This window comes from Aquila chrysaetos, chromosome 23 (assembly GCF_900496995.4).
Source record: "Aquila chrysaetos chrysaetos chromosome 23, bAquChr1.4, whole genome shotgun sequence".
NCBI classification, from domain to species: Eukaryota; Metazoa; Chordata; class Aves; order Accipitriformes; family Accipitridae; genus Aquila; species Aquila chrysaetos.
Window position 1 is genome coordinate 2,591,978 of NC_044026.1, and position 103,553 is coordinate 2,695,530.

General features: G+C 41.9%; 5 protein-coding genes across 8 annotated transcripts; 4 read left to right on the plus strand and 1 right to left on the minus strand.

Annotated features, from left to right (window-relative positions):
- The first annotated feature begins 1,373 nt into the window (after positions 1 to 1,373).
- LOC115334482 (coagulation factor X-like) lies at positions 1,374 to 8,006 on the plus strand. Its single transcript, XM_029998641.2, is given in 3 exon segments — positions 1,374 to 2,654; positions 6,075 to 6,202; positions 7,501 to 8,006. Coding segments are annotated over 3 exon segments (237 nt in total). The 5' UTR covers positions 1,374 to 2,578; the 3' UTR covers positions 7,534 to 8,006.
- Positions 8,007 to 8,033: 27 nt separating this feature from the next.
- Positions 8,034 to 27,274, plus strand: PROZ (protein Z, vitamin K dependent plasma glycoprotein). Its single transcript, XM_029999290.2, has 8 exons — positions 8,034 to 12,371; positions 18,228 to 18,391; positions 19,032 to 19,056; positions 22,004 to 22,117; positions 23,495 to 23,626; positions 25,441 to 25,526; positions 25,606 to 25,729; positions 26,264 to 27,274. Exons 1-8 carry the CDS (start codon positions 12,305 to 12,307, stop codon positions 26,773 to 26,775), a joined length of 1,224 nt encoding a protein of 407 aa, XP_029855150.1. The 5' UTR covers positions 8,034 to 12,304; the 3' UTR covers positions 26,776 to 27,274.
- A 75-nt stretch (positions 27,275 to 27,349) lies between these two features.
- Positions 27,350 to 40,923, minus strand: PCID2 (PCI domain containing 2). Of its 3 annotated transcripts, none has more exons than XM_029999293.2 (15): positions 40,793 to 40,923; positions 40,320 to 40,404; positions 38,747 to 38,836; positions 38,109 to 38,182; positions 37,295 to 37,360; positions 36,696 to 36,737; positions 36,154 to 36,208; positions 34,346 to 34,449; positions 33,524 to 33,599; positions 33,261 to 33,402; positions 32,052 to 32,152; positions 29,946 to 30,019; positions 29,650 to 29,775; positions 29,316 to 29,439; positions 27,350 to 28,278 (listed from the first exon to the last, which is right to left on the minus strand). In XM_029999293.2, exons 2-15 carry the CDS (start codon positions 40,353 to 40,355, stop codon positions 28,189 to 28,191), a joined length of 1,200 nt encoding a protein of 399 aa, XP_029855153.1. In that variant the 5' UTR covers positions 40,356 to 40,404; positions 40,793 to 40,923; the 3' UTR covers positions 27,350 to 28,188. The 3 variants fall into 3 exon arrangements, with proteins under 3 accessions (XP_029855153.1, XP_029855155.1, XP_029855154.1); XM_029999295.2 differs by having other exon boundaries at positions 40,756 to 40,870; XM_029999294.1 differs by lacking the exon at positions 40,793 to 40,923 and adding an exon at positions 40,511 to 40,760.
- Positions 40,924 to 41,458: 535 nt separating this feature from the next.
- CUL4A (cullin 4A) lies at positions 41,459 to 79,029 on the plus strand. 2 transcript variants are annotated; one of them, XM_029999284.2, is made up of 20 exons: positions 41,465 to 41,735; positions 42,317 to 42,432; positions 47,001 to 47,104; positions 49,303 to 49,372; positions 51,136 to 51,209; positions 52,696 to 52,858; positions 55,370 to 55,459; positions 56,843 to 56,925; positions 60,105 to 60,172; positions 60,708 to 60,826; positions 63,413 to 63,605; positions 65,079 to 65,183; positions 66,975 to 67,085; positions 67,425 to 67,510; positions 68,528 to 68,635; positions 69,837 to 69,950; positions 71,048 to 71,153; positions 75,511 to 75,683; positions 76,505 to 76,657; positions 76,953 to 79,029. In XM_029999284.2, the coding sequence occupies exons 1-20, from the start codon at positions 41,546 to 41,548 to the stop codon at positions 77,046 to 77,048; spliced, it is 2,322 nt and encodes a 773-aa protein (XP_029855144.1). In that variant the 5' UTR covers positions 41,465 to 41,545; the 3' UTR covers positions 77,049 to 79,029. The 2 variants fall into 2 exon arrangements, 1 of the variants encoding a protein (XP_029855144.1); XR_005931183.1 differs by lacking the exons at positions 63,413 to 63,605; positions 68,528 to 68,635; positions 69,837 to 69,950; ... (2 more) ...; positions 76,505 to 76,657; positions 76,953 to 79,029 and having other exon boundaries at positions 41,459 to 41,735.
- A 3,513-nt stretch (positions 79,030 to 82,542) lies between these two features.
- On the plus strand, positions 82,543 to 102,658 carry LAMP1 (lysosomal associated membrane protein 1). The gene is made up of 9 exons (XM_029998667.2): positions 82,543 to 82,732; positions 91,825 to 91,940; positions 93,316 to 93,529; positions 93,635 to 93,796; positions 97,501 to 97,718; positions 99,463 to 99,585; positions 100,581 to 100,650; positions 100,821 to 100,991; positions 101,648 to 102,658. Exons 1-9 carry the CDS (start codon positions 82,690 to 82,692, stop codon positions 101,785 to 101,787), a joined length of 1,257 nt encoding a protein of 418 aa, XP_029854527.1. The 5' UTR covers positions 82,543 to 82,689; the 3' UTR covers positions 101,788 to 102,658.
- Positions 102,659 to 103,553: the final 895 nt, after the last annotated feature.

The window sequence follows — 103,553 nt, forward strand, 5'->3', positions numbered from 1 at the left end:
ATGAGCACGCAAGAGGGTGATGAAAGTCCGTGTTTGTGTGCAACATGACTGTGCTTAGAAGTGTCATTACGCTGCAGAGTATGAGAGACACTGTCCTTGGGCTTCACTACCAGAGTTTGTCTTTTACAAAGGAAACAGGTTCCTAGAGAGCCTTTCTTCTGTGCCATGGTGCCTATAGTGGCCAAGGCTCAAGGGCTTCATATTCATTCCTCGTTCTGTAACAGTGTCTCTGCCATGCTGAGAGGACACGAGTGAAACATCTGCTTGCACCTTGGCCTCCTACCAAAGCCCATAACCAATTCAAGGGTCTGCAAGAAAAGAAAGAATTAAAGCACACTTTTTAATGTAGACTAATTATTTGGGGGTAATTTCACGTAGCAAAATTTGAACAGATTGTAAAATCCAGGAAAGAGGTAAAGCACACAGCTGCAGAGTAAACTGGTGGATTTTAAAATATCAGAACTCCTCATGGCCAGCAAACAGTGCTTGTTTAGGCAAGAACTGACATTTACCAAGCATGGCAGAAGGAAATACTCTAAGCTATCCTCTAGTGCTCAGGTTTCCTCAGCCTTCAAGGAAAAGCCAGTCCCAAGAAGAAAGGGAAGAAAGGAAGGATGGTGAGTAAAGAGTGCAATCACTTTGAAGCTTTGAAAAGGACTGATACGATGAATAAAAAGGTAGGACATTGCTCAGGCCTAGTCCAAGATGATGTATCTGCGCAAGACGCTCTTGTGCATGAGGCACTGGGCTTTGAAAAGATGAGGTTTCTTTAGACTAAAATAGAGAAAGCCTGAGGAGAAACATAGCAGTAGCCTTCATGTGTGCAGAGACGTAGGGACTGATCAAATCTTCACGTCTGTGTTGAAGATAAAAAGGCACAGCACATGTCAGTTGCAGTGAGAAAGTTTCAGGGAGATCCCAGGGAAAACCCTTCTAACGCAGTGACTAGAAAAGCCCTCTAATAGATTTTGTCCGGAGGGCTGTGAAGTCTCCGATGTTGGTAGTCTTTCAGAGCAGGAGAGGTAGGTAGCCGTCAGGCAGGCAGTACAAGGGGGGCTGCCCGAGGGAACAAATATGGATGAGCTGGCCTTCGTTATGGCGTCCTACAGCACGGCAGGAAAACACATTTTTGCAGGCGCAGTGTCCATCTGGAAGCAATTTCCCAGAAGGCTTCTTCGCTGGAGCCTCGGCCAACATACCAAGAATAATAGAGGTAAACTTGATCCCTTGTTGGTTCAGTAAACTGGGCTGGGTGATCCGGGAGGTCTTGCCAGCCCCTGTTTTCTGTTTTTCTGTGTTTAAGCAACACAAGCAAAGGGTCACTGTTGCGGTCATGTATTTGTGACCTGCGCTAGCACAGTAATAACAAGCAAGGTTTTCCTTCTTTACTGCTCCCTGACACAGGTGGCTCACTGACAGGATTGTCTTCCATAAGCACAGCCCCAGACCACAAGGCCTTGTCAACACCTGTCCCCATGGAGCGGTGGGAGCCAAAAAAAAAAATCCATCCAGAATAAGGCAGCAATTGATGAATTTGTGAAAGTATGGTCCGGCCTGGTGCTTGTGACAGAGACTGGATTCTGTGTTTGCCAGAGGTCCCATCCAGCCTGCTTCATCTGTACAGGATACCTGCTTACCAGCTCCACTGGGTTCAAAGGCTTCACCTACAAGCATGACAATCAATTTCACCCTATCTCAAGCCCTTCAAACTGCAGGCATTTGGAATAGAAGAGACCAAAACCTTGTGCAATACCTTATTGGCCTAACCCAGAAAAAAGCCTGAATTTTCCCTCAGGATTTTTCTTGTTCTGATTACCTCTGTGCTTTACTTGCTTCCTTAAGGCACTACCAGAGCTGGGAGGCAACATCTTTGCAATATGCTTTACTGAGCTCTGCATATTTGGTGCCCTGAGCTACTCCTCGCTTCTGAGACGCTTTCCTGCTTCTGCCCAGCTTGCGGGAGGCACAAAGCTCTGGCTGTGGTTGTTCTGCCTTCCTTGGGGCATGGGTGACAGCCAGATCACTTACTCTAGCTGCTTGCTGCCTGGCTAGTAAAGCTCTTTTAGGGGGGGCTTTGTCCATATTTCCTGAAGACGTAGAGGCACCCACAGCAGACAGGGAGAAAGGGAATAGCCATAGACCATGGTCCTGCAGAGGAAATCACCAAGCGGCAGCCTGGTACCTGGAGTTTCAGTAGCATAACCAAGTTTAACCATGCGACTGCGTGTATTGTACTGAGGCATAACCAGCCCTGGTTTATGGTCTCCCCTCTTCCTGAGGAGTCTGAAATACACGGGTGTCACAGCCTCGGTGGCAAACCCAGTTCCACGCTGCCCATGTGGGAGAGAGGGGCTTTGCCGACACGAGGCGCCTGCAAGCTCTCACGGTGGCATTGCTGCAGCACAGTGGCTTTTTTATGTTTTAACATTGTCCTGTGCTGACATTGAGCCCAGGCTTTGCTCTTAGAGGTTTTGTTTTCTTACGAGTTAACGACCTTTGCACTGTAGTGTTTCTCATTTAGCAGCTGCCCCAGAGCCCTGCAGGGAAACCGGTGGGAGACGCACAGTGAGCTCGGAGGATGGCAATGGCAGGTCATCGCGGGACAATGTGGCTTCTTCCCGTTGTCCTCCTTTTCCTTCAGATGGTGCAGGCAGGTACAGCCTTTGCTTTCACTTGGCTTTGTGCTGCTTTGCCTAAGCCACGCAGATAATTATTTGCCATTAGTTGTGCTTTGTGGACCGGGGTGACATGAGCAAAAACCTGGTAGCTTTGCTTTCTCACCCACCTTGCTCCCATTTGTCTGCTGCAGTGCAATAATATATCCAGGGCTGAATCACCAGGGAAATACCATTTTGGACTGAAACAATTGTGTCAGTGTAAAATATGGGGTTAATATATCAATATGCAGGGCTTTCAAACTGACAGCACAAATGATGTGCTATTCTTCATGTCCTCAAGAGATGTGATAATGAAATAATCCTTACTATCCATTCATAAGCTATTGCGTGACAAAATGAACCCCACAAGGTTTAACAGTGCAGAGGGGGACGAGAACCCTACACCGTCACCCACTGTGCTTGCATAAGTCTCAACACAAACATCACATTTCCATTTGAGGAAGCGTCCCACCTGTCTTTGAGGTTGGACCCTGAGATGCTTCTCTACAGAGTAAGTGTGTGAATCATACTGCAGACATGATGCATGCCTTGTTGTTTAATTTTGCTGTAAAAGTCATTTGGTGATTACAGAGGGGTGGTTGGAGACAACTGAACAAACACCTGAGTCATCCACTTTACAAGAGCTCAGAGTTAGACAAGATTTTGACATCCCAGAAATGAGGTGGGAAAGGTACTTAGTGGGACGCATGGTGCCCTGAGAGTCTTCAGGGTGTTTCAAGGAAAATTTTCTCGTATGAACATGTGGAAAGCAATTTTGAGTGCACTCATCTATATTTGATTTTAATCAACAGACTAGAAGTGGCTGGCAATACAAAGACAGAAGATGACTTCAATAAAGGTAACTGTAAAATGACAGAGCTCATGAAGGAAGTAAAGAAAAAGAACGAGAGAATAAAATTAATGTATCTTTTAAAAAAGAGAAAAATCACGCTACTTCTAAAAAAAAAACCACAAAACCCCAAATTGTTTAAGGCACATGTCCAAACTATCCCAAGGTCAAGAAAGGACAGGAGGATTAATTAAAATCATGAGCTCCTTCATGACCTGACCTCCAGAAGGTCTGTGTAAAAGAATCTCAAACATCCTAGCATAAAACCAGAAAAGCTAAGGAGTAAATACAAAAAGACAAACTTGATGTGAAAATCAAGAGCTGATCTAAGTATATGGATATTGGAAGAGAAACCAAGAATATTAGTTTGTTCCCAATGGAGAAGAAAATCTTTATTCCTTAAGGTACCAGATTACTTGTGTCCAACAAGGAGGAAAGAAACTTCTGAGTTGTACTAGTCAGGAACAAATCACATCAATCTCCTCCAAGGACAGGATAACAGGCTGTCATGTCCCAGTTTCTCAGGACGACGACTCAGGTTCGCCAATTCCCAAGTCAGGATTAAGGTGAAGTGACACCAGGGATCCATTAACTCAGAAAACTCAACTTTTATTCGCTCCCAACAAAAATTGGCATGAAACTATGTCAGTAAACCGTATAACACGTGCTAACCATACGTCACCAAACATACACTACAAGCCTGGCTTATTTGTGGATCAATTCAGGGAGAAAATAAGGAGAGCCCTCCCGTTGAGTCAGGAGGTTCAGAGCAGACCCCCTTGCTTTCTAGACTCCTTCTCAGAGAGGAGCCCGGGGATGGGTCCACTCCTAGTCCCAGACTTGGTCAACGGTTTTGTGGCTAAAGTGATGAAGTGCAGGGATTGTGGGGAAAAAAAAGAGAAAGAGAGAGAGAGAGAAGAGAAGAAAAAGATTTCACCAGCCCTGGGTCCAGCCAGTCTAGCGGTCCAGTTCGTGAGGGTGCGCCCACGTGAGGTTTCGATTTGAGTCCTTTTATAATCTCCTTGCCCCTCCTTCAGGTGGGCACTCAAACTCATTAGGCTAATTAGGTGTCATGCACGGTTTGTGCTTCCAGAACCTTCAGGAAATGGGTCGGTGGGTTGGGGGTCGTTTGGGGAGTAACTTCTCCCTCCCTGCAAGCATGACCGTTGTTTGATCTTTGGCCATGCCTGGTGAGCTGCCCCGCTCAGCATATGAGAACATGGAATTGCGCATCCTCCAGCATGTCCTCCGTGTCCTGTTGCTGACGGGCTTCGGCTTCTCACCTTTGGTTGGTTGTTGTTCTGCAGAACTTGCCCCGACGCAATGTTTGAGACGTTAACTCTTTCAGTCTCTCGCACAGGCTGGGTGGCTGCAAAAGGTGCAGTACCTATCAGGTGTCTCCATTAAAGGAGGCTTCTAACATCATTTTATATAATGCTTTTATTGTAACAGAAAGAGAAACAACTGGTCTGGATCAAAGCACTGTAAGTTTGGTGCACGTCCAGTTGAGAAACTGTGCTCAGTGGTTGAGAGATGACATGGAGTGCAGGGCTCCACACAGGTGAGCCTGAGGACCTCTGATACTTGGTATTTTCCACAGTGACATGCAAGACGGAAGAGAGTGTTTACTCACTGCATTTGTAGTTCATTCCAGACTGGAAGGACTACCATAAGTTGAGATGAGAGTTCAAGACAATCCTGTGAAACTGGAAGAGTGGTCCAACATAAATTGGAGGCAATTCAGTAAACACAAAAACAAAATTTCACCCTTGGTCCCACAACACACAATCAAGGAAATTTGTAAAATATGTAATAAAAGCAAGAAGTCTTCTCCGTTTTCACAAGGATGCACAGCTAGGACAGGAAGTGATGGGATCCCATCACTCTGAGGGACACTCAGGTTAGATATTAGGAAGCACTTTTTAGACATTATAAGGCTAGTTAAGGAGCGGATTAAGCCGCGTGGGTGAGCTGTGGAATCTCATTGTGAATCTGTAGGAACAGGTTAGACAGCATCTGTTAGGACTGGTTTACCTCTCCTTGCTCTCACACTGTCAGTGCCAGGAAGAGCTCTCCCATTCTGCCTGTGATCTTGCTATGCCACGGACAGAGCTAAGGTGAGTAGTACGAGCCATATACAGGTGGAAAAGGAATATTGCAAGGGTCTACCAAGAGTCCAATACTTCATTTATTACTGATACTTTAGCTGTTGCTAATTATCGCCTCTTACCCACACCCATGTCCATCTTTGCCTTAGTACGATGGCTGTTCTGGCGAGTATGGATTATCCCTTGCTTTGCCTTCAAAGAGCTGCCAGTTATAGCTGAGAAACACAGCATAAGATGTAAAGTAATAGTGGTCTACCTGAAGCTGACAGCTTACCAATTTTTAAATAATGATAGTTACAGCTGTTGTTATTACTAAGGCCTTTGGCAGGGATTGCACAGAATTTCCCCAAATGGTGAGGTGTTTGACTAATATTTGTAAGCAAGGTTTTATGAGCTGCTTGTGCTTTTATGAAATCACCATGAATTTGTAATCTGCCTATACATTTGTATCCTTTGCAGTCATACCAAATGCATGCAAGGTCAGCGGTGGGAACTGTGAGTAGTTCTGCAAAACTGAAGATGAAAGAGCCATATGTTCCTGTGCTGCTGGCTATGCCCTGAGCGATGACAACAAAACCTGTGTTCCTGTAGGTACAAAGCCACACTTAAAGTTCATTCTATGGGACACACATCCCATCTTCACCACCTTTGGGAAGTGCTGGTGTGTTGCACTGCCACATAGTAGCCTAAAGAATAATGTTAACTGTTCACGCCTTTCACATGGCTTGCCTGAGGTGTTGCCAACAAATCTAGAAAGATCTTAGCTAAAGGTCATGATTTAAGTAACACCAAATTGTGCAACTGTGAGCAATGTGCTGTAGCAAAAATAGCTCATGGAAGTGTTCTGTGCAAGTGGGTGCACTCTCAGAGGGGACTGCAAAACCCATGTCCCAGCAGGTATGAAGCCATGAGAAACTGGTGATTACATCAGGGCTCAGATTCCTCTTCTCTCACAGACTGAAACAGGTCGTTCATGCTTCAGGAGATTTTGTTAAAAAGGAACAGGTTTGATTTATCATTGGGGAAAATTGGTGTCTATTTTCAAGGCCTCTAGGATGTGCTGAAAACACAGAGCCAAACAAGTAGGAACCCCAGAAACTTCTCCCTTTACAATATACACTTCACAAGGACTCATTATAATTTCAGTGGTAGTGACATAATGTGATTGTCGTATCTCACTTGTTTCCCCTCAAATATCACCTGTTCCATCCTGCCTTTCTGTTTTCTTCTAAAAGCAGGTTTTCTGCAGTTAACATATAGTAGCCTAAATACATGAATAAATACTGACATTGAATTTAAATCCATCGGTTTTGCCTGCATTCAAAGTGAATATTAGCAACTATTAATCTTAATCTATTCTTCTGTCTGTCTGATATTTGTTATAATGCCCTTTGTAATTTAATACCAAATTGCTGTCATGAGCTTATAATTCCTAACATAGAATACTTTGCTCTGTTTCCCAATTACGAAAGATTTAATAACAGCAGGTACACAAAAATACTGGAAGATGTTTAACGTTTAAATACTTTGAAAGTGCTGAACCCATTAGCCCACTTGCTCAAAATGGGTATGTTTTAGACATGGAAAATTATTTTCTTTTTTCAACCATTCTGGTCCTTTTGCATTTGCAAAGTTTTTGTTAATGTCTTGAAAAATCTAGCAGAGCCAACCCTGCATATCTAATTTGATTGCAAAAGGCTGCTGTCAAGGAAGTTAAGGAAGGCGAGGATGAAGAGCAGAATATACCCCCCTTAATCCAGGAGGAAATAGTTAGTGACCTACTATGCCATCTGGACACTCACAATGTGTTAAGGAAGTTTTCTCTTGTTTTCATGAAGAATTGATTCTCTGAAAGTGACCTGCAAACCATTTTCCTCCCTTGTAGGTACCTATGTGTAACTCTAAAGGCTGCTTTTGACTGCAGAACTCATGTTCCAGCAGGTTTGAGTAATTTATTGCGATGAAGAACAACACGAGGTGCACTGGAAGCTAGATGTATTTTTCTGACCATGAAACTGTCTCTTAGAGCAAGGGCTCTGTCACACAAGCTCTGCTGAATGGCACTTCAGTGACAGAAATTGTTTTCAACAGCAACTGTATGTCCTTCTGCTCTGCTGGAGGGTACTGTCCCTTGCACGTCACTTGGCTTGGTGCCTCAGGGACAGCACAGGCACCATCCCCCCAAAGATGGAAGACCATTGTCTTCTACATCCTATATATTGACTTAAATCAGCAAGAAAGGTAGCTCTGAGCTAAAATGAAGGCTGGTAATGGCAGCTGAGACTTCACAGCTCCCCCTTCTTGCTGGCTGGACAGGAGAAGCTGAAAAATATTAGTATAGACACTACTTAACAACAACTGAAAACATCAGTGCATTATCAACATTCTTCTCCTACTGAACCCAAAACATAACACTATACCAGCTACTAGAAAGAAAATTAACTCTATCCCAGCCGAAACCAGGACACTGTCAACTTCCAAAAGCAATCCAGCAGTTGCACAAGTCCACAGAGTCCATGTCTCCCACGGCTTGGGAGTCAGGTTTATGGCCACTTCCACCACCCAGTGGCATCTGTCTGGGCTGTGGGTGGAAGCTCGCGGGTGCTGGCTTTGCACTGGCGCTGCTGAGGTCAGGTCGGGGCTTCCCTCCTTCTGAATCCGTTGCAGAGGATGTGTCTGGCTGGTCACAGGAACACCTTAAATCACAACATCTGGACACAGCTGCAGGGATGCTGCCCTATGACCTCAGGGGAGAGAATCAGGCAGAAAGAGAGAGGAACAGGAAACAGCATTAAAAAGTCTGAATTCCAGCTAAACTCCAAACACTGTCTTATCCCATAGGCAGGGACACCTTCCACTAGACCAGGTTGCTCCAAGCCCCATCCAACCTGGCCTTGAACACTGCCAGGGATGGGGCAGATGTCAGAGTAGTTCCAAGGTGGCTTTTGTTTCCGCTGCCAGGCTGTCAGGAGACTTGCACAACCTTGTGGCTAGGCTCAAGTCCTTGTTGTGGGTGCAGCGTGGGAGAGAATCAGAACTCCCTGGGGTTACATTCCTCCCCCCTGCTCGCTACCCCAGGATTTCCTGCAATCTGTAACCAAACCAGAAGGACAGTGCTGATGCTGCTCCAAAATGGCTACAAGTTCCTCCAGCTTTTAGAAACGGTGATGCACTTTGGCTTTGGCAAGAAAAGCTCTTTCTTTTCCTGCAGGTAGGAAACAGAAGTGGCGGATGACAGTCCAGCTGTGTAGCTGAATTATAACCCATTTTAACTGCACTAAGCATTAAGCCTTTGCAGAGGACGTGCTTCCTCTCTGCTGGCCGGGCAAAGTTCAGCTGACACTTTTGTAGCTTCTGTACACACGAAGACCTGTGCTGCTTATAAGCATCCATGCTGATAACCGTGCTTTGTACAAGGAGACTGTACGTCGGCATGGAAGCGGGATCAGCTTGTGTCACTCATTAGGTCTTGACCAAGACTACACATGACCACAGTCACCTGTTCTGGACCAGCTGGTGCCTAGTCGGGGCTGAGGGATGCACTCCCATTTTATTGTTCCTAAACAGTTGTCTACAAGGGAGCGTTTCTTCTTTAAGTTGAAAATGCTCTCCCTTGTTCCTGAAGCTGCTCCTTCCCCTTTCATATTCTCTATGCAAAGAATAGCCTAAAGCTCCACAGCATGTTTGTCCCCAAAATCAGCCCTCTGACAAAGGAATTACTGAGTTAAGCCACAGTAAAGCCTGGCCTCTGCCCTCTCCATCTCTTTGGAGCTGACAGCAATTGCTGTGATTTACCTGCAGCTTTTCCAGGGCTCTTCCCTATGGGGAGGGACAGACCAGCCGGGCAGGGGGTGGCTGGTCCCGATCCCCTCCTCTGCCTCAGGAGAAGGGATGAAGCTTTGGAGAGCCATCGATACTCAAGGCACGGGTTAGTTTTTGTCTTCAGTTTATCTGGCGGGAGACGAGTGACCTGCGTGGAAATTGATGGCGTGGAGGGCAAGGAGGTGGCTTGCTGTAGCCATGGGAGGTTTATCACAGGTGGCTCAGAGCGGAAGGGCTCCGAGGGGCCCCTGCTATGGCCTCTCCTCCAGCGAGTTCAGCTTTGCCAGGTCACTAACCACCAACTTACTCATCTCTACGCACATCAGAGAAAACACATCCTTCTGCTTTCTTCTGCCCCCACGCTCCCAGGGCTGTGGTCTGGCAATGGGCACACAGGACCAGGGCAGGGGGCACGGTGCAAAGCAACACTGGAGGGGTCTGCTCCTCATGGGCCCCATCCCCGTCCCTCCTCCTCCTCCCAGCGCTGCAGCAGCAAGCAGCTGTGGGCTTCCCCTTATCCCAGGGCTCCCAGCAACCCGTTGAGGGCTGATGCAAAAAGAAGAGGCTGCAGAGAGAGCAGAGGAGAGGCTGGAGCTGCTCCGGTGAGCCTGAACCTCCTGCCACGGGGCGGGCGAACCACAGCCCACTTCACCTTGAACCATCTCCAGCGTCCACAACACACAACTAGCCGCTGTGCCCATGTGCCGCTCGGTGGAAGGACACCCGCGGGCAGAAACATGGCTGCAAGCCCAGCCATCGGCTTTCGATATTTGCTTAGTGCGGGGGTGATGTTTTCTGGAAAATAATTGCTATCCCCTTTTGCTAGCTGAGGGGTGCAGCAGAAAGTGGGTGGCATTGGCACGTCCCCATCATGTCCCCATCACTGCCTGGGCAGCTGGTCTGCAAACCCGCTCCCCGCCGGCTTGCCACGCTGCTGGGAGGGCTTCCACGGGAACCAGTTGCTGAAGCAGGACCAACTAACCCAGTTACTCCATCCTGAGGAACTGCAGATTTCGAATCTGACACCACGTGCAGGCTTCACGCTGGGAAGAGTCACCCGTCAAGCAGGAGGCAGTCCTTAAGCAGGGCTGCAGGAAATAGGGGTGCGGGACTCCTTAATAAAACACGTCTCCATGCGCTTACTGAGGTAATTAAAGGAATGGAAAAAGAAATCCCAGTAACTCTTCATAAAGAAAGATGGGAGGAAAGGACTGCCCTTTTAAAACCCTCTCTTTAGGCAACTTTCCGTAGTAATATGAAAATTAAAATGTAAAGCCTGTTGCATTGATATCAATACAGAAAAAGCAAAGTCAGCGCCATAACATATTGAATACACTGTGGCCCGTTCCCAAGGATGCAGCTGCTCAGTCAAGACGTACTTTTTTTAAACAAGACAGTAAGAAAAAAATGACTAGGTAAACTAAGATCTGGTGAGAATACAGCTTCTGAAGCTCTGTGTTGTTAATATTAACCTAATTTGAATACCTACAAGAGTTCTTTAATTGACATAGGTTTGCAAAATATAAACAGCTTGTTTTAAAAAGAAATAAATCTGCAGATCGCATTTTTGTGCTGGGTTCTCCAAAGTCCTGTGCTGACATCAAGTGGTGACATATTTTTCATGCTGAAGGGAGCCGGACTTGCTGTACTGCATATGCTCATTTATTAAAGCAAGCTTGACACACAGTTAACCAAGGAGGATGGGAAGCTATATTAATTAGTTCTGCAGAAATATCAAGGAGGGAAAAATAAATACGTAAGGTTATGAACTGGCTGTGAATAAAATCAAGCTTGATATTAGAAGGGTTTTAGCTCTGAGTGAACTTCTGGAACAACATCCCTGCGGAGACTGTGCAGGAAAACCCTCCCACAATGCAGTTTTAATGCGGAGGTTAATTATTTGCTGAAGGCATTAGGGTCCGTGATGTGAGCTGTAACATCAGCCCTGGGTTGGCAGGGACTGACCTTGGTGAGGCATGTGGTTTGCTTCACTCGCCTGCCTCGCTACTCACTGAAGCTGGTTTTAAAAGCTGCAATTGACGGGAAGTGAAATTTTATTTGGGGATTTACCCATGAATACTCAGATCAATTATACTTTGTTAACAGAACTACATGCTCAAATAATAGCTGGGAATTAATGACATGAAAACACAAAATGGTCTCTATGTTTCTAACTCAGATTAAAAAAAAAAATAACAAACACTTGCCCTCTTACCAGTTGTTGCTCTGACTGTAGAAATGGTTTCCTGCTCTTCCCAGGAGCCGGCCTATGCTGGGAGCCAAAAAAAACCTCCCTGCAGCACCACTGCCATTGCGTGCCGACGGGTTTATCCTTCCTCTCGTCCTGGGCCGGGCAGGAGGGCTGCAGCGGCTGCTGGCTGTATGGCACAGCAACCCGGGTTGCTCCAAAAGCTGATGGGATTTGACCAGCACAGCTAAGCCTTGGCAGATGTTTTGGGACAGTGTATGAAAGAGCCACGCTGTAAAATTGATCTCTGTAGTCATCATCCGGCTTGTGCTTTGGTACAGTACAAAGAACTGTCCATCTCTCCCCGTTTTGTGTTACGGTAAGTGAAGGCTGGGGGGTGGGAGGAACACCCCAGTCTCGGAGCATCTCTCAGCAAACCTGCTCCACCTTCAGCCAGTGCACCAAGAGATGGAGCACTGCTGCACCACTAAGCAGGTGTTTTTTTGAGGGTTTTTGTTTTTTTTTTCCCCCATGTGTTGACACTGAGGCCAGGCTTTGCCCTTGGCGGTTTTGTTTTCTCATGAGCAGCTGGACTTTAAACTCCAACATCTCTCGTGTAGCCATTTCCCCAAGAGCTGCAGGGAGGCAGGCAGGCGGCCATTAGGCTCAGAGGGTAACAATGGCAAGGTGCTCTTGGAAAATATTGTTTCTTCTCTCTGCCCTTTTCCTCCAGACAGAGCAGACAGGTATGGCCTTTGTTTTGTTGCGGCTTTGATTCTGATTTGTGCTACTGCTCCTCTAAAAACACCAGTAATTTTGTACCTTGTATTGTGTTTACTTTGTAGCACGGGGTGCCATCACTGAGAACTGTCTGTCCCTTATTTTCCTTACATTTCTCCTGTTTATTTCATATAGCTAAGTAAAAACTGTGGTAAGTTACTGAGGCAATGTAATTTTGAAGTACCATCATACACACCAGGGGAATATTTTGTCTTTTCTTATCATTCTTAAAGAGTGCCCCAGATATTAAAGAGAATTTTGATTTATATTTCTAGTTGCTGCTGAAATAAAAATAAGAGAGTCCTATGAAAGAGACTGAGATGCAGGCTTGTTATAGCTTGAAGAAATTTATGTTTCTGTATTAATCCTCCATGGTTTGTCAAAAATAATGAGGAGGAGCTAGGCAAGGAAGAAAAAGATGGTGATCGCTTAGGAAGGTCCAAACGCCCCTGGCAGCAGCAGAAGTGCACTGCCAGTTATGCTGGACGCATCGGAACCGCTGCACAGCAGAAATGTGCACTGGGGTGCCAGATAACACTTTAAAATGCAAAACAGAGTCATGAAGCTTTTTTTTCTTTTATTATCACATGCAGGCCTGTTGCTTAGCGGATATCCTTCAAAAGCTTAACTACGCATTTGTATGCAGTTTCAGAATAATGTTGTTAATAGCTGTCACTTTTTCCAATTCTAATATTATCGATTATTTCAACCCTTGTGCCTAGCAGTGCTGGGCCCCCAAACACTGTACAAAATACAAAAAAAAAAAAAAAACCAACAAAACAGTCCGTGCCCCAAGGGGTTTATTTTCCAAGCACAGAACTGACAAACACGCCCTGACACCCACAGCCATGTACTGCTTAACGTCAAAGGCAACAGACGGCACCAGCCGAACGGCTGGCTGGCAATTTTTGCTGTGGGCATCGTCGCAAAGCGGAGTTTTAAGACCTGATAACTCTGGCGTCTTTGATCTCTCCTCCTCTTCACCCAAATCAACGAGATCATGGCGTCTCCCACACAGTCAGTCAGCGCCGAGGCCTCGCGAGAGAGGCTGAGGCGGCGCGGCCGTTGCCAGGCGCAACGGCGGGAGATTTGAACGGCGCTGAGGGGAGCGGCGGCCACCAGGGCGCGGCGCGGCGGTTCGTTTGCGCGGGCAGGGCTGCAGCTCTCCCCTCTTCCCAGCTGGAGAAGGCTGCTCAAGCGGTGGGCATCGGCCCCGAGGGGAGACCCAGGTATGGTTGCCCCTCGGGGGAAAGCCGTTGTTAGGAAAAATGTGGCGACGCAGACAGGGCTCCCGTCTAAACGTGCGGCTGTCCGGGTCTCTGGCTGCGGGGAGTGCCTGAGTCTGTCACTGGTGATGGAGGGCAGCGGGGACACCTCTTGTGTGAGGTGTGACCGGGTAGATGATCTGCTCAGCCTGGTGGCAGAGCTGAAGGAGGAAGTGGAAAGGCTGAGGAGTATCAGGGAACGTGAGAGGGAGATAGATTGGTGGGCCCGCACCCTGCCGTCCCTGAGGCAGAGGCAGCGGATGGAGGCTCCGCAAGAATAGGAGGTTCCCCTGCCCCCTTGCCACCGGGCAGGAGGGGACCTAAGAGATGGAGGGGAATGGATCCAGGTCCCTGCTCGGGGAGGCAGGCGAGTCCCCTCCCGGTCTCCCTCACCTTCCCAGTTGCCCCTACGCAACAGGTATGGGGCTCTGGAACTTGAGGACCAGGTCAATGAAGATCAGGGTGTAGGTGAAGCCCTATCTAGGGAGGTGCCTAGGCTCAGTCGGGCAGCCCCACGTATTCTCACAGCCTCTGAACAAAGAAAAAGGAGGGTAATTGTCATAGGCGACTCCCTTCTGAGGGGGACAGAGGGCCCAATATGCAGACCTGACCCATCCCACAGGGAAGTCTGCTGCCTCCCTGGGGCCCGGGGGGGAAAGACATTACCAGGGAACTCCCTGGTCTGGTTCAGACCTCTGATTATTACCCATTGCTGATTGTGCAGGTTGGCAGTGATGACACTGCAGAGAGAAATCCAAAGGCAATCAAAAGGGACTTCAAGGCACTGGGATGATTAGTGGAAGGATCAGAAGCACAGGTAGTGTTTTCCTCAATCCCTTCAGTGGCAGGGAGATATACTGAAAAAAACAGGAAAACACACCTGGTTAATACGTGGCTCAGAGGCTGGTGCCATCGGTAGAATTTTGGGTTTTTTGATCATGGGGAGGTTTACACGGCACCAGGCTTGCTAGTGACAGATGGTATCCAGCTATCTCAAAGGAGTAAAAGAATCCTTGCTCGTGAGATGGTGGGGCTCATAGAGAGGGCTTTAAACTAGGTTCGAAGGGGGTAAGGGATAAAACTAGGTGCACCAGAGATGAGCCTGGGGACAGCATGCCAATGTTAGGGGTGGATTCGATAGGTCAGCTCAAATGCATCTATGCCGATGCACACAGCATGGGCAGCAAACAGGAGGAGCTGGAAGCCATTGTACAGTAGGATAGATATGACTTAGTCGCCATCGTGGAAACATGGTGGGACGACTCCCGTGACTGGAGCGCTGCAATGGATGGCTATAAGCTCTTCAGAAGGGATAGGGAAGGTAGAAGAGGTGGTGGGGTGGCTCTCTATGTTAGGGAATGTTTTGACTGTACAGAGCTACACGATTGTGATGACAAGGTGGAGTGCTTATGGGAGAGGATGAGAGGGAAGGCCAATAAGGCAGATATTGTGCTGGGAGTCTGTTATAGACTACCCGACCAGGTTGAAGAGACGGATGAATTGTTCTACAAGCGGCTGGCAGTAGTCTCAGAATCGTGTGCCCTTGTTCTCGTGGGGGTCTTCAACTTTCCGGACGTCTGCTGCAAATACAACACAGCAGAGAGTAAACAATCTAGGAGGTTCCTGGAGTGTGTGGAAGATAACTTCCTGACACAGCTGTTGGGTGAGCCAACCAGGGGAGGAGCCTTGCTAGATCTACTGTTTACGAACAGGGAAGGACTGGTGGGAGGTGTGATGGTCGGAGGCCATCTTGGGCTTAGTGACTGTGAAATGATAGAATTCTCAATTCTTGGTGAGGCAAGGAAGGGGGGTAGCAAAACCACCGCTATGGACTTCTGGAGGGCAAACTTTGGCCTCTTCAAGGCACTGGTTGAGAGAGTTCCTTGGGAGATGGTCCTGAAGGGCAGAGGGGTCCAGGAGGGATGGACATTCTTTAAGAAGGAGATCTTAATGGCTCAGGACCAGGCTATTCCCATGTGCCGCAAGTCAAACCACCGAGGAAAACGACCGGCCTGGCTGAACGGGGAGCTTTTGCTACGAGTCAAGAAAAAAAGGAGAGTTTATCATCTCTGGAAGACAGGGTGGGCAACTTGGGAGGACTACAAGGATCTTGTTAGATCATACAGAGAGGAAATTAGAAAGGCAAAAGCTCAGCTAGAACTAAATCTGGCCACTAGTGTAAGGGACAACAAAAAATGTTTTTTACAAATATGTTAACAGTAAAAAGAATCCCAAGGAGAATACCTATCCTTTAATGGATACAGAAGGGAATGTAGCCACCAGAGATGAGGAAAAGGCTGAGGTACTTAATGCCTTCTTTGCCTCAGTCTTTAATAGGGAGACCAGTTACCCTCAGGGTACTCCACCCCCTGAGCTGGAAGGCGAGGATGAAGAGCAGAATATACCCCCCTTAATCCAGGAGGAAATAGTTAGTGACCTACTACGCCATCTGGACACTCACAAATCCATGGGACCAGATGGGATCCATCCAAGAGTACTGAGGGAACTGGTGGAGGTCCTTGCCAAGCCACTCTTCATCATCTGTCAGCAATCCTGGTCAATAGGGGAGGTCCCAGAGGACTGGAGGCTTGCCAGCGTGACTCCCATTTACAAGAAGGGTTGGAGGGAGGATCTGGGGAACTACAGGCCTGACCGCAGTACTGGGGAAGATTACGGAACAGTTTGTCTTGAGAGCACTCACATGGCAAGTCTAGGTCAAGCAGGGGATCAGGCCCAGTCAGCATGGGTTTATGAAAGGCAGGTCCTGCTTGACCAACCTGATCTCCTTCTATGACCAGGTGACCCGCCTAGTGGATGAGGGAAAGGCTGTGGATGTTACCTACCTTGACTTCAGCAAGGCCTTTGACACTGTCTCTCATGGCATACTCCTTGAGAAACTGGCATCTCGTGGCTTGGACAAGTGTACTCTTTGCTGGGTGAAAAACTGGCTGGATGGCCGAGCCCAGAGGGTTGTGGTGAATGGGGTGAAATCGAGTTGGTGGCGGGTCACAAGTGGTGTTCCCCAGGGCTCGGTGTTGGGCCCTGTTCTGTTTAATATCTTTATCAATGATTTGGATGAGGGGATCGAGTGCACCCTCAGCAAGTCTGCAGACGACACCAAGTTGGGAGGCAGAGTTGATCTGCTTGAGGGTAGGGAGGGTCTACAGAGGGATCTGGGCAGGCTGGATCGATGGGCCGAGGCCAATCGTATGAAGTTCAACAAGACCAAGTGCCGGGTCCTGCAGTTGAGTCACAACAACCCCACGCAGCGCTACAGGCTTGGGGAAGAGCAGCTGGAAAGCTGCCCGGCAGAAAAGGACCTGGGGGCGCTGGTCGACAGCCGGCTGAGTATGAGCCGGCAGTGTGCCCAGGTGGCCAAGAAGGCCAACGGCATCCTGGCCTGTATCAGAAACAGTGTGGCCAGCAGGAGCAGGGAGGTGGTTGTTCCCCTGTACTCGGCACTGGTGAGGCCGCACCTCGAGTCCTGTGTTCAGTTTTGGGCCCCTCACTGCAGGAAAGACATGGAGGGGCTGGAGCGTGTCCAGAGAAGGGCAACAGAGCTGATGAGGGGCCTGGAGCACAAGTCTTGTGAGGAGCGGCTGAGGGAACTGGGGTTGTTTGGTCTGGAGAAGAGGAGGCTGAGGGGAGACCTCATCGCTCTCTACAACTACCTGAAATGGGGTTGTAGTGAGATGGGTGCTGGTCTCTTCTGTCAGGTGGCTGGAGATAGGATGAGACGAAATGGCCTCAAGTTGCGGCAAGGGAGATTTAGGTTGGATATTACAAAAAATTTCTTTACTGAGAGGGTTGTCAGACATTGGAATAGGCTGCCCAGGGAAGTGGTTGAGTCACCATCCCTGGAGGTATTTAAAAAGCGCGTAGACGAGGTACTCCAGAACATGGTGTAGTGGGCATGGATGATGGTTGGACTCAATGAACTTGGAGGTCTTTTCCAACCTAAATGATTCTTTGATTCTATGATTCTATAAGTGGTGGTGTATGATATAGCCCTCGTAAATTTTCTGAGCATTGCTGAGGGGTAGCTTTTATTTATTCTCCATAAGGGAGATTTGATTGAGACCTTAGCCATGTCATGGTTTTTGCTTCTCAGCAAAAAATCCCTGTGAAGTCAGACTGAAGGGTGTCAGTTTGGATCCATCATCATAAATTAATACAAATCATTTTCACTTCTACTGATGAGTCTGAAAGCCCCATGCAGTCTTACAAAACAGCCTCTGCCTTTATGATGATACTTTTCCCCTTTCCCCGGCTGTGCCACAGCAACGCTGCTCTGTGTGTCTGGTGCAGGAAAAAAATGTGTCAGGAAGGGCTTCAAATTCTCCCTGCTTGGGAGCAAGTCAGGCACTCCCCAAAAGTAAAAGGTCACGACTCCAGCTGAGTTTGGGCTAAGAAAGTAGGGCTCTTCCAGTATGTAAGTTTAATGTGGCTGAAACCCTGAATCAGCCAAAAGGATTTCTCATTACAAAAAGGAGGTAAAAGTATATAAGGAAAGGAATCTAAGCACTTACGTTAGCATTTTGTCATACAATGTTCCAGTGTTTATATCAGCTGATGATGCAAACAATGTTATCAAGAGACAGAGGCGTGCCAGTTCCCTACTTTTGGAGGAGGTCCTCCAAGGCAGCTTGGAAAGGGAATGCCTTGAAGAGAGATGTACAGAAGAAGAAGCAAGAGAAGTATTTGAAAACGATGAAATGCTCGTAAGTATTTTGTTTTCCTGCATGCATAACAAAAATTACTGCCTTGGTCCTCTACTGTCAAATACAGATCCACAGCCTGCTTCATTTGTTTCGGATTCTCTCCATGTGAAATCTTTGCACTTTCCACTGCAGCAGGTAGAAAGCAGGTGTCCTCAGTGGTCAAAATGGAAATGCAGAGGTCAGCTCTGACACTTTTGCAGTCCCCTCCTGAAAATTATGTGTCCTGCACCTTACATTGCGAAAGTATATGGCTGTTGTCCCATCCTGACCACGTGCAGGAATACAGCTTCGGCATCCCTTAGGGATGAGGAGGGGCAAGGGGATGTTGGAATGGAGGGAAGCAAGGCACCGGCAAGTAGCGGGACCTATAGATAGAGTCTTAGTTGGTCAGTGGCTGCAAGTCCCCTCGTACAAGAGGCCCTCCTATTACAGCTTCTTAAGAAACAATAAAATAAGCAGATTGCAAACTGCCTCCCGTCTCATTCAAATTTTGCTGGCAGGGCAGAAGTTGTAGCTGTGCAACTGTGTAAACGTTAAACCATAGCATATATTCTCTCATGCAATGTTTTTGTTTTACTAAAATATTTATGGAAGATTATATTATTTGAGAATTAAATTTTTTTTTTTTTTTTTTTTCCAGAAAATGTTTTGGGATGGCTACTACGGTAAGCTGGCCTCTTGATTTCTCACCTTCCTAGCAGTGTCGCACTATGAACATTATGATTCAGTCCAATGCTGGTTTTCTGAGAGTTTTTAGCAGTTTATCCTACAAGAAACACCCAGTTGCTATTTGTTGTGTTTCTGGTAAAGCAGGAGGAAAAGTATTGATGTGAAAGGTTTAAAAACAGTAATAAATAGGAAAAAACATTTAAGACTGCAAAGCGAATAAAAGTTGAAGGTGAGTATAGGTTAGCATGGTAAATAGGCTTTTTCTTTTCCTGAACTTAAGGCTGTTCTGAAACAACCTGGGACCTGAGAATGTCTGCTTTGCTGATACAATAGAGCAGCACAGCTTTACCAGCAAAACCTCCCAGATACAAACCTAGCACTTAAACCTGGGTGAGATAAATAGGTGTTAAAAGCTACTGGGTTGTCCGCAAACTCTGGACACTGGCACCGCATCATCCTTTGGCAGCCTTGAAGGCAAGAAACAAATCTGTAAAAGCTGAGGGGCTGATGTAACTAGATGCCTACTGAACAAGGAGCCTGGGGCACCAGCTTATGGTGACTATGCTCTATTCCGTTCCTCTTTTCTGCATGGCTCGTCCTAAGTTTTTCTCTAGTTTTTGACTTAGCTTTTATTATTTTCTAATTTTAGGTTTAGACAGTGGATAAGGACGTGACAAAACCAGCAGTTAGTATTAATTTTCTGCAGAAGCCATTAAAACACTGACTCAGGGAACCGTTACATAGAAGAAATCCATCAATGATAAAAATGTTATGAAGAATGATGCTAAATACCTGGCCTTTCATTACTTCTGTGAGGGTGGGATCAACTTCTCCTAATTTCAGTCATTGGATGTTTGTACTAAGCATGTCATGCAGGCTTCCTCTCTAGTCTATGAAGAGAGAAGGGCAACCCGTTGAGAATGGTCCCTCCAAACAAGCTTAGCCACAATCAGGACGCATTACTGGCTTCAGCCTCAGGGGTGGCTTCCTTGCTGTAATTAAAAGCCATCATGTCCTGTCTTCTTCCTACAGAACAGCAGTGTGTGTTTCCTTCTTTGTGATGTCTTTCCTAACATTTTGAAGAGTGTTGCCGTGCGTGTCCATGGCTTCTTTCCTCCTCACGAAACCAACCCATTTTTTCATCCTGTCTTCCAAAAAATCTAATTTTCTAGACCTCTGGTATCCGTGTTGCTTTCCCCCCATAGTCCAGGTTACAGTGGGTAAGTCTGCACTGTGAATAAAAGAGGGCTGGGGAGAAAGGCTGAGCACCCACCTAACTGCTGGCTCACCCTTTGGCTCCGTTTCGTACTGCTCCACCTCGGTCTCGTCAAGTCAAAGCTGATGTAGCGGCATCTTGCTCTAGCATGGATGTACGCAGACAGGGCACTTGGCCTGAGGCCACACTTGTCCCTGACCCCCTTTTATTAACAGTATAAACGTAGCCATTGATAACCTCTCTTTAAATATCACTTTCCAAAGATTTTTTTATGCATGCCTTACAGTAGTCTGTTCTCCTAGCTCACTTAATGACAATGTCATCTGAGACATTTCTACTCTGTGATGTTCACTGATTCCCCACTAGGTCCCTTATATAATGCAATTAGATTTAATTGGTTTGGATTATTTGATCTTGAAAAATGCATGCTGGTTGTTACTTACCACTTTTTTATTTTGCTGAGTGCTTACAAACAGTTTAATCATTCCAGCAGCTTTCCAGTAACAGAAATCGTGCCGATTTCTCTATAATTCCTTGAATCTTCTCTTTCCTTCTTTAATAAAGCTAGATGCTTACTTTTTTCCTAGTCTTACAGACCCTCACCTGACCCCAGACGTTTTCTGCGGCTTCCTTACCTATATTTGAGCGTGCATTTCAGAGGCTTGACACCATCTAACTTGCTGCAGGCTGTAGGTGTAGCCCTTCCCTACCTCCAGCTCCCTACTGCTGCTGCTGGAGGTCCTCACTCCTCACCTCTACCTGCTCAACTCTGCTGATGAGCCCTGCCCAGCCCTCCCAAAAACCCTCCCAGGAGACCTAAATTGTGCTGGGGTATGCTGGTGGCACCTGACGGCAGGTGGACTGAAGGTGGTAACTGCTTTAAGCCAGTATTTTAGTACTGTTAAAGCTAAAAGATACACGTGCCCATAGCCTGAGCAGGTGGTGGTTTGGTTTTTTTCCCCAGTACCAGGCAGAATTTTCACCTTTCCTTTTCATCAATTACAGCAGCCTGCTGACTGAAGTTAAGCTCTCTGATGAAGTTTTAAATTTTAGAAAGGTTGGAGAGAATATCTCGGGTTAGGCTTTTCTGGCTTGCTCCCTGATCTCTCATGCCTACCATAAGCAGTTGTTATTTGGAGAACATTTCCCAATTCTTTTGGAGTCTTTCCAGTGGGCAGCTTAAAGGGAAACTGGCAGTTCTGCCTGGTGCTTCACCTGTAGCGAGGCATCCTCTGGTTTCAATGTTCGGTTCATCAGAAAGACTAAGCTTGCTTGTGTCCAAGCTGCTCTAAAATAATTGTACAGATGTGTAACAGCCAGATTTCCTCCTATCTTTTTGCTTGCTGTATAATTTTGATGCCAGCTTTTTTTATCCAATGCCTATCAACCTAACATGGGAGACCTAAAACACCAGTTGTGCATTATATTCATGACGAGCACAAGAACTTTCAGTCAGTGCTTTTCCCTGAAGCAGAGCATCCCTCCTCCAGAAGCGGGCTCTGCCCCCGGGCACCTCCCGGCCTCTCTGCCAGGGGCTGGGGGAGCCCCTCTGGAAGCAGAGACTTGGGCTAAAATTACTCCTGAGGAGCAGTTTGGTGAGACATAGCCCATTTCCTTCCAAACTGCTTTTTCGCAACACTTCTCCGAGCGACTCACAGGGAGGGAAGGGGGCTGTGCAATTTGGGTCATTGTCGGTGACCCGTCCCTCTCCCGCGGCGTTTTTTCAGGTGGCAGGAGATGCTCATCAAGCCCCTGTCAGCACAACGGCGTGTGTGAGGACAGCATTCGTGGCTACACCTGCACCTGCGCCGAGGGCTACGAGGGCGAGAACTGTGCTTTCGGTAAGGCATTGCTCTCCTTCTGAGAAGCCCTATCTTCTCCTGTCGTGGGGGGTCCCCAGGAAACCAAACACAGCTCTTCCGCTACGGCCAGTTATTGTCTTTTTGGTTAAAAGACACAGTTCTTGGCAGAGCAGGGGTGATGCGTGCTGCCTGTCTACCGAACCGTTATGGAATCCTGAGGTTACACATGTTGCCTCTTCCCCCTGAGCCTCCCTTCTCCAGGGACGCGGGACGAGGGCTGAAGCAAGGGACTGCTTGTCCCGCTGCGGTCCCAGCCAGCTTGTGGCCTGGAGAACCAGGGCTGCCATGCTGGGATGGCTTCCCAGCCACCCCAGTGTCTCTGAGGCTGCACCCCCCCTCCCCAGGACAGTCCCTGGGGACAGAGGGACTCCAGAAAACAACCCGCTTTCAGTGAAAAAGGCATAAAGGAAAACGGATGCTTCCTGGCATGTAAAACACCCTGGGCCAGATCCTGTGTTTTCACATCTGCCAGGTTCTACTTTCCGGCCCTTACGTCAGTATTTCTGCTGGCTCGGATGTCCCCTGGGGTGGGAGATGCCCTGGCTGCCACAAGGCAGGATCATTTTCTGGATAAGGGGACGACCGTGACCAGCTTCTGGGGGAGACCAGAAGGTGACACAGCTTGGACCCATGCTGGGAACTGGATCCGCTCAGTGTGAGCCTTAGAGAGCCATGTTACGTGAGGTTTTTTTTGCTACTTCTCCACCTGTGAGCTAGATCCACCATCAAATGGCTGTTCCTCCTGTTGCTTTGTGCTGAAGCTTAAGTGTTTGCTCAGCTATGGAAAGTTGACAGAGCACGTTTCAAAGGTGATTAATACTTATTTTCTTATCTTTGGCAGCTGTTAATTTTAAGTTTCTTAGCACAAGCATGAGAAATAAGAGCTATGCATTTGTTTTTGCTGAAAACCAGAAAGCTTTAGCTGCCTTCTTCCTCAAGCAATACCTGCATTCTTAAGATGTGCAACAGTTCTCCCGGCTGCCGATACTTACATGTTTTGTTTAAGAGAGCAGAAAAGAAACCCATGGCACCCTTCCATGGATTCACATGGAAGGCCTAGTTTGACCCTTGGCTAATGCTCTGCAAAACTCAGAGGTGCAGACAGTCTGGTGCAGGGAGGTGCAGCGTGAACACAGTTTGCAACAAGTCTGCGGATGCTGCAGAGACTCGGCTGTCTCCAATTTCTGCTTAACAAGGGGAAAAACAATGTGGTGGGAAATACTACCAAGCCAGGGTCCCTATCCGCCTCCACACAAAGCAAGTAAAAATAAAACACTTAGTAAAGAGGACTCAAGCTATGCAAGAATACTCCAGCTGAAGTGTTCCAAATGCTTTTCCTCTACTTCTTCTGTTTAGCTAAAAACGAATGTCGCCACCAAGCAAAGGAAGGATGTGACCACTTCTGCTACCCGGGAAGTAATTCCTACCGCTGTTCCTGTGCTGATGGCTACGAGCTCGGGAAGGACAAAAAACAGTGCATCGCATTAGGTAAGTGTGAGCACGGATGTACAGGGGGCACAGGCTCAGTGCTGGGGTGGGCAGGCCACCACATGATATCCAGATGCCATCAGCCTGCTTGGAGATTCAAGCGATGAGAATATTACTGACCATCCAAACTGGGCAGAAAAAGGAGGAACCTAGGGACCAACACCCAAGATGCCAAAGCAGTGGTAAAAGAAGCGATATTTGACCTTTTAAACATGTGTCTGCAGAGACGACTTGCATCATCCCACATATCACTCACAGGGCCAGGTTTTCCACTCCTGTGCCTGGTAAAGAGTAACTCCAGTGAAGACCTGTCTGTTTAGGAATGAGGTTCAATTGATTCTGATCAGGCACCTGATGGTCTGATAAATGAAGGGCAATGTTTGCTGCCATATTGATTAGTTTGAAGCAGTAGCTCTCTTCATTTTTTCAATCTCTATCTCATACTAGGTATCTCATTGAATCTCATCCCCTTAAAAACTAGGTCTACTAGAACCACAGTATTATACATAGGCCCTTGTCTATATTAGCACGTAGGGTAGCAGAATAGGAATTGAGCTGTAGAGCCATGCTTTTGGTGATGAAGGCTCGATGTCCACACTCAGTGCACATTTCAGGTGGCCTTTGCTTCAGTCTAGCTCTAGTTTGGTCCTGTGGACTAAGCACCCATTAGCTGTGAGAGTACGTTATGTGTGCTCCTGGAGGGTGCCTTCTGGTTTAGCTTCACCTGAGCAGAACCCAGTTTGCGTGACCCAAGAAAAGTGTGATAAATGCAGATAACTGGGGGATCCATGTGAAAAGCATGTGTGCTGTTCGAACCCGAACAGAAAGGCATGCGCATCCCTAGAGTAATAGCTTTAACAAGGATTTACCTTGTCCAGATCCGGCCACAGCTATCAGGTATTTGGCACAGTTTGGATACAGGATACAAAGATGAGTGTCGTGGTTTAACCCCAGCCGGTAACTAAGCACCACACAGCCACCCACTCACTTCCCCCTACCCAGTGGGATGGGGGAGAGAATTGGGGAAAAAAAAAAGTAAAACTCATGGGTTGAGATAAGAACAGTTTAATAGAACAGAAAGAAAGAAACTAATAATGATAATAACAACAATAAAAATGACAATAATAATAATAATAAAAGCATTGGAATATACAAAACAAGTGATGCACAATGCAGTTGCTCACCACTTGCTGCCTGATGCCCAGTTAGTTCCTGAGCAGTGATCCCCCTCCAGGCCAACTCCCCCCCAGTTTATATACTGGGCATGATGTCACACGGTATGGAATACCCCTTTGGCCAGTTTGGGTCAGCTGTCCTGGCGGTGTCCCCTCCCAACTCCTTGTGCCCCTCCAGCCTTCTCGCTGGCTGGGCAGAAGCTGAAAAATCCTTGACTTAGTCTAAACCCTACTGAGCAACAACTGAAAACATCAGTGTTATCAACAACATTCTCATACTGAATCCAAGACATAACACTATACCAGCTACTAGAAAGAAAATTAACTCTAGCCCAGCTGAAACCAGGACAATGAGGAAGCCTCATTTCATTAGTTACAGACACAGTGAAATCTGGTCACCACAAGCCTAACACAATGACCCATAATGTTCGGTGCCATCACTAAGCTATTAGACTACAGATGCCAAGTGAATTATTCCAATTTTCACTAGCTGAGAAATTATCCTTCTCCTTTTCCTTGGTGCAAAAACAAAACCCCAAAGTCAAGGTGGAAGTGATAAGGTATTTGCAGGTTATTAGCTGTCGTGAAATGATACACGAGGTTTTGATTTTTTTTTTTTTTTTTTAATTCATTTGCTAGATCAATGTGCATGCGGCAGACTTCAAGAGCGTGATAATCTGTTAAGTGAAACCAGGAAGAAACGTGATGAGCGATTTCCTTGGCAGGTATTTCTAGCAACTCATGAAACCCATCACTCAACCTCACATGGACAGTGCTATCTATCGTCTTTTTGCATTTTCTTAGGTCCTGCTGCTGAACTCAGAAGGAAAGGGCTTCTGCGGAGGAGTGCTGCTGAAAAGTAACTTTGTAGTGACTACAGCAGAATGCGCCCTTCTGCATAGCCATTTTGAAATCAGGGTTGGTGCTGGTAGGTGATCAAACACATTTTCTCTTGTTGCAGCACATTTTAGTATTGACAAGCTAATTTTAAAAAAAGCTTACTAAAATTTTTATTGCATAAAAGTATTGTTAAAGGAAACAAATCTGCTGTCATCTCATTTAAGCATCTCAGTTAAGTATCTTGAGCTAGAACTACAGCTGCCCCATACCCCCCTACAAGCCAAGCTGAGACACAATTGCCTCTTGAACGCAATTCAGAACTCAGCATGTGCTAGGGGTAAGCAAAACCAGGTGGATTTAGACACGGCTTTTGTTTCATGCCAAAATTCACTTCTCTTGTTGGGTATTTGTCCTTCTCTCTGAAATTACGCATGCTTCTACACAGCATTAAAAAGCTGTCAATATATCATTCCTAGTTTACCTTTACTGCAGCCATTTCAAGAAAGAGCACCTTTAGTTTCTCTACTGCATGTATTTCTCAGCATGATTAGGCAGTTTGCATGCAGTTTTCAGGTGTCTGATAAATTCTTCCTAAGAGCAGTGAAATGTCATTGCTTCACAGGGCCTAATGGAACAAGTGGAACTGAGAAGACAATGCAAGTTAGCAAGAAACACATACACATCCGGTATGATGAAGACACTGGTGAGAACAACATTGCATTGCTACAACTCCAAGAGCATGTTAAGTGCAACAACCACCAGCTTCCTGTGTGCACCCCTGAAAGAGACTTTGCAGAACACATTTTAATTCCAAAATTGGCTGGTATGGTCAGTGGCTGGAGAATGGAAGGCAATGAACTTCAAGGTGATGAGCTGCAGGTTTCATACCTTCCTGCTGAGGACTGCAAACAAATACTCAACATAAGCCTCACAAACAGGCAGTTTTGTGGACACCTCCAGGAGCCTGTAGACAAACAACTGGCTGGAGGAAGCTTTTTAGCTACTGAGTATAAGGGCACTTGGTTTCTAACTGGTATCCTGGGATCTTGGCCGCTAGAAGACACTGACTGGGAAACATTCCTATTCACTAACACTGCGAGGTATACGATATGGTTTAAACAAAAAATGAAATAAGACACAAACACAACCAACCCTCCAGCACCAAACCCCTACCAATCACTGCAAGGAAACACCTTGATGCAGCTAGTACACCCATTTGACTCTCTGTCATGACTTGCAGCAATGGAAGTTGCAACAATGATATGTATATAACTCCAATTCATACAGAAAAATGCATCTGTCTTTCCTTCTTCTGCTGACACACAGTACTGTGAAAGTCATGATGCAGTAAATCTAGTTATTTTACTAAAAACTGACTGAACTTTTAAGTTTCTTAGAACTATTCATCCTAAAACTCAAAAAGCTTTGCTGTTTTTCTGGGATTTTAAATGTTGCTAGACGAAAATGAGTCTCTTTCTTTAACTCTTGTTACCCTGAGGTTTGATTCAGCAAATTCATCTTCTTTTACTTCTTAAGTAAAACTTATGAAGACCAGGGGAACTCCAAGCCTTTAAACACCTATGTTGATGTACGACTTGACAATCTCATCACACTAAAAAAATGCTTCCCTTCATACATGGTACCTGTGTTTTCCCTTATGAATCACGTCCATGTCAGTTAGTGGGTAAAATAAAACCAAACTCTCAAAGAGGGGAAAAAAATGTTTTATTTCCCTTAAAAATAATTTAAAACTCCCAGAACTACCATCCCATCACTATGGACAAAGTTACATTGTACCACCCCCAAACAAACAAAACCCCCAAGGTGGTAACACTTTAATGGATCCAGTGGCAGTGTCTTCCCCAGAAGCAGAATAAACCAAGTATGGATAAGTTACTTAGATAAGCTTTTGTTCATCATAACAAAAATGAAACAGAATATTACCAGAATTAAAAAAACCCAAACCCATCTGTGGGCACCTACAGATAAAAAAATCTCACATTTACTTGAACCCATAAGTTCTGTGACACAGTATAAGTTCTGTGACACAGTAAAGCTTTTTGTGCCAACCTCTTCTCTAGATTTTAGAGAAAGCTTGAATACCAGCAAGATAATTGAAAAGGCTTAAAAAACCCCAGAAACCATGAAAGAGAACATCATTTCCATTCTGAAGAATGGATTAACACAAGTAACAAAGGATGATACTTCCCTCTGAAAGATAAATGCAGAAATAGTAACAAAGTACTTTATAAAAGCTTGTAAGTAGTTTGGAAGGGATTTGGAATGCTATGCTTTATTTCCTCATGAAATACTTTGAATGATCTAGAAAGCCTGGGGAAACTATCATTGAAAAGTTAGCATTTCATTCCAATGCACTTTGTAACACTGGCAGCCTTGGTCATTCTGGGAAAGGAGCCACAAACAGTTTCCAGTATTCCAGTCCTGGACACGAACCAGGTCATTTACAATGTTCTCGGGGTGATTACGAGCAGCTCCACTGGGCAAGCTGAGTATCTGAAAAGTACTTGCACGGATAAGATGCAATACTCAACACACTGTTGACAGCGGAGGAAATGGGTTCTGCTTACTGACCACAAGCTTTTGATGTTGATGAGATATATAGCCTTTAATGTGACCCTGGCAGAAGGAGAGAAAGACAGCGTTAGTGCTGGAAGCTGGTAACACAATGCCTATAGCCTCAGCTGTCTTCAGACTACATCAAGCAGAGCTATGTGCGTATACTCAATCAATGTGCGTATACTCAATCACCACTGCACTACTGTACTTGGTATCTGTAAGGATCCAATTTACGTAGGCGGGTCAACTCACAGAGTAAGCAGAAAGTTGGAACCATAACCATGTTCGCGTAGTAACGGTGCTGTCAGGCTGAGCGCCTGTTGCCAGGGTCCCTACTGGTCTGCTCACATTTACCTTGAAGAGACAGAGCTCTACAGAAGTTTCTAAATTTACTCTTGCTCACTTTAAAACTAGGATTTTAATTACTCACTATTCCATACCTAATAAACTAAATGACATAGTACTTCCTTTTCAGACATAGCGTGGTAACACTGAAAGAAACCTTCCAGTGACCTAATCCCACCCTGCATTACTCCTAGACTACACCAAATAATCTGTTTCAGAAACAGAGAAGTGGTTCACTTTCTTGCTACACTTCAATGCTGCTCCAAAACCTCCGATTTATTAGAAACCTCTAGATTTCAAGCCTTTATCTGTTCATGAGTAGTTGAGATCCACTTTGAGTAAAAGACAAAGTGTGAAACAAAACCAAAGAAATCTGGTTTTAATTTCTTCTAACGTTAGAATGTCAAGAGTCTCCTACTTCAAATGCAGAAGAACAAATCCCTTTTGGTCCCAGTAACAATTTTCGTATTTTTAAACCAGTATTTATGCATACATAGAAATGTAAGTAAGTACTGGATTTGTAACGTAAAATTCAACTCCAATTTTAACTGATTCCTGCAAAGGAGGCAGGAACTAGAGGAAGCCCTCAGGGCAACTGAAAGCATTTCACTTTGGCACAAGTGAATCAACTTTTTTACACAAGAAAACCTGGGATTACTGATATGTTTTTTGTTATAAACTCTTATTCTCTACCTAATATTTTTTACTGTCTGAAGTCTGGAAGGACCAGACAACAAGTGGTCAGCACATACCATATATATAAGGTTAGCTAAAATGCACTGGACTTCGTCAATATCAACATCATCTACTTGCATGAATTTCAGGGCAAAGAGAAAGGCATCTAGAGATAGCTGATGGGTTTTGAGTAGTAAGTATCTGAAAGAAACAACAGGAAAAAAAATCTGTTATTGAGAAACAATCACTTAAAAATTCTGGTTCTTAGGAAAATGGCCTTTCTACAATAAATTCACTTTAACAGGAATTCAGGTGTCTCAGAGAGAACTAAGGAGCATATACATTTCCATCTCAGTCCTAGGTGAAACCATATTAAATATTTTGCAAAAACGTAGGTTTTGTTATGCTTACACTTTTTTAAAGAGATTTCTGTACGTGATGATTTTCAGCTTCTCAAGGATAAGAAAGATTCCACATCGAATAAAGAAGGTCTCATGCTTTGTCAGAGCGTCATTCAGTAGGAGAAGATTGCCTTCACTACAAGGATGAAGAAATGAAAAGGTGAGAAGGTCTCATCCAAATGAGAAAAGAAATTCTCTGCCTTGGTAGGAATATCCCTCCCCTGCCTTCCTCAATCATCCCAAATAAATACCTTTTACTTAATACTTTTTGAACTAACACACAACGCAATAAAACAATAATCATACCTCACAGCCTTTGTTACTTCAGCAAACTGCATAAGGTCATACTTTTTTAAGAGCTGAACCGTTGGCATATGGCCCTGAAAAATAAACAGTTTCCAAGTTTTCCAGGGTAAAGTCAAATGCATTTTAAACATAATCTAGTAAGCTATAAAAACATTTGTTAGAGAAGAAGACAAATGTTTAACCACTTTTTTTTTTGCTACAGAATAAGAGGTGAATAAAAGTATTTGTAAGACAACCCCCTTGCCCCTGCCAAACACCTTGTAGCTCAACTCACTATGTATCATGGTTTAGGGAGCCTATTGAGTATTTCTTCATGTTGGGGAACAGTTATCAAACTTGTAAAATTAAGATCCTGTGACAATGAGGCCTAGGCAGATCCAAATTTTATGTCATGGCTGTACGATCTGATCAGCAAACAGAAGAACCGCAGGAATCCCAAGCATTACTAATAATACAAGCGGTGCTTCAGCACTGTCAAGTGCTAGCTCAGTCTGTACCAGATTTTTTCTTCACTATGCCTTCCTGTGGAAATAAAAATGTCCTCTCAAAAAACAAAACAAACAAAAAAAGAAAGAATGTTTAAATTTAAAGAAACAAAATTAATTCTCATTCCTAGATCAGGTAAGACTGAACCACCTACACTATCAAAAAGAAACTTTGTTTGTTTCGCCCTGCACAGCAGAGATCAGATTGCACATTGACTTGGGTCAGACTTTAAATTTAGTTACCATCATGCTATGCTGTTGGTAACCCCTTTCCTGGTTGGAGGATTAGCTGAGAGCAGAACTCAGCTGCATGTTTACTGAGAGCTGCTAGGAATAAAAAAAAAAAAAACATCCAAGCTATTTTAGTACAGTTTAAAGTTAGTGTTAATGTTTGGGCTCTGATTAAAAACAAGCAACTGGAAAAAACAATGACCTTTTTCTAGTTTCTTTAGTGCCTCTTGTACACTAGAACTGCTCCAGAAACACCACAGTAATTTTAGGCAGTAACGGACCCATCAGTTTAAGGGACAGTCCATCAGTCAGGACTGGGGCAAAGTTTTTAGGAAGACTGTTAAGTTTTCCTTTGTCAACCTGACCATTGATTGATCTGAAGACAACCAGTACGAAAGTCAATAAATAAAAAATGAAAACCAGAATCCAATTACCATACTCGCTATGCTTCCCCTTTACCCACTTGACACTGCAAGGGACTGGAAAGGGAGCACTGAACGGAAAAGGAAGGATGGTCATCAACAGGCTGGGGCAAAGGTGGGACATGGCAACTCACAGAAGCAGGTGGTAACAGCATTCTCCACAGGTAAACGTTGGTAATGGGGCCAGGAACAGGAAACTCTAAAATCTAGTTCTTGTGCCCTCAGTTACACTGAATTAATTGTTAGCATAATCCCACTAACTCAGGGATACACAAATGCTAGCACAGCACATGGGAAAGGACAGGAACAAGAAGCAGAGATGCGCTTGATTCTTTTAACAGAAAGATGAAATGATCAAACAGTAACCAGTCTTTATTGATTTGTTCAAAACCAAAATGCTCTACTTCGTGACCCTTCTGACATGCCCCGAACGGGCAAATGTACAAGGTGCAAACAGAAAACCCAAAGATAGGTATCCTTTCCAACCTGTGGCAAACCCCCCTCAACAGTCTTCAGCCATCAGTTTGCACATCCTCCTTCCCTCCCCCAGGTGAAAGGAGCAGGCAGATTTGTACTAGTGAATCTCCTGGCCCATCTGTGCAGCTGATGACCGGACAGGCACTCTGCTACATGACACAAGTTACACTGTTAAGCGCTTCTCCAAAGAACTCTTTATTAAAGAAGTAATCTCAGGTTGCACTTTTACCAGGGGTGGGAGGAAGGTAGGGAGAAAGGAGGGTGGGGTTTTTGTTTGTTCCCCCCGACACTTTCTCCCTTCCTGTGTTGCTATAAATGACAATTCAACATTTTTTGTCCTCACACACGAAGAGTGCATATGCTGGCTCTTATGGGGGTCAGGCACAGATAGCCTCTGAATTCCAGTAAGGGAAAAACAAGAACAATAATGAGCATCAGTTTGGTTATCTCCCCCCGCCCCCCAATTATTTAGAAGAGTAACATCTACTCACCAACAACATTTTTACCGGCAGCAGGTAGATCAAAATCATTCTTTTGTTCTTCTGGCTTGAGCGGTGACAGTGCTCAAAGGCAAATGACAGATACTCTTCAGCTGCAGACACAAATAAAAGTGCTAGTAACATGAGTCAACAACAAAAAACAGATTAAAACTGTAACCCAAATTCTGTAATTTTGTGCTCAATGTCCATCTCTAGCTTGAACACATGATATTTGAAATGATATAAAAAAAGAATCATACCAATCAAAACACACTAAGAAAAATGCTGTCAGAATTATTGGAGATTCACACAAAATACAAAGTATTACCAGAAAAATAAGTCCTCCTTCAGAAAGTCAGAGAAAACTTGTCAAGGTCTAGATGTCAGAGATAACAGTTACAAGCAATATTGGAATTTTCAGCTCATTTCAGTATTATGATTGTGCTACTATTACAAGAGGGGAGAATCTCAAGAGCTGATGAAACAGAACTCTATTTTCTAAATTCACAGATTAGGTTCTTCAGTGGATGCAAGCCGCAAGTGATGCGCGCATCTGCTAGCTGCAGAAACATGCCAGTGAGATCACACAGCATAACAACATGAAAAGCTCTCATCAGTTTTCACCGAGAGAAAAACGACAAGCCTGACAGGCAGAAGACACTGTTTAAAGTAACAAAACCAGCTCCAGAATAGATTTTGGTCAGGGGTTTCAGTTAGTAATGAAAGTTGTACACCTTAGCTCTAGAAGCATTTCTATTAGTGACTCTGTTAAAAACCTCAGAAATACAGTTTCTACATCTCCCAAAATCAAAGCACTGAGAAACTAATTCTACAGTACAGTTTGCTGAAGATTTCCTACGTGGCATACAGCAACTTGAAGAGGACAAGAGAGTCGCAAAGCCTCCTTTGTGAAACTTGTACAAACCTATTCTTTTGGATGCTCATACATTTTATTATGCACACACACAATGCGTAAGACTATAGAGAACTTCACTGACACCAGTATTTTAAAACTGGGCATACACTACCATTAGAAGTGTCACGTAATCTCATCTCTGATCTGACTCAGCCTGTGGCCCTTGGATCTTTCAGCATGACTTTTCCTTTGATCAATGCAAACACAACTGTACCTTCTACACCTGTTTTGAGTCACACACACACATCAGCCAGATTTCACACCAAGCAGCAAGACTTTAAATCTGTCTCACTGGCACACAGTACCTTGCTTAAAGTCACTGTCAAACATGGCTTTGCGCCCAACATAGTATCTGTATGTAACGCGCTGTGCCATACTGTATTCGTCCTTCAGATTTGAGCTGTCAATTGCTCTAATTAAGGGCTTACATAGATGAAGCTTGTTGATCTGTTAAAAAAAAGATTAATTGCATTTTACTCAGAGTGTAGATAGATAGTATAATATAAAAAGGGTGTGTTTGACTTAAAATATGAAATACAAAACACAGCTTACCAGACTTGAACCCTACCTTAAAATAAATTTTAAACAGCTGATTCACAAGAAACAACATGCCCCACTTTTTGGAATCTTCAATGCCTGCTCGACTGTCATAAGAAAAGAAGAAAGAAAAAAAACCTACTAGTACTGAACCTTGAAAGAAAAATAATGACTTCGTCCTTATGGTAAATTCCCTCCATAGACATTTTTTTGATTTTTAGGGTAAAAACAGGTGTCTGAAAATAAAAGTCAAGGCCAAACTCCTTGACTTAAACCATACCAGCACTGTCGAAACAGAACACGTGTTCCCATCTTAAACAGCACTGCTACATTTCTTCTCAACATAATGAAAAGATGTCATGCAAAATATCATTCATGCGCATCAATGTCCTCACTCCAGTCTGTAGGTAACACTTACACTAGCATAGCAGTTGCTTATAATATTCAAGGTGAAATAAAGATGGGGAAAAAAAAAAAAAAGCATTTTCTGCACTTTGGATGTGTTAAAATTGCTAAGACTGGAAACCAAAGAGTCACTTCTTTTCCATCTAATCATAATGAAGCAAACTTCACTACTGAACAGGGCACAAAAGTGTTAATGATCTTTCCTGAGAAAGAGGGACATAATCAGTCCCTCCCAACAACATCTGCTAGGAATGTTAGACCTCAAGGCCGGCCTCTCCAGCTCTAGTTAATAGTCACAAGAGAACAGACTATAAATGAGAGGAAACGAGCCTCAGAAGTGTTCATTCTTACCCAGATATGGTCTTAGTAAGCAGGAAAATATTATGTAAAGTTCATTAAATTCTTAACAATTTAATAGTGCAAGTTCTATAGAGGATCTTTCACTTACGTGTCACTGGCACAGACTCGAAAACAGCTCATCAGCAGTTCTGCTGCTTTTTCCAACATGTCGCCAACTTTGCTTTTCCCTTTCTTCACTAGCTGTTGATCTGCCTATCATTACACAGCAAGAAACAAAACGTAATTCTACATCCTGGTTTGCTGGGTTGCAAACAGTTCCTTAATACAGCATTTTATAAAGTATTATAGCAATAGGTTTGTCATGCCTGCTATCCACCAAATCTAGAAGGCAGTCAAGCTCACAGAATAAAAGAACACACTAGGAGAGGCTCCTGAACGTGTACCAAACCAAATGCACAGGAGGACAGTCCTTTGAAAATTGCACTGACCACTATTACCTTTAGTGCCACTAAGCTTAATGCAGCTCTCAGAAACCTAAATTCAGGATCATCTGATAGCTGAATTGGAGCATTAACACTTCTACTCAAGTTTTCAAAGACCAACAGTCTGGCAAAAAAATGTCTTTTGAACAAAAGCAAAATAAAATGATTCCCCCCCAGTTATGGAGTTTGAGTTTTAGAATTTATAATTAAGCTTCTCTCCACAGCCACAAAAGCTAGATTTTATTTCTAAACCATATTCAACATTTTCTAGTAGTAACACACACTGCTAGGACCTGGGACTTTCAGAAGAAATGGAAAACATATGTTACAGTGGCAAGAGAAAAAAAAAAAAAAACAAAGAGTTGCCAATATATGGGAAAGATCCATGCACTGATTAATGCAGAAGTTAAACAATAAAGCGGGGGGGGGGGGGGGGAAGAGCGAGTAGGTATTTACTATGTGCTTTCTAAAAAGTTTTATTAGAATGCTTGCATTCTCACTAGCTGAAACGTAAGGAAAAGAAATTGAAATGCATCCTTTGCTGCAGAAGTCTTCTCTGTATCCGCATTCTTTGCATATACTAAGGTTAGAAGACAGAGTTCAAACACTTACAGTGTGACTGATCCAACTTTCCCCTTTCTCCTGCATCTCAGATATACAAATTTGCCTTTCAGACCGAGAATCGAGACTTGTTACAGAGCAGGCACACACACACGCAAAATATCATCTGTGCAAGCACATCAAATGCATTGTTTTGTGGGTGGGTGGGCACAAGAAAGCGCTGAGAGGACAAACACTGAAAATACTGTGTATTGTCAAACTCTAATCTAACTTGAACTCTGGCTTCACCTCTTCAGGTAAAGTGACTAGGAGCAAGATCACTTACCCTGGCCTAGCAGTTCTCAACAGATCCCTACACAAGCTACTTCAATTCACTAGCCTGAGAAAAAGAATGTAAATTTGGGGTTTTTTTGCTCGTCAGCCGTTGTGTGGGCTCAGCAGGGGCTCCAATGAGCATCAAGAGCAGTACACAAAGCTGGAAGAGGGGAAAGGAGGCAGAAACTTCCCTCTTCAGATGTGGTGAGTGGTTAGACTAGCTCAGTTGTCTGGGATATCTCCACCCTTCTAAAGATCTCCACTAAATCCCAAGGAAAACGCATGGAATTAGTGAGTTGTGCCACCAGGCTACTCTATAAAGACAGTACTTAATCACTTCATATGCTCTAAGCAACTGCTGTGAGTTGCATGCAGGTCCTCAGAACCTCTCTAGTCCAAGCTGCAAATGGGAGGTGGGCAGACTAAGCAACGCAAGTTTTTCAATAGGACTGGATGAATTTAGTGTGTCAACAAAATCCTAAACAATGAGTTAAACAGTACTGAGCAAAATCAGGCTATGTAATAAAGTCTAAAAGATTTCCACCAGGGAAACTCTTAACAGATGAAAGTAATGAGGCTGTTAAACAGATCTACTTACATTATTAGCAAAAATTCGAAGATCGAGGGCTACAGCATACATGATAGGTAAAGCCCTGGAAAAGTAAAACAGTATACTTAGTATGTGCAAATCATGCCATAAACAAGACATGAGAAACAAGCTTTTTAATGTTTTTTGCTAGTTGGTCATAAAGCTAGAAAAGTATACGTTAAGCTTTAAATACAGAAGGATGTACTTTTTAAAAGGAAAGGTCTTCAAGATCTCAACATTTCAGGAATCCTACACTGGAGGAAGAATTAATTCTGAAACTTTTTTTACTGTGGCTTTAATAAAATAGCATCTCACTTTGAATAAATTCTTCACCTTTACTTATGGACAATTCTACGTAATTAAGCTCAGATGTTTACTTTTCACACTTTTGGACCTAAACACTCAAACAGGCAGCAAAACCAATTAGGCTGCATTTAAGCATCGCTGAGGATAAATAAAAAATATAAGCATAATTTTAGTTTGACGATTATGGTATTATACAAGGGAAAGATGAGAGTCTAGTTTCTAGCAGCTCTCTATGATGCACTTACCAGTTTTCTTCTTTATGTGCCTGAAATGCTCGCAGGAAAGATGTATTGTATATAGGAGAATTTAAAATGCTATGAAATGAAGCAGAGATTTAAAAAAACAGCAGTTGAATGGTACCATATACTACTACATGAAAGGGTAGAAACCAATAAAGCAGCAAGCAGATGAGGAGTCAGGATGCAAAGACGCAGCAGGGAAGAACATGAGCACAGCCACACACTCCTTGGTGTGGCAGTAAGAAACACTGGCCACGCAGAGATAAGATAGCAGCTTGCTTTATCAGCATCTTCCCCTCTAACGAAGTACAAACTGGGAGGTATGTTAATGATTTGAGGGTCTCCTATACTCTATGAGAAATTAATTTTCTATTTTAGAATTTAAATTTTCTATTTTTCCTGGTTTCTCTTCCTTCTTAGTCCTACAGAAAGTTGAAAGGAGAAGAGCGTATCTGGATTTGCTTGCTTAGGAACCTAAATAGCGGAAGTGTATTTGGAAGCAGACCACATTCCACTAGATTTTAAAAGGGGTAAAGATAACTTATTCTACAAGAAGACATACAGTTAATCTGAAAACAATGTACAAGATTTATGGAAAAGGATATTGGACGATAACTGTTTGGCATTTGTATGCTTCTATAAAGTCATGGTTTCCGACAGCGTAAGTACACCTATCAAAGAAAAGGTGCATTAGTGCATCAGAAAATACCACATATGCAAGACAAATACTTCTTTTTGCCTCTTAACAGGCACAGAGCTTTACAGTTTATTTAAAAGAGACACAGAAATACGATTAGAAACGTTCCTAACAAAATGGCACAAGTATTTTAACACAGCGCTAAGCTTGATAATTGTAGAAAACTGATCCGAGAGATGAATGGGGATTTGCTTCTATAATATGTACAGCATCAACTGTAATAATATGCTAATGCTTATTGAAACCGTCACCGAGATTAGCACAGATAAAAAAAAATTCCAAGACTGCTGGAAGTGAACTAAGGATGCATTAATGCAGGAATTTTTAAAATAAAAGCCTCACAGAATTACTTAGGTCTTAAAGCTGTCTTAAGAGTACTTTTATGACTAAAATTCCCTTTTAAAAATATTTCTTTCCCTTGCTTATTTCACTCTAACTTCTTGTGTAGCTTGTCAATGCAGAGCAAAGGAAACAGCAAGAACCAAAACCAAAGCTGTGTCAACGACTGTAAGCAGATGACCGCCAGGTACATAAAGCAAACTTTACGTGGAGAGGAAAGAGCAGGTCTTTATTTCCTGCAGTTCTAGCACTACTTGTCAGAGTAATAAACACCAAGTTTTCAGATGTGAGCCCTTTAAAATAACGAAGTAAACTTAAGGATATCCTTCCCCATCCCTGCTGGCTGCCTCACAACTGACTTTACTTTCCTGGTCCATCTTTACCTTAAGTGGGCTGCAAACATTTCATCGTATGGTGGTTCCAAAACTTGTTGACACTTCTCCTCTGGAGACGGAAGCTAAGTATAGAATAAATCAGCGAAACATTAAAGGAACATCCAACGCACCAGAAACAGAACACCATATGGATGTTCTGCCATGGCAGTTTTATGCATACATGCCTTTGCTATCTATCAGAACCTTAAGTTACATTAATAATCACATCCAGTGTAATGAATGGCTAGCATGCATTCTGTCTGCAGAACCTGATTAGAGCTCACCTTAAATAAAAGCATCTGAAATGCATATAGCACAAACACTGGACCCTTGCTACCCACTGGTTTTCTCTTTATAGTCACTTCCACTGTGCCACGTTACTAACTAATGTAGACCTGGCCAGAAGGGACTTTCAAGACCGTATCTATCCAGAAAGCAATTCAAAGCGGAACACAAAAAGCCATCCAGGAAAAAAAAGGAAATACACAATATCCTTGTAAGAAGAAAAGGGAAACAAACCTACAGGGGGATCCTGCTCTGGCCTGTGAAACAGATTTCTGAGGCTAATCTCCAATGGAAAGGAATCCATAGAGAGAACTAGGAAAACAAAAAGCAAGACAAAAGAAAGGTCAAAACCAGATTCTCACCTGTAGCCTTGGGTTTGCAACATGTGGATGTTTAAATGATACCAATTCTGCACAAAATTGTCCATCTCTGCTGTCAATGGCTTCTTGTACCTACCAAAGAAAACAGCCCCGTTACAGAGTAAATCCCAGCCACAGCCATACAACATATTTACACATGACTACAGAAGCCACCTTCTTGTTATCACTGTTCATCCACATCAATACCAACACAAACATGAGTTTTTAAAGGTTTAAAAGTGAATGAATGAATATTGTACTTTCAATACACCTGTTTTTCAAAAAGGTATTAGGGAGAAGGTAGGGTAAACACTGTTATTGTGGCTTTTTCCTTATTTGTAGGATACGAGCAAACCAGAGAATCCCCAAACAACTTACATGGATTTAGCATTGTAAAACAGCAGTTGTGACCCAGATTTGGTCAAGCTTTTTAAAATTCCAGTGGGACTTACGGGCATCAAACATATATGTGAAGGCATAAACAATCTTTTGAGGGACACTTAAAAATGAAGACAGGTAGATTAAACACACAGCTATCATTCCACAGGCAATGTCTCGTATTAGACTAGCATCTACATAGAATACTTCTGAAACATGTCAAGACTGTAAATGTTATATTGATTCTGCTTCCTGCTAACGATAACTCCTTGTAAAAAACCATCTGTCTGTGCAGCTTATTCTGACATCAAGCTGGAAATTTCTTCAGTTGTGGAAGTAGTTTTAGATATTACTTCTTAAGAGCTCCTTTCCCACTGCTTGTGCTTTATTTGTCATATTTTTTGTGTTCTGATAGAAAAAAAAAAAAAAAAAAATCTTTTTGCTGCATGGAAAGCTCATACCAAATGGGAAAAATCCTAAGCTACAACAGCAAGGGAAGCAGCAGAAGAGGGAAAAATCAACTGCTTAAACTCTTTCAGAGATTGGTGGGTTTTTTCAAGTAAAGGAGTGCCAGTTTTGTGTTTTGGAAGTAGTTTTTCTTACTAAATGTTAAATGGACTGTCAACTGGACAAGATGCTGACTTTTCAGAGCAGATCAGAGATGAGAGATCTCAGCCGCTCCATTTTTGAGACTGAAAGCCAATTACTCTCTTTTTGTGCCCTTCACTCAATTGACTTGAGTGATCTTGGCTGAATCATGGTTCAGAAAGAAGCAGGCAGAGTGACCACAGTAAAAGCTTGACACTGAGGGTTCAGTCCAACTGGTAGCCTTGTGACCCCGCTCCTGTCTCTCCATCCTCCACGCCACACACACTGTGTATTTCTGTACTTCTTAAATCCCCGTATTTCTTGAATCCCTGAGCTGCATTTGTTACTGCACGCACACACAATCCCACCACGTCAGGTCTTATGGATAAATTCTATCCATTATATCAGCACATTCAGAAATTCCAGGTATACACTCTTGGCACACAGCCGGTATACTTAATACAGACTTAAGAAGTATATTTCTTTACCACATCACACATTCTAGGTTGATTTATTTCTTAAGCAAGGCAACACATTTACAGGGAAGAAAAATACATCCACATACTCTGAACAGTGCCCACAAATAAAAAAAACCCAAAAACTTGCTTACTTGCTGCAAATACTGATTTATGGTGATGTGCGCCATCAAAACCTAAGAGGCAGGAGTCCCGAATGAAAGGCAGTCGTATCACATTCTGCAAAACGAAGAGGAGTTTAAGAGCACAGCAAAGCAATAATACCCCACACAGACACAGACACCCCCCCTCTTCGCTCTGAGGAAACGGGATGGCTTCACCGAACCTCAGCCCCAGGGCTACGCGAAGGCAGCCGCGGGGAGAGCGGAGCAGAGCAGGGACGCAGGCTGCCGGCAGGGGGGAAACGGCCTGCGGGGGGGGGGGGAAACCCTGGCACGAAGGCCCCGAGGAAGGCGGAAAGCCCTGGAAGCCCGCGGGTGGCCGAAAGCGGAGGGCAGGCGTTAGAAGGAGGCAGGAGCACGGCCCCGCTGGCAGATAATGGCGGACAGGGACACCCGTCCGCCCCCCCACCTCAGCCCCGGCCCGCCCTGCCCCATCGCCAGCCCACCCTCAGCCATAGGCGCCGCACTTCCGGCTAGTCGGCACGGCGCTTCCGGCAACTTCCGCCGCGCTTCCGGTACCCGGCAAGGCGCCAGGCGCCAGCCAGCGAACCCCGCCCAGCGATAGCTGCGGCCACCGCCCCCCCTTTTCCCCGCCCACAGCGGCGCCCAGGAGGCGTGGCTTTACCCCGGTAGCCAATGGAAAAGCGCGATGGGCGGGGGGCGAGGGCGTGCGTCGGTGATAAACCTCGTGGGTCGGGGTGGGCCGCGCGTTTGAGGGGAGGCGGGCGGGCGGGGAGCGCTGCGGAGTCCAAAAAAAAAAAAAAAAAAAAAGTAAAAAAGCCAAATCAAAGCGCTTTTAACGGTTGAGACCACCGCTCTTAACGGCACTCAGTGTGAGGCGTGTAACGGAAGGGCACGCTCTGTGCCCGGGGGAGGGGGAGCTGTCCTCGGACAAGCGTGAGGGCCCCGGGGTTGCCCCGGCTGGGAATGGCGGGGGGGGGGGGCGGGAGCCATCTTGTGAGCTCCGGTACAAACCCGGCCCCGCAGCCGGTGGTTGTGGGCGGTGTTGGACGGCGAGCCGGGGATTCCCGGTGGGAAGGGTGGAGGGCGGGCCGGTTGTGGTTGACTGCCGGCCCGGTCACGCTTTGGCAGGCGAGGCGGCGGGGAGGGCCGGGGCGGAGGAGGAGGAGGCGGAGGCGGGGACCAGCCGTGCCCAGCCCAGCGCCTTACCCCGGCCGGACACGGCGCCCGGGGCGGAGATGGCGGACGAGCCCCAGAAGAAGCCGCACTTGTCGGCCTTAGTGGGGCACACCAACGGGCTCACCAAGCCCGCCTCGCTGGCCGCTGCCGCCACTACCCGCGCCGGGGGGGTTGGAGGAGGAGGAGGAGGAGGAGGAGGAGGAAGCACAACCGCCTCCTCCAAGAAACTCGTGATCAAGAACTTCAGAGGTGGGTGCGGGGCGGGCCGGGCCCTCTGCCCCCGCAGGTGCCACCGGCCCCGGCCCGACCCTTGTTTACCCCCGCAGGCAGGGTGGGTTGGTTTTTGTTTTTTTTTTTGGGGGGGGGGGGGGGGGGAAACGACGGACACGACGACCCCGCCGCTGTCACCCGCCCCGCCGCCTTATCGCGGCTGAGGGGAGTCTGCCGGCGGGCTGATAACCCTCCCCGTCGCGGTTTTGGGGCTTGAGCGGGACAGGCGTGGGGCTCCGTGCGTGGGGGGGGGGGGGGGGGTAGGACTGGATCCCTTGTAGGCGAGCGGGCAGAAAGCCACCTTAGTGTCACAACTAATTAAAGCCCGCCGGCGGGGCGGGGGGTGCCGGCCCCGGGGTCAAACGCAGCGAGCGAAGGTCTGGTCGCCCCCCCCGCCGGGGTGGAGGGGGGGGGTGGGGGGTGTTCGTTACCTTCTCCTTGTGCCAAACCGAAGCGACCGGGAGCAGCGCGGCTGGGAAGAAGCGAAGCGGGGTGAGGGGGATCGGCGCGGAGTCCCGTTCGGGCGGCGAGTTCCCAGCTGCCTGCGTCTTCTTTCGCAGAAAGACCCAAACTGCCGGATAATTATACTCGGGACACCTGGCAGAAACTTCATGAAGCGGTGGGAGCCATACAGAGCAGCGTTTCTATTAAATACAACCTTGAAGAGCTCTACCAGGTAAGGCGCGTAGGGTTGGTTTTTTTTTTTCCTTCGGTGTAACAGAAGGAAAATTAACTGGTTTGGGACCTTCACAGAGCGATACGTGGAATATCATGCGATTTGATTGCTTAAAAGCTGATTATATTTTCTGAACTGTTTGCTCCGCGCTCTGTTTCCAGTCAAGTTTGCAGTTTTATCTATCAGTTCTTGGAGAGCTACCAGGATCTGGGCCCATGAAAAAGCAGTTTATGTTGGGAGACACAGAAAGCTGTGCCTGGGCACGGCTGAGATTTAGGTCTCGGTCTCTTTTAGTACGGTGCCCACTTGAGATGCTGGAAACGGGATGTTCCTCTCGCTGGGTGATGCAGATACATATTTTATGATGATTTCTCTTTTCTACATGCCATGGTCTCTTGTGTTGAAATATTTGTTATTATGAGATAATAACAATTACGCTTCAGCATCAATACCCTGTGGGGAATTAAAAAAGAATCTTGGTTGAGCAAGCAACAAACTGTCAGTTTACCTGCGTTTCAGATTACTGTTACGTTTTCCTAACAACCGGGATCTTAGTTTTTTTATTAAAATGGTGAAAAAGTATTTCTGGGACATCTGGACTACTGGAGCAGGGGCTAGGGAGAGTAAGAGAGAAATACTCATGAGCCGTTTCTGTCTACTTTCTCCATTTACATATGGTTTAGTTCTATATTATTTTAAACGTATGTGCTTTGAGGTAGTTAACTGAAGCTGTAACTTTCTATAGTGATCACGTTGTAAAAAATTACTGATGCGCCAAGTTGTGCTACATAGCTTAAGTTAGTTACGAGTTTTCTGTGGGTGCAGGTGTTTGAGCTGCAGATGTGGATCTCATTGCCAGATCGGGGCTTAAGACTTTATTATATGCTCACCTAAAATTTTCTAAATGTTCAGTTGAGGTAGGTTTGATGTTGTCTGCAAAGTGCAGGCTGTGAGGGAGGGGAAAGCCAGCAGTCCATATTGGGTCCACACTCAAGAAAATAGGGATGAATTTGAGAGCTGACTGTACTTGTCCCTGTGATTAGTTAGGGTATATAATATCTGGGTCTAAAATGGCTGATTATGTAAATGCATATTGACTTAATATAATTTATTCCCTTTAAAGAGATTAATTTGACTGTGATGTATGCATCTATTAATACTTGCAGGTTTGCAGAGTTTGAATTACATAATACATTTCATGGTTTTAAACTCAGCATCTGAAAAATCCTGCTTTTTCATGCTTAGCAAAAAAAACCAAACCAACCCTCACAGATGCTTCGAGCGTTACCTAACTTGTTTTCAGAGGCTCAGAAATGAGATTATAGTAACACAGCTATGAAATCGCCCGGGTACAGACTTGAGTTTTGGCAGAAGAGGAGGAGAGAGATTTCAGATCAACTCTGAAGGGAGAACTGTACTTCTTGCTTTTTCTGTTTGCCTGCTTATTTGTAAAAACTGCGCAAGGCCAGTCCAATAATCTGTAAGGCGGCGGTGCAAATCAGCAAGATTTCTGCACGGTGGGTGGTGGCGGTCAGCGTGCCTGCGCGTGGATAGGTACGTACACTCCTGCCAAAGGAATAAAAGATGAAGTTCAGCATCTGTGAGAAACCTGATCTGTACTTACAGATCGTTTTAGCTGCCTGTTGGTGAGCACCGAGTCATCCACAGGGGAAAATTTCTCTGTGTGCATCAGTTCTTACTATCAGGGCTTTTTTTTTTTTTTTCCCCGAGTCTTTATCTGACGTTATGGGAGGAAGTGAGAGGCCTAGGAGAGTTCAGTGCTGGTGTACCAGCCTGCCTTTGAACTTTCTGATTTATTTATTCAATTTGGCACGGTGGCAGAGGAAAAACTGAAGAACAATGACAAGGCTTTGTGGGAAGCCCGAAGGATACTCCTTTCCAGGCTTTAGAGGCAGTGTGGGATCAGGCACGAAGGTGCTTGGCAGAGACCTAGTCAGTGAGCAGTGGGAGGGTGGCAGCCAATTTTTTTTGCGACTAAAATAGAAATGATGTCTGGGATTGGTGGTAGATTGCACAGATTTTGATAGAAGGAGCTTATACTTGATGGGATGGAGAAAGTGGGGCAGTGCAAAGAATTGCCAAGTGAGGAGTGAGTGAAAAAAATAATGGAAAAAGAAAATTCCCTTTGCAGCAAGGTCCTAAATAACCTGAAATGGGGCAGCGCTGCCCTTCTGGAGGACATAGAGTAGGACGGTGTAGTAGTGAAGGAAAAAAAAATTATGAGAGTCCTGACCAGACTTTTATTTGGATGGATGGATAGGAAGGTCAGCTATGTCCTAGAAAACACAACAAGCTATCCACAAAATGATTATGTGTGAATACAGTTTGTTGCAGCTGTCATTTTACTTACCTGGTTTAAAACCAGATGAAAAACATAATACAGGCACTGTGTGATAGTTTTGTTTGTTTGCTTTCTTTAATATTGTATCAAAATTGAGGAAGCCAGACTTGGTGTGCGTTTAAATAAGACGACATCAGGTAGGTTAGAATTACGCCATGGGGAGATCTCTGGAAAGCAGATTCACTTTGTGTTTTGGAAGACAAACTTTTCAGGATGTTAGAACCTATAGAGGAAATAATACAAGAAGTAGCAGTAATTTGCATGCTAAATGTTAAAACAGAAGACTCTGCTCAAAACAAGCTATTAAAAGGTTGATTTGAAGCAGAACTTTTACGAGGTTTGTGTAGGTGAGGAGTCTAAAAGTGTTGTCTTTCTCGTATCCTTGTACATGTGATAATTACTGTAGCTTTTTTCCAAACTAATTGTGTGCAAGATGAATAAAAGTCAAATCAAATTTCTTCAGAAAGAGAGGCAGCAAAAATTCTGAATGAAACAAAAGGTGAAAAAGGAGGAAATTACTGGATTTCATGCCCCACCCCCCTGCAAAAAAAGCAGAAACAGCTAGTAGAGGTGTCACTGAGGCGATACGGCTGCGGTTTGAAATACACTTTAAGCCAGCACTGTTGCCCAAGGAAGCAGCCCTGCTTTCCCCCTCACGTCTGTCTCTGCCCACACGCTTGCTAGCCTGTGTGTTTGGGGGATCTTAAACTGAAACAGGGTGAAGAACATTTACTAACGCTTTGACAAAGAGGTACATGCTGGCTTTGGGTACCATAACGTTTCGTATTACAAAGAAGTAAGATGCACCAAAAAAACCTAAAGTTTGGGGAAAACTGAGTAAAGGCTAAGCACTGGGATAATACTGAAACTTTGTCCAAGTTCATTGATGCTATCAGTAAATTTTATCAACAAAATGTGACACTATAAATCCTCTGGAGCAAAGGAGAACGTTCTTGGGTCAGTTTTAGTTGCCCAGGTGATTTAAACCACTAAACCATAGTGGTTTAAATCTTAGGCAGTGCGCTGTGCAGTATCACCTCATAGCACAAAGGCAGTTGAAGTGAAGTTCAAGACAGCTGGATTTTTAGTTCTGAAAACCATGTCTAACTCCTTCGGATAATTTTTTATGAAGCACTGAATGGCCAAAAATACTTGCTGTAAACTTTACAGTTCTCACAGAACATTTGGCTGTCTTCATGGTGATTCATTTCAGATGCTATGGTCTATTAATAAAATAATTTATTGAAATACAGCACACAAGTTAAAATAAAGTGTGCCTGGAACAAAGTCTAAATATAGGCAGTGGTATCAAGCAAGGCTACATTTTCTCTCTGGCATTTTCATTGAGTTTCTTGTGAGGAAAAAATGTTAGTGTAAGACAACGTAATTACTGAATAGCTGAACAGCAGTAATCTAGAGATGGCCAGAGCTGTCTCAGCGTAGTCTAGGTCAGCTGTGTAACAAATCGATTTACATTAATGTAGTGACCACAAGAATGTTTGGTTTGGGGCAGAATCGGTCGTCTTAGTCAGCTATGGATAAATACTCAGCTAAATCCTGTGAGGTCCCAATAAATCATTTCAAGTCTTTATTTAACAGTTAATGTGGGGGTTTTGTTGGTTTTTTTATTATTATTATTTTTTCCCCTCAGTTTACATACCTTAGCATGAGTGTGTCAATCAGTGGAAACACTTGGAAAGAAATAAGTTAATAAAATGACAGGAAAGCAGCTGCGTTCATTTGCCATTTAGAGATAGTAGTTGAAATGTGTACCTGAAAGTTATTAAGAAATGCAAATATTTGGTATGATTGTGTTTCCCCCAAAAAAGTGCATGTGTGCATGCGCTGGAGGATGCACAAAATGAACCTACAGAAGAGTTCCGCTGCCGAGCAGTATTCAAGTGGGGGAAAATTCTAGTAATGTTTAACAGCACATCTGAAATATGACCCAGGTGGTGATGGTGGACCTTGTTGTACACGAAATCCAGCAGTATAAGAAGGGACCAAAATCAGAAAGGAATCAAGAAGTCTTAATTTTTCTACATAGTTCGGATAATTTCATTTTGATGTTTTGTTTTTGTGGACAGCTTGAACAGATAATGCTGATATTCTTTTTCTCTTTGTTGTTGGCCTTGATTATGCAGGCACAAAAATTTGAGGTGTTTTTTTCTTTTTATCTCATTCATAATCTTTTTTTGGTTTTTAGGCTGTTGAAAATCTCTGTTCTTACAAAGTCTCTGCTACACTGTACAAACAGCTGCGACAAGTCTGTGAAGATCATGTGAAAGCACAAATCCTTCAATTCAGAGAATATCCTTTTCTCATGCACAGAAATGGTTAGAATGGTTAGTTTAAATAATTATTTTTTAAAACAACACTTTGTAAAAATTACACCCGTAATTGCCAATGTGTTAAAGAGGTTCCTTGACCAATTACATTTTCAAATCAGGCATAAGCAACTTTAGTCATCTGGGTGAATAATTTTTGTATACCAATAAGTAGCATGCTAATAACAATTTACTTACGATTTTAATAGGAATGCAAATGTTACACCTAATTTAGAAAATTTCAATAGCACTATGAGATTTAACAGCAGGTATGGATTTGTATGGCAGGTGAGTAGTGGAGATGCTTACAATAGCAATAGCTTAAAAAAAAAAAAAATCACCGCAGTAATTTTCAACAACAGTGTCTTCTGTAAAAGAATTCTCAAACATAAAGTACGCCTGTTTGACCAAAAATAAATACTGGCCAGCGGCTATGTGTCACAGAGGCATTCAACAAGCCTTTTAGGTATCTTCTGTGTACCTTGGGAGGTTCTTGGGAGAGAGCTCTAAGTTCAGGAGATCACTTGGCTGTCTTGGGACACACAGAAACTTGAAGTTTTACGGTAAATTTCCCCATAGTTTTCTGAAGTTACATTGCCGGGCTTTTCTTCTGGCTGAACTGGTCACAGAAGTAAGTGCCTGTAGATCTTCTCTGGACACCTGGGTGCAGCCACCCTTATTTTCTGAACCCCGTTGTGCTTTGCATGCTGAGACCATGCTTTATGTGATAGTTACCTTTTGTGTAACAGCCTAGGGGTTGCACTTGCTTGGGCAGTGGGATAAATAGAGTGTACACCCGCCTGGCTGTCCCCACGTTCCTGGGGAATGCCTGAGCAAGCAGATGCTGGAGAGTGCCATACCTAACGGCACTGTTTCCCACGTCTCTATATGTATTTTATTAGCAGAAAATGGTAGGTTATAATAGAAAGAAGCAAGGGACTGGGGCCCAGAAAGAACCTTCTTTCCAGATGAATGCCTTAAATGTGCTTTGGGTTGTGACTTTCAGTTTCTCAGTTCACTGCATTCCCCAGGTAGGTGCATACACTCGTAAAGAAGATCCCAGGTATCTCTTCTTTCCCGGCCCCCCCTGCCCCCCCGTTATCTAGCTAAGTCCCAACATGGTTTTGGGTTGTGTGGTTTTGGTTTTTTTTTTTTTGAGTCCCAGTTAAGAAGTCTAGCTTCTACATAGCATATAAGAATCATAGGTACATAAATCAGCACTGTGAATTCACCTCTTTTATGGCAGCTGAATTTTTCGTTACATTTACTTTGATGCATTTAAGGTCACATCTAACTAAAAAGTGCATTAGTCAGTGCAGTAGTCTCTTAAACGTAACTGATCTCTGAGAACCAAATCTTACAGTCTGCTTTAAAGCAGAGTACAGTCAACTATTTTTTACAACTCTGCCTTTTCAGACTTTGGATGATCTTCTGAAGAGATGTTTTAAAACTTTGCTTTCTGCCTGCCCTCAGACAGAGCTGGTGGCTTGGAGAGTTGAGAATTTTATATTTTACAGGTGTACCACTTTATATCCCAAGGACATGAGATCAGATTAATCAGATTTGGCCAGAGGGAGTTGGGATGATACTGTGCAGGAGAGGAAGGTAAAGCCACATTAGGATTTACTCATACAACACACGAGGATTCTGTTATTCATAAATAACAGTTGGATCTGTTGAGTAATGAAGAAAACTCTATAGTTTGCTTAGGGAGACCTGGAGGTGTGTATGAAAAGAGTGGTATTTGGATTTGTTGAGGATTATTTAGAACTGTAACTGCTTTTAAGAGATTAGGGTCACTCCTGTTGTGCACAGCGTGAACTCATTAAACAAACAAAATAAACCTTTCTATCCCTCTCACCTCAGTTGGTGACAAGGTTGTTTTTGACACTGGTGGGATTTCTTGTTTAAATCTATATCAAAGTTATGCAGTACAGCCACTAGATGGTATTACTGAAGAGCAGTGAGTGTTATTCCTTGAAAATACAAGGGAGGCCTTTTGGAGAACTGCCAGCCCCTCCGCTGGGCAGGAGCTCCGCAATTAATGGTTTATCCCTGGGCAGTCACAGTAACATCGGAATATTCATGGAGCAGCTTTTGCTTAATGGCTGGCAAAGCTCATCTCCAGAATCTGTCCTCAAAAGATACCAGCAAGCTAGTTTTCCTTAATAGCTGCTGTACAGATTCACTGGATAGTCTTTTATTTTTAAAGAAGATAAATAAATGCTGGCAAGATCATTGCAGACAAATGGTAAGTTGAATGTTTGTTCAGAATACATATTCTTGAGGTGTGAAATCTGGCAAAAAGGAGTTTGTCATGGTTTTAACTTGGGACTGCGTTGCACCTCCTCCTCAATTTCAGCATTGCTTTTCACTTTCCCCTTTGCTAGCTGGGGGTGGTTTTGTTGTTGAAAACTTATGTTCTGTTGTGTTAACTCTGACTTTCATCGGTTTCATATGAAGTTGGAATATCACTCAGAAATATATTGACACCTGTTTTCCATGGGTGGAAAAAAAACCTAATTGGGCTATGCTGAAATTGTTTGCTGTTTGTAATTTTAAGTAATTGGAGAATCCACAATCTTTGTTTATAGCTAGCTCCAAGAGCTAGGTTAATTTGTGACTTTTTTTTTTTTTTTTTGCAAAGCACAGGTGATTATCCTGACTATAGGGCTAAGAAACAGGAAGATTAAAGAACTGAAACTCCCTCTCTCTTTCTTTCTGCCCTTCTTGTCCTCTACTTCCACAATGAATTATGTTACAGAAAAAAATCCTCTCGCAGACACTCTGTGTGAATTGTCCCTTTGAGAATGCATCATTATAATTTTACACCAGCATTTTACAATGAGTTTTCATTGCATTGTCACTTAGCTTTGGCTACAGATGCCCCAAATGGTTGAATTTCTATTTTCGTTCTTTGAATCCACCACTCTCCCCTCCCCTGTGGGGGATGGGCAGAGGTATGTGATTTTTATCTGAAATAAAAATGGAAAGCGTTATGGAAAAATACTCAAATTCAACAGTCTGATGAAAATAGAGTTCAAGTTTATTGCCTTGAAAATGTAGCTAAACTGGACTTGTGTTTTTATAAAAAGGCTTTTACTATGAACTCTGTTGACTTTAATTACTTTTGAGTGGGTTTTTTTTCCCCTCCTCAAACTTGTAGCAAGTGGCTTTCTTGCCCGTGTGCTGAGTTAGCACTTGTGGTATTAAAGAAAAAAAAAATCAGCCTTGCTGCTGTTTTGCTTTACTGTGCTTGGCTGAAACTATGTCAGCTTGAGAATTGCTTCAGAAGCAATGAAATCTTTTAGGGGAGGAGTAGGTGGACAGCTGGGGATAGAAATCTCTGTAGCTGGCCTGGGGGTGAGTTAGTTACTGACATTCTGAGTTATGCTAATGCTAAACTGAAAGCTGGGCAGCCTTTTTATGAGCAAAGTTAAAAATGGATTTTGAATGTGGAAGAGTAATAAGCTAAAAAACTACCTCCCTCTCCCACTTTTTAAATTTTAAAAAAAGATAATGTCTTATTATAACTTCTTTCCCCTGTTAGAATTAATGTATCTCTATTTTTCTCATGAATTTTGGCAGCTAACTTCTATTATGAAAAAATCTGTTGCATAGCTTATTACTGTCTCTGCTTAAAGCTGCTTTTTTTTAAAAAGCAAAAACCATGGCAGCATGCTATTTCAGGGTGTTTACTGAATGTCTTGGTGGTACTGCTTGAATGGCTTATGTATTTCAGTAGCAGTAAAATCATAACAGGCTAATAAAACTGTTTAGTTAATGGTTACACATTTGAAAACTCTTGGATGTACTTGGAAATACCGCTTAGTAATAGTATTAACAACAATAAATTACATGTCAGTGGCTGTACAAGTCACCATAAAAGCTGAAAATACATACATCAGTAATTAAGGTGCATGTCTATGTGATGTAGTTTTTCAGAAGTTGCCTTATAATTTAAAATACCACATGATGGTGAAGAGAAAAACGTTTTCTTTTATATATTTTCAGATCATGATCAGAAGCATTTTCTTATTTTTGGATCGTACATATGTACTTCAGAATTCAATGCTTCCTTCTATATGGTAGGTATCCATGTAAGTATTCCTCAGATCTTTAGAGTTTGAACATGCTATTATATTTGCAAAAGTTGAAAATGAATTTTTCACATTATATTTGATCCGTGTAACGGGTCTCTCAAGTTTTGTGTTAACTTATGGAAGTACCCGTGTCAGCGTATGCATGTGTCATTTCCTCCTTCCCCAGGAATATTCAGTGTAAAGTGAAGGTAAAAGAAGAAAAAGGTCTGTGAACGTAGGCTTAAAAGTCAAGGCGTATATATCTATATATCTATAGATATATAGATATAGCTGTGTTTGTCCCAGCCTGGCTGAGGCTGGCTGTGTGGGGAACCCCCTCGGCCCGCTGCCTCTGGCCCAGCGTTACCTCAGGTGCTCCTGCTTTTGACAAAATTCAGCGCTCCGCTTCTCGCTCTGTTTTTTTGGAGTCGGTCAGACACCCTGACGAGGTGCAGATCATCTTTCCAGCACTGGCCTCTTGAGAGTCGAGACGTGTGGCTCGGAGCGTTGAGAAGATGCCGCTGTACTTTCAGCATACCACGGCCACAATTTTGGGCGTTCTGTTTTTAAGCATCCCTCCTGAGGGACATTGTATATCATCGCCCAAGCAAACCAACCCAGGCTTTGCCGAAAATTTCTGGTATCGTTACTCCACTTAAAGCAAAAAAATACGTAAAGTACTGAAGTAAGAGCGTACCTTTTCCCTGCGAGTCCCTCAGGCTGTCTGAGGAACCCGGCATCCTCCTCCTGCCCCTCGCTTGTCCTGTGGACATCTTTTTCTTCCCGACCTCTGCAGTAGTTTTTCCTCCAACTCTTTGTCTTAGGCTTCCTTTTACTAAAAGTTTTTGAAGGGGTTTGTTCGTACTTTGTGTCTTTTTTTCCTCATACGGGGAAAATTCCCTTTATTGAAATCCTGATGCGTGTGAAGAAGTTGGAGGTAACAAGTTTTATCTAAGATTCCTCTGTTTTCCTTGGCCGAGCCCATGTTTAATAATTGGCTGCTTCATGGCATAGAAGCACCGTTCCTTGTCCTCTTAGAATGAAACAAGAATCTGACACAGGTGATAATAAGGTCCTAAACATACAGAGAATTCATGCTTTTGAACAAAACTTATAAATTACATATAGATTGACTGATCCAGGGAATCTTATGTTAAGGTACATGCTCAGATATTTCACCATTTTTATAATAGTAATTTTTTTAATAAACAGAGAATGTTATAGTCTATTATGTGAAATACAGGCTGGTCGCAGTTCTCAGCTGAAGTGCATGCATCTGGTAGCATGTGGCCTGGTATTTTTATGATGATTCTTCTTACGGTTTTCTTAGTGGACAGTGTCAAAAAGCTTATATATACCATTAAGACATTCTCTTTTTTTATAATATATGTACACTATATATATTTTATATGTATTTATTTTTCTCAAACTGAGATACAGATTTTTGAAAAGAATCAACGGTGTGATTTATTAATTTTCAATATTCTCACAGGGATATGGGGCTGGAGTTATTTAGAAATCACGTCATTAGTGACAAGCAAGTTCAAAACAAGACTATTGATGGAATCCTCCTGCTGATCGAACGAGAACGAAATGGTGAAGCTGTGGACAGAAGTTTGCTGCGGAGTTTATTGAGCATGCTGTCTGATCTGCAGGTGAGTACGGCAAACTTTACTGACAATGGCTATGTTTAGAAACAGTTTGGACTTTTTTAATTCGTGTTTTGGACAGAAATAATTTTATTCTTCTAGAAAATGTGCTTCAAAATCTAGCTATGAGACTGAGAAGATTGCCTCTTCTTTACCCGATGTGCAATCTTTTATTCTCTGCTCTTAAATGAGGCCTCTTTGCCTGTTTTCCTTAGCAGAGGTAGTGGCTTGCAGACTCTTAAATAATAGATTTGCAAGTCTTTTAGTATGTGCACTATTTTGTCTGTTTTAATCACTCATTTTCTAATCCTAGTGCCGATTAAATGTAGGAACAAAAAAAGACCACCTCTGTCACTGTAAAAAAGTGTCACTTTTTGGAGGCCAAATCCTGGGTCTGTATCATAAAAACATCATTGTATTGGCAACTTCTTAGCAGAGATGCCAAGGGTAGAATGGGATGCAAAGTTAAGGCCAAGGTTTTCAGATAGATGAGGTCAATCTGTAACTTACTGGAACTTTCCATTAGCATACTAAGTAACCAAATAGACTAAAAAATGCTGTGCTTCTGACTTTGACATCGTTGTCCTCTAGTTGACATTGCAGCCTTGTGTGATGTGCAATAAATCTTCGGAGCTGTCTCTCATTCTTGAAAACTGTTGAGGCTGCTCCGTTCCCGAGTGGTATACAGCATTACAGAACTGGCTGAAGTTTTAAAAAAGAGTTCAAAGAGGAAGACTGCATAAAATAGCCCTTTTTGGTCAGGCAGCTTACCTGCTTTTCTGCATTTTGTGTTAAGCCTCCTGACTTTCATCTGTAACTTTCTGTAGTGTACCAGAAAAATTAATAACTAATTATTCTGTTCAACAGAAGGCAAACTTCTGTCAATGATTTTTCTGATCACATAACCTGGAGGGGCAGATCTGATTTGTGTGCTTTTTCCCCCTTTTTTCCCCATTGTTACATGCCAGGCTTCTCTAACTGCATCAGCTTTTTCTAGGTGTTGACTTTTTAACATTTATTATTTTTTAGCAAAGTACTCTCCTAACTAAAGATAAACATTCCCCTTTATTGGATCCTTCTTATGGAATTAAGTCTGCATTCTTCTTCATTGGCTCAAAAGTGTAGTTTTCTTTTTTCACTAGGGAAACTAACCTAGTCTAATCTGTTCTTTTATAATGTCTGTCACTTCACTGAGATAGAGATGTGCTCGTAATCCTGTAATTATATGCCAGGATCTCTACTTCTCCCTCTTTCAACAGAAGTTAGCTTCTGGAGAAAGATTAATTAATTAAGCAAATCTTATATTTAATTTGAACAATTAATCTCCTGCTCATTCCTGATTTTTAGGCAATTATGCAATTGAGGCCCAGCTGCTGAAAGTTGATTCCTCCTTGCATAAATCCTATTCTGTAGCTGTTTCCTATTGTAGAGCTTTACACATGTTTTATGCAGAAAATAGTTCCATGTACTGTTATGTTAATGTTTTCCCAGTTACCCTGAAGGAAAGCAAGGTAAGAAATGAAATCTAGTATTTGATTCTGTTGAACATGGAGCTAGTGTAAAGAGAAGGCTGAAACAGTGAGTTGATGTCTACTTGTGATGCTGCATTAGTGAACTATTATGCTCTGAACGCTTGTCAAGCCAGAGGTTTCATATTCAAGTCTGCATTGAAAAAAAACAAATCAAGCTTTTAGAAGTCCTTAAGAGAAAAAAATGGTCAGAATGTAATGAGTTTACAGCTCTGCTATATGTTTTGGAATAAATATTTTCTTCTATTCTTCCACCACACTCAAGGAACCTTTCTTTTTTCTTTTCACTAACTGTCCCTCTGTCTACATGTTGTTCCTGACCTACCTTCTCCAGACTGTTTTAACTATTTTATGTAGTTGTCCTTTCTAACTTGTCTCCTGTCTATACTAAACTGCTAATCATTATGCAGAAATTTTTTGATGTCTCTGATTGTCGTTGGTGCCCTTTTTTACACACCTTATTCCTTCCCTGGAGAAAGAGACTTCACCTTATTTGGTATAATTCATTTTTCCTGGGCCATTGAGATAAACCTGGCAGATCTGAAGATGCATTACTGAGCGTATTATTATTCTGCTGATGGGAATGACCTGTTTTGTGGCAATGTTCCACTAGTTGGAAGTATTTTATTATTTTTTTGCCACAGAAGTATCAGTGGGAGCCTTGAGCTCAGGTGGATTGGATGTCATTGCTGTGCTGTGATGGTGGATACTGGTGTTGGGCTGTGTGCCTTAGACAGAAGTCTGTCAATTTATACGATATGAGTACTGATGGCTGAAACATGCTATTGCTGCACTGGGAAGTCGGCTCTGATCTCAGTCTTTCTAAAACCAGTGGGCACAGAACTTCTGTGTTAATGTAGTGTTGCTCTGACACTTCTCGTAACTGTGTGCATTCTTGAGATTTTACTTGCTCTCTATGCCTGACACCCAAAATATGCTACCCTTACTGGCAGCTTAATGTAAGTAACTAAACTAATTTCTTGTGCAGGTTTACAAGGAATCATTTGAGCAGAGGTTTCTGGAGGAGACAAATTGCTTATATGCTGCAGAAGGCCAAAGATTAATGCAAGAAAGAGAGGTAGGTGCATGCTGTAGATGATTGCTTTTATGTTAGTTTTATCTGCTATGGGATTACATGAGAACTTGTGGTAGTGCCATGGTGTATTAATGTTCAGTGAAATTCACTGGTACCCAGGTACGCGCATACACGTTCACATGTTTTGATGTGAACCACAGTATTCTATCAAAGGGAAGAGCAGGCTCCAGATTGCCTTGGTGCTTGAAATATATAATTAAGGGTGGAGAAACCCAGTGACATTTTGTGTAGCGAAAGTCACACTACCAGAAAGTCATTTCCACATAAAGCTTAAAGGTGTGCCGTCAATATTATTTTTGCCCAAGAGCTGTAAAATATCCACTGGCATCATTTTACTATGTGGTTAATACCTAAGTAAACTATTTACTTTTTAACTATTTTGTTGCATTTATTTTGCTGTTTTGTTTCTTTTCCTTATTAGTTAAATAGACTTAAGAACATTTTTGTTTTCTGCCTTCCTGAGATAAAATTATGCTTTGCAGTGGGCAGCTTGCAGATGTGGTTATGTCTGAAAATGTATGCGTTTCTTGGTGGTCTAAAATCCAGCAGACTACCTTTATTTTAATTCCATTTTAACACGGAGCCACTACGCCTGTTTGCATTGCACTGAGGTGAATCCTTGTGTCCAGTCCTGCTCTATTCACCTCACTCCCTGGCGTTCCACTGGGACCTGAGGTGAAATGCTTCGACACAGATTTTGAGACCAACAGTCCTACTGCTTTTATATGCCTAGTGGAAAGCTGTGGAAAAACACAAAAGGAGTAAGGCCCTAACTTGAACAGTATATACATGTACATACTTAACACATATGCACATAATGCATACACATATATGCATCTCCATACATATACATGCATATGTACATGCATGTGTATGCGTGTATACATGTACATATACATGCATGTATGCATAACTGGTTTGATCATTTGAAGCCTGAGTTTCATACCTGTGGTGTAGTATGTGCTAAATGTGTTAACTCTCCATAGGGACAGATACTCCACTGGACAAACTGCCATTGAAATAATAGAACTATATGGTTCACACCAACTGAAAATCTGCTCCATGATGCTTTAAGGGCTAGCTTAGCTCAGAAGGCTTTTGAGAAAAAATTAACTTCCTCTGAAAAATTCTTAGATTTCTGGTTTTTCTCTTCCTTTCTGTCAGGTGCAGTTATAATACTTTTAATATAAAGTAACATTGATTAATAAAAATATAGATTATGTAGTACATAACAACATTCTGGTGGAATAGTCCTTTCCAATTCATATTCTCTTTAAATTTGTAGTTTAAAATAATTGTCATGGAACAAGATTATCTGCCTTTCATACCTTTGTAGATGAACTTGACATTCGCTTGTCTCGCTAGGTTCCAGAATACCTTCACCATGTTAATAAACGTTTGGAAGAAGAAGGAGACAGAGTAATAACATATTTAGACCACAGCACACAGTGAGTACAAATTTTGTCATTCTTAGCATAAGTCAAGCATCCCTCACAAACAGTGTGATTATCCGTGGTTGTAGAGACACACAGATTATTTCTGCGTTATCTTACAGATATTATCTTGTTGACAGCGCTTGTGATACAGCTTGGTTTTTTTAAGACTTCATTTTTATCAAAACTGATTTCTTTAAAATCAAAATATTCTTTGAGTAAGAGGGGAGAAATTTGTCCAGAAAGATTTATCGGTGTATACTGAAGTTAACAAAACATTATATAAGAACTCAAATTTGCATTATCGAAGTAGCAGCTGATTTTAGCCATTCATGTACTAATAACAGCATTGACCACAAATCCCTTGAGGGAAAGAAAGACTCATTAGGCAAAAAAAGAAAAGGTTAAATTATGGTGTAGGATAGAGGACATGAACACCACTCATGAACAGTCCAGGATGTGAACCTAACAGTAGATCAGCTTTGGTGCAGCTGCTGCCAATGTATTGTGCAAGGTAGCTTGTCCTTTTTTTACTCGGGTGTTGAGTAATATGTGTGTTTTGCTGGGGTAAGAGTGTGCATTCAGGAAGTACTGCAGAGTCACTGACACGCTATAAATCCATACATAATTTGTCCTGCAGTAAGCTGTTGGGTTTTTTTTGGTTGGTTTGTTTGTTTGTTTTTTTAAATAAAGAACGTAACAGTTAATAAAGAATGTAACAATTTATTTTATTTTTTAGTTTTCTGGGTGATGTATTGGCATTTCATTGGGCATTAAAAGGATAACTGAATAAAAATTATCTCTTTAACTTAGTATTTTCTTCAGACGTATTTTACATATATATTCACACACAAATGGATTGCATGTCATGGTACGTATTTGAACCTGAATCATCTTCCTGTAAATGCTGATTGCAGGGTGACTAGCTTTTTCTGGCAAAATCACTCACACTAAAATATATGGAACTGTTTCTATGTATGAAGTTAAAGCATATATATATTTATTTGCTGTTTAAGTTAAAAAAATAGGTTGATATCATTACGTTTTCTGTCTAGATATACATCAAGTCCTTGCTTTGAATCTCATCGTTAGTTTAAGGCTTAGAAACCTACTTTTAGAAGGCTTCGCACTAATTTCCTTTCTTTGCATTAAGAAACAGCAGTTATTAAAATTAGTGCCCTTGAGTTGTCCTCAGGTCACACTGTCTCTCCGGGTGTGCATGAAAAGAGCAGGAAGGATGTTAAATTTAGTTACTGGGTTTGATCTTGAGATGGGAATGATACTTCCAGGACAAAACCATCATGGGAAACACCATTCAAAATACTTCAAACCAGATTTGTGCAACAGATGGAGAGTGTGGTGTTGCAGCCCGTAGAGGGGTTTATTCAGCCCATCAGTACGTGCCTTTCTGGGCAGCTGACCAGAATAAGCACATCTCCTGGCCGGTCGGTAGATGACCGAGGTAGATGACTTTGAGGCCATGCAGAAGGTACCTTCAGGCTCATTCATTAGCTAGCAGTCAAGATAAATACTCATTCTGTCTGCTTGTCAGGAAATAGTGCTCTGCCGCTCAGTCTCAAGCAGATGAATTGTCCTTACTTCCCCTGTAGGCAGAATAGGTCTTCCAGGGCAAAGGATGGTATTTTAAACAACCTTGACTCCTTCTATTGTTGGACACAGTCAGCAGCTGTAGATAGCAGTAGTTGGAAATTTCAGGGAATTTGGAAGTGACCATGAAAATGACCATATGTGTTAAGACCAAGGGTCTGTCTAACTGGTATTTCATCTTTGCTTATGACCACTGAAAGGAAAAAATAAAGTAAGTATATGTGATGCCCCGATACTCTCCTAGTGTCTGCCTGTTTTCAGCTTAGGGTATTTTCTGAACCTGATGTGGTTTGTCTGTTTGGATCTCTTTCAAACACTTGCACTGTCTCACTGGGATTCACATAAGCTTTTCCATCTGTGCCAGCCTTTGGCAAAGCGTTCCACCGGTGCACTAGCCACCACGTGATAAATTGCTTCCTTTTGTTTAACTCTGGCTCCCAGTACCATCACTGATGACTCCAGTTCTTGCACTGAAAGGGAAAGTGATCAGTCGGTTCCCTTCCACCTTTTCCCTCCCTGCCAGTGCGCTGTATCCCTGCTAAGTCATCTCTTTCCCAGAAGGGAGAGTGGTAACACATAGAGTTGTTTCTCTTGTACCTGCTGCTGCATGCTTTGATCATCCCTCTTCCCTTCTCTGAACCTTTCCAAGTTCTAATTTAATCTTTTTGAGATGAAGGGACTAAAACTGTGTATTGCATGGAGGTCAGGCGAGTCATTGATGGGCTGTTTCAGGAAAGGTGGTGTTTTAGCAAAGGTAGGGACATAAAGTGGATGCTGCTACATAAAAGGCTTCCATCAATCCGAGTCGAGCACCTCTCCTCTAGAAAATCTAAATTAAGGGTGTTTTATAAAACTTAGAAAGAAATAGTTGGTCTTTTGTTGTCATATTGTAAGCAGCAGTAGAAGTTTAAACATTGAAATTATGCCTTTGCACTTCAGGCATTTCTTTCTTCTTTTAGGCTATAAAAGATGTAAAGGAAAACTTGCCATTATTTTTCATTCCTGTCTAAAGTGAATGTATCAAACAAATATTTCACTAATAATAAAAATTAGGGAAAATTCAAGGACAAATTTGAAATGTTTTGCAAATTTGAGTCTTGTGGTTCTAGCTTAATTTATGCTTATGTAGGTGCATAAAACAATTAGATGAAAAGTTTCAGTTTTGAACATCACCAGCATGTATTGTGTTGTTTTGGAGTTCAGACTGTTGGAGAGTTTTGTTTTGTTTTGTCATTTTGTGTTGTTTTGTTTGCTTGTTTCCAAGAAAACATCAATTTTACTTTTTTCCAGAAACATTTTTGTATTGATTTTTGGTATCTGAGCTTCTCTATTCTACTGTGTAAGAACTTGCTTTTCAGTATTGAAGCCTGAATTTCTTTTTTAATTATATACATGCTTTATTTTCTTTCTTGACTTATATCTCATGTGACATTTTTGTCTTAATTTGTACCCTCTGTTTTAAGTAGAAAATTGTTGATTTTTTTTTTATTACTATTATTATATTGTAAGTTATTCACAAATACACTGACAGGAGGCAATTCCCTTATACTGTAATACTTCTAAAATACTTCTCTTGCCTTATTTAGGAAACCACTGATTGCTTGTGTGGAGAAACAGCTGCTAGGAGAACACTTATCAGCTATTTTGCAAAAAGGTATTTTTTTTTAATTAATGTAATATCTGATAACAGATTCTCATACTCTGCAATAACTATAAACTCTACAGCTTAGGAATTTAAGGAGGTATATTAGCCATGGGAAAAACTTCCACAGATAGAGAAAGCCAACCCTATGACTGTTACACCCACTGTGACAAGTAAATTGTATATGTGGAAACAAATATCTCAAATATATTTAATTCCACATTTGTAAAGGTTGCTAAAAAAAAACTGAGCACTGCTCATAAACATTCTGCAAAAGGCAGAACACCTTGCTGGGAAAGTACTTCAGTTGAAATAGTTTTAAAATATTGTACCATAAATCATTTCAGCCAATTTAAACAAGGGGACATGTTAACCCTGAACGTATTGCTTGCTTTCAGAAATTTAGTCTTAAAAAGTTCATATTTTTTAAGCACACCAGAGGGTCTTGTCTTTTGATGTATTTCATAGAGATTTTTATAATATATTTCTAACTGTATTTGTGCAACTGTATTCAGATTTGCTCGGTCTTCTAATTTAATTTTTTTAGGACTTGATAACCTGCTCGATGAAAATAGAATATCAGATTTGACCCAGACATACCAGCTGTTCAGCCGGGTAAAAGGTGGGCAGCAGATCCTTTTGCAACATTGGAGTGAATACATCAAGGTATTTCACAGATCTCTTAACTAACGGCAAAATTTATGCTGTTATCATGTATTTCTTCCATCAAAACCAAGAATAATACGTAGGTGTATGCATCATAATTCTGTTTTAAGCAAAGACGGGGAGGGATGTTAATGCTTTCCCCCCAATAACAGTCACATGATGAGAAACAGCAACACCTAAGTTTTGGTTTTAAACTTCTACTTGGAAATTGCTTTCCTTGTAGGTTTGAACATTATACAAGAAGTTATTTTGCTTTGCTTTGCTCTTAAATAGAAGGACATGCACATGTGTTTAGAGTATGCTGGACTGTACTATGTGTTGTGTTTTGCTACAAATACCCTCAACTATTTACATACCTGCAAAATCCAGTGAAACATCAGAATGTAGCTATTCTGCTGCAGGTTAGCAGTGCTACATGCAACCAACCTACAGCAACGCTGATGAACGTTTAAGCTGTTTGGAACGGAATACTCCTCTTGAAAATAATCCATCATCAAAGTTGTGTTTAGATGCTTCAGGTTTGTTTTGCTAGGCATAATATGCATATAGTACGCTGCCCCGGAGAGCTTGCACTCTAGTGCTCTTGCAAGACGAAGGCAGGAGAGCTTCACAGAGGAGATTTCTCTCTGGAGTGGATAATTCCTGATGTTGTGCTTCTCCCCTGAATCACCCATGGGTTCATCAGCCTTCAGGACTAAGTGCGCAACATCCGTTCGTTTCGGAGGTGCCTTTCCTGCACACCCGCGTCTGGAGTTCGGCATCGTCCACCACCAGCGTGAGCCCACGGACGTGGGACTACGGTCCCCCCTCTGCCCCCCAGAACCGAGGTGGAGTTTGCTCCGCAGGGTGTCATCCAGCCCTTCGATCCGTAGGCAGCCAAGAAGGAACATCTTCCTTGCTCCCAGATCACACTCCTGACTTAACCCTTGTGCTGCCTGCCACTCCACAGACCCTTTTGTGATCTGTTATAACACAGTATCTGGCCAAGGTCAGCTTTATGCCAGGTTTAGTGAGCTGAAGACGCTCACAGAAAAGTCTATGTGCTAGCCCAAGGAAAGAAGCAGGAGTTCGGGACAGGTAGGAGAATAAGGAAGGGAGGACCAGAACCTCTCCTTTCACAGCGGCAAGTTGTTAAGTTGGCTTATCATACCTTATGTCTCACAGAATCAGACCTTTTGTGGCTTTCTTTTTAAGGCATTTTTCTACAGACTCGAAAAACTAGAAACCATTTTCTATAGTGTCAGTAAATCTCCTTTCAAACATTCTGTATGACAGAACGTGTTGAAGTGAGGCTTCAAGAACTTTTATCTTGTGAGCCAGTGTAAGAAAAAGCACAGAGAGCATGCCAGGTTACTGGGGTGAAAGTCTGTGCTCTACTGTAGAAAAGTTTTTATGATTTTGGAGGTGCCACTTGGCTTTCTTGTATCTCAGTTTGCCATTTGGAGAATGAGGGGAATGCCCTGCAATTTATGAACATAACTGATAGAGACTGTGAGATGTCTAAATGCTGTGTTAATGAAGGGGAAATTGTGCGAAATGTAAGGTGTGATGGACTAGATGATCTTCAGAGGTCCCTTCCAACCCAAACCATTCTGTGATATACCTATTGAATCTAAGGACCTTGGGCAGCCTTGTGTTTGGCTTCACTCTGAAATCTGACTTGAGAAAGATCTCGATGAAAGATCACAGTGGATAATTAGATATTGAAGTGGAAATTCTGAGATTTGGGAGGGATTTCCCCATCTCTCGTTGACTGTTGTTGTGGCTAACATACTTCAGGTGATGAAAATACACGGATTGAGTGCTGTTTTGCTGTTACTGTTCAGATGTTCCTCTTTCTCACCTTGGAAAACTGACCATTCTGTCTAGGGTGCTGATCAGTGTTACTAAGCAACTGTAAATTGTGTGATAGGTTAAAATCCTCCCTTACAGGATATTTTGGTTCACTAGACAAACAGTATTGTATCTCTGACTTTTAAGATAATAAATGTAGGAACAAGAAAAGAAAGTCAAGTCTGTGGCTGCTTCTTGAAAATGGGAAAGTTTTGTTTTATTGCAAGTCAGCTAGGTTTTTTTGCTCTTAAGACCTTGCTGAAAGAGAAATCTCGGAGTGATGAGCAGCGGTTGAATTTTTGCCACCAGTTCCATCAATAGAGCTCTGTAGTGGATTTAAGAAAAATAGTGCAAAGTTTTCCATTACACTTAACATTGCTGAGGCAGTTGCCATATAATTTCTTTTACATGAATCATGTAGTTCTGTATCTAACTGTGAACTTGCACTTCATAGAGTCATGTCTACTGTGTATTTTTTTTATTTATTGGTTTGGTTTTTGGGTTTTTTTTTTTTAGCTTTTGTCTTAAATGTGTATAATCTTTAAATCAAACACTAATGTTTGAAATCCATTAATGTGTGTCTGGGTTTTTATTTTGAATTTCAATGCATCTCATTTTTTGAAAACTTGGAAGTCACATAAGTAGCTCTGTAAAAAAAATTATTCTTTCTAATGATATAAGGGTAAATGTGTCTGTTGGGGGAGATAGGTAGCACTCTAAAGTATTTTATTATCAAAAGTGTTTGTTTTACAGAACTTTGGGACAACAATAGTGGTTAATCCTGAAAAAGACAAGGATATGGTGCAAGAGCTACTAGATTTTAAGGATAAAGTGGACCATATCATAGAAGTGTGCTTTCAGAAAAATGAAAAATTTATAAACTTGATGAAGGAGTCCTTTGAAACATTTATCAACAAGAGACCAAATAAGCCTGCAGAATTGATAGGTACACAAATATTTTTCTGTAAAATATTTTGAAAATCTATAGAGAGCATGATAAGATAATGCTGCTGAGTGTGCTAGTGCAATAGCGATGCAGTACGCATTCTGCTTCAGGAGACTCGTTTTTGGGATACGAGGCAAAAGTTAACCTGGGAGCGTTGCGGGTTCAAAAAGCTTGGGTGTGCGGTTAGGTGTGTGCGCGGCGTCCTGACGGAGCATGCCAACTTCTGCTCTCCCTCCGCTCTGCTTCTTGCACGGTGCCTGGTGCTAACAACTGCTCAGAGAGCGTAATGCTGATGCTACGAGTGGAGTAAATGGTTAGGGGGAAGAGTAGCTTTGGCAAAAAAAAAAAAAAAAAAAAAAAAAAAAAAAAAAAAAAAGGGAACTTTTCAGTTGTGGTAGTAGAGGAGTTCTTTGGAAGTAGAGGAGTTCTTCGGATGTTATGGATCTCTCAGAGAGGACTAAGTACAGCCCATCTATCTGCCTTGAAGGCTGAAGTTGGGAGAACAATTTTAAAGCCTTCAGATACAAGGAGTTTTAATAGCAAAAAAAAATTTATTACCTTGAAGGGGCACTAGTGCTCATTAAGGGGAAAAATAATAAAAACATCTTAAAAATACTGTTACTGGGTTTATCCCTGATCTGGCAAAAGCTGTTCTGACTGTTTTGCCTGCAGCAAAACTGGAGCTGTAGCATTTTACACGGGGAGAGGATCCCACTCCTTCGTTGTTTGTTTTTCCTCTGTACGTTCTTTTGCCTTTATTCACCTTATTTTGTGGCGTCCTTCTAAAACCAGCTTTATGTAGGACCAATTGCACAACCTGGTGATACAGGTTAAAGCCACGATACGAGCTGCTGTCGTTTGGGGATTGTGGTGTTTCAGCTCCTGCAAAGGTTTCCTTCTTGCGCAGAAGGTTGTGTAAGGATACTAATGTGGCTTAATAAATACGTAGCTAAACTCATGGCTTAATCTTATTTCTGGCATTCTGAAGCTACTAACTTGAAAGCATTGCTTCTGTTTAAATTTTGGTATGCTCCTATGAAGGAGCATGAGGAACATGGTAAAGGTCTACAGAAATATAGTCCTTTTTGTGTTGTTTGTTTCTGTTTCTCATAAAATACATTCATATGCATTGTACACTTCCAAAACATTGTCTTTCAACAAGTAATGTGCTTGCTATGACTGTTTAAACAAAATGTGGGAATTTCTAATGCATTATTTTTAATGATTATACTGTATTCATTTTCTTTCTTGGACGGTTCCTTTTTTGTGATATTTTTCCATTATGGCAGTAGTACAGTAGGGCTCTATCATTCCACTAAACCTAGGGATGGGAAAAGGGAAAATAGAAAATGTAACACTTGTATTTTAACATATAGTAATATTTAACATATAGTAATATTTCAAGTGGGAGATGCTTAAGTTGGTTATTTTAGATATTTTTTAAAGCTGTTAAACTGTTTTATTTATTTGTAGCAAAATATGTGGATTCCAAGTTAAGAGCTGGTAATAAAGAAGCAACAGATGAAGAGCTGGAAAGAATCCTTGACAAAATCATGATCATATTTAGATTCATTCATGGTAAGAAATAGCAGTTCACCATTGATGCAATTAAAACTGTTTTTATTGCTACTAGCAGAACTTCATTCCTCTGAATGTAAGAAATCTTTTTTAGCATGAGTTTCTGCTCGACTTGGTCTTAAATTCAGGTTGCCTTACATCTGAAGGAGCACAATAAATAACACGAGGGAGGACAAACTTGTTCTATGGAGATTGGCGTGTTACAGACCTTTCACAGTCTGTGAGTGGAGACCTAAGAGTTAGAGCTGTTGGTGGAAGTTTTTTCACGTAAATTAACCATATCTGTAACCACAACCTCTCCTCTAATGACAGAGAACAGAAAGGTTAGTGCAGATTTTCTCTTCCCTGCCCACCTCAGTATGTTGTAGGTGCAAAGTATGTGAAAACCCAGCAACTAATGACTTGTCTTTTCTCATCATGGCTGAGAATGAACACAGAGGACAACTCAGAATGATGGGAGAAAATGTTATTGCTGTGTTTTACTGCTTTTGAAGGGCACTTCCCTTACGTATGTCCCTATCTGAGCAAAACCCTTGAATGTGTTAGGAGAATTCTTTTTTTTTTTTTTTTTTTTTTTTTTTTTGCTAGGTTGATATCAGGAAAAAAAATGTGGTTGAGTCCAAGAGACACATGGTCACTATCCTGAGGGAAGTGGGACGTGCATCCCGGGCTGGGGTGGAATAAGCAGGAGCTACATAATTCTGTATTAGTTTGTTCTGAAATCTGTGGGGTTCCTTCCTCATAAAATCCAAAACAAGTACAAATAATGGGAAAGCAGACAAGAAATCAGTCATAAAGTAATATCATTTGCATCATGATTTTTGTCAAATGCAGAGGGTATTGGATGGAGATGGTGAATGAAAACAGTATCGCTGGCAACTTGTCAGCCTAAGAGATTAATTTCTGTTAATCTGAAACTTTGACCAACTCTTTTTCTCTTAATATTTTTTGTAGTACTGAGCTAAGAGTGCAAATTTATTTTGAGCCATCTGGTGTGTAAGAGTCCTTTTAAGAGCAGATGATAATTAGTAGTTAGTTTCTGGGCATTGGGCTTTTTGATAGTGTCTTGATGCTGCTTCATGAAAAAGCACTTCCCTAGAGGGTGGGATGGAGAAGGAAGAAGAGTATCGGAGGAATCGCTATTGGAAGGTGTTTGCAAGGAATTAGGAGGGGCTACTGTAGGCAGCGCAAATAGTGCCTTGAGTTACACTGAATTTCTTCCTCTTAAAAGCGACACAACTTGCTGATATCTTCGCACTATCAATAGAAAAGGTTTGCGGAAGCTGTGGTTTAAGGTGTGAAAGTTTGTGGGTGCCTGTATGACTTCTTTATTTCAAAAGGCGATTGGCAAACCAAGTCAGAAGACTTCTGTCAATTTTAGGCTTCACCTTAGGCTTTTAAAGAATATTTCTTTAATACATAGGAACACTTTTTCTTTTTTTTTTATTTTTTTTATTTTAATAAATCAGACCACTGAAGGGAGAGTGTTCTTCTGGAACCTGGAATAATTTCATGTGATTTGCAGCTGATCTAATGGGAAATAACAAGGCAGCCCATGTTCCTGGGGGGAAAAAAAAAGAAAGAAGTAAAAATTTTGCAAAATATGTTAAGAAAATAATTAAAATACAAAAAGAACAAGTTATCTAAATGTTTTTCTTCACTGTTGTGTAGTGAATATTGTTCTGATCAACATGTGATGAGAAACGCTTGTGTCACAAACCTGAAGTGCAATGACACAAGTAGAATGTATGATTTCAGTTGTATTTTATTTTTGTTTCCATTTCCATACAGGTAAAGATGTGTTTGAGGCATTTTATAAGAAAGACTTGGCCAAAAGACTGCTGGTTGGAAAAAGTGCATCAGTAGATGCTGAGAAGTCCATGTTGTCAAAGCTTAAACATGGTAGGCGCTTTCAGATGTGTTAAATTTTTATTACTTTTTGGCACGTAAATTGGAATCCTTATTTTCTCACACTTTAAGAAGTGACAACCCAGATCTTAAGTAATAGCTGAGCATATCACAGCTTTCATTGTGCTCAGCGAGAACTATTGGGGTGACCTCTTAGATATGTGACTGGTTCATTTAATGTACCTACAGAGGAGCAAAATCCTTAAAACTTGTACCTGTTTGTGGGTGCTCCATAACCTGGCAAATCTGGCTCAGCTGTCTCAGGTTAAACCTTTATTGCTTGTTCTGTGCTTCTTTGTAATTGTGGGATATTTGCTTTAATTCGTGTGACAGAATGTGGCGCTGCTTTTACCAGCAAACTGGAGGGCATGTTCAAGGACATGGAACTGTCAAAAGATGTCATGGTTCAGTTTAAGCAGGTACATTTAGCTTCTGTTGTGTACTAAATTTTCAAGAGTGATGGGGAAGCACTTAATGGCGTTATACCTTGGATTAAGCTAAAATTAAACGAAACAGCTTTCGAGCAGGTGCTCGTCACAGTAACAGAGTCTACTTCTAGTTCTATTGATAGAATGGAATTTATTGTATATCTATTCAGAGATAATCTACTTTACAGTTTTATTTGATTCCTTTTAAAGTAAATTACAGTCTAAATACCACATAGTAATTTAGTTGTCTGACATCCTTTAAAGTCCATACCCCTTCATTCTGTAAACTGTTGCTGCTCTGATGAATTCTTTGTGAATGACCCACACCAGAGAAACTCCCTGGAGGTTGCTCAGTGCACAGAAACCCTGTATGTCTCAGCCCCAAAGCTTCCAACCTGTTGGTAACCGAGGAATTGCTTGGAGGAAATACTGTATATGCTATAAACTGTTGTTGCAGTTCTCCCTGGGTACCTGTTTTGGGGCCTTATTGAAGACAGGGTTCTGGGGTAAAGATCTGACCCAGGACACCTGCTCCTGTAATAAAATACAGTAGTGACTTTTCTGTCCCGGGCTTTGCAGCCTGACTTGACTGATACTATGCTCAAATTATATGAAAATGTTTTGTCTAACGGATGTGGAAGTCCCAAGGGATCCTTTTTGATCTTATAGTTCTTGCCCTGGCTTCTGATCAAAAGCTTTTCTTTTGCTTTACTTGCATGTCATTGAAGTTCCTTTGACCTTAATACCCTGTAAAGACAGTGGGCTAGGATACTTCAAGGCACGTTGTTCTTTTCTTTTTACTTCCAGCCACTTGCTGTGTTTTGAAATTGGGGAGGAGGGCATTAAATAGTCATACAGAATCCTGGTAGAGCATGTCTAACCAAGGATGTGGCCTGTAGAAATTTTTTCATTGTTATGCTAATTTTACATTTTGAATTTAAGTATATATATTTTCTAATTTAGCATGCAGACAGTATGCTTGAATGATTTTTGTCTCTTGTATTTTAGTATATGCAGAACCAAAGTGACCCAGGAAATATAGACCTGACAGTAAATATATTAACTATGGGATATTGGCCAACTTATACACCTATGGAAGTCCACTTAAATTCAGAGGTTAGTGTTTGAATTCTTCTTCTAAGTGCATTTTACAGAGTGGCTATCATAGGGTGAACTAATGCCCGTTGTTTAATGTTTTTCTGCTAGATATTTAAGGGGTTTATCTCATTTTAAAGATTCCAAAATTGCAAAAAATAAAACACAGTGGATAAAATCCACTTTTTTTCAGACGATTGTTTCACTTAATGTGTTTTTTTACCTTTTTAATAATAATAATATAAAATTAGTATTAAAATAAAATCAGTGTCCTGCTTAACATTGCAGTCAAGCACTTAAAAGTTTAAAACAGGACGGTTCACCGTAATTTAGTCAACCTTTAACTACATTGGTTAGGCATTTTGATCTAGCCAATAGTTACGTTACTGCACGTTCTTTTTTTCTGTAAGATCCTTCCTCTGTTCCCGGCAATGTGTCACACAAAACTAGCCCCTGCATTTAAGTGGCATTTGCCTGAAAAAAGATTGCTTCCAAGTTGAGAGATTGTTGCAAAGTTCCTATCAGTAGCGATTTAAGTTGAAATATGTATTTGGAGTCCTATTTCCTGCAATACCTTGCTCGACCTGAAATGTGGGGAGCACTTCAGAGGCGAAAGGTGATAGCAGGGTTCCCGTTCAGAAGATGTGGAAGCTTTTGTGCTCTTGCTCCTGTGCTGTCTTTTCCTCCATAGCAGACTACTTCGGAAGGATCCAATCCAAGTGACACGTCATGAAAACGGAGGGGTAAAACCCCCTTTCTTGGAAGTAAGAGGGTATAAAGTACTGGAATCAGACTTGAATCTGTATAGGACAAACTAAAGGAAGAACTTGGGAGCAGATGGCAATAGTCAGTGTATAGGTGTGAGATGTATGCTTTTCGTCTGGTGACTTCTTGGTCAAAGCCCAGGACAAAACTACTATTCTTTTATGAGGTTTAAAGCCCTTTACAGGGGGTTTATTTTACTTTTATTTAAAACAAACAAACAAAAAAAGAAGAACAAAAAAGAGAAATTAAAAGCTATTTTTGATTTGAGACTTTCTTTTGTGCATAATAGTACCGGTGTACTTGAGAGCAGAATTTTACTCTTTGGATTTAGTTTTTCCACGCAAAAACCCTTATTATGAAACATTGTTGAGGAGAATAAAGAAATTACATGTGTGAAATCATCCAGCATCACTGCACTGGTATAATGTTAATAAACGTTTTTCTCTCTGCTTTACAGATGATAAAGCTTCAAGAGGTATTTAAAACCTTTTACCTGGGAAAACACAGTGGTCGAAAACTTCAGTGGCAGACCACTTTAGGGCATGCTGTCCTAAAGGCGGAATTTAAGGAAGTGAGTTTGCTTGTTTAATGCTTAGACTGTTGGGATAAAATTTAAGTCAATTATTTGGAATCTAGTCATGTATTGTATTTTTTATAAAGGTAGTTACATTTTTGTGGAGGAACAGTCACAATTTAGTACTGTTATTTTGTATAGAAAGTAGGCTTTTTATAAATAAACTGAAATACTACCTAGCTAACAGAAGACAACAATGTGATACCTTTTGGTAACATTTGTATTACTTGATAGCAATTGTTGCTCAGTCGAAAAAAGAAAGTTGTAATAAAGTAAGAAATTAATGAAAGAAAAAGAATGCAGCATCTTTCTATTTTTAATATGGAATTGTTTTGATCATAGAAACAGTGGTGATGCTTTTAGTGTGCTTCACTGATACAAAAAGAGACTGAAGAGTGTTAGTCATGTAATGACTGTGGTTAAAATTTAAATGCTTGTTGAATTATTTAAGTCTTAAATAACCACATTGTTTCTTAATGTGGTTTTGTTTTGTCTCATGGAGTACTTTGCCTTGCTAATAATGCAGCTTAATTGAGCCAGGGCAAAGACAAAAAAAAACTGAATTCTTTTACTAACTCATTGTGAATATGAAACTTAGAGGTTTAGGCATTATCTAACAGTAAGATGGATAGGTTTGTAGTTGTTGATTGACTAAACCAAAATTATCTTTTGTTTCTTTCATATTTGGTTCAACGCCAAGATTTCTTTTGTGTTAGTTTGCTCATCTCTATAAAATGAAACTTGGGTGAAGTATGAAGAGATTCGCTGTTGATGGCAGCAAAGCCAGAATTTCATATATTGTAAGGAAAATGAAGTAAATGATGTGAAGTAAATACAAGGCCATTCTAATGAGCTTCTGCTGTGTGCTGTATTGCTACTGTTAGAGGAGGAAAAAAAAGAGGTTTTAAAAATGTCCTGTTTCCTCAATACTGCATTCAGGCAGATTCTTCTGTGTGCTAGACGTTCTAAAATGCACATCTTTTCTTCTAGAAATAGAAAAAGGAATTTATAGCTTCTGTAACTTGTCAGATTTGGGGGATACAATAGAAAATGCTCTGAATATTATTTCTAATTATTCGATATTTCTTTTTTAGGGAAAGAAAGAATTTCAAGTATCGCTCTTTCAGACACTAGTGTTGCTTATGTTTAATGAAGGAGATGAATTCAGTTTTGAAGAAATTAAAATGGCCACTGGTGTAGGTAGGAAGAATACTTTCTAATTCTTAAATTTATTCATCAACTGATTGCCAGTTGTGATTTGGTATGTAAAGGCCTAATTTTAAGAAATTTGCCATGATCATTAGGACAAACTTTATGAGTCAATAGTATATAGACACCAAAAGAGATGAGGAAAACACACTGCTGGTACTTCCTAGTGTAGATAAAAGAGATCCTTCACAAAATTAATAGTGAGAGCTGTGTAGCATATGGTACTACTAACAACCTATTAGACTTAGAAAATGTATCATTGCAATTCTTAAAATTCAAGTGGTGATAAAGCCTGTTGTCTGTACACATTATTTTTGTTCCTTTACAGTTTCAAATACTATATTTTGAAAATGATCCGTTGTAGAATGCTGTCATTACGGGGTGATTCAAGAGAGTATTTTCAGTTGAACTGTTCTGAGAGCTTGCCCACCTGTTTTCCATGACTGTTGGTGGAGTGCCCATTTACAGTAGGTCTGATTTGTTAAGAAGAGCAGTGTCCTGGTAGGGTGTATACTTGGTAGCTGTCTCCCTCTGCACTTGAAACCCAAAGGCAGAAAGGACAAAGAAAACTGAGGAAAAGTATAGTTTTCTTTTTAACCATCTGCAGTATCTGCCTTCTGTGTTCTTACACTCTTGGATGGTTTGGTTTTTTTTTTCCGAATTTTTACCCTTCCTTGAATTAGTTAGAGCCATTGGCATTAAAAATGATAACACTATCATCCCTTTACTCTCTGGAACTTCTGCATCAACCAGCAGGTTATACCCAGTAGCCCTTCACATGTTGAATCTTAAGACCAACCCAGTACAGCAACTGCTGAAAGAGTATTTGAACCCATACAAGTACTAAAATAATGTAAATATATTTACTAAAATACTGTAAAATGGGGATATCGGGAATCCCTGTGGCTCAGAATGATGTGTTGCAGAAGGCAGTACAGCCCGGGTACTCCAGCTTGTCAGCATCAGTGCTTCAAGTTGCTTAGTCATCCACTCCATTAATGCTAGGGGAGCTGAAGAAAACTAATGCCAGTGTGAATGATAAGCATGAGGATAGTCCGGAGGGGCTCATTAGGTCAGAGTACGGTGGTTACAGAACAAACATAAGTTCACGCAAGCCTGATCCAGATCCTGCTTTCTCATCTTGTATTGCTGTACCTTGGAGCTTGCATTCTGGCTGCGTGACAGCAACAGATAAAATCTGCTGCATGGAAATCCATTCCGTTATAGCGCAATAGAAAGGATTTCAGTAGACTGTTTTTAAGGCAGCTGGCTACAATTGATAGTTGGGAGCCACCTGTATTATGTTATGTCATTGCACTGAGTGCCATGTCTGTGTTTCTCTCCCCTATGGGGAAATAGTATAGGAATGCAGGTAAGGAGGACAGTTCATGGTCCATGGGGTTCCTGTGAGGCCAGGATGAATGACATAAAATCTCTGTCTTCCCAGGCTCTACCTACCCAAGGCATTCGCAGCTGCTTTAGAGAGGTCCCATTCCCACCCATTATGGAGACCCAGCAGTCTCCCTAATTCTAGAGAAGAGGCAACTCTTATGGCCAGAAATTATGTCAGAAATAGGTCCCACACTGCGCCCTTCCTGCCTCCTGCTACTTGGATGATCCTTTCGCTCAGTGGTACCCAGCCGCAGGCTGCTCTCCTGGCTAGTTCAAAAAGAACAGCGATTCAGTTATTAGAAAAAGCAGCTGAATTTGTGATGCACCACAAAGGGCAGAGGTGCAGACAGCCAGAGTCTCAGAGACCACCCTGCATGAACCAGAGGTCCTGGCTCATGGGTACAAATTACAGGACCTGGTAGAAATCCTGGAGGGCAAAACCTGGGCAGTAGGGTTGCCATAGAAACTGTTTCAAAATGTTCTAAACACCATGTGCAGGGCTCAGACAGGCAGAACTGCAATGTACGCTTGAAAAAATGACATACCGAAGAAGGTCTAGATTTATTAGGCAGTAGGAAAGCCTTTGAAACAAGGGGAACAAGAAGGGTGGGCTTCATCTAAATTGAAAGGGAGTTGCTTGCACGTTTTAATGTTTTAGAAAGTCTGTAGGGTTTGTCAGACTTCTCCCTCCACCATCTAAAAATAACATAGTGGATCTGAGAAGAGTTCAGAGAATGGCAATAAAGATGGAAGACATGGGACAGCTTCTTTAGAAGGAACAGTTGTATGTGCTAGGACTAAACTAAATAGACCAAAAGGTAAAGAATAAGGTGAATAAGGATTTGTTTTCTTACTCAAAAAAAGCTAGAGGGCAAAAAAACGAAATGAGCACATGGTGGTGAAAACTAAACAGCATGTTGTAAAAGCTGAAAGTTTACAGAATTCAAGGGGACAGGTTCAGGGAAGAGCAAAGCACTGAAGGTTTCTCAACACATAGAAACCACCTCTGGCTTAGGAAGTCCTTGAGCCCTAAGGGATTGGAGACTTAGAAAGCGGTAGGATGAGGAGAGGAGGAAGAGCAGGGAAGTGTGGAGCTGTATGAGCTCTATGTGCTCTTATATGCTGTTCTGTGCTCATCTGCTCGTGGCCACTGCTGGAGCCAGGGTGCTGGGCTAGATGGACCTTCTGACCCAGGGTGCCTGTTCTTCAGTTCTAAACTAAATACTGAACCTCCCAACTCTGAAGAACTGTCCCTAATCACTTCCTTTACTTTGGCGTTCACATGTGCCAGCTCTTTCTGGGAGGTGGTGGAAACCTTGTGCAGTTGTTAGTGAATTAACATTTGTTTATGTTGAGACCCTATTATGAGGTGTTACCCAGTCTTTGCATATTTGTGTTTACTGCAGAAGAGTTCAGAGGGCCACGTACGTGCCATAGGGCAGAATAAAATATTGCAAGTTGAAGTGTCAGTAAGGGGTTTAGAAGAGATGAGTAAATCAGACAGTAAATTAGACCACCACCAGCTGAATAGTATTCACCCTGAAGCTTTACATGAATCTGTCTAGATTATAATTTAAGTGAGCCTTGGTGCAAGCTTGACAAGAGCAATGCTAAATTTTTAATTTATTTTTTATATTCGTGGGGTAATTCTGCAGATTACTGCAGGGTAGCACGTCTGTACTGGGAAGAACAGAATTGGTAGGCCCATGGATAAGTGTATATTAGGGAAGAGCCAGCATGATTTATGTGATGCATGATTTTCCTTTCAAATTCTTTGACAGAGTCAGCAAGCATATGCATAATCATAATTGTGCACTTGGCTTTTTAAAAGTTCTTGATAAGAGCTCCTCACAAGCTCTAAAATAAACTAAATTTTCATGGCTTAAGAGGAAAGTTTCTCTTAGGGGTGAATAACTCATTAAAAGACAGAAAAGAACAGGTAGAAATGAATGGGCAGCTTTCACAGTGAAAGGAAGCTCTTATTTGGGATCTCCAGGTATTATTCAACATGGCCATTAATGATCTGATGAAGATGAATACTGATGTGACAGAATTTGGTGCCAATTCCTGAGGAAGGTCAAATCTGAAACATGTAAAAAAAAGTTAGAAAAGGATCTCACACTGTTGAACGATTGGGAGATCAAATGCCATCCAGTTACATTGCACTTCAGCACTAGATTGCAAAACCCTTCTTTTAATTTTTAGGCTAAAACTATGTTCAAGAGATCCAATATGTTTGGTGATAATTTCGTATTGTGAATAAAAGTATTCCAGAGGTTGCAGAGGCTGTTTTATTGCAAAATCTTGATACAAGACTTTGCAACATAATTATTAGAATGTTTTAGACTTCATTTTATCTACTTGTCCAAATGCTTTTAGCTTTAAGTCTTACTAGATGAAATTTTCCTTACCCACTTGTTTCTACTACTTTCCTGTTGTGGGGGAAGTTTGTGACTGTCACAGCTGTCAGCTCTACCTTCTCACAAAACATCTTCCTATCAATTTAGACTTCTGGTTTTTTATTTTATTATGTATTTTCTGGTGTGTGTTAAAACTAGTGATGAAATCATAAAATGGGTGGCTTGAGTTTCTTGTCGTCAGCTAATTTTTTTTCTTCTAAAGTCCCCTTACTACCAAACAAAACTGAAGCAATAAAACCAGGCTCACGTTAAAGTGCAAACTTTTCTGACACTACTGTCGGATGGAAAGCTCACTGAGATGAGCCGGAGTCTGTCTTCCTGACATGCACCATTCTGTGCATGCTCTCAGCACTTACCTATGAAAGATGTGAGACCAGGCTTGAAGGCTGTGAGCTGATACCTAATTGGAACTTAGCTGGAAGAAGGTGTTAAGATAAAACCAGTAACTTTTCAGTTGTATTTCTAGATTAATCACATAAAACTCTTCATGTTAATGTTTTGTTCTGCTTTCTCCCATACTTTGAACTTCGTCACAGAGGACAGTGAATTAAGAAGAACCTTGCAGTCTTTAGCTTGTGGAAAAGCACGAGTGCTAATTAAAAATCCAAAGGGCAAGGATGTAGAAGATGGAGATAAATTCATCTTTAATGGTGATTTCAAGCATAAATTGTTTAGAATAAAGATCAACCAAATCCAAATGAAAGAAACAGTATGTATTTATTTTTTGCTTCATTCTGTTTGTGTTAACTTTATCCACGTGTCCCACATTAAGAGACAGAATCTCTGCATTTCCTCTCGTAGTTTTTGCGTATGGAGAAAGGAAACAGATACTAAATTTTTTTGGTAGTCAGGATGACTCGCAGAGGCAATAAAGATTTCAAAACTCACTGAAATCGAAACAACTTAGGTTCCTTCCTGTGCTTGCAAATTTAAATGCCTGTATATTAAACTGATAGGATCTTGTAGATGTTTCAGTCCACCTTAGTTGTTTCTGTGGTGTGGCTGAAGTGTTGGTACTTATTTTACTCATGAATGAAATGTCACCATGTCACTTCTTTATTTAGCAGGTAAGAGAGTTATTAAAGTCAGGGTTGTCCCTGTTTTTGCAGTGGACGTCTTTGTTGTACTTTAATCCCAATTCTTGACACAAGGTGACATGTTTTATTTGACACTGACTTGTTTCCTTTTTGCCTTTGCATATTAAAATCCCTAAAAGTCAAATTGGAGTTACATGTTCTTTCAAAAATCTGAAGTGAGTTTTTAAGATTTAGTTTAATTTATCAAATAGATTGAAAATAAGATGTATGTTATTTTTTTCTTTACCCTTTTTCTTTATCCTTAATTTTATCTTTGGCTTGCTTTAGCAGTACACTTCAGAATCACTTAGCTCTTAGCATGCAGTAATGCATGCATCTGTCTCAAAGATTAATAAGAATACATGAGTTTCATTTCATTGTAAAGGTTAACTATAGAAATATAACTGATTAAAAAATAGCAATAAAAGGTGATATTTGTGGTGTTGCTCTTTAGGTCGAGGAACAGGTCAGCACAACTGAAAGAGTATTTCAAGACAGGCAATATCAGATTGATGCTGCTATTGTACGAATAATGAAGATGAGAAAGACGCTTGGTCATAATCTCCTTGTTTCTGAATTGTATAATCAACTGAAATTTCCCGTAAAGGTAACTGATTTTGTTTTCCAAACTATCCTAGGATTATCTAAAAACATAATATATTTTTCCATTCAGCTTGTCCATAAGAGTAAAAAATGTGAAATATGTCTGAATCAAATCCAAAGATTAAGGTATTAAAATGAGTGTGTGAACAGAAATAAGCCAGAGTATCAGTAGGAAATTATATTTAGATATTTACTATGGCGCATTTTCTTATGTAGCTGTTAGCAGTCCTATTTTTAAAAACAAAATATATTTGCATTTGTATTACTAACTGCTATACTAATCTCATCTTTTCTTGTAGCCTGGAGACTTGAAAAAGAGGATTGAATCTCTCATTGACAGAGACTATATGGAGAGAGACAAAGACAACCCCAATCAGTACCACTATGTTGCATAATGGAGAAGAAATACTTTTATTTAAAAAAAAAAAAACAAAACCCAAAAAATAAAAACCAAAATCATCCACATATATCTTCTTCAGGACACCAAATACCTATGCTGTTCCCGACCTTCCTTTTAGCAGATTTCAGGTTGATGTATATTATTCAACCAGCTGCATGCACTGCTGTGGAAAAGAAGCAAAACAACATGTTAATTGATCATCCTTGTCAAGACTTCTTACTAATTTTAAATGTTATGTTTTTATTTCTTTTAGTTACTCTTTTGTTCTTTTGGGTTCTTCAAAATTCAGTTTTACAGTTTTTTTTAACAATGTCATTGAAGTTTGATGGAAAGGTAAACTTACCCGTGTGAGAAATACTCCTGTGATGGATGCAAGTCTGGTTCTTCATTTACGTGTTCCCAACTGCATCCATAAAGACCCTATATGCTGCATTCTTTAGCTACAGTGACAACTTGGGTAACTTTTTAAAAACCCTTAATTGATGAACACTTACGTACAAGCAGTGTTGTTGAAATACACTGAATTTTTGGAATTATGCACCATGAAAACCCTTAAACTTGTGTTCAGTTAATTTTCTTTCAAATGATTATAAACTTCAGTCTGGTTTGGATAAATCAGGTTTTGAAGTGAGATCTTTGAAGTGCCAAGAGGACAACTGCGTTCATGTGTGTAGTGAGTTGTTGGGTTATTTAGCTAAGATATGGATTATTATTTTATTACTACTGCTGCTGGCTTGGGTGGCAAAGATTAGATCTGAGTCAAAGAGGCCCTACCTCATTTTAGGGCAACTGGTGTTTATCACTGTTTAGGTAATTGCCGTAACATTTAGTTTTGCCTTGAAAATAACATACAGGGAACCTACTGTACAGTGTGCTCCACTTTAAAAAACAAAAACTTTTTTTTAAAAATACTTTTATGGTCTCAATATTGTGAAAGCATAGTTTTTTGTCTTGAAAGACTACGGATTTTGTGAGTACTTTGTTACATATTGTATATATGTAAGTTGATCTGAATTAAAGAATGAAAGACACTGTAGATCTGTTAGGTAATTGTAACTGTAAGGAAGACACCTTTTGTGGTAATACTTACAAGACTCTCTTTATTTTCCGGATTTGCATACTGGTGTGTTTCATTCTGAAAAAGAGCTACCAAAGGAGTTTTGATCATGGCATAAATGAGAATTTAACTGAGCAATATTTTCTTGAGAGAAACCTTACTAAGTTTATGTAACATGGGGTTTGTGCATCGATTAAAAGGCCACCACCTCTTCTTGAAGTAAACATCACTAAGAGTTGACATCTTGTGGATTTATGTATTAAAGTCCTTATTCTGTCATCTGGTGTCATTAATTGTATTGCATTCTTCTGAATTATTTTTGTTCCCTTTGTGTTTAGGAACTAAACACGTTTAGTTTATTGTATTTAAAGCGTATTTAATATTGTAATTTAATGTAGACTTATTTTAATATTTGAATCTTCAGTTAATGCAAATAAAATCTTTGATGCATATTAAATATTAATTTCTTAGCCTTTGTGGGAATGTGGCACTTCAGTTTATTTGTGCTGTTTGTTCTTTAGTGTTAATCATACCATTCACCGTGTAATGCACTTTCTATGCAAATGGAAGCTGATCAGATCCATCTTGCTAGACTTTTAAAACAAAAAGGAGTATGTGCCTCACAGAACTGTAATGGCCAGAGGCTTTATCCACACAGAAAGTTGGCAGTAGTATGCAGTAACTGATACCAAGCAGTGAATGTATACTGCCTTCCCTTTCTGAACCCCAGCTTCCTGGTTCAGCGGTTTTAAACAATAGACTAAAAGCAGTGGTGTTATCCTGAAGATGATTGATATGGTTCTGCCTTACAAAGCAATGTTAATTGATTAAAAGTGCTGAGATGTGCAGTATTTCTTAATTGCCATAGACTCTTTGGCCAAATTACTCTGGTATAGCAATTAAAAATGAGTTGTTCCACGAGCAGTGGAAATAATGAAGCCTGTCTTTGTGAGGTGCGCCCCTGGTCCCCTACTGTATCACCCCCCCCAAATAACGTCAAGCAGCAGCAGTGCTGCAGAGGGGTTTTCTGCTTAGTTCTGCCTTTCTGCTTGTGGGAGCATTGGTTTTCTTCTCCTTTATCCAGCTGCTGATCTCCATCCATCCCCTTACCCCCCAAACCTACAGAGAATGTCACGATCTCTGAAGATTTTTACTCTCCCAAATTGGTCTGAAAGTGGCTGCAGAGGTTTGAAAGCTATGGGAGAGATGGACACGCCAGGTGATAGTGACTCCCTTTTTCTCAGGTCCTCATTTTTAATTTGATTTCCTCAAAATTGTCTTGCTGGGATTTTGTATTTTGTATATGCTGAACCAAACAGGTAAACGGTTAGTTTATTAATCAGCATGGTAATCACTTCTTCATAGCAAAATAGCTGCATTTGATTGCTTTGTGATAGCTGGTGATAGAATTTGGCTGAGCATCCAGTCTCTACTAGCTGTTGGTTTGATGCTGGCTATTTGGGTTCACATCACCCCCCGAGTTGTGCCCACAGGGCAGAGGTTGCTAAACATTTTTTCCTGGAAGATCACCCAGTGTTGAAGACATCAGGCTGTAGCAAAGTAACATATTTCCTCTGTAGCACATCTATGTTCAGAAGATGTCTTGAAAACCTGAATCTTGGCAATTCAGCATCCTTGGAACAAATTGTGTAGCAACTTCTATGGAATGACAAAAATAACAGCAGGAATCTGGGATTCAGGCAGGGGCTCTCCAATCTTACCAAAACCTTCCAATTTGACTTGAAACTTTCCAGTTTAACTCAGTTTAACTTAAACATTCAGATAACTCATCCAGACTATATGTTACATGTATTTAAAAAGCAGTTTTCCTAAATGTGATGCCCTGTCATCTAGCCCAACATTTCCTGGGGGAAAGTGAGTGTAAGCCTCACCATGCAGGCTGATGGCTGACTTGCAGGTGAGTCCCAAGTCTGGCAATTACAGCTCTCCTTTACCAGCCACCAACAGCCTCCTTCCTGCCTGCTCCTTCTGTCCTGTTTTCTTAGTTCTGTATTTTAGCTTCCCCTCTATTCCTTTATCTGAACCTGGGTTTATCATTTAACTCCCTTGGTCTGCTGCGGCTTCCTTCTTTCTTTCTTTGTGCTATACATCTGTGGAAAAAACATTACACACCTTTCAGGCAACTTCAGTGCATTGATTTGTTAGGCACACAGGCCTGTTTGTAGGTGTATGATCTTTGACACGTGCACTAGGGAGAGCAGACTCTGTACCACAGCCTTGGTTATCTATTCCTAGCAAGTCTCTTCAGAAAGAAAGTAACCCTGTGAAGTCAGACAATACACAGCAAAAGGCTACAGGAAAAATGGAGTTGTATTCCATGGAAATTCTTTCCTGGTAAAAATTCCCAACCTGTGCTCTTGTCTCCCGTGCTAGTACTCTGCCTCGACTTTGCAGAACAGTTCATACTGTAGTAACGTCTCCTAGATCTTGTGGGTATTTCCCATGTTCTTCCCCATAAGCAGCCATTCTGCATCCACGGCTCTGAAGAGGGGCTAGGAGGTGTACCATGGTTAATCTGGAACTGTGTGTGTGTTGGCTGGCCAGCAGTTCTGTCAAACAAAATGCGCAGGGGCTGGGTATGGACTACACTTCCCTCGGTGACGGCGCTAATTTGGATCTCTGGGCTGTCTATACACCAGCTTTTATAGAAGCTGTTACTTCATGTTTGTTTATGTCTTACCCTGCTATCAAGTTTGATTGATGTCAGCCAACAAGTAATTGAGCAGTGAGGCTGATGGCCAATGTGGTTGCATAAGACTTGTTCCATTAGGAAAATGGGCTAACAAACACCCTGGTAATAGTTCTACTGACAGTGATGTGGAAATTGGTTATTGTGCGGTTTCTACACTGCTACAAAAGGCTTAGTAACCTAATGATCCACAGCACGCAAGATCAACATCATTCTCTGCCGATAGCCTTACGTTCTTTATTTACCAATCTCTTGCCACAATATTGTTGCTTGATGCAACTTATGTATTGATATTAATTGGTAGTAATCCAAGCACCTGTCATCATTTTTCAATTCATAGACGCCTACCAATTTTCCAGTAGAGGGGCAGACTACTGCACAGCAAGTTTAAACCTGACTGGGTTGGGCCTCCCTCTCTATTTTGTTTTCTGGCAGACTTCAAGTATTCCGCAGACCTTCCTCCACTCCTGGTGCAGGTTCCAAAAACAGCGATTAAAAAAATGAGAAGAACAACCCATGTCCCACCTCCATTAACCTCAACTCCTCTGCAGATGACTCATTCAAACACTTGACCAGAGCTGTTCCTTACGTCCTTTTTCAAGCTGACTAACTTCTGCTTTTGGCAATACGTGGCAAGAAGACAGACTGCTAGAAGTGCTGCAGGGAAAAGCAAACAAACTAAATAAAACATTACTGTCTCTAAAAATGCAGCATTAAGAAAGAAATGTCTGCTTATACCAATAGCACTGAAAAAGAAAGGCAGATCCCCAAGCCACCCTGAAGAGCAAATGAACTTCTCTAGGATGTTTTGGGGAAATGGGAAGTGTAAGTGAACTGAGACAGACATCAGGGAAAGGTCATCAAGTGTAGAATAGCTGGACTTGAGTTTAGCAGCTGGTAGCAGCGAAACTGCATTTCAAATTGGTTCCAAGTAAAAATGTATGAAGGCAGCTTGGGAGCATAAACGATTCTGCCTGAGAACGGAGTAATCCGGTGTACACTGTAATGAGGAGAGGGATGACATTGCAGTCATCCTGAGAAAGCAGAAGCACCCTGCTATTGGCACACTTTCCAACAGCACCAGAAATGGGATTTCAGGAGCAAAGTACTTCTGAGGTTTCAGATGAGGAAAGCATATCCTTAACAGCTTAGATAAGAAAGAGCATTGAATTGCAAAGTGATCAAATGGCCTGGGCTCCCTATCTCCACTACTGTGCTAACCCCCGAGAAAGCTGATAGACTAACTTCACCTCTTTTTTTCTAGTTTTCTCAAAACAAAGGGAATTCTTAAAATTCTTGTTAACCAAAACACCAGACGACATCCGAAACCACGTGAAAGCGCAGCTAATTTTACCCATGCAACCACAAGCTTCGGCTTGGGACACGTATGTGGATTATATGTCTACACAGGTATAGACGGAGGCATCACTTCAGAGGTAACAGACCGTTAACTTCCAGTGCGTTTACACAGCTGGGACCGAACCAGTCCTACGCAAGACGACGGTATTTACCTCAGACTGCCTTTAAACTCAGTGGCAAGAAACATATTCTGGAGGCAACGCCGAGCTCCGGCGGGCTAACTCCCCACCGAAGCCGCTTCCCGCCCTCGCCCACCGCCTCCCCTCACACGCAGCCCCGTCCCTCCGCCATTCCCCACAGACAACCCGCCCCGCCCCCCCTTGCTCTCGCGAGAGCCTTCCCGCCGCCTTCGCCGGGTGACGTCAGAGGCCCTATGACCGGCCGGGGCCGTCGCCACTCTCCCGAGCGGGGTGCGCTGCCGCCGCCGCCCCCCCCCGCCCGCCGCCGCCGCTCTCGCCCCTTCTCCGGTCTCCCTCCGGTGCCGCTTCGCCTCGTCCCCTGCCCCCCGCCATGGCTGGCGCCCGGGGGCTGCTGGCGGCGGCCGCCCTGCTCGGTAAGGGGGGGGGGGGGGGGGGCGGGGCTGCCGCGGCCTGTGAGGAGCCCGGTGAGGCGGGCGGCTGGTCCTGTGGTGAGGGGGGCGGCTGGTCCTGTGGCGGTGGGGGGGGTCTTCCCTCCCCGCACCGGGTGCGGGGGAACCGTGTAGCGGGCGGGAGCGTTGGTCTGAGCGTCCGCGCTGGATCCAGGGACGGCGCGCCGGGAAGAAGCTGGGAATACGGCTTTGCCGCTCGGGAGGCGCGGAAACGCAGGCACCGCTGATGTCATGGCTAGAAACGGGGGCTCTTTTCGTGCTGCCTCGCTGAACGGCTCTCATCCTGCCGTATCTTGAGGGAAATCTGAAACGCCGCTGGAGCAGAGAGGTTTTAGCGCGCCGGTGAGAAGGTTTGTTAGCGCAGCGAGGCTGTTTTACGAGGAAGCGTGTCGTGCCTGTTTACTGATAACTACCTTGCTCTGGGTTTCTTGCCTTGAAAGCCACATCGCACGACACTATCAAGTTTCTGAAGTGTGGTCTTCGCAGTGAAGGAAACCTCTTCAGCAGCTAGAGAAAATGTTTCCTGAATAAAGCAGCGGTTGAGAACGGCTATCTGCTGTCGTTTTGGAGATTATGACAGCCTTTGAAACTCTTGTAACTTTTCTTTGGTAGTAAATATCTTTATCATTGTTGACGGTACTTCGGTTTCACTGAGCCGGAAAGAAAGATGTCGCTCAAAGGGGCACTGAGCAGTTCAAGTATCCAGCTCTTGTGAGCCAGTCTAACAAGCACTGTGACTTAGCGCTATCAGACTTGCTTTTTAGGATTGGCAACTTAAGTGGCATTGAACTGGTGTTATAGTGGGAGTTCTTTGTACGGCTTGTTTAATGTAATTATGGCTTAAATGAAGAATTGCTTTTGTTTGCCTTCTGATCAGCCTCCATGGCTTTTAGGTGGCACCACAGCTAATATTTTCTGGGAATGTAGTAGTCTTCCCCTGCTTAATTACTACTTTCTGGCATGTCAGATCTGTTAGGTTTCTGCAGCTGAGGCAACAGACTAGTTTATTTTACTACAGAGTAACTATTTACTGACAATCGGGACTTTGTACCAGTGTCTAGTAGCTGGATGTTTCTACATAACTTTATCCTACAGTCTCAGGGGAAAACTTTGGTGGTGCAAGTAGAGACCCCCTCTTGGAGTACAGATCTTCTGCCAGAGTGTGGGGCTTGGGTGGTAGTGAGGGGAAAAGAATATGAGATAATGAGAAGATATGAGCTGAATTCTTTAGATATATTTAGCTCGTTTGCAGCCTTTTAGTCATCTGAGTGAACGCTGATGAGGATAAGGTAATGATCATAGGAGGCTGAAGGATTAGCATGGGTGGGTCAGATGTGAAAGCTTGTTTGGCAATGCCTTGACTTTGGGATAATAGAAATTTTTTTTTCCTCCAGAATACCTCACCACACCTCACTTACTGTTTCGGTTTTCCATCGACATTGAGCAGCAAGCACTAAGCTGAATATTTCATATGTCAGCATTAAGTATTTCGTGATGAATTTCCCCACTAATATCAAACGTGCATATGGAATGATTTAGGTAGTAGTACAGTGATAAATATAGGGAAAGGGGGCTATGGGAAATGAAGTACCTCCCCTGAAACTTAGCTGCTGCATTTTGAAATATGGAGGAAGATGATGCTTGTTCAGCATGATGGGTCAGTCGGGATGTGTGCCAAGCCCAACAGAGCTACTTCTGCTCTTTGAGTCCTAGAGCACCTGTAGTTTTTTTCCTTACTGAAACACAAATGCATCAGAAAAAACATCTCTGAAAATCTAAGTTTAGAGTCAGGCATGGATTCAGTATTAGTGAGTAAATAATGAAGCATATGAGATGTGGGGAAGGAAAAATGAGTTCGACGAGATAGTGTGATGCCATTTCAGGGTTATTGACGCATAATCCACGTGCTTATATTGCACAACTCTAGTCCGAAGGGGAATTTCAAACCTTGCTACCAGTGTAGGGGTCGTTGAGAGAAATGTGGATAATAAATTCCAGCCAGTGCATAATTTGGCTTTGTATTGTTTTCCTCAGTTTTGGCATTGCTAGCTGTATGGAACTGAGACCGTGTATAAATTAGTTTTCACAAAATATAACTGCTTTTATGTTGTGTGACTTTCGAAACACTGTTTTGCCAAGCGCTGCCCATAGTAGTGTTTGCTTGATAGCTTCTTTAAGTGTGTTGACACAGTCTCTAAGGATCTGAATTTGTGTGCTAGTCCCAAGCCTGTCATTGTGTGATAGGTTACTCAGCTTTGACTTAGGCAGGTTTTGTGACTTGTAAAGTAACTTCTCACTTGCTGAGTAAGAACACTCCTTGGCGTGCTGCTTTTGAGGTATGCTCCCTAGGTTCCTATTCAGGCTGACTGAAGTTTCATTTTTGGTGTAACTTGCTTCTGGATTGTTCTGTAGTGAATAGGATATTTTCTAATCAGTAGCAGACAATAAACTGAAGAATTACCTCTAGGTACAGAGGAACCCTAGTCAAAGAAAGATGGATATTTTATAGAGAAGTTAACTACTGTTTTCTCTGGCCTTTCTATGTCTTAAAGATAACATTTCTAGCACTATGAAGGCACGCCTCACCTTTGCTTGTTGCAGCTTAACTGCAACAGTTTGTCTTTTCTCTCAAGTCAGACATGATTATTTGGAAATTCCTTGAGAAAGCTTGGTGCCATAATGGATTTCTTGGTATTTATTCTCTTCAGCTTGGCAGGAGACTTTTTTGGGTATGTGAGTGGCAGTAGTTACTTGCAGCTATTTCAAATCTTCCTTGCATTGTCTTAATTCTAAATTATATATTTTAAAATGTACCTTCTGTTTTGGTAAATCAGGCTTCCATGTTTTTTGTGCATCTGACTTCAAGATGGACTGGTGTCCCTTTCGATCTAAGGGTAACAGTTTCTTAACCTTCTCTGTCGCTTGACAGCACCACTGTCAGTGCTACTTTTTCTACTGTAATTCAAAGTGTGAGTGTTGGTAGCACCCTGGCAGTAGAGTAGAGTTTCAGATGCGGTTCAGCTCTGCGCAGTGGGCACTTGTCTAGCTGTTCCTTCTCCAGTGTTCAGGCTTGAGTGCAGTAGTCTGCACTTAATACATTTAGTTTTCATGTATTAAACTTCAGTGGCTTCCGATGCGTTAACAAGGCAGGACTGAGTTTATGTAATATGGGAATGCCAGTATGTCTTTACTCGGGGGTGAGATGTGCTCTCTTTTCGATAGGACTAGGAGAGTGATTTTACTCAGGCAGTTGGTTTATTATCTTTTTTCCAATAGCCTCTCCTCTGGGGAGGCTTTCTCTTTAAATTGTCAACCCAGTGCACCTTCCTCCAACACATTATTTGGGACTGCCAGCTAGCTTGAAGGATGTGTGCTAGTTGTGTGATGTGATACAGCAGCACTGACCAGAGCAAGTGCAAAATGGACTTGTGTCATTGAAAAGGGTCTAGCCACGGGAGTTCAGACCTCCCAGTGGACTCATGTAATCAGCTGCTGTAGCACTATCCCAAGACTTCCTTCCTCTAGATAGGAAACTGTAAAGAAGCTTCATGTGACTAAACTTGATGCAATTGTGCAATTCTCTGGCCAAATGGCAAGTGTACAGTTGCTAAATAGCCTTTCTTTCTTAATGGTTTTGTACTGTTATAAACTTTTTTATAAAGACAGAGGTTATTCATCTGCAAACTTGAATCAAGAAACAAAATGTTTACTGCCTTAATGGAAAACAACAATATCGAAAACATAATCTGAGACTGCATGAACTTGTGTCTTAGTTGGCAAGGATGCATCTTCTAGGGCTGGATCAGGAACTCAATGTAATCAGGTGCTGCACCTGCACAAGTGCAGCTGATTCTCTTCTCCCCTCAAGTACTCTCATCTATCCTTGAAGTAAAGCTCTGTTCCCCCTTTCTACCACTGTGTTTGTGTTCAGGTGTGTCCAACAGCAGTTGAAGTGAGTCCAGCCTTGTATTTTCTTGCTATGCTTTCCAGATAGCCAGTGTTCCGTCTTCTGAGTCCGTTGGTGACAGATAAATGTAACTCATAATTTTGTGGAGCCCATCTTGTCTCACACGGTGGTTCATACAGCGAGTCTGTTAAAGGATTTTTCCTCCTTTCAGTTGTTCACCAGAAATGTTAGGGTTAGTAAATAGTGTGATATTTCAAAAAATGTATTATTTTTTAAGTTCTTGTTTTTTCTGTACTATCCCAAGGTAGTATAGATCCTGGATCCTAAGCAAGTGATCTTGACTCAATCTTCTGAGAAAGGACTTGAACCAGGTGTCCCTCTGGGAGTGATGCTTACCTTAGAAGACAAGTGATTAGAGGAGAGCATAATTCCTCAGGGATTTTTCCATTCTCCTCTCTGGCATAGATTTAGGAGTCTAAAGTGGTGACTAAGGTCACCACTTTGTTCACAAAATGGCACTGAGATGACAGGATCCTTCCAAACTGTCAGAATGAGTAAATTACTGGGCATTTCTGTTCACGTGTACAATAGAAAATAAACCTTCTTTAGATGGGAACCAGCATTTCTTATCTCCTTGGATTAATGCCCCATAGATAGCAGTGTTTGTTGTGTATACCCTGAGAACATCTGGGCAAAGGTGCCGGGCAACACAGCACTGCTGTAGCTTAGGTACAGAATGATTGTGTAGTGCTGGCATCAGTCAGCAAGCATCCCTTACCTGCAGAGTACTGCTGCACGGTAATTACAGGGTAGGCTGTAGCAGAGGAGAGTCTTTGTGTATGACCAGGCTGTGGGTGTGATGCTCTGAACCACTGTCATGGCACTCGTGGGGAGCTTCAGCCATGGTTTTCCTCCTTAATGCCATAGTCACTCAATGTAACTGCGAACAGTCCCATCCACTAGACATCTGTATCACTTAAACTGCTGATGGTGTGGAATATGTGCCCAGGTGGATTTGGATGGCTTTCTGTCCTTTCTTCCAAGAGGGAAGAAGAAAAATAGTGAAGAGGTTTTTACTTATGCAGGAAACATGACTATAGTAACAAAACCCAAATTATTTAAAAGTAGCTTTTGTGTTTGAGATCCTTATTGTCAATGTTCCATGTTTCTAGTTGGAGACAAAGTAAATCATTAACTATAGTAACAGAAGTGCTCTTTGCAAGCAGACAGTGTAAACAATTGCCATTAACATATGCTCGCTTTTTTAGAGCACAACAACCATTCATCTTTCTCCCTTAGTAGGTTTCTGTTATATGGGAGAGTAATCCAAGGGTAGCTGTGCCTGGCTAACAGGATTTCAATTATAAAAAGTTTGAAACCTGAAAGTCTCTTTGTGTGGTCAAGGGATGGGGAATCCTGCCATTCTAAGAGCCATGTTCAAAAGGGCCCAGATTTAGATTGTTCAAATGTGCTATATTGTTTTGTTAGCTTTGTAGTTTTCAGTTTAAAACAAACTTACATTTTTGAGGTAGATTTCTTGAAGATGAATTGTTATATAACCAAGAAAGTCTTAGTTTTGTTTGACTTGTTTATTGCATCTCAGTGTGTTATACTCTGCTTGGTTTTTTGATGTAGGTATGTTAGATAAGCAAGGATGCTGGATTTAATTCAAGTAACATAACTAGCTGTTGCTTCAACAGTTTTACCTTCAATCTCTTCTTGCGTGAGACTATAATTTCAGAAATGGGGTATAAAGGGGGAGATTATTTTATGATTTTCAATTGAAAGTATGTAGCTAGAATAAATATATAAGCAGCCCTTTTTCAGAACCTATTGAAATACAAAGGAAGCATCTGAATTAAGTGAATTTTCTTTCTTCTAGTACGTTTTTGATGATTCTTCTACTAGATATCCATAACATAACATTTCCGGCCAAGTGAATAATGAACTTAGCAAGACTTACCTTTTGCTATTTAAAAGTCTAGGAGCTGTTCAGCTGTGTGTAAATCTGAAGTACTGCACTTGCTCTACCACACATAGTTGTCAAACAGGGTGCTGCAGTTTAAGAAGAGCATTTAAAGTCTGAAGTTAAGAAGCTGGAGGTTTTATCAGTTCATGTTAAACAGCAAAGAACAATATTGTTATGAGAAGTACAAGCAATATTCTCAACTTGTAGATATGCCATGATAAAATTGAGCAATGCTTTATGTAACTTAATTAGAAATATTCCCATGACGGATTGATTCAACATCAGTTTGCTTTTCTGTATTCTTGACATTTTAACTGTAGGCTCTTACTGTTTGTGGGCTGGTGATGATTCATGCATTAATCACTAGTTGACTCTGAAACTGCCTTCACAAACTCAACAGCTGCTTTCCTGCAAAACCCAGCGAACTGTTCCTCTGCTTTAAACTGGCTGGAGCGAAGAGTAAGCAGAACTTTCTTTCCTTCAGTGTCTTGATCTGTTCTTCAGTGTTTTTTGCTAATTTTTCTTTGCTCTTATGTCCCTTATGTTTATTTGGTTTCATCCGCATTTCTCCAAGACCACGGGAGCAGATGGTGCTGCAGCACAGTGCTCTCTCTGATCGCCATCCTCGTGCGCGCCGGCTTACTCGCAGTGGAACAGCCCACTTGCCACTTCATCGAGGACAGCTCAGTGTCTTGTGCTGGATGTGTCTGTCTATCACTGACACTGCAAACCCAGCAGCTGCTGAACATTTCGTAAGAAGGAATGGGGCTTTATAGCGTTTGTTCCACACTAACGAAATCGGGATTCATATCATGGTGTGAACTTAACTTTGCAAAAATCTAGTACTTATGCAGGTGGTATTTTTTACTGTTTGTTCGCACCCCTTGTTCTCTGTTACTTAATCTTGCTGAGGGTGATTTGTCAGCTCTTCATTTCCAGAATCTGTCTTCCATTTGGTGCTTTCTGGTACCTCTGCATTGTCTTTTGTTGTTCTCTGAATCATCTATAATGGGCAGGTCTGTCACATTTTCCTTTAGGTCAGCAACATTTTTCTTAATTGTTTTTCAGTGTTTTCTTTCCCCCCGTGTTTCTTTTTAAAACTGATTTTTTTTTCCCTCTTCTTTTGTTCTTTTACTGCCTATTACTTGTTTATTTTAAGCTCTAAAATTGCCAAGATTTTAAATAGCTATCAAACAAGGGAGTCAGCATGCACACTGAAGGTTTTCATTCTGGCACATTTTCCATTTGTGGTGTTAGTTCAAGTAGCCATGGACTTGTTCCCTGCCTCTGCGCTGCTTTCTATGCTGTGCTAGAAATCTACAAGAAAGTGTAAGCAGTTCTCTTGTTGCTCTTGAGAAAACAAGTGCTTGGGTAAAACGTAAACAAGTTCCAGATGTAAGTTCAAATTGAAGGGAACTGTGCGAATTGAAACTTCCATGCAGAGGAGCATCGACTGTTGCTGGTACTGCTCTGAACTGCAATAAATAACATTTTCTTTGTGAATATGTGTTCCTTAATGAACATTGAGCTGGACATAAAGGCAAAGGTAGGACAGTTTTGCTTTGAAATACCAGTTTTCTACACTATCTATTCATAAGCAATTTCTTTCTTCTGTCTATCACTGATTTCAAGTCCAGATTCTTTAAACAACAGGGTAAAGTGTATGAATTACAGCTTAAGTTTTGGCCCGCTTTGGTGCTGGGGGAGGGTATATTGTTGCTAAAGGGAAGGCAACAAGGGAAAAGGCTTGCTGAGTGCCAGAGAAATTGTTTCCAGTGTGTTCCTACAACTGAAGGGCCTTCTACCAAAGTCCAGCTGATAAAAGTCCAATTTTTCCTAATAATTGTCTTAATACAATTGTATGGACCATAGTTTTGTAGTGAAAAGTTTTAAAATTGGGATTTTCTTTTTGAAAACTTCTTGAGGAGGGAAGCTAGCTAATGGATAATCCCTCAGCTGGATCTTTTTGCTATATCAGCAGTTGAATGGATTAGCATGTTTGACTCTTGAAAGCTTATTTGCTTGAGATAGTGGTTTATGTCTTGCAGCTGCTTTTTTATCAGGTTTTCTGCAAGACTGAAGTTGTTGCAAATGCAAGCTGATAAAGTGTCAGCATGAAAACGGTGCAGGCTTTTTGCAGCAAAGTTTGTTTCGGATGTGTGTGGGGCGACAAATGGAGAATCAGAAAAATAAAATGCTCTACAATAAAGAACTCGGAACACCTTGGTATGATTTCAGATACAGGAGCACTATCAGTTAGCCCTTACCGCAAATGACATATGAGATGACCAGCTTTCCATCTGTATCCAGCCTGCCACAACACATGCCCTAGGTGAAGCTTCCATTGGCAGTGGACGCTGGCCGAAGTCCGTGCTGCTGTCAGAAGGGATGATCCTGCGTTCCTCTGGGCACATGTTCTTACCTGATTAAGTCGCTACTGGTGTGGTCAGTTGTACCAGTGCTCTGAGCGCTGGGGCTGGAGGGGAGCGAGTCGGGGGAGAAGCTGTGCTTTTGTCAGCAGCTTGGTCTGAGGTTAAACCAGTCAGGAAGACGTAACCTCTGTCTGTGTCAAGGTCTTGGCCCCCATCCTCCTCTCAAGTGCGGAGAGCCCGATGACATTAAAGAGAATTTCTCCTGGCAAGGGTGGCACGCTCCATCACGCTATTTTTGGCAGTCCCTCTAAAACATCTGCAGTCAATCCAAGCTTTCTAAATGCTGCATTCAGTGCATGTACAGCTGAGTGTCCTGGTACAGCGGGAATGAAGGCTGCTTGGTGTGCTGCAGGGGGAAGGCTGCGCACTACAGGCACACGGGATCAAATATGCTAAGTCAGTTCTGGCTGAAGCTTGCAAAATAGTTGCTGTGTAGGGTGAACACTAAGTAGCTGCCTTGAACAGTATGACTGGTGTTTGTTGCAAGTTTTTCTTACCCTCTGAGGACCCAGCATGTCAACAGTTTCAGTTTGGGTGGCTTTGTCTTTTTATAAATGGGGCGTTAAATTTGTCCTCTTGTGCGTCAGTGATGCTGAAGCTAGTATAGAGACCGTTAATGCCCAAGTTTCCAAACTCAACTGCTGTTTAGGATGTACTCCTAAAATGTACGGTTGTATGTATTTGTCTCTTTGGGATCAAAAATAAAAACTTACGTGACACCATGTTAACCATTTGTCATTCTTAACAGGCTTTTTACAGGCTTCCTCTTCATTTGAGGTGAAAGATTCAAGTGGTAAGGTCTGCATAATTGCTGATCTGACAGTAGCCTTCTCAGTGGAATACAAAAGCCATGGGCAAAAAGAGGTAAGGGGAGTATCTGACTGCTTGTGTCTAACTTGTGTTTATAAAATGTGCGGTATTTCTGCATGTGCGCGGTATTTAAACTTTGAACAAATACTTAAGCAGGAAAAACTGCTTCAGCAAAGATTTCCCCCCTTCCAGTCATGTTGCATCAACTTTTCTTTATTATGGATGCTTCTTCTAATTAAGCAGGGTTAAGGCTGCCTGAAACCACCACAAACACCACGTGTGTGAAATTACTTTTGTGACTGAAATTCCACACCAGCCCTATTGGTAGCTAAAGTAGCTTTCATTGGAACCGTAAAGGCAAAAATGCTATCAGTTGTCTTTTGGTGAACTCGGTCGTACTTTAAATGGACTAAATCTGAACTGAAATGTCCATTGGCATGTAGCTTTTAAACTTCCCTAAAATCTCTGATCATCTTGCTAAGTGAATCTCTAGCTTCCAATGTATGCGCAGACTAGTGCAGTGCATAAAAGTTGTTCCATATTAACAGCAAAAGCCTGTTAATGGAAAGCTAAGAATTTTTATTCACAAATAATCTGCTTTTCAGTTTACTTTTTTTGGTACCTTTACTACTGAACAGGAATTGTGGGTTATTTGTAATCTCATTGCAGTTGCATATTTTGAGGCACTCTTGTTGATTTTTTTTTTTTTTTAATTTTTTTTTTTCCTAGCCATCAGTGTAATGTGAGATTAAAAAAAATCCTACTGCTTTGCCAGTGGTGCACTTGCTATGTGTGGTTTGAGCTGAGAGTTATATTGCTTAGTCCACTTTTTCAGTGGTGCTGATGGTTTGAAATCCTGCTGATACTGGTATGGAAGTTTGCACTCAGAGGTGGCTGCTTTCATAGCATGCTTTCGGCTGTTCCTTCTTGTAAGCAGTAAGCTCAAAACTTTCCAGTAAATATTGTATTGGTCTTCAGGTACCACGTTACTTCTCAATATGTAATAAACTCCAAGTATTATAGCCAAACTATGTAGGCTGTACCGTTTGCTTTTGCTCTTGCTCAATTGTATTACAAGAAGCAAAGCTTAAATTCTTCCATTGTCACATATGCAGAGTTTGCCAGATTTGATTCACCTAGTACAGAAGTACCTGCAAATTCATAGTGCTGCTTTAGGGAGGGAAAAGAAGTCTTAAGAGGTGCTGTAAATATGTACTGTTTTGTCCTCTAATTTCAGAGAGCAATATTCTTAGAAATGTGAGTGCCAGTAACATGCTACTTGCTATATACAGGTATATAAGTAGACATCTTATAGCACATATGAATGTCAGCTGTATGTTTTATAACAGTTTCATAGGATATTTAAAAAGCAGTAAGGAAAAGCTGTTCTGTCATCCCATTTACATGTGTTTTGTTTTCTACCCTACAGTTTGCACACTTTTTCCTTCCACAAAATGCTACAGTAGAGTCACAGAGCTCATGCGGTAATGGTAATAAATCTCATCCAATTCTGGTATTGGGTTTTGGAGCGGGACATTCATTAAGCCTGAATTTCTCAGAACATGCAGACAACTACCAAGTCGAAGAGCTAGTTTTCCACTACAATCTGTCAGATGCAACTTTATTCCATAATTCAACTGCAGGTAAAATGAAAACTTCCTGTTCTCATTGTGTAACCCTTCCAGATATAATACTGATTTGTTTCTGTAAATACTGTTACACACTAATGCAATGTAATCTTTTTACAGGAGAAGTGAAGAAAGTATCGCATAAAACTACTATTCAGGCACGTATGGGCACAAAATACAGATGCATCAACGCCAAGCATGTCAATATGAAGAGTGTGAACGTTACTTTTAGCAACGTTACTTTGGAAGCCTATCTCACAAATGGCACTTTCAGTACGAACAGTAGGTATCTTGTAGCAGAAAATGTACTTGGTGAGCTAGTGTTTCCAATAACAGATTATTTCGTTTTATGTCCTGACTAATCATATTTAGGCAGGTGCAAACTGGATCTGAAGCTCTGATAGCAGCATCTTGTGACATGAATGGACCTGCTTCAGGTTTCCTCTGTAGGGGTGTCAGCATCTATGAGCAGAAGATAGTGCACTGTGTTCCTGTGGGTTTTGTACAGGTATTAGGGAACATTCCTTCTGTTTATGAGTATATATTGGTGTAAACATGTCAGCTGGGCATAGGGCCAGAATCCTAGTTTAAGAAGTATCTGATAACTTCCAAGTATTATGCCTCTACCAGAGTAATCTGAACTAGTTACTGTGTGCTCTGGAGAAAATTAGTGATATAATGGCAGACAATAGAGAACTGGTCTGTAGGGAGCAGATATGTACATCTTCCTACAGGAGGCTTTATGTAAGCTGTAACAGTGATGTTCTTTCTCTGTCAGGCTCAATCACAAAGCGACTTCTTGTCCTAATTGCTTGTATTGAAAAGCATTTCAGAATTTCACTGCTATAACTATTAGAAGACAAACTACTTCATGGTGTCCTTTGCTTTTGTGGCAACACTCTTCAAATGAAGAGCCATGTAAACTGATCACCCATGCTATCTTAAGGAGTGATAAGTCTTTTCCTTGCTTTTGGGGCAAGTAAGAAGTCTTCATCTTCTTTGGGAAATGTAGAACTTTTCTTATGCTGTCAATCCCATTTATGCATCTGTTAGGTTGAAATGAATCTTAAAAACAAGGGTAGTCAGTGCTGGCATGGGATGGATTCACTAAACAGGTGCCTTCTACAGGAGTATCTCTACCTTGTCCCTTATCGCTGAAAAATACCTTGACTGATGCATGATAATACCGGCATTGACTTCTTTTACAGCTGCCTTGCATGACTGGCTCAGATTTCAGTGTGTCATGTGAGGCAGATGTGTGATGAGTCTTGATCAGCCTTTTCAATGAACTCGTTTGCAGCAAAGTTGTGGACCTACATTTGTAACTTAAAAAAAAAAAAAAAAAAAAAAAATCTGATTTCTATTACTCCAGTCTTCAGAACTATCTCATTTTTTAAATATGATATCTTGATGCAGTTATCATACCGGATAAGTATGATAAGTGATCAGTTATCAGCAGGCTTGAACATAAGCCATGAGGTTGGGAAAACCTGGTTTTTAACTTCTACAAAACTTCAATAAAATCTCCCTACTGTGTAGTACTTTTCCTTTTAAGACCACCTATTATTTGTTCTTACATAGTCCTTAGGTTAAAAAAAAATCAATATTGCATTATTTCTGGAGGGTGTTCCTTATGCAACACAAGTTTGTCAGCATTTGCTTTATTTGCTATTCCTATACTTCCTTCTTTTCTTTTTTAGATTAATATAAGTGCTTTAATTTGCCATGATCACTTCCCCAAAGTTGCTTTTCTCCATCCTGTGGTATCACTGTCTTGATGAAACTATTGATCCTCAGAAAAAAAACAAGTGATTTCCTATGATCCTGGGATAGACACTGGTCTGAGTTCAAGCTTTTTGTTTTCTGGGTTTGGGGTTTTTTTGTTTCTACATTCCAGTTATCCATACTGCCATGTGCAGTTTTTTTCTTTAAATTATCATCATCCCTAAGTTTTTATTACTGTCTTGGGTCTGCACCCAGATATTTTTTTTTTCCTACTGCACAATGAGTGATCTCCTTGCTTTGTTTTGTTTTTTTAATTCAGATGGTTAAAGAATTCTCACTTTGTCCTTTTTTTTTTTTTTAATCTTTTTGACCCTGAAATCACATTGTTCTTTCCAGATCAGTTCCTTCTTTCCATTCTTGTAGGCTTGAGATGTCCCCTGTCCTTTTGGCAGTTAGTTATTGATAAAACTTTAGATCTGGAATTCTCCCTTAACTTTTTTCCCTGCAGCTCTTTCCTTAGAGGGTATTTCTGCTGGTAATCTGGGCAAGGCTCACTGAAGGGAAGAAGAGTCAGCGTTCAGTGCATCAGTGTATCACTAGTGATGGTAACTTCTGTCAATGTACCTAGAAGTTAGTGACTGAGGTTACGGTAGTGATTATCTGCAGCTCTGAAGAAAAGGAGGCTTTCATTTTATCTGTTTTGGTAGTTTTGTCAGCTGCTTTCCTGTAACTGTCAGAAAAAGATGTAAGAATTCGTCTCATCTTCAAATCTGTCTTGAAGAGTTACTAGGTGCTATGCTGTAAATCAGTTCAGTAAAAATACTGTTTCAAGACTCGACCTAGGACAAGCTTCCACTTGAAGTGATTTGGTTGTTTCCATCTCTGCCAACTTGAGTAAGAGGCTGTATGTGTTGAGGTCTTGCAGATGGAGGGAAATCCTCCACTGAAGTACCAAGTAAAGGTGCCGTTTGGTTTATTTGTTAGGAAATGATCACATCTGGGGACCTGACCAGTATTAGTCTACAAAAGATAGGGTTACTCCTCCATTCATCCACCTTCCCTTTGCTCTTTGACTTTCCAGAAATGGAGTAGAAAAAGGAAAGTGTGCATGTTGGAGTCTGTGTGACTTCAGAAGGTGTGATTAGAGTTCTTTCTGACCCATAATGGAAAGTTAAGTTGCTTTTTAAGTTCAGAGGCTATTTACTAGATACCTAGTGCCTGCAAGATATGTATGGATCACATTTTAGAAGTAGGCCCTCTGAGTCAGAATTGACTGCTGTTGCAGTTGCTGTCGTCCTTATAATGTTGCAAGCTGTTATCCCTGACATGGAGATGACCTTGGCTTGGAACATGGAAGCCTCTACTACAGTAATGTCTTTGCTATGACCTTTGGTTTTGGCTTAGATGTTCAAGGCAGGAACCTTCTTGGCTCCCAGATCAAGTTAAGATCTTGCTGCCAGGTGTTTCTTAGTACTCTGGCAAATAAATCGGTGTCGCTGCTCTGTCTCCTTTTGCCTTGGAAGTTGCTGCTGAACTGGATGAAAAGAGAAGGCAGTCTTGCACATCTTCACTCAGCCTTGTACCCTGGTGGTGGGTGGCTACTAATGCAGGACTCTGACGGGAGGGTGGACTTGAGAGTATATAGCAGAACCTTTACCATCAGAAGCAGTGTCTTAGAATCCCTTTGTTAAGGATAGAAGAGCCACAGCACTGCTACGAGGACACGAGAGGTCCAGTAGTATTTTAATGTTACTGTGGGCATTGCCAAAATAATGACATGGAGTCCTCACAACCTGGTGGTGTAACTGAGGGATGGAGGGGAAGGAGAGCAACACATCTCCTGGGAGACCACTTTTAACAGTGGGCAGGAGAACTGTTCCTCTGCTTCTACCACACGAGCGCCCAGAGTGTCTGAGGGGCAGTCATCTCAGTGTTGCTGGCTCTGTCAACATAGCAGTATCTTATTTATCCTGACTTGATGGCAAAGTGAAATGACAGACATGAATGAAAGCAGATGCGGTCACCGTGAACTTCTGTAAATAACAGCAGAGGTGTCATTTTCACATGCCAGGCTTTTAAAGTGTCTCAAACTTTGCAACAAGAGTTCAGGTAATGCTTTACCATTGTGTTTCTCAGCTTTTATTATCTTCTATTAGGAAAAGCTACTTGAAATTGTGTTCTCCTTTCCCTCGAGGATTAAAAAGGTAGCTCATCCCACAGCTTCATTTTGTTTGGTAATGACTGTTTTCCTTTCTCCCCAGAGACAGAATGTGCTGAAGATATGGTATCTACTACTGCTATAGTGCCTACAACTCCTAAACAGAATACTAGCCAGGTTCCAACAACTAGCCCAGCACCAACTGCATCCCCCCCAAATCCTGCAGTTGGTAAATACAATGTGACTGGTCCAAATGGAACCTGTGTACTTGCCTACATGGGGTTACAGCTTAATATCACCTATCAAAAAAAAGATCAAAAGGTACATTTTTTCTTTTTTCAAAGCCTTCAGATTCCTTCTTTGGGGAAGACTTGGTAAATTATTATAGGCTAACTTGTTTCTTTAAAAATCCTAGTTCTTTGTAGTGTTCATCCATGATTGTCCTCTTATTTGCATTGCTTAACTTGGACTAGACTAGTGATGATTCAAACAGTTCTCTTCTACTGAAAGTTGTCATTAAAGATTTTTCCATTCAGTAAGAGTACTAAACTTGTCTGTCAAATCCAGCAAGTATATGCAGTCATTCCACAGAAGCAGTAAAAATTATCAAGATATGGGTAGGGGGAGTCCTATTATCAAAGATGCTGTCTAAACAAGATTTTTAAACTGTTAAATAAAATACAGGAATTTGGCTTGAGGCGCCTGAATGAAAACGGTGAATGACTATTAGAAGGGAAAATTATTACTACTGTAATAATTTGTTCACTGACAGTAAAACTGGACAGGCTTGTGACTTAGCTAACTTCCAGCCAGCACCGAAGAGGCTTGGATTTGACTTTAATGGTTAAGAGCTACTTAATGGCTGATTTTAACAGCAAAAATGCTACATGGTTTATGTAGGACCCAGCCCTGGCACAGGTTCTTTCCCTCCATTGTTGATGTAAAGCCGAGCTCACCAGCCCCATGGACAAACCCATTACCTGCTAACTCGTCAGGCAAAGCTATGAGTAATCCCAGAGGGACTGCTGAAGGCCCTCAATAGGAAACAATGACCAAGAGTCAGCAAACCTTTATGTTCAGTAAAGCTTTGTTGTATGGACCTTTGATCACAAGCTGCTTCTTCCTATCCTGTGGCTTAATCTGAGCTAAGTAGGACAAGTGCAGGCAAACAAACTGCACAAAAGCAGCCATAATTTAAGTTGGATCTCAGTGATAAAGGACCTGGTGTGCGGAGGGTGGTATCCGTATAGGATTTACCTGCTTAATGCTGTATGTGGTGGTGCAAAGGAATCTATTGCATTTATTGATGATGATCACTGAGAAGTAACATCGTGAGCACTGATAGCTGGTGTGTGGCTGTACAGAAGCTGGTTATGATGGCAACTGTGTTTTAGCCACCTTAATTGTGTGAAGTTCCCTAAGCTGCGTGCTGTAGCATGTCATTCTAGCTCTGCTGGAACAGCTGATTTCTAGTGTAACGATCAGTGAGGAGGTGGCAAATAGGTTTTCCAAAGTCATATGAGGATCAGCTAAGAGCTATTGAAAGGTTTCTACTTGATTGTTTAGCAAGTGCATTTAACCCACAGCCTTCTGCAGATACAGGATGGTATAATCGTGTACCACAGGCAAAGCTAGAGCATTTTGAACTGAAGTGACTTGCAAGATGATCATGCTTACGGGTGGTTCCCTTGATTGCTTCTCCATTGTGTCAAAGCAGTTTTTTATAGCTCGTTGCCCCTGTGTAGCGGTGGTTACTGTTTTTCCTTATGCTGCTAGGACCAAAGAAGTTTAGTGGGGAGAAAGCAGCAGGTTATTGGCAGCAGCCAGTCAGGGCGGCAGAAAGCTTCGAGGCTTGCAAAGGTGTCCTTTGTTCTCTGTGCCAGCTGGTAACTCAGGTGCAGCTTACACCAGCCTGCAACTTGCACGTGCATCTGCCCGGTTGCCTGTAACGTGTGGGCAAATACAGCACTGTATGCATGTGAGTACAAGCAAGCTAGAAGTCGACTGAACGTATGGTGATGTGTTAGTCTCTTCAAATGTCATAATTGATTCTCTTCTCTCATAGATGGGATTGGATTTGCTGAATTTCATACCACAGAATACCACTTCTTCTGGGAGATGCGACAATACATCTGCCTTCTTGAATTTGACTTTTGAGAAAACAAGGGTTATCTTCCACTTTGTATTGGTAAGAATCTCTAGACAAAGCGTGTAGGGTCTGCAGGACTTTTCCTGTGGGAAAACTAATCAGGGCAAGTGCAAGAGAAAAAAGAGGCAACTACAGGAAGGGGAGTAAATAATTCCTTTGTTTTTAATACTAGGATTTAGAGGGTTTAATACTTGGTAACTTGTGAGGAAAGAATACATACATGTATATATGCACACATACATATGTATACACAGAAATCCATTTTTTTTAGAATGGGAATTTCTTTTAAGATTGTATTGCCTACTCTCTAAAGCTTCTTGCCCAAACTGGGAACAGCCTGTGACAAGTCGGCATCTCGTCTAATCGTGCAAGTCTGGAACTGGATTGAAGTCCTCATTAATATTCTGTGTACAGCCCAAAAGCCATGTGTGCTTGTCTTACGGTCTCCTATGATGGTTGGGAATCGTGTTTCCCACAACCCTGCCCCAGCGCTGTATGAGAGCTGCGTACCCTTGAGGACTGAATCCGCTGTGTTTGTCAGAGAGCTTCGTGCTCCTTTTAGTACTTGTGGGATCAATCAAATGCGATCACCTTGACCTGTTGCTATTAAATGACTCCCCACATCTCTGGGGGGTACCAAGCTGCTTTAAAGCTGTATCTGTAGCACAGGTGAGATCCTTGCACTAGCCTGGTTACAGTACGGGTGGGACTACAGCTGTAGTGTGGAAGTCAAGGCAGCAGTCTGAGGGGTGACAGTCCCCCTTTCTCTGCCCCCCTTCCTTCCCCCAGAGTAATCCTCCCTAAGGTGCATACCTGCTGTAGCTTTTCTCTCCTAAAGTGCAACTAAGCTCGTCCTTTGGATGCTAATTCCAATTGTGGACTATCCTTTGAAAAGCTTTCTCAAAATGCATGCAGAATTGAACCTGAATGTTAATGAATGTTAACAGCTTATGTTGTATATCATTAGCTTAAATGACAACTACTGGTTTGTTGGTTTGGTTTCTCTCTCTTTTTTTTTTTTTTTTTTTTTAAAGAATGCAAGTACTGAAAAATACTTCCTGCAAGGTGTGAATGTAAGCACGACTCTGCCTTCTGAAGCAAAAGGTAGGGACTTCTAAGAAGTCTACTTCCAGTGACTACTTCTGTAAATATTAAGGGTTGCCTACATTAAATAACATGTTGAAAATGTTGGGGATGAATGTATCGAATTTAAGCCCTATGAGCTTACGGCTCCTGCTCTTCAGGATTTTGTAATAAGACTTTCTCTTACACAGATCCAAAGTTTGAAGCGTGGAACAACAGCATGAGTGAGCTGAGAGCTACAGTAGGGAACTCCTACAAGTGCAGTGCTGAGGAGAATCTCCAGGTCACGGACAAAGCCCTTGTCAATGTATTTAATGTTCAGATCCAGGTTTTCAAGATTGATGGAGACAAATTTGGGGCAGGTAAGATGTTTATATTTTGGGGGAGAACCTAAGATTCATGAAGTACACTTTGATATAGACATAATATTCTGTAGTCAAACATCAGCTTGTGGGTGCTATGCTTAGTCTCTGTGTGCCCTATACAGATGTTGGGGGGGCCGATAAGGTGTCTGAGTTGAGGCTAGTGCGAGAAGTATGTAAAAAGCTTTGAAATAATTAGGACTTGTTCCTTGTGGTTCAGAGAAGAGTTAAGGAAGAACGTTAACTTTCCCCCCTAACTGTATGGAGACAGTTGTATGAAAGGGGCAAAGTTCTGGGAAGTTCCTGACTCTTGTAGTTAACGCTGTCCTTTGTGACTGTGGTTAAAGCAAAATGGCTAGAGGAGGAGTCGCATGGATGTATTTATGATGGCTAAGCTTGTGCATAACAGTAACAGCTCTTGAGAAGGAAACAATTATTATAAATCTCCCTATTGTGCGTACAACTAGTACTAGAAAGACTTCATCCTGAATGCTCATAGTTAGCGGACTTGGCTTCCTTTTGGTTGTTGGCAAGCTAAGCTAGAAGTTAACTTGAGCCAGTTTTATCTGTGTGCTGAGAGCAGAAGCTTGAAGTTCTGGATATAGCCATCTGTTGGTGCACTAGTGCCTAACATGGATCTTTTTTTCTCTCTTCAGTGGAAGAATGTCAACTGGATGAAAATAACATGCTGATCCCTATAATAGTTGGTGCAGCCCTTGCTGGTCTTGTTCTAATTGTTTTGATTGCTTACTTGATTGGCAGAAAGAGGAGCCATGCTGGATATCAAACAATTTAATGACTTGCACTAAAATTCAGTGTAGATGAAAAGCAATTGCAAGAGGCTGGGAAAAAACCCCCACACATTTCCCCTGAGCTAAGATTGATATTGTAAGGGAACACCTTTTCTTGCAAATTGCTGCTTCTTTAAAGTCTGCTTTATTAAATGTGAAATCATCTTGCAGCATTTAACTATGCACAAAACTTCTGAAAATTCTGGTGTTTAATTTTGCTAACTAGTTTAAATATTTACCCACTTAGAAACAAGCTAAAAGTTTTTTAAGGGTGCTTTTTTGGAATTGGCATAAGGTCATGCCAGCTAAAGATTCCAGAGAGGGATGTTGCTAATTCACACTGACTCAGTTTCAGAACTCTTAACAAAGGGAAAAGGTTCACTCTTCGTACTGCTGCCATCCAGTCATGATGATAATTATACTGATGATGCATTTAAAAAAATTTAGTAACAACTGACAAAATTGAAATTTAAAATCTAAACTCCACCTTGTCTCTTAGGTGTGTATTTTTTACTAAGCTTTAAACTCAATGCCTGGCATATGCAGGGTGTGAAAGATGCAATACTCAAACCTTACAGGAACTCTTTATGATTGGACAACTCCCCTGTTTGATATTTTTGATGCTATGCCAGCTTGTTAGGAGCTGGTACTTTTTTAAAATGGGTGTTATTTTTATTTACGTTTTTTTGTAAAGTGATTTCAGTCTATTCTGTTGGAAAGTCCAGAGAGATCCTGTTACTGCACATGTGTACAATATAGATCTCAATCTGCTGATTCTCTTGCTTTAAACTTGGCTGGGGGGTTGTACACTTTAAGGATCAGTTCTTATGTATGCATTGCCTGTAACAATGCTAATAAAGACACTTTTTTTCTGTATATCTTAGTGTTACTGATCATTCTTAAAAACATTTGACTGTTTGGTAAGTGCTAAAGTCTTGGTTTGGCTCTACTTGGGAAGCTTTAAACAATCCTTCGTGTGGGGTTTTGTTAAACAAGTGTGTATTTTTCTCTGTGGCACAAAGGTGAGGCTTAACTCTGTATGCATCTTCAGAACAGTCCTGTGTTTTGACTTTACTTGCTTCCAAGCACAAAGCTTCTGTGTATTAGTAACCTGAGATCTGGAGAAGTTAACTCTTCCATTAAATTAAATGTCAGTATATTGGTCTGCCCTGCTAAGCATCGCTTTCTGAAAGCGCTGCTAAGATACTTGGTATAAGGACTCTGTAAATGACATTTTATGTTTTATTTTGAAGTTGGATTCTTACCATAGACTAGGAAATGCATGTCTGCCGAGGTCTACGTGTGTCATAATGTGCTGGAAATGAACCTTTGTGTTTACAGCTTCCCTGACTCCCTCCTGCAGTAATGTTTTGGTGTTAACAGTACCAGCTATGCAGGGCAGGAACCAAGGCACACTGAAGCACTGCCTGGAACACTGTTCTCCTGGCAAGGAGAACTGAACGCATGGCAGGAAGGCTGGTATACTTTGGACCATCTGCCCTGCTACCTTGAAGGTACCTGGAAACTATGCATTTTACCAGTAGCAGATAAACTAGGACTTCCTGATACCTGCTGATGTACTGGAAGTATGGTACTGCTACTGTCCTTGTAATTCAGTACTCAAGGAAAAAGGTGTCTGTCTGGTACCATAAAGGCTAGGATAGCTGGGACTCATACGGTTGAGCAGCTGTCTTTCTTTACTTGTCTAGAAGAGCACCCATCTGCTTCCTCTGAAAAGAGTTTGTTTGGTTTTTTTCCCCCTGCTGAGGAA

Coding starts and splice junctions, on each gene's coding strand:
- LAMP1 (XM_029998667.2), top strand. CDS start 82,690: ATGGCTGGCGCCCGGGGGCTGCTGGCGGCGGCCGCCCTGCTCG. Junction 93,530..93,634: donor ATTCCATAATTCAACTGCAG/GTAAAATGAAAA, acceptor ATCTTTTTACAG/GAGAAGTGAAGAAAGTATCG. Junction 100,992..101,647: donor TGGAGACAAATTTGGGGCAG/GTAAGATGTTTA, acceptor TTCTCTCTTCAG/TGGAAGAATGTCAACTGGAT.
- PROZ (XM_029999290.2), top strand. CDS start 12,305: ATGGCAAGGTGCTCTTGGAAAATATTGTTTCTTCTCTCTGCCCTTTTC. Junction 22,118..23,494: donor GGGCGAGAACTGTGCTTTCG/GTAAGGCATTGC, acceptor TCTTCTGTTTAG/CTAAAAACGAATGTCGCCAC. Junction 23,627..25,440: donor AAAACAGTGCATCGCATTAG/GTAAGTGTGAGC, acceptor TTCATTTGCTAG/ATCAATGTGCATGCGGCAGA.
- PCID2 (XM_029999293.2), bottom strand. CDS start 40,355: ATGGCGCACATCACCATAAATCAGTATTTGCAGCAA. Junction 38,837..40,319: donor TAAATCAGTATTTGCAGCAA/GTAAGCAAGTTT, acceptor TTTCTTTGGTAG/GTACAAGAAGCCATTGACAG. Junction 32,153..33,260: donor TGACAGTGACTTTAAGCAAG/GTACTGTGTGCC, acceptor TTGTGTCTGCAG/CTGAAGAGTATCTGTCATTT.
- CUL4A (XM_029999284.2), top strand. CDS start 41,546: ATGGCGGACGAGCCCCAGAAGAAGCCGCACTTGTCGGCCTTAGTGGGG. Junction 47,105..49,302: donor CAAATCCTTCAATTCAGAGA/ATATCCTTTTCT, acceptor TAGCTGCTGTAC/AGATTCACTGGATAGTCTTT. Junction 67,086..67,424: donor GTTGTCAAAGCTTAAACATG/GTAGGCGCTTTC, acceptor TTCGTGTGACAG/AATGTGGCGCTGCTTTTACC.